The 144179-nt window shown below is 35.4% G+C and overlaps 1 protein-coding gene and 2 pseudogenes across 1 annotated transcript; 2 read left to right on the top strand and 1 right to left on the bottom strand.

Annotated features, from left to right (window-relative positions):
• Nucleotides 1-18191: 18191 nt before the first annotated feature.
• On the bottom strand, nt 18192-33023 carry LOC119524785 (annotated as a pseudogene).
• Nucleotides 33024-42463: 9440 nt separating this feature from the next.
• On the top strand, nt 42464-45127 carry LOC119524798 (protein EFR3 homolog A-like). Its single transcript, XM_037823439.1, is given in 4 exon segments — nt 42464-42539; nt 42542-42698; nt 42700-42770; nt 42773-45127. Coding segments are annotated over 4 exon segments (2418 nt in total). The 5' UTR covers nt 42464-42478; the 3' UTR covers nt 44902-45127.
• A 10770-nt stretch (nt 45128-55897) lies between these two features.
• On the top strand, nt 55898-115427 carry LOC119524786 (annotated as a pseudogene).
• The last annotated feature ends 28752 nt before the right edge of the window (nt 115428-144179 follow it).

Consider the following 144179-nt stretch of genomic DNA (forward strand, 5'->3'; position numbering starts at 1 on the left):
ATATACACAGCAGCCACTAAAAAACCTTTACATAGAGATATAATCAAAATCACTATAGATAAATCAAAATATATTTGTAAAAATGTGTTTGCATAAGGCATAGGACAGCAGAAAACAAAACTAGAGAAATGGAAAACAGAATGAACAAAAAAATAGAACATAAAATAGAAGATTTAAACCCTAAGCTATTGATAATCATATTAAATGTGAATGGCCTAAACAAATAAATTAAAAGGCAGGAATTGGCAGAGTGGATTACCAAACATGAGTCAACTGTATACTCTCTACAACAAATTTGCTTATAATATAGTGATATAGGCTGGATAAAAAAAGGATGGAAAAGATGTAAAATTTAATATTAATAAAAGAAAAGCAGGAGTGACTGTCATATGTAATATCATATAAAGCAGAAGTCAGCACAAATAAAATTACCGAGATAAAGATATTAATTAATGACAAAAGAGTCAATCTACCAAGAAGATAGCAATCCTAAATGTTTAGGCACAAGAAAACAAAACAGTAAAATATATAAAGCAAAAAATAAAAAAATTGGAAGAGAAATAGACAAACCAAAATCACTTTCTTAATAATTTATACATCAACTAGACAGGAATTCTGCAAAAATATAGCTGAACTGAATGACACCATCCACCAACAGGAACTAATTGACATTTGTAGAACTCTCCACCTAACAATAACAGAATATACATTGTTTTCAAGTGTTTATAGTACATATATCAAGATAGACCAAACCTTAGGCCATAATTACAATTGTCTCAAAATATTGTTCAATTTTTAAAAATTTAAGCTTACAACTACTATATGTACCAGCCGTTCTACTCAGGTATTTCCACAAAAGAATTGAAAGCATATATTTATTCAAAGGCTTATATGAAAATGTGCAAGGCAACTCCATTTGTAATAACCCAAAACTGGAAACAATACAAAAGTTCAATCAAGAGAGAAATATATAAAAACTGTTGTATATCTATACAGTGGATTACCTACTCAGCTATAAAAAGAATGAACTATTGATAAACACTGTAACATGGATGAATCTCAAAATAATTATCTTGAGTGAAATAAACCAGATAAAAAATTGATACTATATAATTCCATTTATATAAAATTCTAGAAAATGAGAATGAATCTATAGTGACCAAAAAGAGATCAGCTGTCACCTATGGGAAACTTTCAGTGGAATAAAAATGTTCATTATCTTGTGGTGATAGTTGCATAGGTGTATACATGAATAAAAATACATCAAGTTATACATCTTTGATAACAAAAGTAATGATTAATACACACTATATAAATATAAGTACATCTAAGTATATGGTTGTTTCCTTTTTATGTGGTGAATTGCTTTTCTGTTGCTGCTTTCAGAATTTCATCCTTCTCTTTGGTATTTGACAGTCTGATCAGAATATGTCTTGGAGTGGGTTTATTTGGATTTATTCTATTTGGAGTTTGATGGGCATTTATGCTTTGTGAATTTTTATTGTGTAGAAGATTAAGGATGTTTTTCCCAACAATTTCTTTGAATACTCTTTCTAGACCTTTATCCTTCTCTTCCACTTCTGGGACACCAATGAGTCTGATATTTGGACATTTTATTTTATCTCTCATATCCCTGAGGTCCATTTCAATTTTTTTTTCAATTTTTCCCCATTCTTTCTTTTATTCTTTCATTTTCCTTTCTGTGGTACTCAAGGTCACTGATTTGTTGTTCAGCTTCCTCTAGTCTTGCACTATGAGTATGCAGAGTCTTTTTAATTTTGTCAACAGTTTCCTTTATTTCCATAAGATCATCTATTTTTTATTTACTCTTGCAATTTGTTCTTTATACTCTTGTAGGATCTTCTTTATGTCCAGTATATCCTGTGCCATGCTCTAGTTGTTTGTCATTAGTTCTTTGATTAATTGCTGCAAGTACTGTGTCTCTTTTGATTTGGGTGTTTGGGTTTGGGTTATCCATATCATCTGGTTTTTTCATATAGTTTAAAATTTTCTGTTGTTTTCAGCCTTGACATTTTCTTTACTTGATAGGGTTCTTTTAGGATCTGTAGGATTATCCAAAGCATATTCTCTGATTCTTCATATCTATAGCTTTGTGGCATACACTTTCTCTAACTAACCAGCAGATGGCTTCCATGAGTCACCTATTTCCCTCAAGTCAGTTCTCCACAACTTTGTCTTTGTAGTGTGTGGGGGTCTGATTCTTTTGGTATTCAATTCATGCACCAAGTTTTGGTGTATTGTTGGTGCTGTCTGTCATGAATGTGGGGCAAGTGTCTGAGAGGTTAGAGAGTGAGAGCAGGTTTAATAATCAAACCTGACTGGTGTTCCTGGAGATTTAAGGATGTTGCAAGGGCCCAAACCTTCATTTCAGTCTCACCACAGTTTCTCTGCCACTGACCCACAAGTCCTTGGTATTGGCATATGTTCCCTGGGATTTCTGAGTGTGTCCCTCTTCCAAGCCATGACCTTCTAGGACCTCTGCTGAGGGAAGGTTTTGCTACATCACAAGTGCATGCCATCTGTCAAGGGAATTCTGGACCACTGGGCCATGTAAGTGCATTACCAGCCTGCCATAAGGATGACTGAATGGGGTGTCTTAATTTCTCCCTTTTTGCACAGCTCTGCTTCCCCAGCTCTGGGAAAATTAGCTGTGGGTATGCAAAAGGCTATTGTCCATGCCTGATATTGTGGCATGTGCATGTGTTGCCAGAAACTTCCTGTCACAATGGGATTTTTGGGTGTGGCTCTGGGCTGTGGTGCCAGTGGTGGGCAAGAGCAATCCAAGCCCACTGGGAAGATGGCTGCAAGGGGCAAGGTTATTTTCCCCTTTTGGCTAACCTCTGCCTTCCTCTCTCTGGGACAGTTAGCAGCAGGTGTGTACCATATACCTGCCCTAGAAAGAGCATTTTGTTTTCTTTATTGGGCCAAGGAAAATTCTGTGAGTTCAAATTGGGTTGTGACTGTATATCTTGCTTGAAATTTTACATTAATTCCTTGGATAAAGGACCGATCAACAAAGAGAATAAGGTCAGATTTATGCAATAGTATTTCTTGTGAAGACAAGCAGTCACTAACAGAAAAGTAATCATCTCACAGTTATAAGGATCTTCTCTTTCATATGGCAAAGGTCATAAGGCAGCAGGGTAAATGTTTTTGAATCTTTTTATAATTAAATTATAGGATGAGAGGAAAAGGATTTCATAGACAATCAATTGGCTAGAGGATAGCTGCTGCATAAATTCAGTGTTTAAGAGGCTCTGGAGAGCATGGGGGGTTTGTAAATATACATCATAGCCAAGTGTTATTTCTGCAGATGCTTCAACTATTTTTGCAACTGTAGCTACTGCTTTTAAAGAGTTGGGTTATGTTTAAGCCACAATATCTAGTTGTAAGCTATAATAGGAAATGCATTTAATTTCCTTGTGTTAGTAAGCCAAGATTCTTCTTTTTTCATTCATGAATGGAGTACATGACTTAGAATAATTTGGTAGCCCTAAGGTTGAAGGGAGTAAGAAGACCATCTAAGGCTGTTTAAAACTTCTGTTGTGGGAGTTATTTCAAGGTAAAGATTCAGGTCTATTGTTTTTTTTTTTTTTTTTTTTTTTTTTTTCATTCATAAAGTGTTTTACAAAGAAAGAGGAATTTGGAACCCAGGGTCAGCAGTAAACTGCCAGACCAAGGTAACCCTTTAATTGTCTTTTGGTCATGGCTTTAGGGAGTTCCTGGGTGGCTTTTATCCTTTTAGATAAGAGTTGAATTCCTTCAGCACTTAAACAGTGATCTGAATGGTGGATTATGTCTTGTTTAAGATGTAGGTTTTCCTTAGAGACTTTATGTCCTTTCTGAGCTGAGTAAATAGACTGAATCTCTTAAGAAGTACTCCTTACTAGAGAAGCAGAACAATAAATCTTCCACATACTGAATTATAGTTGAGCCATTATAAAACTGTAGGGTGCTCAGGTCCTGATGTAACACTTGAGAGAAATGAGAAGGTGCCTCTGTAAGTCCTTGAGGCATCACTGTGCAGAGGTATTCGTGATTATTCTACATGAATGCAAATAGATATTAGTTAACTGGATCTACTAGAATGCTAAAGAAAGCAGAAGAGAGATCTACAAGTGTAAACCATTGAGAATTAGGAGAAATTCCAGAAAATTGGGTATTGAGTTTGTAATATTCACAGGAAAGTGAGGAATGATTAATTTGTTAATGGCTCTTAAATCTTGAACAAACTGCCATCCAAATCATTAGGTTTCCTTACAGGTAAACAGGAGTCTTACAAGGAGTAGTGTAGGGGAACATAAGTCTTTGAGATAGCAAATTTTTAACAATTGGGATTAGGCTGGCAATGGTCTCTGGTTTAAGTGTTTATGGAGGAAATTTTGGTAAGGGCTTGTATATATCTGTCTGTACTTTTATAGGTTGAACAATTGTATTGTCCTTATGTCAATACTTGATATTGCCCATATGGGTTGCAACATAACAGAGAGTTCAGGGATGTTATAAGTAATTTCCTCATATTCAATTTCTTATAAAGATTACAAATACCATAGAAGGTCTGCCTCATTATCCTTGAGAAATTCTAAAGAGGGTTCTCCCTTGAGGGAGAAGCAAATTAGGCATAACGTTATTGAAAGCAAGTCTCTTCCTAGATTTATGAGTGCAGAGTCACAAAGTATAAACAAAGGTTTTCTTAGGAAAATGGCCAGAAGACATTTGTAGTTTGGGATAAATACCCCCATGAGCTTTATTGCTAACCACCATTATAGTAATTTGCTTTTAACCCACAGGGAACTGTTTTAACAGCATGCAATCAGAGCTGAAAGTATGGCTCCAGTATCTATAAGAAACATACATTCCCCCATTTGCAATTTACTTCCATACTGTGTATTCAAAGGGACTATGGGGAAAAGAGCACTGAGTTCTCCAGGGCTCCATCAACATTAAGCAGTGTTTCCTTCATGCCCTGGAAGAAAATTATTTTTTTTTTCATTTTTCTGATGGCACCTCTCTTCTAGTAACCAAATTGATTGCAAATTAGACACCTATTTCTAGGCCATTGTTTGCACATTTAATTTCTGAACTTAAAATTGTAATCAGTTTGAAATCCTCAGTCTAGATCTGGGTCCTTGTTTTAACTGCATGAACATAAGTGTAAGTTTGGAAGTTTTCTCTGCTCTTTCTGTTTCAAAAGATCTCTCAAAATGTTCAGCCATATTCATAAGTTCAGCTATATTTGTTCCCTCCCAAGCTGTTTTTTGTCCTTTTATTAGTCCCTCTATTTCAGGGAACAGACCATTTACAAACAAATGCAGGCTAGGTGCTGGTGGTTATTTCTTTAAATCCTTAGTGTTTTAGGAAAAAAGTCTTCTAATCAAGTTTTGAAACCTACCACAGAGTCATCCTTTTTTGTTTACAGATTTGAATGATTGACCAATCAGTAAGTGCTGGAACAATTCTCTTCAGCTTTTGACAGTCTGATTAGTACATGTCTTGGAGTGGATCTATTTGGATTTATTCAATTGGAGTTCATTGAACTTCTTTTACTTTCCTATTTATATCTTTAATTAGAGGCAAGAATTTTTTTCCAATTATCTTCTCAAATAATTTTCTAACGCTTTACTCTTCTCTTATTGGGACACTAATGATTCTTGTATTTGTATGCTTCATGTTTCTATCATTTCCCTGATATCCAAATCAGATTTTCCATCTTTTTCACCATTTGTTCTTTTGTGTGTTAAAATTCAGTTCAGTCCTCTAGTTCACTTTTTCTTCTTTCTGTGCTGTAGTGCAACTGCCTCCCTTGTCCCAACCTCTCTAGCCATGCATGCTGTGAGTAGCCTAGGCCTCCATTGGGAAAGGATATAGGCAGCAGGACCCAGAATGTCTCCTTTTGCAGCCAATTGTCAGATCAACTCTACTCTGTGTCCCATCTCCTACTAAAGGGAGGGCACCAAGTCTTCCAAAAAGCCAGGCACCTGCAGTGGTCTGCCTCAAGGCTGGGGGTAGGAACTGTGCACTACCTCATGGCCTCTGTGTGTGGATAAAACAAGTCTGCTGGTTTCTGCATCCCTACATGTGAATTTCCAGCTGTGACTGAGAGATGACTCTCCAGCAGGCTGTGGAGATTGGAGTGCAGGAGAGCACCATTCCTCCTGCAGCCATTCTGGCCCACATTCAGCAGCTGGCTTCTGGTGTGAGCACAACTGAATAAACACACCCTATTGTCTCCATCATATTTTCCCCACTTTGTCATTCAGATTCTCCCCATATAATGCAGTCCCTCTCTGGCCACTCATAACCTGGAAATACTACCCTGGTCATTTTCTACTTTTTCTCCAGTTATTACATGATGGAGAAGCTAGTTTTGCCTATTGTATTCTGTCATCTTCCCTGAAGTTCTTCTCCTCATTTTTGAAAGAAAGTTTGAGCAGATAAAGAATTTGTGGCTGAGTTTTTTCTATTTCACTACTTTAAATATATCATACAACTGCCTTCTCATCTCCATGGTTTTTGATAAGTAATTGGCACTTAGTCTTATTGAGTAGCATTTCTAGGTGATGAATCACTGCTCTTTCTGCCTTAAGAATTTTTCTTTATCTTTGGTGTGCCAGTTTGAATTTATTATGTACACCAAAATGCCATTATCTTTGATGTAATCTTGTGTGGGCAGACATATCAGAGTTGATTAGAATGTAATTCTTTGACTGTTTCCATGAGATGTGCCCCATCCAACTGTGGGTGATGACAATGATTGGATAGTTTCTGCAGAGATGTGGCCCCACCCATTCAGCATGGGCCTTGATGAGTTTAATGGGGTGCTATATAAGCTCAAACAGAAGGAGCAATGTTGCCACAGCCAAGAGGGACACTTTGAGGAATGCACAGAAGCTGAGAGAGTAGCTACAGATGAGAGAGTTTGTAGATGGTTCGTGAAAGCAGACTCTTGCTCCAGAGAAGCTAAGAGAGGATGACCCAAGAGAAACTGAGAGTGACATTTTGAAGAGGGGCTGCAGCCGAGAGAAAAATGTCCTGGGAGAAAGCCATTTGAAATCAGAACTTGGAGCAGACACCAGCCATGTGCCTCCCCAGCTAACAGAGGTTTTCTGGATGCCATTGGCCATCCTTCAGTGAAGGTACCCAATTGTTGATATTTTACCTTGGACACTTTATGGCCTTAAGCCTGTAAGTGTGTAACCAGATAAACTCCCTTTATAAAAGCCAATGCATTTCTGGTGTTTTGCATTCCAGCAGCATAAGCAAGCTAGAACATTTGGCATTTGACATTATAATTAGTATGTGTCTCAGAGTAGGGCTATTAAGATTTATTCTTTTTGGACTACATTGCACTTCTTAGACAAGTACATTTATATCTTTCATGAGACTTAGGTGTATTATAGCCTTTATTACCTCAAATATTTTTCTTTTTCCTTCTCTTCTTCTGGGACACACAAGGCACATCCATTTGTGTGCTTTGTGCTGTGACTAAAATCCTTGTGACCCTGCTCATTTTTTCTATTATTTTCTCTATCTGTTCTGTGTATAAATTTTTGATTTTCTTGTCTTCTAGTTCATTAATTATTCCTTCTGCCTGTTCAAGTCATCTGTTTTATGACCCTAGTTTATTACTTTTTAATTTTAATTTTTATTGAGCTTCTTCACATACCATAAAATTATTCAAAGATCCAAAGTATACTATCAATTGCCCCTGTTACCCTCATACAGCTGTGTATCCATCACCACAATTAAACTTTGTTCATGTTTAGAACATTTTCATTAACCCAGACAAGGAATAAAGACAAAGAAGTGAAAAAAAAAAAGAAAAAGAAGAGGAAATTCAAATCCTGCCATATTCCTAACCACCCCTCCTCCGTTGTTGAATTGTAGTATTGGTATAGTCCATTTGTTACTCTTTATGAAAGAACATCAAAATACTACTGACTGTAGCATACAGTTTACAATAGGTATATATTTTTCCCTATGTGTACCTCTACTATTAACTTCTAGTTGAAGTTTCATATTTTTTTTGGTTCATTGAAGAGATTTCTAATATTTGTACAGTTAATCATGGACATTGCTCACCATAGGATTCAGTTTTATACATTCCCAACTTTTGACCTCCAACTTTCCTTCTGGTGACATATATGACTCTGAGCTTCCCCTTTCCACCTCATTCACACACTATTCAGCACTGTTATTCTCACAAGGTGCTACCATCACCTCTGTTCATTTCTAAATGTTTAAGTTCATCCTAGTTGAATATTCTGCTAATACTAAGCAACCACTCTCCATTCTTTAGCCTCATTCTATATCTTGGTAACTTATATTTCATGTTTATAAGTTTACATATTCTAATCAGTTCCTATCTGTGAGGCCCTTCAAGATTGTTCTTATGTGTCTGGCTTATTTCACCCAGTATATTGACCTTAAGGTTTAGTCATCAACCTATTTTTTAAGATGGTTTTCTTCACATGCCATAATTCCATCCTGAGTAAACAGTCAATGGTTCCATGTATAGTCACATATTTATGTGTACACCACCCTGACCACTATCTATATAAAGGCATCTACGTTTCTTCCACAAAGCAGGAGGAAGAGTCAAGGAATGTAGAGAGGCAAAAGAAAAAGAAAAAAGAAAGAGGAAAACAAAACAAAACAAACAAAAATACATGACAGCTAGGAAGCAGCAAAAAGAAAGATAACCTTAAATTAAAGTAGAATAAAGACTCAAACCCCACCAATGTCAAAGGTCTCACACCCCTCCCCATCCCCCCCTTATCTGAATTTTCCTTGGTGTATTGCCTTTGTTACATTAATGGGAGTATAATTCAATGATTCTATTAATTATAGTCTCTAGTTTATGTTGATTCCATCCCTCCCCCAATGTCTTCCCATTTTTAACACCTTGAAAGGTTGACATTCACTTGTTATCCCTCATGAAAGAACATATTTGTACATTTTATCACAATTGCTGAGCAACCTAGGTTTCACTGAGTTACACAGTCCCAGTCTTTATCTTTTCTCCTGTCTTCTGGTGTCCCACATGCTCCCAAACTTTCTATCAACCATATTTATATTTAACTTTGTTCAGTGTGCTTACATTGCTGTGCTACCATCTCCCAAAATTGTATCCCAAACCTCTCACTCCTGTCTTTTCCTATTGTTCTGTAGTGCTTCCTTTAATATTTCCTGTACTGTGGTGTCTTGTTCACAAAGTGTCTCATTGTCTGTTTGTCAGAAAATATTTTGAGCTCTCCCTCATATTGAAGGACAGTTTTGCTGGATATAGGATTCTTGGTTAGTGGTTTTTCTCTTTCAGTATCTTAAATATATCATATCACTTCCTTCTTGCCTCCCTGGTTTCTGCTGAGATCTGCACTTAGTCTTATTAAGTTTCCTTTGTATGTGACGGATCACTTCTCTCTTGCTGCTTTCAGGATTCTCTCTTTGTCTTTGACATTTGATAATCTGATTATTAAGCATCTTGGTATAGGCCTATTCAGATCTATTCTGTTTGGAGTATGCTGCACTTCTTGGAACGGTAATTTTATGTCTTTCATAAGAGATGGGAAATTTTCATTGATTATTTGCTCTATTATTGCTTCTGCTCCTTTTCCCTTCTCTTCTCCTTCTGAGACACCAATGATACATACATTTTTGTCTTTCATTTCATCCTTAAGTTCCCAGAGATGTTGCTCATATTTTTCCATTCTTTTCTCAATCTGCTCCTTTGCATGTAGGCATTCAGGTGTTTTATTCTCCAGTTCCTGAGTGTTTCTTCTGCCTCTTGGGATCTGCTGTTGTATGTTTCCATTGTGTCTTTCATCTCTTGTGTTTTGCCTTTCATTTGCATAGATTCTGCCAGTTGTTTTTTCAAACATTTAATTTCTGCCCTATGTATGTCCAGTGTTTTCTTTATAGCCTTTTTCTCTTTGGCCATATCTTCCATAAACTTTTTGATTTAATTTAGCATCAGTTGTTTAAATTCCTGTATCTCAGTTGAAATGTAAGCTTGTTCTTTGACTAGGCCATAACTTCATTTTTCTTCATGTAGATTGTAGTTTTCTGTTATCTAGGCATCTGAATTCCTAGGCCACCCCAATCGGGTTTTCCCAGACTAAAACAAGCTCAGGTCACAGGAGGAAGTATTCAGTATCTGGTTTCCCTGATGATGTGTCTTAGAGTATTGACACATCCTGTGTTTTTCTGCCCAGCAGGTGGTGCCTGTCAGCCTGTCCTGTGGCTTTCCTCCCCCAGTCTCTGGGTTCTGGTTCTGAATATAAGGCAGGTAGTAGAGCTGGTCCTCTTCTCTTTCCTCTTGGGAAGTTATGCCCCTTAGATAGAGGTCATTTGCATATAAATATATTCTTTTTTCTCTGACTCTGCTATCTCCACCCTTTTCTGAGTCAGAGTGCTGTGATTTTTAAATGGCCAACACTTTCTTTACTGTAAAGTTCTGCAAGCTGAAAGTGGCTGAAGCTTTCTCCACATAGCCACCAAAGTTGACAGAGAGAGAAAGGGACAGAAAGGTCCCAGATTCACCCATTGGCCAGAGATAGCACCCAGTCCTCTGGGCTCCCCACCCTGAGACAGATATGTCCCCTGACCCTCCCAAAGTCAGCCATCACCAAAAGCCTCTGTCTGCTTGTTGGGATTTCACTGTCTTTATTGAGCAGTTAACATTAAAACCCTAGTTGGAGCTGGGCTGAGGTACACTCACTTGTTCAGAGAGTTCTGCTTTCTAGCACCATGAGGCTTTAATGAAGGAGGGGCTCTCAACTCTCAGCATGAGTCCACATTTTTTCTTACAGATTTTATGCTGTGATCTTGAGCATTCCTCCCAATTCAAGTTGGTATATGGTGAGTGGATGGTCACTTTTGTATCCCTTCATTTATTCCAGGTTATTTACTACTTTTTCTATCATTTAAGAATTGTTCCAGGGGAAATAACTGGCTTCCACTTCTCTCTATACCACCATCTTAGCTTCTTTCTCAACCCTACTTTATTTTTAATCTCTTCTATTGTGACTTTCATCCACAAAATTGGTTTTTCTTTTCCTATTCTCAAATTCTTCATTCTCCCCTCACATTGTCTTCTTAACAAACTTTATCACTTAAGCCATATTTTCCTTCAACTTCTTGAATATATTTAGGATATTTGAAATTCTTCAGTTCATTTTTCCAAATTCTGTGTCTCCTTTTAAGTTTTAATTTCTTTCCTTGACTGCACCATATATTCCTGTTTCTTAGTATGGCTGGTAATTGTTTGCTGATATCTAGGCATCTGATTATCCTGATGACTGTTCTCTGAAGTTCAGTTTCTCCCTCTTGCAGAGGGTTTTATTGTTCACTGGCTCTGTGTTAAGTGTCTTCTTTGATATTTAGTCCACCTTACTATAGAATTTTAGAATAGACCATCTTTAACTGATCAGATTTTTCAACTCTTCTTCATTTGATTCTTGCCCTGGGTATGCAGTTCAATTTTTAAGACTGCAGTTTGTGTGCAATTGTTTTACCTCCAGGAGAGAGCTTTGCTTCTCTGGGAATTCTGTTCTCTTCTGTTTGTTTTTGTCCCAAATTTTCTCCCCAGACTCTATGATATGTTTAAATTCTTATTCTCACTCAGTGCCCCAATTCTCTTGCACTTTCCCAGTCTGGAAATTTCCATCTTACAGCACTTTAATTTAAACAGCCATCCATGAGGTTTACTGCATCTGGTTTCTTCCCCATTAGAGTTGTCCACCCTGAGGAACCTGGTAGGGCCAATCCCAAAATTTGAGCCACTCTGCAAAGTGTGTTTTGCATTTAGGTTGTCCAGCCAACAGAAAATGGACAGAGTAATTGCACCTCATGATGGATGCAGTTTACACCCTCCACCTTCCAGGGACCCTTTTGTATGCAGTGCTTCCCAGTGACTTGTGTCCTGCTCTGGGTCTCTGTGGACTTGAGACTCAGTATCTGGATATACATGGAGTTCCCACTCTGTGCTATGTCTCTATAGACTGTGACTGTAGTTGGTGGGTCCCCAGTCACTCTATCTCTGAGTGGTTACCGAGCTGCACATGACTGAGTGAAGGAGAAGAAGAGGAACCAACAGCCTGGGAGAGATGTTTCCTACCTGATGTTTTTCTTTGTCCTCAATTCAGCATTTGTGGAGTCCTTATCCAGCCTCTACTCTCATCCAGAATTTTAAGCAGGTGGGATTATTTTTCCCTTCACTTGAATCTCTGAGGATGTGTTTTCAGTATGTGTCTTATGTTGCCATGTTGATGGATTATCCTTGTGGAACAATTTTTTGTAATCTTTCTAGAGGGCAATTGGACTGCATATTTAGAAGGCCCCTATCCATTGAGAAATAACTGACAGTAACAAATTTCTGGCACAATTGCTAAATTTTATTTATTGTAGTTTCTTCTTCCTTTTTGCATTCATGAGAATTATCTGTATCATGAATGGTAAATAGAAGTTAACATAAATGTGAACTTCATTTGATAGGTATGGCCAGTCTTGGTTGAAGTGTCTATATCTGTTCCATTTAGCATCAAACCTACTCACCAATTGGAGGAATTTTTATATAATTATTACCTTTATAAATTTCCATTAGGGTTCTATTACAACCTCAATCACTTATGGGTAAGTAATTGTACCTTCTTAAATTCTTCTGGGTGAAGGGACAACATATTTTACATTATCAAGAGTAATGAATGTAGGTTCATTCAGATCTGGTGAATTTACTTATTTATTTTGAAACCTTCTATTTTTATTCTATTTTCTCAAATAAATTTCCAAAAAGGAAGATATTTTAAGAGCATTTCAATCATCTTTGGCATCACTAAAAAAGAAATCTGTAAAAATATGAAATGTCATTTGATCTTCTGTAATAGGTGCAATCCAATATGAAAATATAAAACATATACAAATATAATGCATGGTCAGCACATAATATATCTCTCTAAAGAAAAGTAACTTTTTAGAAATTAAAAACAATAAAGTAACTACTTAATCACAAAATTCCTCTTCTCTCCAACTGTCCAAGTCCCTGTTTAGTTTCCAGAGGGGAGAAACGTAAATTGGGGATTTTAGGGAGAGGTGTGGCTTGGACCCTTCAGTCCCACCATGGCATGAACATGGAGTAAATGACCATAAGTGAGGGGCCACTGGAAGGGGACACTGCATTGGGACCCACAGATGTCCCACTGTTGCTGGAGTAAATGGGGATGACTCAGTCACTGTAGGCAAAGGTCCATTGGGGATGAGGAATGCAAACTGGCCTTCAGAAGCCAGCACCACCTGGAAGTCACAAGCTAAACTGACAACCTCACTAGTCAAGCTTCCCAGGTCATATGTTTACAGATTTCTTTTTTCGTGATGCCAAAGATGCTTGAAATGCTCTTAAAATATTTTCCCTTTTGGAAGTTTATTTGAGAAAATAGAATAAAAACAGGTTTCAAAATAAATAAGTAAATTCACCAGATCTGAATGAACCTACATTCATTATTCTTGAAAATGTAAAACATGTTGTCACTTCACCCAGTGTTATCTTGTAGATTTATTGTTAACCTCTGTGCAGAACCACATTACTTTGCAACACCATCATTTAGTAAGCTAAACTTTTCAATGAACATTTAATTTGTCTCCAGTTTCTCATTGTGACAATCTATTTTGTAGTGATCATGCTAATCCACTTCCTGAATACAAAGACAATAGACACTCAAGGAAATATACCTAGAAGCACTAATTATAGAGTTTATGCATCTTGAACTTCTTTAGTTAAAACCAATTAATCTTCAAAGCAGTTGAATAAACTTACATTCCAAGCAGTAGTGTATAGTGCATCCCATTTTTCACACCATTAATAACACTTGATGTTACAGTATTTTAAAATTTTATCAAATGAATATAAAGGTTTATCAAAATTAGATTTTAATATGGGTTTTCCCAGTTACTAATGATTTTGACCATCATCTTATAGTTATTTGCCTTCTGGGTGTCTGCTATAACACATTTACATAATTTATCTTCCATTTAATTGTTCTTCCATTAAATATTTCCTATATATTATGAGGACTGGTTACTTGTTACCTATTTTGTGAATACATTTTCTGAGACTGTCGTTTATTTTTCAATGGTTCATTTGTGTTTTATCTTATATAATATTTAACAATCATATGCAGCCACATTTACCAGCAATTTCCTCTAGGACTATTTTTGGGGGGATGGGAGGAGTGTTTAAGTAGTCATTCACTGACCCAGTCAAAAATATTTTCATATGTTTTCTTTTAACTATTTTGAAGCTCTGATTTTCAATTTAAGTTTTTAACACATCTGAATTTTATTTTTTTTGTGTGTCTGTTAAGAGGACATCCTTTCCCCGGTACTTCTTTTTCACTAATATATGATCCATTCTCTACTGTATTTTTGTCACCAATCATGGATGGACTGGGTTCTTTTCCATCAGTCTATTTCCTATAAATGAACAGCCAGACTCTTTCAATGACTATAGAATTATTATCATATTTTTAGTGCCTTTAATCAACTTTCTTTATAATTAATTTAAAGAATTAAATTTTTCAAGGTAAATTTAAGGGAGACAGGCTAAAAATTTCTTCTATTTTGACAATTCTTCCCATTTACATCAGCAAATGGTACACATCAAATAAATCCAACTATGTTTCAAAGTTCTCTTTCTTAAGAGGAAACAACACAAAAAATTCTGATTTTTGTGGGTCCTCTGGGAAAAGATAAAGATTATTTTATGTGTAAGAGATATTTTGCATTTTAAAATTTATTTCTTATTTTTAAGTTCTGGTTTTGGGGTGGTAAAAATAAAAAGAAAACAAGATATTTAAGGCATGATTAAATAAGATTTCATGTGGAAAACAGCATCTTCTCTATTTAATCCAATTGAAAATAAAACTGGTGATGTGAATGAAAAAGAACATAACATTAATGAGAAAATCTTTGTACTGACACTACCCAACTTCAAGATTTACAATAAAGCCACTTTTATCTGGAGAGAATGGTATTGGTGAAAGGATACCCAAAAAGTTCTGCCCAGAAATTGAACCACATAAATATAGCAAATATATTTTTAACAAAGCAGCATAGCAATTCAATTAACAAAAGATATTCTTTTCAACAAATAATGTTGGAAGAGCTGGACATCCACATAAAAAAAATTAATCTAGGCAGAGACCTTACATCTTTCACAAAATTAACTCAATATTTATCATAGAATTAATGTGTAATGTAAAGCTATAAAACATCTAGAAGATAACTTTGGAAAACTATAAGTGATCTTGCATTTGGTGATGAATTTATAAATACAACATCAAAAGTACAGTTAATACAAGACATAAATTGATAATTTTTAAAATTATAAACTTCTCTGTGAATGTCACTGTTAATAAAATAAAAAGACAAAGCATTGACTGGGAGAAAACATCTGTAAATTATCAGATACATGTAAAGTATCTGATAAAGCTCTTATATACAAAATATATTAGCAACCTTAAAATTCAACAATAAGAAATAAACAACCCAATTAAAAATGGACAAAAGATACCTCTGAAGAAAACATTCAACCAGAAAATAAGCCTATGAGTATATGTTCAATATCATATGTCATTAGAGAATTGCAAATTAAAACAAAAATGAGACACTACTGCACACCGACAAGAAAGAATAAAATTAAAAATCCTTTCAACACCAAATGCTGACAAGGATATGGAGCAATAGGTACTGTTATTCACTGTTCATGGTACAGCCACTTTGGAAGACAGTTTGGCAATTTCTTACAAAACTCAACATAAGTTTACCATACAATCAATTGTACTCCTATGTATTTACACAAATGAGTTGAGAATATATTTCCTCATAAAAAGATGTACATCTGTGTTTATAGAAGCTTTATTTGTAATTGTGAAAAGTGTAAGCAATAAAAATTCCTTTAATAGGTAAATTAATATATAAACTGTGGAACATCAACACACTGAGTATTATTCAGCAATAAAAAGTATTGAGCTATCAAGCTGCAAGAAGACATGAAGTAAACATAAACGTGTAGTGCTATGTGAAAGAAGCCAATATGAAAAGTCACATATTGTTTGATTCCAACTATATGACATTCTGGGAAAGATAAAATATTGAGAAATTTAAAAGATTAGTGGTTTCTAGGAATTCAGGATTACTTCAAGAAGAATGAATTGGTGGAACACAGGACATTCTTAGGGCAGTGAAACTATTCTCTATGATGTTTTAATTGTCAAATCATAATATTATACATTTGTAAAAATCAATGGAACTGTAAAATACAAAGGGTGAACCCCAATGTAAGCTATGGAATTAGTTAATAATAATAATGTGCCAGCATTTCTTCATCAGTTGTAACTAATATACCATACCAATGCCAGTTATTCTTAATAGAATAGGAGAAACTGTGTGCACATGGTAAGGTGATTGTGGGAACTACCTATAATTTCTGCAGAATTTTCCTGTTAACATAAAACTGATCTGAAATATAATGTCTACTATATATCTTTAAAGAAACACATCACAACAAAATCCCTTAGAAACACTTTTTTCTCCTTAGATGATTACAACCAGAACAAAGTCAATGTAATGCATATAAAATAATTCAGGTAAAACACATAATCTCTAAACTGGATATATAGAAGGCAAAGAAGCACATTTTACATGTCAGTGATCAGCAAATAAATTAAAAAAATGAAGTCTATTACAATTGAATGAATTCTGCTATTGTTACGGTGCCCGCGAGTTAAGGTACAAGACAGCCAAATAGAATTTAAAGAGCCTTTATTAGTCAGTTAGCTGGCGGCTACTTCCTGTCACTCCACGCAGGGAGTTTAGTAAGCAGCAGCAGGGACTGGAGATTGCTTGAGACTTCTATAGGCAGAAATCACATCCTGAAAATGCAAGCAAGCTACTTTGACAAAAGCAGAGTTGGCAGTTAATTAATGGGTGCTTAAGATCTTTAGCAACCTTGAGAAATTTTCTCAAGGCTGGTGCAATGGTTAATTATTGGAACGGTTACGCTTGGCTAATGCATACATCCGCAAGTCTCACTCCCTAAAACGGCACAGTTTCACTCCCTAAAATGGCACAGTTTCACTCCCTTCCTCTCAGGGCTTTAATGTTTACTTTGCAGTCATTACCGGTTGAGGGGAAAGGGGACTCTCTTGTTACAGAATAAGGGGAGGGAGCCCACTTCACTATAACATTCAACATTTCATAGCTTCTTTGCAGACTCAGATAATACAAGGAAACAACATAAACATCACTCAAGGAGAGATAAGGCTGTCTCTGAATTCCAGGCATGAAGACACACAGGGGCACAAAGTCTTATAGTTTCAAACCTCAGACTGGAGGACTGGTAACTTTCTGTAAGTGCTGTGTGTGCATTATCCATCTTTGAGAACTTACCTCAGGTGCAACTTCCTTCATGATTTTGCCTCGGCTTTATATTCATATCCTGCATTTTCTGGTTTTGTGTTTTTTTAATGGATTTTGGCATACTTATATAGTGCTCTTTAGCCTATTGCATTATTTTTGCTTGGTCCTTTCTACACCTCATCACTAAACAATAAATTCCCTTCAGGGAACCCATATTTGAATTTCACCTTGGTACCTTAAATCTTTTTAATCTTACTGTACCAATTTAACCAAATCAAACTTCTTTTCATTCATGAAATGAATCATTCTTTCATGATCTATGAGTTACATAGATAAAATGAGATATTAAAATATAAAATGGAAAACATGTAACATAAAAAATAACTTCTTTCATAGGGAGATATCACAGAGATCATAGTGGGAAAGATACTATTTCATAGAAGAGCACAGATTAGGGTCATGTCTCCAATGTAGTAAACTCATACAATGCAATTATTTGACCTTTGAATCAGTCACTTTAACACATGATTATGTGCTAAATCTCAATTTAGAGATTATGTGTCTTCACTGATCGTTGACATGTAAAAAGTGCTTCTTTGCCTTCTACATACTCAATTTAAAGATTGTGTCTTACTTGAATTATTTTATGTGCATATTTTATATGCAATATTTTAGCACATTTCCTTTCCTCATGGAAATCAGTCATGACTCCATTGTTTTCTCTTCTCAGTTCTTTCTAAAATTGAAAATAAGGTAATTTATGAGAATATTATTTGTGATCTGTAAGGCACTATATTGCTGGCAAATACTTGGAAAGGATAAATTATGTGAGACTGCAGATTGTGTATTTTTGATAGCAGCCTCATCACAGCCTGTTTCATGTCTTTGTTCCTCAGTTGTAGAAAGCATGGTTGACTATTGGAGGTATAACAGTGCTGATGACAGAAGTAGCTTGTCAATAACTGAGGGCATATTTGAAGATCACTTGAGATAAACAAAACCGGCAGTTATGATAAAAACAGTAAAAACTCTGATATGGACAAGACATGTGGATAAAGCTTTTTACTGACCTCTTGTGGTAGGAATCATCAACACAGTAGAGAGAATATAAATATAAGAGATCACAATAAGGGTAAAGCAAGACACACCTAGGCACATACCAATCCCATTACTTGCAAATATACCACTAGTTTCAGAGCAGGAAATCCTTACTAATGAGGGAAAATCACAGAAAAACAGTGACATCACACTGTGAACACACACGTGTGTGGAAAATGTGCCAGCTGTGTAAAAAACTCCAAATAATCCTCTAACAGCCCAGGAAGCACTTGACATCAGCACACAAGTGCCACCATTCATGATGATCCCATAGTGCAAAGGATAGCAGATGACCATGTAGCAATCACACAACATGGTTCTGAGGACAAATGTCTCACCTGCTGAGAAAGAAGTCATTAATAGTAGCTGGAAGTCACATCCTAAAATGGAAATGGAATTGTCATGAGTTAGGCTATTAACAGTGAATTTGGGGATTGGGACTGACAACAAGGAAGATGTCTAAGAGGACAAATTCTTCAGAAAGAAGTAAATGGGTGTTTGGAGTTGCAGGTCTAGGTGATGAAACTGATGATTATGAGGTTACTGATTACAGCTGCCACATAAATCACTAGGAAGAGGACACCCTGTAAAACCTGTAGCTCTCAGACATTAGAAAACTACCAAGAGGTATACTGACACCAAGTTGACATTCATCTTGCTAGTAGGTTTCTCTGAATTTCCTGGCAAGGCAAGGAGATATGCAAAAGACAAAATTAATCTACACCATCATCCAGAATCTTATTGATAGAGAATAACATTACCTTGAGAAACAGCCATGTAATTGACTCTTTAACCTAATTACTTCTGCTGATTAACTTACAAAATTCTTTCACATTTTAAGGTAAAGAGATTTCACAAGTAACGTACAAAATCAGTTTGCATTTGTAAGAGTTTTCCTTGATGCTGTAGACTGAACTTCAGCTTTCTTTTAGATGGGCATAATGACCAAATAAATCAGTTTCTCTAATCACAGGTCATTTGCATCACACAATTATTGTGTCAGGAATTATGAAAAATCCTTTCTCTTTTGGAAAAATAATTCAAAGTTCTATGTCTTCAATGCATGATAGTATCCATAACATTCAATTAGGAAAAATATCAATTATCACACATTGTTACAATCATGAACTCACACTTATATTGAATAATCCAATGTAGATAAATATATTTTTAATTCCTATGGACAAAGACAAGAGAATATAAACAAAAATTCTATGCTCAATGTTTGTATTATCTTGAAGTCATGCAATTCTAATATCTTGAAGAACACATTTAGTAGGGGAAGGAAACAATTTGGTTATCTAGCAAAATTCCACATCCTTTGAATGCACTCCTGTCTATTAGAACCACATTACCATGGGGACTGCCTAGTTGAATCTGTTTATAAAGGATACTTGAGAAGTCACCATAACAAAACATCTTCTGCATCCTAGCTAAAAACTTTTCTTCAGTTTGTTTTCTACAGTTCATTCTTTAAAATAATCAAATATATACTTACAGTGTTCAAAATATTTTCCCTAGATTTTTAATTACTGAAGCAGAATGACTTTTTACTCATTTATTGAAAAGATGAGGAAGCATCACATATATTTCAAACAATGAGATAGATAGTGGAATTAAACAATAAAGTTTGTTTTCTGGAAGACTGCATTCAATTGGAGGCAGACAATGAAAAGTATATTAACACAAAAACAATTAAAACCTCAGGTAGTAACAGATGCACTAAGATAATATGAGTGATATCTTAAAAATTAAATGGGTGCCTGTTTGAGACTGGGAGTTTGAAGGACTCATTTGTAAGTGATTTACAGCTGAAACCTAAATGAAATAAAAGAGCTTACAAGGTGAAGAACTGAGTAGAAAATTCTTTAGGAAACACAAAGAGCGTTTACAGCTTAGAAAATATAAGTGAAGACAATGTACATTTGAATAAAATGTGAAGAAGCATTATGTGCTTCACCTGAGGCATGTATGCTGGAGAGAGAATTCTGAAGCTATTTTTCAGCCTTATGAAAATTGTCAGTTTGGATAAATACACAAAGCACCAGCAGAAGGATGAAAAATGGAGATATTGGCAGTTAAGTTTCATTGATATTGGTGTCTGCCCTAAATTTCCTTAATGTCTATAAGATTTCTAAAATTTTTTTTAGAAATTTTAAGCTTTTGCCAATAGAAATTTGAAATTCATACCTTAAATATTTTTTTCTTCAACCAACTGGATGAAGGAATACTTAACAGATATACTTAAGATAATTCCAACAATTGCACTGGAAATTGGAACATTTTCTTCTGCAAGGAAGTGTTTTATTTACAATTCATAGACTTGAAAATAAAACAGAGTATCTATATTTCTTTGGAACTTCTCAGAAATCATAGAAACATATAGTTGTGTTTCTAGGTTTCTGACAAAGATCACAATGGTCTCTGCTAAGCTGTGACAGTCTTTCCATTTACTGACAGTTAATAAATTGGTGTAGAAACAGCCACTTCACTTCCTTTTATTTAAAATTCGATATCACTTAAACATTCTGCAACCAAAATTGCTGAAGCAAATTGTATTTAAGAAGCATGTCTAAAGCCTTGGGATTCCCCAAAGAAGTTATGTCTAGAAGTTTTCTGAACAGTCTCATTAGATAGTTATCTATTAAGACCAATATAATTCTAATCACTGGTGCTCCACATTGGCAGAATTGCTCAGGTCCCAGAAAACACTCTGGAATTCACCATGGAACTTATGATTCAGAAATCTACCACAATAATAATGGAGTAATTAAATGTTTCCTTAATTCCACTTATCATACATATGTAGACAATAGGTAGGTTAATGGTTAGCAAGCTTTAATATAGGTAGTAATTTCTCCAGCATTTTGCTAATGATGAAGATTCCTGTCAAATATTCCTAATTATGTTGATTGAGTAGGTCCCTGGAAGTCCATGCATGTGCATTTATTCAATCCACTTGGTGATTCAGATTTACAAAATGCTTTGAGAAAACATATATTTAGCTGTAGTTACCTAACATGAAAAGGAAAAAAAAATCTTTTGGCAAAATGCCTCAATGTAGAGTGATGTAATGAAAACAATTTAAAAAGATACTGTTGTAAGAATTTAGAAGTGTTTTTCTTTTATCAGTCTATATTAGGTAAATAATTTTTGTTATATTTTTTCCAAAAATAATTTTGGCTACTGGAGATATAGTAGCAAAATTCCATTTGTCTACTACATAGTTCCAAGAAAATATTTTAATTAATAAACCTTGATGTCTTCCATAGAGAGTTAATGGTATGAATTGTAGTGTAGAGCATTCAATAAGATTTTAACAGTCATTTATGTAAGTTGTATTACCATAATTTTCTATTATTATTCTTGAAACATTGAATGTTTCTTTATGAATATGAGCCAAATTGAATATTGGCAAATGTAGAATCAAATATCCAGCAAACTCATATAAATAAAAATCAAATAGTAGTTTTGATTGAGGGGATAAAGATTTTTACCAAGTGGGATCAATAAGATCTCAAACTTTGAGTTAAAATATTGCATATTCCATTGTGACAAAACCAACATAATTCACTTAAAATGTTTACAACAATTTAGAAAACAAAGTTGAATTGATTGAGAAAGAATCAGGTTAATTCCAGAATAAATATCTTAACTAAATAGAGTTTTTCTTTATTTTTTGTTTGTTTTGTAAATCTGTTTTATTGAGATATGTTCACATACCATAAAATTATACACTGGGTATAATCAATTGTTCACAGAACCATCATAGAGTTGTGCATTCATCACCATAATCAATTTTGAAAATTTTCCTTACCCTAAAAATATAAGAATAAAATATAAATAAAAAAGAACACTGCAAACATCCCACCACCACATCCACACCAATATTGATTTAACATTTTTCACCGTTTTTTCTACTCAATTATCCATTCACTGGAAAAAGGGAGTGTGAGCCACAAGTTTTTCACCATCACACAGTCACACCATGTAAGCTATATGGTTATACAATCATCAAGAACCAAGGCTACTGGGTTGAAGTTCAACATTTTCAGGTATTTTCTTCTGGCTATTTCACTCCCTAAAAGCAAAAATGGATATATATGTAACACATGAAAAAAACCTCCAGAATGACAACTTGAGACATCTCAGCCACTGAAACTTTATTTTGTTTCATTTCTCTTCTTTTTTGTCAAGATGTCTCACTCAGTCCCACAGTGCTGGGTCCAGTCTCATTCCTGGGAGTCATGCCCCACATTGCCAGGGAGATTTACACCCCTGGGTGTCATGTCCAACTTAGTAAGGTATTGAGTTTATTTGCTGACATGGCTTAGAGACAGAGGCCACATTTGAGCAACAAATAGGTTCTCTGGGGGTGAATCTTTAGAAAATCTATAGATAGGTTTAACTTCTTTGTGCAGCAACAAGTTTCATAAGGGCAAGCACCAAGATCAAGGAATCAGCCTTCTGAACTGGTAGTTCCAATTGCTTGTGAAAATATCAGCAATTCCCATGTGGAGAAGTTTAATATTTCCACATTTTCCACAATCTCTCAGGGGGATTTTGCAAACACTTTTGTTTATATCTGGGATTCACACTAACATGTATGAACTAATCAGACATCAGTCCCTATTCAAAGTTCCATGTAATTAAGGTATTTGAATAAACAGACCATACAAGTTAAATTGTATAGTATACTTCAGAAAACATAGATCTTTCACCAAATAAGCATCACTTCCTTTGGCTTCACACAGAGGTTGAACTTTTAAAACAGCATCAATATTGTCCTTTACAATATTGGATTTGCCTTAGACCTAAACAGATCTGCTTCATTCATATCTGTAATTGAAGTGAACTCTTTTCCAGCTTTTGTAACAGTTGCTGTATGTGGCAGTGCTGGTATTCATAGCTGCAGGGCTCTAGCTCTGCAACTCAGGTGACATACAGATGCATCAGTTCCAGAGACCAAGTTCTAAACAGAGAACTCAGCATCTCAGAATTTAGAGATAACCATTACAACTCATGAATAGATGTGACTCCTGTAAGAGCATACAGTCTAGGAACCTTTACAATATGCCTTTCTCTGATGCTCTCAAATGCAATTCTCAGAATTTTCACATTATAGTTAGTCCATATTAGTGAGGTGTTATAATATGTCTTTTGTTTCAACTTATTTCACTCAAAATGTCCTCAAGGTCCATTCAACTAGTTGCATGCCTCACAACTTCATTTCTTCTTGCAGCCACTCAATATTCTATTGCATGCATACATAACAGTTCACCATTCTATCAATCAATGTAACTTTAGGTCACCTCCATCAATTGCAAATTGTGAACACTGCCACTGTAAACACTAGTGCACAAATGATCATTCACATCCCTGCTCTCTGTTCTTTCAAGTATATACCCAATAATATTTGCAGGACATTAGTGCAACCCAAACTTGAGTTCTTGTGGAACAAACACACTGCCAGCCAGATGGGCTGCACCATTCTACCTTTGCAACAGTGAATATGTTCATCCCTCTCTCTACATTTTCTCCAGAACTTTTATCCCACTGCTTTTTTCCCAGGCATTTTTATTGAGAAGTATTCACATTCCATACAGTCATCCACAGTGTCAATAAATTGTTCACAATATCATCATATAGTTGTGCATTCATCATGACAGTCAATCTTTGAACACATTCATTACTCCAAAAAATAGAATAAATAAAAGAAAAAATAATAAAGTACAATTAAGAAGTCAGACACCACCACCACCACCATAATCCCATATCCCTAACTTATATCTCTCTCTTATAGACATTTACTTTTGATATATTGACTTTGTTACAATTAATGGAAGAAGTTTTCAATGTTACTTTTAAATATAGGATCTAGTTTGCATTAAATATATTTTCTCCTATACATCTCATTTTCAACACCTTAGAAGGTTGACATTCATTCTTTCTCTCACATGTAAATATATTTTAACTTTTGTACATTTAATCACCATCACTGACCACTCTAGGTTTAACAAAGATATACAATCCCAGTCTTTATCTTCTATCTTTCCTTCTGGTGTCATAACTGTCTCTAGCCTTCTTATCTCAACTGTAATCACAGTCATCTTTGTTCTGTGTACTTACAATATTGTGCTACCATTATACAGTACTGTGCTGTCCATTTTTGGATCTATACAATGAATCCTCTTGAACATTCTGTACTCCTTAATCATTGAATGCTGAAACTCTACCATCTTTCTATCTACTAATAACCTGTTTTCTCATATTTCACACTCAAAGTGTGCTCATTAATGTTGGCTTATACTAATGAGCCTATACAATATTTGCCCTTTGTTTCTGGATAATTTCACTCAGTGTAATATACTCAAGGTTAATCCATGCTGTTATATGTTCCATGACTTTGTTCTGTCTTACAGCTGTGTAATATTCCATTGTGTGTATATACCACAGTTTTTTTATCCACTGGTCCATTGATGGACATTGGTCTGTTTCCATCTCTTATCAACTGTTAATAATGTCACTAAAATATTGGTTTAGAAATATCCATTTGTGGCTTAGCTCTCAGTTTCCCCAAGTATATAACAGAAATGGAATTGCTGGATCATATGGCAGTTCTATATATAGATGCCTGAGGAACTGTCATGTGGCCATCCAGAGTGGCTGCACCATTCTTTACTCTCATCAACAGTGAATAATCATACCTCTTTCTCCATGCTGTCTCCAGCACTTGCAATTTTCTGTTTTTTCCATAATAGCCATTGCATTATTTGTGAAATAATATCTCATTGTGGTTTTGATTTGCATTTCCCTAATAGAGGGTGAAGTTGTGCATTGTTACGCAAGTTTTTGAGTCATTTGTATTTCATCTTCAGAAAGGTATCTGTCCATGTCTATCACCTATTTTTGAATTCATTTATTTGTCTTTTAGGTGTTGATTTGTAGGATCTCTTTGTATATTCTGGATATTAAACCCTTATCTGATATATGGTGTTCTGGTTTGCTAATGCTGCTGTCATGCAAAACACCAGAAATGGATTGGCTTTTATAAAAGGAGGTTTATTTGGTTACACAGTTACTCTCTTAAGGCCATAAAGTGTCCAAGGCAACACATCAACAATCAGGTACTTTTGCTGGAAGATGGCCAATGGTGTCCAGAAAACCTCTGTTAGCAGGGAAGGCACATGGCTGGCATCTGCTTCAGAGTTCTGGTTTCAAAACGGCTTTCTCCCAGGACTTTCCTCCCTAGGCTTCGTCTCATCAAAAATATCACTATTAGTTGCTCTGGAGATGTTTAGCTTCTCTTAGCTTCTTTGATTCAAAAGTCTGCTTTCAAAGGCCATCTCCAAAATGCCTTTGCAAACTCAAGTTCCTTTCTCAGCTCCTCTCCCACATTCTTCAAAGTGTCCCTCTTGGCTATAGCAAGCTCACTCTTACTGTCTGTGCTTTTATAGGGCTCCAATGAGCTAATCAAGGCCCATGCTGAATGGGTAAGGCCATGCATCCATAGAAATTATTCAATCAGAGTTATTATCTACAGTTGGATGGGTCACATGTCATGGAAACATTCAGCCAAAGAATTGCAATGTAATCAACACTAATACATCTGCCTACACAAGTTTGCATCAAAGATAATTGCATTTTGAGGAATATAATATATTCAAACTGGCACATATAGTTACCAAATATTGTCTCCCATTGGGTGGGCTGGCTTTTTACTTTTCTGACAAAGTTCTTTGACACTTAAAAGCATTCAGTTTTGATGAGATACCATTTATCTATTCATTCTTTAATTTCACATGCTTTGACAGTAAGGTCTAGGAAATCACCATCACATTATTTTTAAGATATTGCCCTAATTTTCTTCTAAAAGTTTTATGTTCTTATCTCCAATGTTTAGGTCTTTGATTCATTTTGAGATAATTTTTGTGTAAGGTGTGAGATAGTCCTTTTTCATTCTTTTGGCTATGAATATCTGTTCTCCAAACACCATTTATCAAAGAGGTTACTCTGTCACAGTTGTGTTGTCTGGACTGCCTTATCAAAGATAAATTGTCCATAGATGTCAGGATCTATTTCTGAGCTCTCAATTTTACTTCATTTTTGGTATAACTATCTTTTTGTCAGTATCATGCTGTTTTGAACACTGTAGCTTTGTAATATGCTTTAAAGTTGGTATTGTGAGACTTCCCAATACATTCTTCTTTCTCCAGATATTTTTGGCAATTTGGGGCACACCGCCTTTCCAGGTAAAATTGGTTATTGGTTTTTCTATTTCTCCAATTTAAGTTGTTATTTTAATTGGTATAACATTGAATCGGTAAATCGGTTTAGGTAGAATTGTCATCTTGACAATATTTAGTCTTCTAATCGATGATCACAGTATGACCTTCCAGTTATTTCACTCCTATTTGATTAATTTTAGAAAATTTTTGTCATTTTCTGTGTGTAGGTCTTTTGTGGCCTTGGTTGTTTATTCCTAAATACTTGATTCTTTTGGTTGTTATTGTAAATATTTTTAAAATTGATTTCCTCCACATGTTGCTCATTACTAGTGTAGGAACAAAACAAAACAGTACAGTTTTCTGTATGTTGATCTTTCACCCTGTCACTTTTCTGTATTCATTTGCAAGCTCTAGCAGCTTTGCTGTAAATTTTTTAGGCTTTTCTACGTATAGGACCATGTCCTCTGTAAACAGTGAAAGTTTTACTTCTTCCTCTCCAATTTGGAGTCCTTTTATTTCTTTTCCTTGCCTAATTGCTCACACTAGACCTTCAAATACAATGTTGAATAACAATGGTGGCATTGGATATTCTTGTCTTATTCCTGATCTTAGAGGGAAAGCTTTCAGTCTTTCCCCATTGAGTATGATGTTAGCTGTGGGTTTTTCATATATTTACAATATACATGATGTTTTCTACATCAATGGAGATGTTCATGTGGCTTTTCAACTTTGATTTATTGATGTGCTGTATTACATTAATTCATTTTTTTTGTGGGTGGAACCCACCATACATACCTGGAATAAATCCCACTTGTTCATAGTGTATAATTAATTTATTGTGCTGCTGGATTTGATTTGTATTTGGTGAGGATTTTTGCATCTACATTCATTAAAGTGATTGGTCTGTAATTTTCTTTTTTGTAGTATCTTTGCCTGACTTTGACATTAGGGTGATATTGGCTTCATAGAATGAGTTGGGTTACTTTCCCTCCTTTTCATTTTTCTTTTTTTTTTTTGAAGAGCTGGTGCAGGATTGGTACTAATTCTTTCTTGAATGCTTGGTAGAATTCACTTATGAAACCACCTGGTCCTGGAATTTTGGTAATAGTCAATAAAGTTAATAATTTAGGCATATTACAACTCTCCTCATCAACATGGGAATCTCTTGAAATAATTGTCTTTCCACTTTCCTGAGTAAAGCATTTTGCTCAGAATTCTCCTCAAATCCCATCTTATTTGTTTGTTTCTAAGACTATAGATAATAGGCTTCAACAAATGAGACACTATCGAATAGAACACAGAAATAATCATGTCCTGAATTGTCAGTGAGTTGGAAGTTGGTTTTACAAACAAACCACTGGCTGAACTGACAAATACAGTCATCAAAATGTGAGGGACACAAGGGGAAAAGGCATTTTCCCTCTCTCTCCTGGTTGGAACCTTGAGCACAGTAGAAAATATGTGAATATAAGACATGGTGATGAAAGCAAAGCAGCCACAATCTATGAGATAAAAATTAAAATTTCATTGCTGATGGTGTCAGAACAGGAGAGCTTCAGCAGAGAATGAACTTCACAGAAGAACTGATGGATGATGCTGGACAGAGAGAAGGACAGATGGAATGTATTTCCAGTGTGGAAATATGGTATATCACAGTGGTTTCAACTTTCATTTCAAGACTAAATTATCTTTAAAAACTTCTAGTTTTTGCTAATGTTCTTGGGAAATTTCCCATTCCTTTAGCATTTTTATACTAAAGGAATACAATATAAATTTGCATGTGTGTGTGTTTGCACTTTTAAATATATGAAAATACGAATGTGCAACATTAGGAATTACTTTTACAGCTTTAAATATAGTAAAATTTATTTAGTATATATATATAGTATCAAAGTTCATAAAACAGTCATTATTTTTGTTATTTGTTGAAAAAGTTCAATCAATTCAAACTAGCACATTGACAATTTTCTAAGTTCTATTGCAGAGACAAACAAGTAGTTGGTGCTTCAGTGCAAGAAAAAGACATTTTTCTATATTTGTATACTGCTTTTCCAGGTTTTAGACACTTGTCTTTAAAATTTGGGAAAAGTGGGAAATCTTGTAGATGTTTGAACACTATATTCCCCGTTGTTTGCTTTAGTTTTAATAGTTATTTGTTTTCTTTTGTATTATATGTTTCATGCACTGGAATTAAGTATAAATCAATCCTTGAGACAAACAGTCTTGATTAGCTTATTCTGAAGGTCATTTTCTCTATTTTAACTAGGGTTTTCTTGTTGGTTGTCTTTGTTCTCTATCTGTCCTTTGGTATTCAGTTCAACTTATTCTAGATCTCTAGCATAGTTCTTTTTTTGAGTTTTATCTTAACCCAGTTTTATTGAGATATATTCACATACCAGATAATCATCCAAAGTGTACAGTTGTTCACAATATCATCATATAGTTGTGTATTCATTACCATAATCAATTTTTGAACATTTTCATTGCTCCAAAATAATGAAAATAAGAATAAAAATTAAAATTACCCCCAAAACAACCCATCCCCCACCCCCTCTATTATTCACTTAATTTTTGTCCACATTTTTCTACTCATCTACCCATACACTGTCTAAAGGGAATGTGAGTCACAAGGTTTTCACAATCACACAGTCGTGCCGTATAGCTATACAGTTATACAGTCATCTTCATAAATCAAGTCTCCTGGGTTGCAGATCAACACTTTCAAGTATTTCCTTCTAGATATTCCAATACTATAAAAATTAAAAAGGGAAGTCTTTATAACACATCAGGATAACCTCTAGAATGACCTCTCAACTCCACTTGAAATGTAGGCTACTGAAATTTATCTTTTTCAATTCTCTTCCCCTTTTTGTTTAAGAACATTTTCTCAGTGCCATTTCACCAGGGATAGGCTCATCCTTGGAAGTCATGTTTTATGTTGCCAGGGAGATTTACACTCCTGGGATTAATATTCCATGTAGGGGATAGGGCACTGATTTTGCCTGCTGAGTTGGCTTGGAGAGAGAGACCACATCTGAGTAAGAAAAGAGGTACTTTGGGGCTGACTCTTAGGCACAATTATAAGTAGGCTTAGCCTCTCTTTGGTAGTAACAAGCTTTGTAATGGCAAGCTCCAAGATTGAGGGCTCATTCTTCTAAATTTGTAGACATAAGCATAGATTCTTTTTATCTGATCAGTATTTTTCAACTCATTTTAATTCTGGTTCTTGCCTTGTCTATATGGAACACTTTTTTTAGGATAGTCCACCCAGATACGATCAACCCCAATCAGATTTTCCCAGACAAGACAGAACCAGGGCTCAGAAGGAGGGTGTAATCAGTATCAAGTTTCCCTAGCATGAGGCCCAGCAAGTTGTCTTTGCTTTTCCTATCCTGCCCAGAATTGTTCACTTGTCAGCCCACAGTCCCCACAGGTAAAAGTAGTTGTGGTGTCTTTAATTCTCACCAAATGCTGTCACTGTCATCAGAGGTAGAAGGTAATCTTAAGCTGTTTCTGTACCTTCCCCTGCACCTGTGGTCTGAATTCTCTAAAGGCATGCTGCCACTTAAGCTGGGCCTGGCCACTCCCTTTCTTTGGGAAGATATGCACATCATGGAATTATCTCCTTCAATTGACACCTTACTTTGTCTCTCAGTCCTGTCTTAATTCTCCCCTTGCCTGTGTCAGTGCTGACAATTGAAAATATCTGAGGTAGTAATGAGCTACTTAGAATAGTTTTAAAAAGGAAAATAAAGAAAGAAAATAATCCTCTTTTCATTGCTGACCCCTGTCCCCAAGTTCATCAGTCAAGAGTTGGAATTGGTAACCAGCTCTATTTGCCTCTTTTCTTGAGGCCCATAGCCCTTTACAGTGTATTGGGCTTGGCAGAGTCCAAAAGCCTTTGTTTATATTTATTTATTTTCCATTTTACTTTTCTCCATCAGCCCCACCTCCTCTCTGCTTGGTGAGACCTCAGAGTTCCTTTCCTGCTTGCTCTGAGTTTATCTGTGACAGTAGCTTGTATTCAGTAGTCCAAATTTGTTAAATTAAAACTGTATCTGGAGTTCAGTTGTGCTACCTTCCCTTGCTCCTAGAAGAAACTGCTTCTTTTTCCCACAGGGAAGTGTTCCAATACAGCCTGCCATGACAGTGTGGGCATGGCACATGCTGCTGCCATTTGGGTGATTTACTTACAGTTCTATGCAGAGATCTTACACCTTACACCCATTCCATACTGGTGTACAGTATGTATCTGGTCAGAGATGTACCCTAAACAGTTGTTCCATACAGTTCCTGACTATTTATTAGCTTCTCAAAGGACTAACTGAATTCCACACCTCCTTATGCTTCCACCTCAGCTCCCTGGCTGGATTTTTATGTAAATTTTACATTGGCCTTTTAAAGTGAGCTGAATCTTCTCTTTCTCCCTAATATCTAAAAAAGTTTGAATAAATAATTCATAAGTTCATTTGTTAAATTGCTTCAAAATAGGTCTCCAGAAAGAGTCACTGAAAACTATGGTTATCAAATTCTTGTTCTTTGTTTGGTACCATATTTATTTTGGCCAATGAGTGGGCCTTTTGATAGATTAGAAAATTTCAGGAAAAATGCAGTCAATATTGTTTAGAGTGATTGAAGGCAGATATGTGGATAGATGCTCACATGTATTTCAGTAATTTCTGGTTAGCTCTTGTATAATATTTGTTCCAGCACTGTGTTAGTGTGCAAGATGTAGTATTGTAGGGATGCTTCCCCAGAGATCTTCAGGATTTTTTCATTCCTAGAAACTCTTGAGAAAAATCCACTTTAATTTTGCAGATGAATATCAAAAGCCTTCAAAGTTTTTGATCAAATATCCCTCACAGATAGTTTATTAAAACAATTAATATTCATTAAAGTTTCAGTTGGATGGAAAATTTTGTTAATGGACAGTGGTTATGGTGGCACAACACTGTGAATGTAATTAACACCTCTGAATTTTATATCCGAAGGCAGTTAAAATTGAAAACTTTAGGTTTTGTATGTTGCCAGTACAAAAGTGTTAAAAAACAGAACTGTACAATACATTGAGTGAAATATAATGTAATTTATGGACTATAGTTAATAGCAATAATGAATGATATTATTTCACCAGCTATTACAAAGTAACCACACTAATACAAAATGTTGATTATAGGAAAAACCATGTGTGTGAGGGAAGGACATACAAGAAATCTGTGCTTTCTGCATAATTTTTCTGAAGACATACAAATACTCTACTTAAAAAGGCCTTCATATTTACAAATAAAAATGAAATATATAATACTAAGGGAATATTATGAACATATTTGTGTTAATAAAGGATTAATCTTTTAAAGATATATCTACATCTTTCACTATGATGGGTATGATTTGTTTTACTATAATTTTGTGGCATGAGTATGAATAGAAATAAAATAATCATAATTGTTGATAGCAGCTGATTTAAAATAGTTATTTTCTATTTTGTTAACATCTGAAAATAAAATTAATAATAATTAAATATATTTAAATAATATTCCCTTCCTCACTCTGATCTCCTTAAAGTTAAAACTATTCAGGTTTCCCCTTAGAATAGGATCTAAAGCAACTCAATTAAAGACAGATACTAATGGATTGTGATATGAAATAAGGATAAAATCAACAAGGAATAGGAATTGAATTTGGAAGTGAAAAAAATGTTAGGTGTTTTCAGTGAGGAATGCAGTCTCAACAATAGGGTTCCATTTGGTGGGGATGGATCCCAAAGTCAAATCAAAGTGACTTTAAATTTTCTGTTGCAACCCTTGCTCTTAGACAACTGATATATGCTTTAGCTAATGAGGGAGAAATTTAAATATCCAATAAGTTTCTGGTGGCCATTGTAACTGTGGGGTATAGGTGGATAAGACTTTGCTACAGCCTTCTTAAGAATGCATCTTAGGTACCATTGGAAATACATCAATATAGGACTTACACGAATGTGGGACCATAGTAAGTTAAAACAAATACTTACAGTTAAGACTATGGACTCCACAAACTGAACATCCAAAGATGAGATCCTTAACTTTGAGACACATCATAGAAATGTAGATGGATCACATTAGACTCTGTGAAAGGAAGCCTGAATATGGTTCCTATGTGGATGGGAGAATAGACCAGCCCACTTGCCTGTGAGCCACCAGTTTCCTGTGTGCACATATACAGGATCATCATGAGCCCATAGTGAAGAGGGTGGCAAATGGCAACATAGTGGTCATAGAACATCACTTCAAGGAAGGCAAACTCTGTGCTTGCAAATAAAATTTACAGGAAAATCTGAGACCAACATGCTGAGAGAGAAAACAATTGATTGTCAAACTATTTACAATGAATTTGGGAACAGTAACTGAAATGGTGCAAAGATCTATAACAGATAAACTGCCTATAAAGAAAAATATTGGAGAGTGCAGATGTGAGTTGATTACAATGACAGTAAGAGAAGATTCCCACTCAGAGCTCATAGATGAATCATTAGGAACATGAGTTTATGCAAGACTTGGAGCTCCTGGGAAGATGAGACATCCATAAGGAGGAACTCTGAAGATGGTGAGATTTTCCATGTCTTCTCTCATGTTGCAGTCTCCCTGCAGTCAAAGTGTAATATGAAAAATTATGCCAAAAATGAAAGGAAGACAATTAACATTGCACAGAAATAAAGGGTCACCATTGGTATGAATATATGGTTTTTCATCAGGAATTCAGTATAAAAGAAATGGAAAAAGAAGACAATATTTGGAATCAGTGAATACATATATTTCTCTTTCCATTTTCTTTGCTAACTGTTCCAAGATGTTAATTTCAAAATTCATAGAATCAGAAAAACTGGGTTCGATGTCATTTAAAATAAAATCAACACCTGTAAACATCTCACTTATTGAGTCACATTCATACTATTTCAGTAAAATATCCCTTTAACTCTGCCTAGACACAAAAATGATTATCTCATTTTCCTCATTAGTGAATGGTAATCACAGATATGCTCTGTAATGGCCTCTGTACCCATCACTTTGTTTGCCAGGTCTACAACTATTGTTGATTTTCCTTATGCACCAGTTGACTTAAGTGGATCACTGATATCTCCTATACTTTGTCCAGCTGACAGTAACTGTTCCTGTACGAAAGTGAATCAAGGATTATGAAGATCTCCTGATAATGACAAATCCAATGGATACCAGAGATATTATGTCTTATTATTCTTTAATTTCAGTTGCTATATAGGACATTTGTGTGAGACTCTTCTTTCCTTTGTCCCATAGTCCATAAATTATTTTGATTCAGATAATAAATTCCATTTGTCTCTCAAAGTGTTTACTGTAGTTCCCTTGTCGTCTGTCTTGTTTATCTTCTCATCTGCAAAATGTGTCTAAGGAAACCTTCCCATCTTACATTTTCCCTCTTCAAATTATTCTGCCTTCTATCAGGCATGATTTCCAGCATTTGATGGAGTAATTTCTGTACAAGTATCTTGCCTACAAGATCTTTCCCAGATTTTATTGTAATCTCCTTATTCAAATGAATTAATGTAACCACAATTACTTTAATAGTTTAAGGTACTTATTTTAGCTATTCCAATGCATTAAAACCTAAAAATGTTTGTCTATATAGCGCACAAGAATGCCCTCTGGAGTGACCTCTCAACTCTACTTGGAATCCCTCAGCTACTGAAACTTCATTTCATTTCATTTTTCATCTCCCTTTTGGTCAAGAAGATGTTATCAATTCCACAATGTCAGGTCCAGATTCATCCCTGGGAGTCATATCCTGTGCTGCCAGGGAAATTTACACCACTGGGAGTCAGATCCTATGTAGCGGGAGGGCAGCAAGCTCACCTACCAAGTTGGCTTAACTAGAGAGAGAGGGTCACATCTGAGCAACAAAGGGGTACTCAAGAGGAGACTCTCAGGAACAATTTTAAGCAGGTTTAGCCTCTCCTTTGCAGCAATGAGCTTCATAAAAGCAAGTCCCATGATAAAGGGCACAGCACATTAAACCACCATCTTCAATGTTTGTGAGAACATCAGCAAAAATCCAGGTGAGTAAGTTCAACACCTCTGCATTTTCCCCCAGCTCTTCAAGGGGGTCCTGCACATATATTTTTATTCTCTGTCCAAATTACTTTGGAATTTATCATGATTTCACACTAACCTGTGTAAGCCTACCAGGTATCACTTCATATTAAAAGTTCCATGTAATTATGGTTTTGAACAAACTGTACACAATAAATTGTTTAAGAAATATGGATCTTGCACCAAATAAACATCCCTTCCCTTGGTTTCACATGGAATTTGAAGTTTTAAAATGAGGTCAGTATTGTCCTTTACCCTTTGGCCCAATTTGTCCTGGTCCTAACCACATCTGCTTCATTCATATCTCTAGTTGAAGTCTGGACTCTTTTTCAGCTTTTAAACAGTTGCTATATGTGCTAATATTGACATTCATATCTCCTGAGTTCTAGCTCTGAGTTTCAGGTGTCACACAGATTCCCTAAGTTCCAGGAATTAATCAAGTTATACACAAAGGGATCAGCATCTCTAAATCTGGAGATAGTCATTACAACTCAGGAATAGATGTAACTACTATGGGAGCTTACAATCTAGGGACCATTACAATAAGCTTTCCCTTGATAAGCTGTGCTCTAATGTTCAATTCTGAGTTTCACACTGTAGTTAGTCCATATTGGTGAGGCATTACAGTGTTTGCCTTTGTTTCTGGCATAGTTCACTCAAAATGCTGTCTATAGGATTCATTCCCCTCATTGCATATCTCACAGCCTCACTCCTTGTAGTTGCTCAATATTCCATTGTATGCACACACAACAGTTCATGATTCTGTTCCTCACACAATGTACCCTTGGGCCACCTCCACCCATTTCAAATCATGCATACTGTCTCCATAAACACCAGTGGGCAAATGTCCATTTCTGTCCTTGCTTTCAGATCCTCCAAGTATATGCCTCCATATGAGGTTGCAGGAGCATATGACACCAACATACTTAGCTTCATGAGGAACTGCCCCACTGTCCTCCAGAAAGGCTTTACTATCCTTCTTTCTAAACAACAGTAAACATGTACTTCCCTCTCTCTGTGTTTTCTCCAGCACTTCTATCCCTGTTTATATTTTTCCATATTTTTTTTATTTTGAAATAAATTCAAAGTTATAGGAAGAGTTGCAAAAACAATACTAACCCCATACACAGAATTCCATCATACCCTGAACCCCATCCCCTGATAGCTCAATCCACCAACTTTAACATGCTGTCACACCACTATTTCTTTCCCTCCCTATCATCCATCATCTATTGCTCTGTCTTATGAGAGCTAGCTGCACACATCCTTGAACATACACTATAATTCACCTATACACTTCCCATGAACAAGAAAATTCTTTTATGCAATCCCATTAAGCACAGCTAAGAAGTACAAGAGATTAAACAATGATACAAAGCTTACATTCTATATTTCCTTTTCCTTATGTCTCAGCTGTGTCCTTTTGAGCCACTCGTCCTCTATTCTCCAATCCCATCCAAGTTCATCCTTGGCAAACAATTGTCATCTATTTAGGCTGTCTTTTTTTTCATTTGTGGAAACATATATGCAGCCTAAATCTTCCCACTCCACCCCTTCCCTAGCATTCCATTGGTGGGATTAATCATATTAGAATGATGTTATGCTCTTTCCCACCATCCATTACTAGAAATTTCTCTTCACCTCAAACAGTAACCCTACACTCATTTTTTAACTCCCCATTGCTCCTTCCCTCTTTTCTCTTAACCCAAACTCTACTTTTCATCTCTATGGTTATATTCTCTGATAATTTCTTCGTGTTTACTGTGGGGCTTAAAAGTACCATGTTAAATCCATATCAATCTTGTTTTTCTTTGATACCACCTTCACTTCAATAGGACACATAAGCTATGTTCCTATACTCCTTCATTCCCCCACCTTTATATAGTTGTCTAAAATTATATATTTTACATTGAGTTCAAAACCACTGATTTGTCCTTAGAATTTGTGTATTTTATACCATGTAGGAAGTAAATAGTGGAGTTACAGTTCAAGAATTATTTACTTCTATTTGTATTCCCTTGTGGTTGGAGAATGTGCTTTGAGTGTATTCAAGATTTTTTCTTAAATTTCTTGAGGCTTGTTTTATGTCCCAGCTTATGGTCCCTTCTGGAAAAAGATCTGTGCTCACTAGAGAAAAATGAGTGTCCTGGTGATTTGGGATGTAAGGTACTTTATAGGTCTGTTAAAATTCTCTATATCTCATTCTCCTTTCTTTGTTTCTCTGTTGGTAGGGCTCCCTTTAGAATCTGAAGTAGGGCAGGGCTTTTATTGGCAAAGTCTCTCAGCATTTGTTTGTCTGTGAAAAATTTAAGCTCTCCCTCAAATTTGAAGGGGAGTTTTGCTGGATAAAGAATTCTTGTTTGGAAATTTTTTCTCTCAGAAATTTAAATATGTCATGCCACTGCCTCCTCACCTCCATGGTGGTTGCTGAGTAGTCACATCTTATTCTTATGTTGTTTCCTTTGTATGTGGTGAATTGCTTTTCTCTTGCTGCTTTCAGAACTTGCCCCCTTTCTTCAGTATTTGAGAGTCTGATCAAAATATGTCTTGGAGTGGTTTATTTGGATTTATTCTATTTGGAGTTTGCTGGGCATTTATGCTTTGTGTGTTTATATTGTTTAGAAGGTTGGGGAAGTTTTCCCCAACAATTTATTTGAATGCTCTTTCTGGACCTTTACCCTTCTCTTCCCCTTCTGGGACACCAATGAGTTTTAAGTTTTGATGTTTTATTTTATCTATCATATCCCTGAGATCCATTTTGATTTTTTCAATTTTTTTCTCCATTATTTATTTTGTTCTTTCATTTTCTGTTCTGTCGATTTCTAGGACACTAAGATGTTGTTCAGCTTCCTCTAGTCTTGTATTGTGAATATCCAGAGTCTTTTTAATTTGGCCAAGTTTCTTTTATTTCCATAAGATCTTCTATTTTTTTATTTACTCTTGCAATGTCTTCTTTACGCTCTTTGAGTGTTTTCTTTATGTCACTTATATCCTGGGCCCTGGTCTTCTTGATGTCCTTTAAATCCTTTGCCATGTTTTCATTCCTTGGTTGTAGTTCTTTGATTAATTGTGTGAGGTACCGTGTTTCTTCTGATGTCTTGATTTGTGTGTTTGGAGTTGGATTCTCCATATCATCTGGTTTTGTCATATGCATTAAGATTTTCTGTTGTTTTTGGCCTCTTGGCATTTGCTTTGCTTGATAGGGTTCTTTCAAGTTGTAAAAAAAAAAGATACTAATCTAATTTTTCAGAAACACAGTTTGGTGGCATACATTCTCTAACTACCCAGCAGATGGTGTCTGTGAGTCACCTATACCCCTCAGGTCAGTTTTCCACCTTGTCCCCATGGTGTGTGGAGAAATGATTCTTGTGGGGTTCAGTTGGAGAACTCAGTTTGGGTGTGTTGCTGGAGCCATCCACCCTGAATGTGGGGCATGTGTAGGGGTGACCAGGGAGGAAGCTTTAATATTCAAATCCCCCAGGTTCCCAGAGATTCCAGGCCACTGCAAGAGTCTAAGCCTTCATTTCATTTCAGCCCCTGACCCTCTCTCTCACTGTCCCACAAACCACCAGACTTGGCATAGTGTCCCTGGGTTCACTGAGCAGATCCCTCTGCACAGCTGCAATCCTCCAGGACCTCTGCTGAGGGAATGCCATGCTACACCACCAGTGCATGCAGTCCCTCAAGGGAAGCCCTGGGCCACCAAGCCATGCCAGGGCAATTTCAGCCTGATGCAAAGATGGCCAAATGGGGGATCTCAACCCCCTCCTCACACAGTTCCTCCTTCCCAGCTCCATGACAACTGTTGGGACTCTGGGCTGTGGGCATGGCCCCAGGAAGGAGTTTATCCAGCACTCCAGGGAGCCAGCTGCTAACTGTGTGGTTTCTTTCTGCTTCTGGCTCTCCCCTCCATTCCCCCAGCCCCAGGGGTATCTCCAGTCAGCTCTCTTCTTGGTCACACACCGAGAGGCCAGCCCAGCCCCCTCTTGCTTTCTTTTGCTGCATGGTTCCCACTATCACAGCTGCAGCCACTCCTGGGTTTTTCCCTTTTTTAAAAAAAAGAGCCAGTTGGTCTCCAAATGCTGAACCCTGGCTTCCCCAGACTTCTGCATGGCTGCATGTCTTTCAGCCAGCTTACTCACTCATTTCAGAATGCAGACTCCCAGTTTCACCAAGTGTATGGCCCCTGTGGATCTAGCAGAACTTGTCCAGCTGGTGCATTGCTGTAACCAGTATTCTGGGTCACTTTCTGGTTTTTATCTAGTGTGTTTCACCGAGGTGTTTTTTTGCCCTGGCTCACCTAGCTGCCATCTTAGTTTCCTCTCCATAAAATTTTATAGAGCTATATTCACATACCATATAATTATCCACAGTGTGCAGTTATTCATGGTATCATCATACAGTTGTGCATTTATCACGAGAGTCAACACTTGAATATATTGACTACTATGAAAAAAAGGTTTTTAATGAATAATAATACGGTAATAAAAATAAAATAAAATATGCCATACAATATAATAGGGTCAGACAACAATACCACTACCAAGAATCCCATTTCCCTCCTTTATATCTCCCTCTCACACACATTCAACTTTGGTATATTGCCTTTATTACATTTAATGGAAGCATATTGCAATGCTACTATTGACCACAGACTCCAATTTGCTTTGATTGTGTTTTTGCCAAGCCATCCCCTTCCCAACACTCTGCATGGATAACATTCATTTGTTCTCCCACATGAAAGAACAGATTTACACTTGTACATTTAGTCACAAATATTGACCATTACAATTTTTGTTAATTTAAGCAGTCCCAGTCTTAATCTTCTATCTTCTCCTCAGGTGTCATTCATTCTCTTAGCCAACCTCTTTCTGCTTTATAAATGGACATCTTTGTTCAGTGTATTTACAGTATTGTGCTACCATCATACAGTATTATGTTATCTATTTCTGGATCTATAAGTTCAATCCTGCTGAACATTTTTAGTCCTTCAACATCAAATGTCTGATCTCTGTCCTGTGTCTACCTCCTGGTAGCCTGCATTATCAGCCTTTAACTGTCAAGGTTTGCTCATTAATGTTAGCCCATATGTGAGACCGTACAGTATTTGTCCTTTTGTTTTTGGCTAACTTCACTCAACACAATGTCCTCAAGGTTCATCCATGTTATTATATATTCCATGTCTTTGTTCTGTCTTAAAGCTGCATAAAATTCCATTGTGTGTATGTACCACAGTTTGTTTATCCACTCATCCATTGATGCACATTTGGGCTGTTTCCATCTCTTGACTATTGTGAATAATGCCATGATAAACATCAGTTTACAATTGTCCATTTGTGTCTTAACTTTCAGTTCCTCTGAGTATATATCAAGTAATGGTATATATGTTTATATACACACACACACACACCTATATATATTCATTCCATTTCCATAACTACAACTATTTTACTCTTACATGACTTGAAGAATTCTAAATCATAAATCTGGTTTCAGTCTTAATCATCATTTCTATTTGAAAATGAATTATCCTGAGAGGTATTATTTCAGAACTATTTCATTTTATGAGGAAAACTCTGAATAGTAGTTTAATAACTAGAAAAATGTTACAATTTGCATCCTTACTAAATTTTTATACATAATTTGTTGGAAATTTAAGAATAGTATATAATTTTTCTAGCATCATATTTGAATAACAATATTTTTATTTACTCTTATTAATTATATCCATGAATTTCCAGTATTTTTGCAAAATATTTTATGCAAATTGGTTTTTCTTTATAACCATTCAATCAGGCATGTTTCTTCAGTAAACCTCATTTTTATAATAGAGAAAAGAACATTTAGGAGAGAATTTTGTTAAATATGAAATAAAATGCTTGGTGATTAAGTTGATATTATTGACCAAAGGGCAGGTTATTGGAGGTACACAAAATTCCAGCAGATTCTTTTATTTCTTTATCAAAACCTTACATTGTTGATCTTTAGAAGTCTCAAATTACATGTTTTTCCTTGGTGTGCACAAATTCTCAAGATTCCCTAAGATAAAGTTATGATGCACCTACTACTACAGAATGCAAATTAATGGGTAAAGGTATGACCTTGGGCATAATACAAAGAGAGAGGGGGGGAGTTCCAGTTTTTCTTCCCCCTGATCTTTTTTACCTTAGGCATATTTAGAAAGTATTTTCTTCACAATTTTATAATGTGCAAAAATGTAAACTGTGGGGAATGCCTATTCCTCATGAATTGTTAAAAACATGAAATATTATTGTATATTTTAAAATGTACAAAGAGGATATCTAAAACCTAATATCCAGCAAATACATATAAAAAAATGGGGCAACAGTTAAAACATCTCTGGCTATCTTTACTGATGCTATTTTTGCTGACACTGATTGATTTCTTGTAAATGTTTTGCTATGCCTCTGAATTTCTTAACAATCCTTTTATTCAAGTACTAGTAATATTTCAGCCTTAGTTCTTGTGCTACTTCAACTTCTTGGTAATTTCTGTAGCATAATATTTTCCATATTTGAATTATATTCTCTGAATTACATATGTTTCATCAGATACTATATTTTAAAACCCATCACCTATAGTCTATCCAGAATATTCAGACTCTATGGGTACCAATTTATAATATGGAGCAATGGTAAATTATGCTAAACATCTTGAGATATATTACAGATATTTCAGTCAATTTTTCCTCAGCCATTAAAAAGAAACAAAATAAGTTAAACAAATACTCCTGATAAATGATGAATCATATTTTTCTTCTGTCACAGGAGTATTTCCTTTGTGCAATTATAGAGACTTTAGAAAATCCATGATACTGTCTTATTTTTTACTCAAGTAAATTCATGGAGTCCTGTCTAAGGGAGATTTTCATTTAGCCTTAATAATACTAACAATTCTGTATCTCTATTCTTTGTACACATGGTTTTTCTTTATGAAGCATATCTATGGGTCATCCCTCCCAGGATACCTGGAGGATTAGGGAACTCACCCTCCAGAGAGATCAGTTTTCAAACCTTTTCTGACTGGTAACGATGCTTCAGTTATATTTTGAAACCAGTAAAATTCCTAATTGAGCTTATTTTCAGTAAAATGAGTATTGAGTTTTGGGTTAACAAAAGAGATGTAATAAGAAACATTTCAATTTTTATGTAATATTATAAATACAATTTATTTACATCATAATATGCCCATAATATTGTGCAAATCTTAATAAAAGTAATTTTTCTAAATGACTGTAATAACATTACAGCATAAGGAAAAGTATGTATTGTTTAAAATTACCAAAAACAACAATAAACCCAAAAAGTCCAATAGCTACTAAAATACAGAACAATTGGGGTATATTTTGAATAGATTATAAAATGAAAGCAAGTAAAAAGGATTGTAGCACAGTGTTGGATTCTAATCAAAAGTGCTTTGAAGAGATCTTCATTTATAATATGCAATTATAGTGAATAGTGCCTGTTAGATTTCAAATAAACAAAAAGTATATTATTTGAGGCGGCTGTCGCGGGCATCGTTGCGTGAGCCGCGGGGTCCGCCTTCGCTCCCTCCGCCCTTCGCCCTTGGCCTGGTCCCGGCCTTCGCGGCCCGATGCCGGCTGGGCATGGTGCGGTCTGCGCACTCTGCGCGGCCCTGCTGAGCCTCCGCGGCGGCGAGCGCGGCTCGGGGTCACCATGCCTACCTGAGTGTGCTGCTGCTTTTCTGCTTTGCGTCCTCGTTACAAACGCCTGGTGGACAACATTTTTCCTGAAGACCCCAAAGATGGCCTTGTTAAAGCTGAAATGGAGAAATTGACATTTTATGCAGTATCAGCCAGAAAAACTGGATCGAATTGGTTCTTACCTGGCAGAAAGGTTGAGCAGGGATGTTGTCAGACATCGATCTGGTATGTTTTAATTGCTGTGGAGGCATTGGACCAACTTCTTATGGCTTGTCATTCTCAAAGCATCAAACCATTTGTAGAAAGCTTTCTTCATGTGGTAGCAAAGCTGCTGGAATCAGGGGAACCAAAGCTTCAAGTCTTGGAACAAATTCTAATCCAAATTGCTGGAATCAGGGGTATTCAAGGTGTGGTTCGCAAAACAGTTAATAACGAACTTCGGGCTACCATTTGGGAACCCCAGCATATGGATAAGATTGTTCCATCTCTTCTGTTTAACATGCAAAAGATAGAAGAGGTCGACAGTCGAATAGGCCCTCCTTCTTCTCCTTCCACAGCTGAGAAAGAAGAGAATCCTTCTGTGCTGGCTGAAAACTGTTTTAGAGAACTGCTGGACCGAACAACTTTTGGGAATATGAATAATGCTGTTAGACCAGTTTTTGCACTCCTAGATCATCATAAACTATGGGATCCCAATGAATTTGCAGTTCACTGCTTTAAAATTATAATGTATTCCATTCAGGCTCAGTATTCTCACCATGTGATCCAGGAGATTCGAGGACACCTTGATGCACATAAAAAAGATTCTCCACGAGTTCGAGCAGGTATTATTCAGGTTCTGTTAGAGGCTGTCGCCATTGCTGCTAAGGGTTCCATAGGCCCCACAGTGCTGGAAGTTTTCAACACCCTACTGAAGCATCTGTGTCTCAGTGTTGAATTTGAAGCTAATGATTTACAGGGAGGATCTGTAGGCAGTGCCAACTTGAACACAAGTTCCAAAGTCAATGATGAGAAGATTGTGCAGAATGCTATTATCGAAACAATAGGATTTTTTGGAAGTGACCTACCAGATTATCAGAGGTCAGAAATCATGATGTTCATTATGGGGAAAGTACCTGTTTTTGGAACAACCACCCATAATTTGGATATCAGTCAACTAGGGGATTTGGGAACCAGGCAAATTCAGATAATGTTACTGAGATCTTTACTCATGGTGACCTCTGGATACAAAGCAAAAACAATTGTTACTGCACTACCTGGGTCTTTTCTGGATCCTTTGTTATCACCCTCTCTCATGGAAGACTATGAACTGAGACAGTTAGTTTTGGAAGTAATGCATAATCTTATGGATCGCCATGACAACAGGGCAAAACTTCACGGGATCAGAGTAATACCAGATGTAGCTGACCTAAAGATTAAAAGAGAAAAAATTTGTAGACAAGACACAAGTTTCATGAAAAAGAATGGGCAACAACTATACAGGCACATATATTTGGGCTGTAAAGAGGAAGACAATGTTCAGAAAAACTATGAGCTACTTTATACTTCTCTTGCTCTAATAACTATTGAACTGGCCAATGAAGAAGTGGTTATTGATCTCATTCGATTAGCCATTGCTTTACAGGACAGTGCAATTATCAATGAGGATAATTTGCCGATGTTCCATCGCTGTGGAATCATGGCACTGGTTGCAGCATACCTCAACTTTGTAAGTCAGATGATAGCTGTCCCTGCGTTTTGCCAGCATGTTAGCAAGATTATTGAAATTCGAACTATGGAAGCCCCTTATTTTCTACCAGAGCATATTTTCAGAGATAAGTGCATGCTTCCAAGGTCTTTAGAGAAGCATGACAAAAGTTTGTACTTTCTGACCAACAAGATTGCAGAGTCATTAGGTGGAAGTGGATACAGTGTGGAGAGATTGTCGGTACCATATGTGCCACAAGAAACAGATGAAGATCGGCTTTCTAGAAGAAAGAGTATTGTGGACACTGTGTCCATTCAGGTGGATATTTTACCCAGCAATGTTCCTTCTGATGATGTGGTTAGTAACACTGAGGAAATCACCTTTGAAGCACTGAAGAAAGCAATTGACACCAGTGGAATGGAAGAACAGGAGAAAGAAAAGAGGCATCTTGTGATAGAGAAATTCCAGAAAGCACCTTTCGAAGAAATAGCAGCACAGTGTGAATCCAAGGCAAATTTGCTTCATGATAGACTTGCTCAGATTTTGGAACTCACCATACGTCCTCCTCCAAGTCCGTCAGGAACACTGGCCATTACTTCTGGGCATGCCCAATACCAGTCTGTCCCGGTTTATGAGATGAAGTTTCCAGATCTGTGTGTGTACTGAATGGCTCGTGAAGACCTCAGCATAGTGTTTTAAAGCCTAAAAATTAAGGCCAAGCTGAGTTTTCAGGGTTTACTTGATGCATATTAACATACATATTGGAAATAGTGATGAAACTTATCTTTAACCAAATGCTCGGCATACCATATTAGAAATTTTAGAACTGTATATTATTTAGACTACTTTTGAAGATAGATTTCTGCCATGTTAATTTCTTTTGGGATTCCTGTTGTTTTTAAGGTTGAACATGTATTGGTCCACTGTTAAACAGTATATTTTAAACTTCCCAAAGACATGTAATTTTTTAAAAAAAATTAAGCCTTCCAAGGGTTAAAAATGTATGAAGTGACCACTGTATTTCTTCAGCATCTACACAACTGCTTGGAAATAGAATTGCTTTTGTTTTTGGTCTGCAAAAGCAAATACATACAATATATTACTAATCATGTGGCTGCAAAACTATTCTGTGGCTTTTTGTCCCCATGCTTTAGATGAGTTGTGATAGGCATCTATTTGTTTACTATAATGACATGACTGGCATTCCTCAACTTGTTTACAGTAAGAAGATATCTATTGAATAGTATTCCTAGAATACGATCCTAAAAATCGCCATACTTGAGGCATCCAGTTGTAATACTGTGTCTCCTGCCGAGAGTTTCACTATTCTACTTGAGAGGCTTCGAGCTTACTCTAGGAGTACCGAACTGTGCAATATTTTTTACGTCTTAAGATGTATTAGTTTATAGGCTATGCTTTGAAATTATAGTAGTATTTTGTTGTGGCTCCATTAATTAAATGAGATATATATTTAGTATAGAAAAAAAGAGACATTTAAACACCTACTAGTTCACCTGTGAGGAGTCTGTACATTTCAATTAAGAACACATTAAAATGCATTTTTACATTGTGCATTGTTTTGTACGCTTGTAGTAAAAAATTCCCCAATAGACTTTTAATTTGTAAGATTTGAACCATAACTTGTATGTAGCTCTGTTTAGGATTAGTTATATTACACTTGAAAAGAGTGCCTGTAGTTTTAGCAATCAAGTGTGCTAAGGATTGTCAGTTTAAGCTTCTATTGCTTTAAACTACACAGATTTCATGCACATTTACATATGCATTGACAGACCCATAGTGGTTTCTTAAAATTATGTACATTTTAGTGAATTCCATGACATGATAAGAAATAACAACTTTCTTTGAAAATCATAAAATTCTCTTCAGACACTTTTATAAAATCTCCTTTTTATAATTCTGCTATCTTTTCCGATCAGATTTCTTTTTACATAAAACAATATACGTATCACAAACTATAGCTTAAAGCAATTCCATTTTTGCTTTTGTTTTTGTTTGAAAAATTGCAGTGAAGAATAGGATGTTATCACCTTGTGTTTATGATTATTGGGCACATTTATTAGAAACAGAAAATAGTAAGGAAATAGAACAAGAATATGTGAAAATTTTTGAATATTTAAATCAAAGTGCCCTCATTCCTTGAACAATGAAAAAGATTCTAGTCACTTAAATTTATACAAGGACACCAACCACCCTGGACTGCTCATTAAATGTGGATGAGCAAGACTTTGTTTCAATGTGATGGTGTAGTCACCAGTGGAGGATTTACTCACCATATTGCAGCTGACACTGTAACTTCACCTGATCAGTATAGAATTTATTATATATCATTCACTTTTTTCTCAACCTTGAATAGTTCACATTTAAATTTTCCTCCCATATTTGTGTTGTCTGTGACTGCTTAAATAGAATTTGATTTTCACTGGAGTTTATCTGAATATACACAAATATATGTAATTATTTCCTTAATATTTCTGAATTCATTTTCTTCTAGAATAGTAGTACATTTTACAAGCAGTTAATTTCTCTCTCCCCAAAATGTTTCTTCTCTTCTCATCTGAAAACGAAACTAATTTTTCTTATTCATGATGATATATGTAATGAATGTAACGAAGTAAGGTTTTTTGAAATGTAAAAGTTCTTTGTGCAATTCATATGCAAGCAATAAAACAAATATCATATTAAAAAAAGTATATTATTTGAGATTCCTTGAAATATTGCAGAATATAATTTAACAGAATTTCCATAATACATCTTTTCTCATTTTTATTTTTTTTTGGTTTCAGTAAGCATTTACCCTCCAAATAACTAATGAAAACATTAAATAACTATAATTTTGCATCTTATATCTTCTGAAAATTGGCATATTAAAAAATAAAACATATAAGGATGAATGATTATTTGATTTATTAAAACCTATACATTCCTTATATCTTATGGTAATAATGTATTTTACTTTTTTCTTTTTTTGATTCATTTTATTGAGATATATTCACATACCATGCAGTCATACAAAACAGAGTGTACATTTGATTGTTCACAGTACCGTTACATATTTGTGCACTCATCACCAAAGTCAATCCCTGACACCTTTATTACCACACACACAAAAATAACAAAGATAAAATTTAAAGTGAAAAAGAGCAATTAAATTAAAAAAGAACACTTGGTGCCTTTTTCTGTTTTTTCCCTTCCCCCATTTTTCTACTCGTCCATCCATAAACTAGACAAAGGGGAGTGTGGTCCATATGGCTTTCCCAGTCACATTGTCACCCCTCTTAAGCTACATTTTTATACAATTGTCTTCAAGATTCATGGGTTCTGGGTTGTAGTTTCATAGTTTCAGGTATTTACTGCTAGCTACTTCAATTCACTAGAACCTAAAATGGTTTGCCTATATTGTGCATAAGAGTGCCCACCAGAATGACCTCTCAGCTACTTTTGTTATCTCTCTGCCACTGAAGCTTATTTCATTTCCTTTCACATCCCCCTTTTGGTCAAGAAGATGTTCTCCATCCCATGATGCTGGGTCTACATTCCTCTCTGGGAGTCATATTCCATGCTGCCAGGGAGATTCACTCCCCTGGGTGTCTGATCCCATGTAGGGGGGAGGGCAGTGATTTCAGCTTCCAAGTTGGCTTAGCTAGAGTGAGAGGGCCACATCTGAGCAACAAAGGGGTATTCATGGGGAGGCCCTCAGGCAACATTATTGGGAGGCCTACCATCTCCTGTGCAGCAACAGTCTTCCCAAGGGCAAGTCCTGTGGTAGAGGGCTCAACCCATCAAACCACCAGTCCTGTATATCTGTGAGCACTTCAGCAACCATTGAAGTGGGGAAGCCCAATACCCTTACATTCTCCACCAGCTCCTCAAGGGGGCTCTGTATATTTTTTCATTGTTTTTCAATTAACTCTTTTTGCAAATCAACTGTATAAAAAAACTTAAAAAATACGATAAAAAAAAACATTTCAAACATATCATAACAAGGGAATAAGAAAAAGACAGCTAACCTAAGAAAACTACTTTACTTCCTACAGTTCCTACTCTACCCCAAGAAAGAAACCTAATATAGCAACATTTCTGTGAACTTGTTCCTACTATACCCATAAGAAATTAACAGGCCATAGTCATTCCTGGGCATTCCCAGAATGCTAAATTTACCCATGATAGCTTATCTGTTCTTATTGGGTTATCATTCCCCCTCCCTAAATTGCTCTCTATCACTAGTTACCCTACATTATACATTATAAACCATTTGTTTTAAATTTTTCAATGTTAACATTAGTGATAGCATATAATATTTCTTTTTTTGTGCCTGTCTTATTTCACTCAGCATTATGTCTTCAAAGTTCACCTATGTTGTCATATGTTTCATGACATTCTTTCTTACTGCCATGTAGTATTCCATCATGGGCATATACCACATTTTATTTATCCACTCATCTGTTGAAGGACATTTGGATTGTTTCCATCTCTTGGCAATTGTGAATAATGCTGCTGTGGACAGTGTCATGTCAATATCTGTTCATGTCACTGCTTTCAGACCTTCTGGGTATATACTAAGAAGTACAATCACTGGATCAAAGAGTAAGTCTATATCTAGTTTTCTATGGAACTGCCAGATTGACTTCCAGAAACAATGAATAAGAAACAATGTCCCACCAACAATGAATAAGGGTTCCAATTTCTCCACATCCGTTTAGTTTCCTGTTTATTTAATGGCAGCCATTCTATTTGGTTTGAGATGGTATCTCATTGTGGTCTTAATTTGCATGTTTCTCGTAGCTAGTGAAGCTGAACATTTTTTCATGTGTTTCTTTGCCATTTGTATTTCCTCTTCAGAGAACTGTCCTTTCATATCTTTTGCCCATTTTATAATTGGGTTGTCTGTACTATTGTCATTGAGTTGTAGGATTTCTTTATATATGCAAGATATCAGTGTTTTGTCAGATACATGGTTTGCAAAATTTTTTCCCATAGAGTTGGATGCCTGTTTACCTTTTTGACAAATTCCTTTGAGGTACAGAAACTTCTAAGCTTGAGGAGTTCCAATTTATCTATTTTTTTCTATTGTTGCTTGTGCTTTGGGTGTAAATTCTAGGAAGTGGCCACCTAATACAAGGTCTTTAAGATGTTTCCCTACATTATCTTCTAGGAGTTTTATGGTACTGTCCTTTGTATTGAGATCTTTGATCCACTTTGAGTTAAGTTTTGTGTAGCGTGGGACGTAAGGGTTCTCTTTCATTCTTTCAGATATGTATATCCAACTCTCTCAGCCCCATTTGTTGACAAGACTCATGTCCCAGTTCAGTGGCTTTGGGGGTCTTATCAAATATCAGTCAGCCATAGATCTGGGGGTCGGTGTCTGAATTCTCAATTCAATTCCATTGATCAATATGTCTATCTTTGTGCCAGTACCATGCTGTTTTGACAACTGTGGCTTTATAATAAACTTCAACATCAGGGAGTGTAAGTCCTCCCACTTCATTTTCTTTTCTGATGTGTCTTTAGCCATTCAAAGCATCTTCCTTTTCCAAATAAATTTCATTACTAGCTTTTCCAAGTCTGCAAATTAGGTTGTTGGAGTTTTGATTGGGATTGTATTGAATCTGTAGATGAGTTTGTGGAAAATTTACAACTTATTGACATTTACTTTTCCTATCCATGAACATGGAAGTTTTTTCCATCTTTTAAGATTTTTCATCTTTTAGTAGAGTTATGTAGTTTTATTTGTAAAGGTCTTTCACACCTTTGATTATGTTTATTCCTAGGTACTTGTTTTTTTTTTTTAGTTGCTATTAAAAATGTATCTTTTTCTTGAGTTTCTCTTCAGTTTTTTCATTTCTACCATATAGAAACATTACTGACTTATGTGCATTAATCTTGTATGCCACTATTTGCTAAATTTGTTTATTTGCTCTAGCAGCTATACCATTGATTTCAAAACAAAAAATATACTATTTGAGAGTCCTTGAATTATTGGAGAATATAGTTTAATAGACTTTCCATAATACATCTTTTATCATTTTTTTTCAGTTTCAGGAAGAGTTTACCCTCCAAATAACTATTGAAAACACTAAATAACTATAATTTTGCATGTTATACTTTCTGAAAATTACCATATTAGAAAATAAAACATAAAGGTGAATGATTATTCAATTTATTAAAACCTGTACATTCCTTATATTTTATAATAATGCATTTCAGATATATGTTATATTCTGAAAAGAAAATGAAATTATTGTGAAAAGAGAAAGTATATTATCCTTTTGTAAATGTATTTAGTCATTACTTTCTGGGAGATAGCCGAATCCTCATATTTACTTCATTCATTCCATTGCAATAGCTTGATTTGATTGAAGACTGTGAAGTAGATATGACCTTACACAGATACATGATTTGAGAAATGAAGAGGTATTTCACTATCACTTTACATAATTGTTCATATTCTTTAATGCTAATGTTGTACACTTAAACTCAACAAGTAGTGATTTCTTAAGTAATAGCTCCAATATGTAATCTGAAACCTTATTCATGAACTCTTTTCCTTCTATTAGATTAAAATCCATTATCTATGAGCAATTTGAATGGATTCTACTCATGCATGATTGTGTAACATTAAGAAGTGTTCATCTGGAATATATTGGTTCACAGAGTAATTTAGATCTTGCAAATATGACAAATTTTATTGTACAATACCACAATAAATGACATTTAATAAAATCACCAGAATACCTATAAGACACAACTTTAAGTATTGGGCAGCTGTAAAGTTCACGTGGAGGGCACAAGTTTTTCCAAGTTTCTGATTGTCACTTGAAACTAAAATTTTATCATTAGATAGTAATTTTGGAATTTCCTATTTTTAGATTTTTTTATTATTAAACATCTGTGGGTTTATAGAAAATTAATGCACAAATTACAGAGGGCTTATATACCACCCCCACAAAAATTTTCCCTATTATTAAAATGTTACATTAATGTGGTCACTTTGTTACCACTGATGAAACAATTTTATTATAATTATATTATGATCTATAGTTCAGCAATTAATTTATGGTTCATTGTATTGTACAGTTCTATGGATTTTATAATACTCTTTTAAAAATATATGACAAAATTTCTCATTTTAAACACATTCAAGTATCCAATTTAGTGGCCTTTGTTACATTCAGCATGGGCAACCACCATCACCCTCCATTACCAAACTTTTCCCTACCTCAAACTTGGCCACTGTAAACTGTATTCTAGTTTCTAACTATATGATTTTGCATATTCTAATTATTTCATTACTGTGACAACATACAATATTTGTACTTTTGTCTTTGGCTTATTTCACTAAGCATGATGCCTTCAATGTTTATCCATGTTGCAGCATGTTTGAGAATTACATTACATTTTATTCCATTTTTAATATATACCAAATTTTGTTGAGGCATTTGTCCATTAAAGGACACATGGCAATTGTGAATAATGCTACTATTAATATTGGTGTGCATAAATGGTAAACTTGTAATGGAATAATTTAAAAAATCCCTTAGTTTACCTACACAGTGAATCTTAAGTTAAATTAACATATTTTCATCAAAAATTCCAAGAAAAATGAAGTAGACTTATGAACAAATATATACATCTGTCTTCTTACATTTATGTGCCAATGTGTACCTGGCAATTAATGCTTATACAATGATACTTACCTTAACTTTTACACATGTAACCATTCTGTTTTCCTGTCTTAAACATGTTAGTTCTACAGATAACATCTACTCTTCTTTTGCCATTCATAATTTTGTTTTTCTCTAGAGAAAAAGTATCAGACCTGGGAATATCTCTGTATCGGGTCATAATAACATCATTACAATTGTTTTATGATGAAGAGAATGATAAGCATAAGCATGTCTACCATGGAAATTATTGAATGCGAATGAAAATTGTAACTTGCTGAGCTCTCTGTATAGGTAGTGATTTGTGGTTTGAGCATAGGCAATCCACAGATTTATCAGGTGATCAAACTTGTACGAAGAACTTTCATTTAAATAACCTTGATTGTTTTTTTTCTTTTGAGTTATTCCTTTTGTTTTATTTTGATTTTAATGAGAAATGCAAATATGAAAACTGACCTAAATGCTCCCCAATAAAGTACTTTTATAATAGTACCAACCCCTTTTTCTCTACATTTAGTACTATGTAGTAATAATTTATTCTGTCTGTAAATTTGGACTATTTATAATATCGGTTTGAGGTCCACAAATTATGAAATTGCCTATAATACTCTCAGCTTTAAATTTGAATAATGTTTGAAATCTCCATTTAATTTTAATTTCTAACAGAATATTTCCCTCTGATAGCTAATATCACTTTCTTGATGTCACCATCCTCTTTCAGTTGAGCTGATAGGAATATACTGATTCAACTCATCCAAATGGGCACTGCACTCCACAGGCCAAGGAATTTTCTACTCAGTAAGCTCTCCTTAATTGACAGGCTGCATATCCCCATCCCTGTTCCCATGGTGACAATTTTCATATTGCAAGGCCATTATGTTTTTGAGCTACAATATTAAAACATTTTTGTTTCTGACCCTTATGGAACTGAAGCCCCTCTTCTTGGTTTATTTTCTTATGATTAATATTTAGCTACCTGTTTCCCTTCATGTTATTCTGTTGTTCTGGTTTGCTAATGCTGCCAGAAAAGGATTCACTTTTATAAATAGGATTTATTCAGTTAAAAATTTAGTCTTAAGGCTATAACATGTCCAAGGTAAATCATCAACAAAGGGTACCTTCACTGGAGAAAGGCTATTGGCATCCATAAAACCTCTGTTAGCTGTTAGTGACTGGTGGCTGCTCCAGAGTTCTGCTTTCAAAATGTCACTCTTAGTTGCTCTTGGGGTGTTTGTCCTCCCTTAGCTTCTCCACTAATCAAGGCCCATGCTGAATGGGCAGGGCCACACCTCTATGGAAATTATCTAATCAGGGTTATTACGTACAGTTGGTTGGTTACATTCTCCATGGAAACACTAAATCATAGAATTACAATCTAATCAACACTAATACATCTGCCCAATCAAGATTGCATCAAAGATAATGACACTTTGGGGGACATAATACATTCAAACAGCACATCTGTATTCAGAAGAAAAATGATCTGATTTTTCATGGACATATGCACATGGATCAGTGAGTCCATGAACTCTTTTTTGTTTATTCATACACCATACAATCCATCCTAAGTGTACAATCAATGGCTCTTGGTAAAATCATATTGTTACTCATTCACCACAACAGTCAATATGAGAACATTCACATTTCTTCTGAAGAAAACCATCCCATACCCCTTTTATCCCCCATTATTTATATTTAAATTTGGCATAGTGCCTCTGTTACAATTAGTGAAAGCATATTACAATGTTACCGTTAACTGTGGACCTTAATTTATGTCAATTGTATTTTTCCCATATAACACTCTATTATTAAAACCATGCCACAGTGAAATATGTTTCTTGTAGTTCATGTAAGCATGATCTTATATTTATACAATTAACCACCATCATTGTCCACTCTGGGTTTCTCTAAGTTATATAGTCCCAGTTTTTATTTTCTAGCTTTACTTCTGGCACCATACATGACTTTAGCCATCCTCTCTCAACCATACTCACAATCTGCTTTACTTACATTTACAATATTGTGCTACCATCACACAACATTGTGTTAGTCATTTCTGAATCTTTACAATGAACCTTATTGAACATTCTTTACTGCTTAATCATTGCCCAATTTCTGCCCACTTTGTATCTCTGGGTAACCTATGCTCCTAAATTTAATTCTCAGAGTTTTCTCTTTATAGTTAGTTCATGTTAAAGAGACCATACAGTATTGGTCCTTTACTTTCTGGCTTATTTCATACAATATAAAGTCCTCAAGTTTCAATATGTTGTTGAATGCATCATGACTTTATTCTGTCTTACAGCTGCACAATATTCCATTATATGTATATACCACTGTTTGTTTATCCACTCCTCAGTTGACAGACATTTGGGTTGTGTCCATCCATTGGCAAATGTGAATAATGCTGCTATATACATTGGTGTGCACATGTCTGCTCATGTCCCAGCTTTCAGTTCTGCAAAGCAAGTTTTTGGTATTTTGGTTGGTATTGCATAGAATCAAATTTATAAATCATTTGGAGGTAGACTTCACATTTAAGTATATTTAGTCTTCCAGTCCATAAACCTGGTATGACCTTCTACATATTTATGTCTTCCTTGATTTCTTTTAGCAATGTTTGGTAGTTTTTTGCATATAGGTCTTTTACATCCGTGCTTAATTTTTTTCCTAAATATTTGATTATTTTGGTTGCTTTGGTAAATGGAATTTTTAAATTGATTTCTTCCTAAGATTGCTTATTAGTGTATAGAAACACAACTGATTTTTGTATGTTGATCTTGAATGATGTCACTTTGTTGAAATCCTTTATTAGCTTTTATAGCTTTGCTGTATATTTGGGGGGGATTTTTTGCATAGAGTATCATGTTTTCTGCAAACAGTGTTTTACCTTTCCTTTCCAATTTTGAAGGCTTTTATTCCCTTTTCTTGCCTAATTGCTCTAGATAGAACTTTTATCACAATCTTGAATTTCAGTGGTGATAATGGGCATCTTTGTCTTGTTTCAGATCTGAGACAGCCATGGGTTTTTCACATATTACCTTTATCATATTGTGGAAGTTTATATCTATTCCTATTCTTTGAAGTTTTTCATCAAGAAAGGGTGTTGAATTTTGTCAAATGCCTTTTATGCATCAATGGAAATCATGTGTTTTTCCCTTTTGATTTGTTGATGTGGTGTAATACATTATTTAATTCTCTTTTGTTGAACCACCCATTCGTACCTGGAATAAAACCAACTTGGTAATGGTGTATAAATCTTCTAATATGTTGTAGTCTACTTGCAAGTATTTTATTGAGGATTTTTGCATCTATATTCATTAGAGAGATTTGTGTGAAGTTTTATTCTCTTATAGTATCTTTATCCAGTTTTGGTATTAGGGTAATGTTGGATTCCTAGAATGAGTTAGATTGTGTTCCCACCTCTTCAATTATTTATTTTGTAAAATTTTGGACAGGAATGGCAATAATTTTTCCTTGAATTCTTGGTAGAATTCACATGTGTAGCCATGTAGACCTGGAATTTTATGTCTTGAGAGTTTTGTTTTATGTTTTTTGTTTTCTGTTTTTGGAAACTGATTCAATATCTTTGCTTGTGATCGGTTTGTTGAGGTTTTCTAATTCTTCTTAAGTCAATGTTGGTTGTTTATATGTTTCTAGGAAGTTGTCCATTTAATCTATCTTGTCTAATTTGTTAGGATACAGTTGTTCATAGTATTCTCTCATTATCTTTTTTATGTCTGTGGGGACAGATGTAATGTTCCAGCTCATATTTCTGATTTTGTTTTCTATTTTCATCCTCCCTCTTTTTTCTTTGTCATCTTAGCTAATGGTCCATTGATTTTATTGATTTCCTCAAAGAACTAACTTCTGGTTTTATTGATTCTCTCTATTGTTTTCTTGTTTCCAATTGTATTTATTTCTGCTTTAATCTTTGTTATTTTTTAATCTTTGTAGATCAATATCAAGGTTTCCTGGAGATGACACTCAGTAGGGAGCCAGCTTCTGTGAAGACTCCTAATTTTGTGCTATTCCTGTCTTGCCCAACAGTTGGCACTTGTCAACCCACTTCTTCCCATGGGCCTAACGTGGTACTGAGCCTTTACTTTTTTGGAGATCATGCCCCTGACAAGTGCATGGTTGAGACAGAGGCTGAGGGGAAGGTAGACTTAAACTCATTATATATTCCCAACTCCTTGGGTGTGAATTCTCTAAATGACAGTCACTGCCTGTACTGGAACGTTTCACCGTTCCTTTCTTGGAGAGGAGCCACTGTTCAGCTCTCTCTTCTCTTCATGCTGGAAAAGTTACAGGACTCTCAAATAGCACTGCTTACACCCATGCTGGAGTATGTTGGAGTCAGGCTGGACCCCACTTTTCGTAGGCTGAAAATGTTGCTGGTATCCCAGTCCCTGTGGTCTAGATTCTCTGAATGAGAGCTATCACTTAAACTGGGCCTTGCCCATCCTTTGTCCTTTTCTTAGGGAAAAATATTCCCTTTAGGTAACTATCTCCCCAGCCTGAGTAGATTTTATCTCTCAGTCAAGCCTACTTCTGCCTTTGCCTGGGGTTGGGCTGAAAAGGGAGATTGTTGGCGGTTTCTTTAATGGGCTGCTTAAAAATTTCTTTTTAAAAAAAGCTATTCTCAGCTCTCTGACCATCTGTTCTCAGATCTCCAGGTTCACCAATCAAGAGCTGGATTTGGTATGTGCCCCTTTTCTAGAAATCTGAGTTCAGTCAACTCCAGAAGTCTGTTTTTCCCGTGAACCCTGCTTATTCCCTACTGGGAGTAGGGCTGAGAAAGAACTCAGGGTTTCTTTCTTGTTTACATTGTAAATTTATCTGTTCTCTGAGCTAGTATTCAGCAGTCCAAATTTGTTAATGAGATCACCAATTAGAGACTGTCGGAGCTCCCTTTTCCATGTTCCTAGTGTACAGTGTTTCTGTTTCCCACCAGGGACTGACTCCCAGTCTGCCTTCCATGCCAGTGGAGGAAGGGTACCAGCCTTTATGGCATGGAAGGATTTATTTTCAGCTGCAATTTCTCAGCATTTTCACTCATTTCTGGCTGATGTGTAATGTTCATTTAGTCGCCAAAGTCCCCTAAATAGCTGTTTCAAACAGTTCCTTGCTATTTACTAGCTTCCATGGAGGATGGTCTAAATCCTATACCTCCCTATGCCACCATCTTTCTTTGGTATCATTTCCATCAACTCTTGAATACACACTTTATATGTATGTAAACTTCCATTCTGTGGCCTCAGCTCATTAACCATTCTTTTTCTGTGAAATTCCATCTCTATTGTCATTTGTGTGTCAGTAAACTTCCCTGTATATTTCTGCTGCTGCCGTCCATGTCCATTCTAGATCCCTATACCTTTGTGCTCACTGTGGTGTTCTAGATGAACCCCAGTAAAGGAGCTCCCACTTGGTTGTGGCAATTCTATTCTATGGAACCAGAATTCACTTTTATAAGGCTACATTCCTTATGCACAACTGAACAGGATAAACTGGTGGTAGTGTTCTAACACCATTATCACACATCTTCGAAACCATTTTATCTACAGCCTGAATAATAAAGAGATCATGAAGGCGTGAGAAAAATTTTGAGATCATGAAAATTGTACAAATGTACAAATCTTCATTGAACATCTCTGTGTTTTTTTCATATATACCTTATATCATGTTGAAGATATTTCCTTCTATTCTTAGTGTTTTTATGTATTTATACCAAAAGACTGTACTGTACTTTGTCAAATGTCTTTTCTGCATCAAGATAATTATTTTCCTTGATTCTTTTAATATACTGTGTTACATTAATTGATTTTCTTATGTTGCATCAACCTTGCATACCAAGGATAAATCCCACTTGATCATGGTATATAAGCCTTTTAATATGCTGATGAATTTGGTTTGCTAGCATTTTGTTGAGGACTTTTGTGTTATATTCATAAGAGACATAGGTCCCTAGTTTTCTTTTCCTTTGGTATTATCTTTGCCTTTGGTATAAGGGTGATGTTGGCCAAGGAGGATGAGTTAGTAGATGGATGTTCCCACATCTTCATTTTTTTTGGAAGTGTTTGAGCAGAATTAGTTATGTCTTCATTGAATATTTGGTAGAATTCCCATGTGATGCCATCTGTTCCTGGGCTTTTCTTTAATTGGGAATACTGATTCATTCTCTGTACAAGTAAGTGGTTTGTTGAAATCTATTTCTTGATTCAATGTAGGTAATTTGTGTATTTCTATGTATTTTCCAGTTCATCCAGGTTATCTAATTTATTGACATACAGTTGCTCATAGTATCCACTTAGTCTTCTTTTTTCCAGCAGTGTTGGTATTAATGTGCCTATTTCCATTTCCACTTTTCCATATTTGTATCCTCTTTCTTTTTCCTTTTTCAGAATATGTGAAATTTGACAGTTTTGTTTATATTTTCAAAGAAGTCACTGCTGGTTTTGCTGATTTTATTTTTCTTCTATTACATTTATCCCCCACTCTAATCCTATTATTTTCTTCTTTCTTCTTGATTTGGGTTTAAATTGATCTTTTTTGCTAGTTCTTCCAATTTTGAGGGAAGTTTTCTAATTTGAAATATTCCTTACTTTTTAATGTAAGAATTTAGAGCTATAGAATTCCCCATCAGCACTTTCACTGAATCCCATAGGTTTTGCTAAGTCATAATTTCATTTTTATTCATTTCAAGATATTTCCTAATTTTGTTTCTGATTTCTTCTTTAACCCATTGGCTCTTTAAGAGTATGCTGTTTAATTTCCACATGCTTGTGTATTTTCCTAATGTCCCTCTCTTATTGATTTCTAGCTTCATTCTATTGTGGCTGGAGAATACACATTTCATGACTTCAATATTTGTTATTTTATTGAGACTTCTTTTTTGCCCCAACAAATGATCTACCCTTGAGTATGATCCATGTGCATTTGAGAAGACTGTGTATCCTGTTTTCCTTTGGTGGTGTATTCTACATATGCTTGTTATGTGTAGTTAATTTAGTGTATCATTCAAGTCCTGTATTCCTCATTGAACTTCTGATTAGATGTTCTATCCATTATTGAGATTGGTGGGTTATAGTCTCATACTTTTAATGTAGAACACAGTATCAGTTTCTCCCTTCTAATATATTGATATTTGCTTCATATGTTTTTGGGCTTTGCTGTTAGATTCATGTATATATATATATGTATATACATATATATATATATATACACATATATATACATATATATATATATATTTATAATTGTTAAATCTTCCTTTTTAATTGTCCCCTGTATCCATATGTCATGACATCTTTGCACTGTGATATTTTTACTTAAAGTCTATTTTATGCAATATTAGTATAGCCACCCTAGCTCTCTTTTGCCTACTACTTGCATCATGTATTTTATCCATCCTTTCATTTTCTACTTGTATATTTTGCTATGAGGTGAGTCTCTTTCAGAGTATAGTCAGGTCATGCATTTTTAACCAGTCTATAAATCTCTGTCTTTTACTGGAGAGTTAAATCCATTTAAATTTAAAGTCCCTAGTGATAATTCAAGTCTTTCTTCTGTCATTTTGCTATTTAGATTTTGTAAATCTTATACCATTTTTGTACCTCACTTCCATTCAAGGATAGTTATATTTATTTGCTTTCTTGTTTTGTACCATATTTAGAGAACATTCTATCTCAATACATTTTTCATAGGGTTACAATTTAACATTATAAATACATAACAACTATATTTGGTTGATACAAATATAATTTCAATAGTATGCACATGTACTTTTCCTGTTCCCCTCTGTCCCCGAGCAGTTTTGTACTTGTCACCACATATGTCTTTGTATAGTGTATGTCAAAATACATAGATCATTATTACTTTTTATGCAATTGCATTTTGGCACCTGTAGGAAGATGTAGTGTTACATACCAACAAAATAAAATAAAATGGCATTGATTTATTACCTAAATAGTTACCTTTACATTGGGTTCCTTATTTTGCTTTGGACCAGTGTCTAGTGTCCTTCCATATCAGTGTGAAGAATTTCCTATAGCATCGCTATTAGGGCAGGTCTAGTGTGATGTACTTCCTCAGCTTTTGTTTATCTGAGATTATTTTTATCTCTCCTTCATTTAGAAAGAGTCTCACCAGATATAAAATTCTTGGTTGACACTTGTTTTTGTTCTGTATTTTAAGCATTTCAACACACTGCCTTTTTGCCTCATGGTTTCTGACGGCAAATCAGCAATCTTAATGAAATTCCCTTGTATATAACTTATTGCTTTTCTCTTGAAGCTTTCAGAACTCTCTTGGGAAGTTATCTTTCATTCCTTACTTAGCTATTCTTTCTGCCCCTCTTTCCTCTCCTTTTGGAACTCTCCAAATGCATGTATTGGTGAGCTTGTTTCTCATAGATGTCTTAGCTATTGCCATCTTTAATACTTCTTTCTTCTTTTGGCTCCTTGGCCAGATTAATCTCAAGTGCCTTTCTTTGATTTCACTGATTCTTCTGCCAGCTCCAATCTGCTCTTCAAACCTTCTTTGGCTTTCTTCATTTCAGTTATGGTGGTCTTCAACTCCAGTAGTTCTGCTTGATTCCTTGTAAAATTTTTTATCTCTTTAGTTAGACTCTCAGATTATTCAAACATTCTTTCCCTGATATCTTTTAGCTCTTTCTATGTTTTTCTGTGACCTTCTTGATCATTTCTACAATAATTGTAAAGGCTTTCTTTTGGTATGCCCACATTCCCTTCTTATTCTTTAATTATTTATGTATATTTATCTTCTTCCTTTGGATGGGTGATCATACCCTGTTGCTTTCTTTTTCCTGTACCCTTTTTTCCTGTACAGTTTACTATTTTAAATATTAATTCTGGGATTTACTCCATGCCATGTCTCTATCCTGGTTTTGTAACCAGCTGGCAATAAGACAGATTTTCTTGAGTTTCAGCCTTCCTATCAGAAAGGTCTGCCAAAGGTTATGCATTCTGTAGGGTTTTCTCTGTCTTTCTGAGCTTCTGTTTTGTACTGGACTTTTGCTTGTTGTTTTGGATTTTCCTTGTTTACAGGAGTTTGGTAGCACCTCTGTTTCCCAGAGAACAAGCCTTCCCCTCTTGGGTATTTGAAGTTGGCATGACTTTGCCCCAGGCTATCTGCCGCTATAGTATTTTATGCTTGTTTCATTGTATCATGCTGCTATTGTCTGGAGGGCAATTTCTGGGAGAAGGGTAACCCTGAACATGGATGTCCCAATTCACTGTTTCCCAGATGTAACAGGGCCATGGAGTTACAAAGGAAACACTGACTGACTACAAAATACACTATTGAAGGAGTCAGGAAGGGGGCCAAATCTTCTCTGATGTTTCCCCAAACCTCAGCCTTCCTGGACTGTCCTATAAATGCAATCTTTCAGTTCACTTTTTCCCAGAGCTCTGAGGAAGCCCTGCATCTTTAAGTCTCCACAATCTTCACCCTTATCCAGAGAAGGTTAAAACAATGGCTGCCTCCACCTTTGTCAGGGATAGGTTGAAACAATGCCTGCCTTCAGAGTAGGGACCCAATTATCCCAATTGCTAATCAAAAGCCATGATTAGTGATCAGCCATGCACACTCCTGTTTTGGGGGAAGAGGATTTTTATGTCCTTTTCTGTCAGCAGCAGCCTGGTAGGGATTGGACCCCACTGGGGCCTGCTTTGAGAGTGAGTGATGGACACCAGTAGCCACCACAGGGAGAGAGCAATTTGCAGTGCTTTATGATAATTTGTCAGCCTCTTCCACCCACTCTTCCTTGGATGCTGTACAGGGTTCTTCTAGTCTCTCAAATTTCAAAATAGTTATTTTAGTGGAAGGACTGAGTCCTAGAGCACCCTACTATGTCATCTTCTCAAGAAGTCCACCCCAAAATCTTATTTTGCATCAGCAATAAAAATCAAGAGATAGACTTTCAAATTCATGTTTCTGTGGTAATTAAAAATCAATTTGGATTAAAAATGAAATCATGCCTGTGATTTCATATGGAAATAAAATACTAAAAATACAATAATTTATCTAAATGCTTCTATAAGAATATTATTATTACTGTGTAAGAAACAACTTCATAAATATAATAAAAAAGCATCATTCTTAAAGAAAATCTTTGAGAATTATTGCCGTATAAAATAATCAAATAGTGTTTCTCAAAAGATTCCAATAATAAATCAAAGGGAAACCACAACTTAATGTATTTTCACACATACAAAATAACAAAAATAACAAAAGTCTCGTGTTTAAAATATGTAAAATAATAACCCCACAAATTATTAAAAGACCCAAAATCACATATAAAACTGAGGATGTGACTAGAACAAGGGAGATATAAAAATATGGAAAAACATCCAAAAATCTTCTAAACTCTAATAGATACAGAGAAATGATTGCCATTATATTCCACCAAAATGGCAACAATGATTCAAACAGAAGCTAATCAGGTTGAACCTTGATAATTGTGTTAACAGATTATATAACTACATCATCCAGAGAAAAACCAAATTAAAGAATCTTTTCTATTTGTTTGGGCTAGAACTTTAGGTATTTTAAATTTAATGTATATTTTCAATGAAATTGTGCCAGTTTTTATTTCAGGAAAACAATTGACAATGTATTAATTGGATGTACAAACAAATTAGTGAAGATAACAAAATATCTATCTATCCATCCATCTATCTAGATACATGGATGGATAGATAGATAGATAAATCCATTATGTAGGTCAAGGAGGGCAGATCAATTTTAATTCAAATAATTTAGATGGCTTTTGCATGTAAACTTATGGACAGGTAGTATATGGACATAATAGAAAGCCAAGAAATAGAGCTATGATTATTTTTATGGCAGTAAGACATTGTATAAGAGTTGGAGAATGACCTGTTTTACCAGTAAAGTTTGGAGTTAACTGAATGTCCTTGAATAACTGAGTACAATTGATATTAAACACACACAATATGTAAAATGAGGTCCAGGTTGTTATAATTACAATATTTGAAAGTGAAAATTTCAAGGAGAACATAGGGGAAGAACTTCATAATTTATTTGACAAGATATGAAACATTAACCATATAGATAAAGATTGAGGAATATGACTAAATTAATGCTAATGATAACTGCTCAAAAATGTCAATATTAAGAAGGTAAGAATACATTACAAGAGGGGGAAACATTGCCACTTTCGCAACTGTAAAGAGATTTGTTTCCAAATTCTACAAAGAACTTCTAAAAAGCAATAAGAAAACACTAAGCCTATTCAAACAAAAGAAAACTAATTTAATGTGACTACTGAAATGATGAAAGAGAAGCATTTAAAATATATTAATATTGGCAAAACCTCATTATTAACCATTAAGATATAAGTTCATCAAGCAGGCAGAATTTTTAGAATCTGAAATAACATATTGTTTAAAATTGTGAAATATAGGAAACTCTTTTACTGGGATGTACTTAATTAACACAATTGATTTGAAAACAATTTTGCTTTACCTAGTAAATTTTAATATCATTATACCTTTTAACATAACAGTTATATACATAGTCATGCCCTAAAAAATGTGCATTAACTCCAGGTTACCTATAGAGTGGTGCAATTGTTCAAATTTTCAAGAAAAGGAAACCATTCAAATGTCCATCAATAACAGAATGTTCAATATTTATTCTCATGCCATGAAATATGACGGTTTGAAAATAAACTACAATTAGATTTAAAATCTTTGAAGACTTTCACAAGCAAAATACCAAGCAAAGGAAACAAGACAGAAAAAAGATGCACAAATTAGTTTAATTTATATTAAATTCTAAAGTATTAAAGTTATATATTTTTAAAAAAAGTAAATTTCTATTTATAGTTTTCCAAGTCTCTTTTTCAGGAGAGATTCTAGATTCTGTGTAAAAGTGTTTTTGTCTTTACTGAGGTAATCATGTTGTTTTCTTGCCCTTTGTTCTACTTGTGTGAAGTATTGCACTAATTGATTTTTAATGTAATTTTATTGAGATATATTCACACAGCATACAGTCCATCCACTGTATACAATCAAGGGTTCACAGTATCAGCACATAATTGTGAATTCATCACTGTGATCAATATTAGAACATTTGCATTACTCTAGAAAAAGAAATCAAGAGAAAAATCAAAACCCCAGACATTCTGGACCTCTTAACCACCCAATATTGACCCCTAGTATTGCATGTATCCAATTTTAAGGCTTATAATGAAGGTGGGTTAATTAAGTGAGCATATTATTATCAAAGTTAGACAGATAAGTGGAATAGAATAAAACATCTGGAGGTAGATCCATACAGATATGGGCAACAAACATTCTTTTGCTATATAGCTATAAAATCATTATCAAAGATCAGGGCTACTGGGTTACAGCTCAACAATTTCTGGTATTTCCTTCTAGCTATTCTAATACACTAGAAACTAAAAAGAAATATCTGTATAATGAGTCAGCAGTCATAATCATTTGGTAAATTTTAATTACTCAGTCACAGCTCCTCCCCCTCATTCAACCATTCTCGCAATCTTCATGGAAATCTTATCTGGGCAATGAACATTTTAACTTAATGCTGGAAAGGGGTGATGACCTTATGGGGTAGAGGAATGAATCTGGTTGATGTTCTTGGAGAGGCTTGTACTTTGGCTTTCAGGGCTTATCTGGCATAGTGAATTATTTAGGGTTCTCTTGGGAAACTGAACCAACAGGAAATATCTGTAAAAATAAGATTTTATAAAAGTGTGTCATGCAGCTGTGGGGATGCATGAATCTGAATTCCATAGGACAGGAAGCAAACTGGCAACTCTGATGCAGGTGTTTGATGAACTCCCAGGAGATACTGGCTATCCAAAGAAGAAGTGAATGTTCTCTCACTTCTTCCTTAAAAGTCTTCAATTGATTGGATTAAATTCAGCTGATTGAATTCATTCATTGTGGAAAACATGCCCTTTGTTGATGTGAACACTCACAGATGTAGTCAATTGACTGATGAGTCAATAAACCAGTCCAATGGTTTATTAACCAGCCACAAATGTCCTTGTAGTAATTGTTAGGCCAGTGCTTGCATGGCAAAACACCTGGCACCAACACCTGGTGAAGTTGATGCATGAACCTAACCACCACATATATGAACAATCTGGAGATCTTAAGTTTCTGAAAAAAATAAACTTATTACGTAAAACATTTATAGGTTCTTAGAGTACAGTATATTTTTTAGGGTTTTTCAGAATACTGATTGTTGGGAAATGGCATTCTGTGGCAATTTGCAATGTTTGGCTGAAGCTTGCATAAGAGTTACATCCAAAGTGTTCTCCTGGCTCTATTTGAAGTCCCTTAGCCACTGAAATGTTATTTTGTTTCTTCTATTTTTCCCCTTTTGGTCAAGAAGATATTCTCATCCCTGCAATTCCAGATCTAGGCTCAACCCTGGAAGTCATTTCCCACATTGCCAGGGAGATTTATACACATGGCAGCCATGTTGCCCATGGAGGGAAGTAGTGAGTTTATTTGCAGAGTTGGCTGTGAAACAGACGACACTTCTGAGCAACAAAAGAGGTTCTCTGGGGGTGAATCTTAGGCATATTTATAAGTAGACTTAGATTCAGCATTGCAGAGATAAGTTTCATAAGGGAAAGCCCCAAGATCACGGGCTTGGCCTATTAAATTGGGAGTCCCTTATGCTTGTAATAATATTAGAAATTCTACCGGTGGAGAAGTTGGATAGCTCTTTATTTTTCCCCAGTACCCAATGGGGACTTCACAAATACTTTCTTTTTTAAATATTCTGCTCCAAATACTCTGGAAAGTTTTGTGATATTATGTTAACCTTCACAGAATAACAATATCTCATTCCCTATTCTAGGTTCAATGTAACTAGCTTCTTAAAATAAATGGATCAGATGGGTTAAATTATATATTTTGCTACAGAAAATATAAATTTTGGACCAAATAAACATCTCTTCCTTTGGTCTCATGCTGAAGTTGAAGTCTTAAAATACAGACACTATCAGCATTGATTGATTTTGGGTATTTGACCACCCTTGCCTTCCTGAGATAAATATCACTTGTTCATAGTGAATAATCATTTTAATATATTGTTGGATTTTGTTTGCTAGTAATTAATTCAAGATTTTTGAATCTACATTCATAAGAGAAATTGGTTTTTAAATTCCTTCTCTTTAATGTCTTTTTCAAGTTTTGGAATCAGGACAATGATGGCCTCATAGAATAAATTAAGAAAAGTATTTGTATCAACAATTTTCTGGAAGAGTTTGAAAAAGATTGGTGTTAATTCACCAGTAAAGCAATCTGTTCCTGGACATTTCCTTATTGGAGATGGGTATTGTTTCAATCTCTGCACTTGTTATAGGGTTTTTGATGTTTTCTGTTTATACTTGAGTCAATTAGCTATTTTGTATATTTGTACAAATTATTCAATTTCATCTAGATTATCTAATTTCTGAGCCTACAATGTCTTAGTACTCTATTATTATTCATTTTATTACTTTAAGGTAAGTGTTATCTCTATTTCTGATTTTAGTTATTTTTGTCTATCTTACTTTCTTTGTCAAACAACTTAAGGTTTATCAATTTTAGTGATTTGTTTTCAAAAATCACTTTTGATTTTTCATTTCTCTCATTTCATTTCATTTCTCTCATTTGTTTCTGTATTCTGTATTTCATTATCCTCCACAATAATGTATTTCCTTCATTATGCTACCTTTGGGTTTAATTTGCTCTTCTTTTTCTACATTGCCAAGATGTGAATTTGGTAATTTATTTGAGTTTTTTTTTTTAAATAAAGCAACCATAGCTATACATTTCCCTCTGACTCTGCCTTTCCTGCATCTCATGAACATTGTTATGCATGTCATCATTTTCATTTGTCCATATGTATTTTCTAATTTCCCTTGTAATTTCTTCTTTAACTCATTGGTAATTGAAGATGTGCCATTTTATTTCCAAATCTTTGTAAATATCCAGTTTTCCTTCTTTTATTGTTTATAGCTTCACTCAATTGAAAAAGTTGATTGGAAAAGTTAAACTTTGTCAAATTGCAATATTTTTAAATTTACTGAGAATTCTATTGTACTCTAACAAAAGATCTACACTATAGAATAATCCATGTGTATTAGGAATAGAAGATAACATTCTCAGCATGACTAAGGTCATTTTTGAAAAACCCACAGGTAAAATCACACTTATTTTGAAAAGTGTAAAGCCTTCCTCTTAAGACCATGAACAACACAAGTTTGCCCATTGTCACTATTGTTATCCAATATTGTACCAGAAGTTCTAACCAGATAAATTTGGCAAGAATAAAGTAAAAGTGTACAAATTGGAAAGGAGCAAGTACAACTAACTTATTTATAAAAAATGCAAAAGAATGCACAAGAAAAGCACTAGAGCTAAAAAAAATTTCAGCAAAGTGACAGCATACACATCAGAGTGCAAAAATCAACTGCATATCTAAGTACTAGTAATGAGCAATCTGAAGTGGATACTAAGAAATAAGTAACACTTAAAATAACAACAAATTAATAAAATATCAAGGAATAATTTTAGAAAAAGATTTAAATATCTTTCACTGTAAACTACAAACCACTTCTGAAAGAAAATAAAGACCTTAATATATGGCAAGACACCTTATGTCATGGAATGGAAAACTAATTATTGTTAATATGACAATAATATCCAAAGATCCAAAGTTTTCTAGAAGTTCAATACAAGCCCTATGAAAATTAAAGGTTTTTTTTTGCAATAATGGAAAAGCAGATCCCCAGATTGATACTGACTACAAAGTGACACAGAACATCAAAAAATTGCAAAAAAGAATGACAAATTTGAAGAAGTCATTCCTCCCAATTTCAAATTGAACTACAAAGCTACAGAATCCGGAGTGTTCTACTGACACAAATATTGACACACACCAAAGGATCACAAAAATGAAGAAATAATCCACAGATCTATGGTCAATTAATTTTTGACAAGTTTTCTGAATACCTGCAATGGAAATAAAATAGTCTGTTCAACAAATGTTTTGGGAAAGCTGGATATCAGTATGCAAATGTATGTGAAACCTCAAATCTTAAGGAAATGAATTCAAAATGGACCAAGAACCTAAGAGTAAGGGCTAAATATAGGAAACACTTAGAAGATAATGTAGGGCAAATTTTCTTGACCTGGAATCATGTAAATGATTCTTATACATGACAAAAAACACACAAGCAAGAAAAGAAACAACAGATAAATTTGATTTCATCAAATATAAAAGAATATTGTTAAGAAAGTAAAATTTAACCTATAGAATGGTAGAAAACAGTTACAAACCATTTAGCAGATAAGTGCTTAATTTCCATACTATGTAAAATGCTTACAGTATGGAAACAAAAAGACAATACAAATGCAAAATGGGCAAAAACAATGGAAAAATTTGGGCCAAAAACAGGCCAAAACTTGGAAACAATGCTTGTCCATCAACAGATGAATGCATAAACAAAATGGATTACATGCACACAAGGGAAAATTATTCACCCATAAGAATGAAATCCCAACATATGCTGCAAATTGGAAGAAATTTGAAAGCATTTTATGCAATATAATAAACAAGACATGTAAGTATGCATTTTGTATGATATCAAATATATGTGAGTTCTAGAAATGGCAAATCCTCAGATCCAGGAAGCAAGTTAGATTTTACCATTGTTTGGAAGCTGAGGAGAAAAGGAGATGTACATTTGTTGTATATGGAGTATGTGCAAATACAATTAATAAAAGTGAATGGAAAAGAAACCCCCCAAAAAGCTAATAAAAATTACATAAATAAGATGACCATAACCCATACAAGAAAGGGAGATTTTTCCAGAAAATGTAAAGATACAAAAATATATTTGCCCATACTTATCCATTGTTTATGTGGGTTGATGATTCTCAGAGTGTACTTCAAAAATTTTATATATGTGTGTGTGTGTGTGTGTGTATATATATATATACATATATAATATTTTTGCTAAAAGGAAATCACAAAACTTTGAAATTTATAACTTATTTTTATAGCTAAGACACTTTAAATTATCCTAATTTTTTAGGATGAAAAGGAAGGCAAATTAGGAAAGTAATAAAAAGCTTAAATTATCTAATTAATAAGTGATTTAGTGGAACAGAAAATAAATTAGAAAACATAATTAGTGAAAAATACAAGAGGTATATGCTTAAAATATCCAGGTAATGGTTTACATTACCAATCTGTTTTGTTATATTATGTACTTTTTCATTATAACTATAAATATGTTAATGTAGCTAATTTTAATTCCTGATCTGATGAATCTAACATATTTTCCCTGTTGATTCAGATTCTGTTCTCATTTTTTCTCTTTGTTTTTTGAATGTCTTTTAATTTGTTTTTTTAATGAAAGCTAGAAAAGATGTACTACAGAAAAGGCACTGGGGTAAATAGGTTTATGGTTTTGTCCTAGTTTACTGGCTGCTGTAAAAAATACAAAAGTGGGTTGGCTTAACAACAGGAATTTATTGGCTCATGGTTTCTGAGACCAGAAGGATTGCATCCTATCAAGATCAGTAACATTTTGACTAATCATCAATCCTTGAGTCCATTGGCTTTCCCATCACTTGGCAGTGTCTTCTCCCTTTTCTACCAAGTTCTATTCCTTTCTAGCATCTCTCCACAAAGTGGTTTTCCCTTCATGAAGCCTCATTCTGTTGGTCCACCCTTACCTAAAAATAGCATCTTTAAAAGGTCATATTTACAAACTCAGAGGAATAAATTAACATTAATAAGATGTTTTGTGCTTTCTTTCTTTTTTATTTTTTATTGTTATTTTGGAGTGCATAAGTAACCTAACACATTCCATCCTCTGGATCCCAAAAATACATGTTTTTCCCATATGCAAAACACATGTATTCCATTACATCTCAAAAGTCTTAAGTTACTTAACTAACAACCCTGAGTACAAAGTCTTATCAAAAGCAGTTAGTGGTTTTTTCCATCCTGGGCCAAAATTTCCCTGTCTGATGGACCAGCAAAACCTAGAGAATAATTTAGTTGCTTCCAAAATTCATAGGGGTACAGGCAAGGGATAAACATTGTCATTTCATAAAGATGAAGTTGGAAGGAAAACATGGGTCACAGGTCCCAAGCAAGTCTGAAAGCCTGCAGGACAAACTCCATTAGCCTGCAAGGTCTGAGAGTAATTTGTGGATCAAGACTTTGTCTTCAGGGCCTTGTAGAACAGCAGTACCAATTTACCAAGCACTTTTGTAGCAGCCATGCTTTCCCAGAACACCAGAGGATAGGCCCACCCTCTCTGAAAAACTGAATGCTGTATATACCCCATATTAATGCAGAGGTATGTGTCATCACATCAGAGCATTAGGGTGGTGGCATGCTCCCTAAATATCAAGGTTCAAGTCCCAACCCCTCCAAGTACCATAGGAAATAATCTGCCTCCTCAAGCACAGGGCTGACCTGCTTTTTCACACACATAAATGGGTAATCAGTTGTGGCCCATGGATATTTTTTGGTCCAGGCTTCTGTTTCCATGTTTTTGTCCTTGAATCCATTCTGTCTTCAATATACCTCTTTTCTATTCCTTTCAATCTAGGTTGATAGTGTTTATTTTCTTCCCAATTTTTCATAAACCCCAGTATTGCATCAGATAAAAGGACTTACCAATGCTCCTTCATGGATAACTGCATTTTAGGTTCTGTTTCCACTGAAACCCCTGGCTGGATCCATGTTCAGACACACCTTCTATAACAAAGTGTTGTTCAGTTAAGCCCTTACATAATACTGAATTCTCTGGGGAATGACTTCAAGGAAGTTCAGGGAGGCATCTGATAGAGCCCCTTCTAGCTTTATTCCCAGAGCACATTGTCTGGATAGGGTATTTTAAAATGAATAATTTTTGCTTTCTTATGCTTAATAGTTTAATAGTCAGCTTATCCCATTCCTCTAACATTCTACTATTAGCTGCAAGGAGAAACCAGGCTGCCACTCCCATAATCAGCTTGGAAATCTCTTCAGGAAAATATCCAAGTGTATTTTTAATAAATTCCACTTTTAATCATGTATTGGGGCACAATTTCACAAAATTTTCAGTTACCTCATAACAAGGGTCACCTTCCCCCTGGTTTCCAGTAACACATTCATTATCTCCTTCTAAGATCTCATTGGAGATACCATAATGCCCATATTTCTAACAACAGCGTCTGCAAAGCAATCTAGACTTTACTTTCAAGTGTGTAATTTTTCTTCCAGTCTTTTCCAATTCCCCAATTCCAAAGCTGTTCCTACATTTTTGGTATTTGTAATCACAGCAGCTACTTTCCATACTGAAAATGTCTTAGATTCCTTTATGGAATGACAAAATGAGTTAGCTTAACAACAGGAAATTATTGTCTCATGGATTTTCAGACTAGAAGAGTTGCTTTCCCTGGGGATCAGTAATATTCTACTTGTCTGGCAATCCTTGGGTTTGTTGGCATTCCTTTCACATGACAATTTCGTCTCCATTCCCCTCAAAGTTCTGTTGGCTTCCAGCTTCTGTCTCCAACACTTGTCTCTCTCTTCAGGAATGGGATAAGCTGCCTCCATTAATAGTGTTAATTCTCAATGCATTCAGTGAGTCATACCTTAACTTAAAATAAAATCTTCCAAATCTTCACACCCTCAACAATGGATTAAAATTAATACATGTTATTAATGTACTCCATGGTACATGTTAAACCTATGACAAGTGTGAAATTCCATGTTTGTCTAGATAGGATTTACTATGTCTTTACAGTTTTCTGTAGCTGTAGCTCAATAGAGGCCAGTATTTCCCCTGGTTTCCTTGGTCTGATTTCCCATATTTTCCTTGCATTTTCCTAGGGACTTTTAAATAAGGTCACATCCTTATGATTCTTTTCTGTTCTAATCAACTATGATTACAGAAGATTTATTAATATCTTGTGAGGTGACAGGGGAAAAGAACATTCTAAAGTCTTGTAAGTGAGGCTCCATCTTTTATTCAACCTGTGTCCCTTGGCTGTGACCTTCACACCTTCACATGTGTTTCTTAGTTTTATAATCCCACCCCTTTAAGTGAAACTTTTGGGGTGGTTTACTATATAGTTCTGAACACTAGAACCCATATTATGGTGTTAGTAGAGCCATGCATTTGCTGAAGTCTGGAGGGTCCTAGCAGTGACAATTCTTGACACAACTCAATCCCTGTCTCTAGCAACTGGCTTTACCACATCTCTCCCTCTCTCTCTCTCTCTCTCTCTCTCTCTCTCTCTCTCTCTCTCTCTCTCTCTCTCTTGCTCTCTCTCTCTCTTTCTCTCTGCCTCTCTGCCTGTGTCCAAATTTAACCTCCTTTTAAAGATGACAATAATATTTCACACTATTTACATTTTGGCCTCATCATTACTGCTGATATCTCCAAATATCCTGTTTCCAAATGGGATTATGTTCATGACACTGGGGTTTAGGACTTGAACATATGTTATTGGTGGTCAAAATTCAAGCTTAGAATTAAGGATATGTTAGTAATAAGAAGTTAAACTTCATGAATTAATTCTCAAGGAATAGTGAAGATATTTAAAAAATATCCTAGATAAACTGAGTGTGTATAGATTCCTGGCTAATAATAGTTTTGGACTAAAAGGTACAGTTGAGGAAGGTCATAAAAGTTTGGAAGTCTCTTCTGGGTAATTATTATCTTCTCATCTCCATCTGATAGTTCCAAGGGTAGATATAGGCACTTTTTACAAGATCTAGGAAGTTTTCTATTAGGAATTTATATTTGTATGTGTCAACTGCCAGTTTTAAATATTGGTTCAAGTTGTTGGCAAACAATTTGAGAACTAGCAAAAGTCACTGACAAATTGAATACTTATTTTGGAAGAGAAATGTGCTACTCCTTGATTTCCAAGACATTTAAAATAAAAAAAAAAATCCAGGGATGGGAATAGATTAACCTGACTTAAGTAAATGACCATTCCAAGGTATGAAACTGTGGCTAAGTGGAACTAGGAAATGGTTGACTAGCCATAGATAACAGGTTTATGCATTTTCATATAGGTTAAGATCCTGTTACTGACAAGCTTTCCAAAACTGACATTATAGAATGGGAAGAAAAGTTTCTGAATAAATTGAGTTATAGTTAGCAGAGATACAGCAGTAATGTGAAATATATTTAAATGTACCCAATTAATTCCTATCATTATACTTAAGTAGAAGACCCAGATATCTTGTAAGGAGGGTTAACAATTTGTCTATGAGATGATAGAAAGAATTCTGTGCCCAACTGTGGGTGATGACTCTGACTGGATGATTTCCAAGCAGGTGTTGCCCCACCCATTCAGGGTGGGTCTAAATTGAATCACTGGAGACATATAGATGAGCTGACAAACAGAAGGAACACAGTGCAGCTGACAGTGTCATTTTGAAGAGGAGCTACAGCCAAGAGAGACATTTTGAAGAATGCACAGGAGCTGAGAGAGTAGCTGCAGATGAGAGACAGTTTGAAGATGGCCATTGAAAGCAGACTCTTGCTCTGGAAAGCTAAGAGATGGCAAACACTCTGAGAGAACTAAAAGTGACATTTTTGAGGAACTGCAGCCTAGAGAGGAAATCCTGGGAGAAATCCATTTTGAAACCAGAACTTTGGAGCAGATGCCAGCCACATGCCTCACCAGCTAACAGACCATACTCCATTGGCCATACTCCAGTGAAGGTACCCAATTGCTGATGTGACACCTTGAACACTTTATGGACTTAAAACTGTAACTGTGTAACCAAATAAACCCCCTTTTATAAAAGCCAATCCATCTCTGGAGTTTCACATTCCAGCAGCATTAGCAAACTAGAACAGGTTTGGGTTCCAGACAAGAGGGAGTGCTTTTGCTGCTCAGTTTTCAAATGCCAAACATGTTGGAGTGACTTTTTAAATTGACTCTGGAAGAATTGTGAGGAGTTTGATAGAAAAGGCCTAAAATGATATGAAGAGACTGTTTGTGCAAATATGGACCCTAAAGATACTTCTGATGAGGACTTGAACAGAAATGATGAATGCAATGTTGAGAACTGGAAGAAAGGTAATCCTTGTTTTAAAGTGGCAGAGAATTTGGCAAATTGAGTCCTGGTGTCAGAGGGAAGGAAGAATTTGAAAGTGACAACATGGAATACTTAGCTGAGGACATCCCCAGACTATGTGTGGAGGATGTACCCTGGCATCTCCTTGTAGCTTACAGTAAAATGCAAGCAGAGAGAGATAAACTTAGAAATGTACTCTTGGGTTCAAAGAAACCAGAAGCTGATAGTTTGGAAAATTATGGGCTTCCAGGAGGTGGAATCCCAGAAGCTGCAGCCCAACATGAGAATTATCCAAACATGGAACCCTACCATCATTTCAGTGCAAGGCAAGATTGGAGAAGGAGTTAAGCAGAAATGATTTGTGGAAAGTCCTATTGTCTGATGGCTTTGACCCCTGTGTTCTTCATGCAATGCCAACAGAATTTTTGTGAGACCTTTATAGACAGATCCATTCCCAGTCTGGACTGGAGGATACAGATGAGGAACAAATTGAAGGAAAAATTTCTTCAAAGAAAGAGCCATGGATGTTGAGGTCTGGAGTCAAGTAGTCTCAGGCTGGGAGAGCAGAGTGACCCACACTCATGCAAAGGGTGAGTTTGACCCAGAGTTCGAAGGTGGGCCTTCCACCTTGATGCAAAGGAAGGGTTCTAACACCCCAGACCCAAAAGGGGGTGGAGCACATTCCCAGGGAATTGGGGAGAGCCTGACTGCCACCCTGCTTTTCTGAAGTGGTTGAGCATGTGCCCTGGAGAATGCAAGGAAATCTGGGTGCTCTTCCAATGTTTGAGGAGGGTGGGGCTGAGAGGGTGGTCTCCCCAAAGTGTGGAAATGTTGAAGCACTCACCACAGCATTTGGAGAGGAAAGGGCTGCCACAACAGCCCTTCAGAAGGGTGAGACACCTGCTCTCTCAAGCCCTAAGGATGCAACATCGTTCTGTAAATGACTCTCAGACTTTGAAATCTAATGGAGTTTGCCCTGCAGGGTTTAGGAACTGTTTTGGTCCCTTAAACCCTATTTTCCTTTCAGTTTCTCCTTATATCATTGGGAACGTTTCTCCTATGAATGTCCCTCCTTTGTATATTGGAAGCACCTAACTTTTTCTAAGTTTTACAGGTCCACAGTCAGAGGGGAATTTTGCTTTTGGAAAGACCATGCCTGTAACAGATTTACTGGGATCCTGTACTTAACTGTTGTTATGGAAATGGTTAAATTTTTGTGATATGATGATGTGATGAATGTACTCTGTATATGGAAACATCATCTCATTTTGGGGTCCAGGGGGTGGAATTTGCCAGTATGAATGCATTGTGTACCCCCAAAACACCATTATCTTTGGTGTAACCTTGTGTGGGTAGACATATCTCTGTTGATTAGATTGTAATTCTTTGAGTGTTTCCATGGAGATGCATCCCACCCAACTGTGGGTGATGACTCTGATTTGATGATTTCCATGGTGGCGTTGCCCCACACATTGACGGTGGGTCTAAATTGAATCTCTGGAGACATATAGATGAGCTGACAAACTGAAGGAAGACAGTGCAGCTAAAAGTGACATTTTGAAGAGGAGCTACAGCCAAGAGGGACACTTAGAAGAATGCATAGGAGCTGAGAGACTAGCTGCAGATGAGAGACGGTTTGAAGGTGACCACTGAAAACAGACTCCTGCTCCAGAGAAGCTAAGAGGTGGCAAATACCCCTATAGCAACTAAGAGTGACATTTTTGAGGAACTGCAGCCTAGAGAGGAACATCCTGGGAGAAAGCCAATTTGAAACCAGAACTTGGGAGCAGACACCAGCCACATGCCTTCCAAGCTAACAGAGGTTTCTATGGACACCATTGGCCATCCTCCAGTGAAGATACCCAATTGCTGATATGTTACCTTGGACACTTTATGGCCTTAAGACTGTAACTGTGTAATCAAATAAACCCTCTTTTATACAAGCCAATCCATCTCTGGTGTTTTGCTTTTCACAGCATTAGCAAACTAGAACGGTTGCATAAGGGAAAAATACAATTATTTCAAAATATGGACTATAGCTAGTAATACTTTAGAACTCTTTTAATATAAGTAAATCTATTGAGCAAGAACTAGATTCATTGTTATATAGGACTGGGGAAGAATTGAGGGATTGAAGGTTGACTACTATGGGATATGTAGTTTTTCTATTTGGAGTAATTAAAATGTTCAAAAATAGTGGTGAAGAATGTACAATTCTATGATTGTATTAAAAGTTATTGATTGCACAACTTGGATGAATTTTATGGTACATGAATATATCTCAATGAAACTGCTAAATGAAACAAAATATCCTTTGTAACTTTATGCAAACTGTTATTTATCCATTCATCTTTGGATGGAAAATTTGTTTTGACTTTGTGACTACTGTTAATAATGCTACTCTCAACATTGTTATATAGATACCTATTTAATTCCCTGTAGGAAATTCTTGTAGGTATATACCTATAAGTGGAATTCTTAGGTCATAAGGGTATACTCTGTTTAACTTTTGGTTGGAAAACTTATTTATCCCAGTGGCTGCTACATTTTATATTCTCATCATCAATGCATGAAGTTTTCAATTTCTCCACATCTTGCCAACACATTAATATTTTTTAATAATAACCATAGTTCTGATTGTTAAATGTTTGCTCATTGTGGTTTTCATTTGCATCACAATGATTATTATTGATGTTGAGCATCTTTCCATATGCTTATTGGTCATTTGTATATCTCCTTTTGAGAAATGCCTATACAAGTCCTTTGTCCACTTTTTAATTTGGCTGTTTGTCACTTTGCTTTTGAGTTTTTGAGATTGTCAATATTGTCAATTTATCATATATATAACTTGAAATTGTCATCTACATTCTGTGGGTACTCTTTTTACTTACTTGATAATATCCTTCAATGTATGAACATTTTTAATATTGTTGGATTTCTATTCAATAATTTTGGTTGTTGCTATTGCTCATGGTTTTGTTATTATATCTAAGAATCCATTGCCATATCCAAGGCCATAAGTGTTTGCTGATGATGCCTGGTAAAAGACACATGAGTTTTAGAATAACATATAGTTCACTGATACATAATGATTCAATTTTTTCATAGAATTTGAGGTGGAGTTCAAACTTGAATCATGTACATAAAGAAATACAATTTTTCCAACATAATTTATTGAAAATAATATTCACAGTATATTAAATAAACTTATCACACTTGTCAAAAATTAGGTGGCCATATATGTGTGGATTCATTTCTGGATTCTCAAATGTATTCCACTCTTCTATGTCTACCTTTATACCAAGACAACACAGTTTTGATTACTGTAGATTTTAGAGATAGGGAATTGTGAATTATCCAAGTTTACTCTTATTTTTTCAATTTTTTCTTAACTATTCTGTGCCTCTAGCAGTTTCATATGATTTAAGGATTAGCTTTTCCCTTTTTATAAAATGGTGGCTAGAATTTTTATGTGGATTGCATACAATCAAAGGATTTTTTGAGTGGTATCTTATTTTTTAAGATGTAATTGTGAATGGAATTATTCCCTAAAGTCCCTTTTAGATAGTTCATTATTTGTGGTATATTGAATTATGTACTATAACATAAACATGTACTTAATCTTCGTATTAATTCCTGGGTGTGAACCCATTCTATAAGATACATTTTGATGTTATTTTGGAGTAACTTATGGGACCAACTGAATGAGAGTGGGTCTTTACTAGAGGTCAAGTAATAAGAACCCAGAAGCCTCAGAAGCCAGAAAGAATATGATATTGGCATATGACTGAAGGCAGAAATACAAGAACAGTAAGCCTAAGGAGTGTTGGAAGGCAGCAGCAGAACACTAAAGACTTTGGGAGAAAGAAAATATTATTGACACCTTGATTTTGGGCTTCTATCATCAAAACAATGAGGCAATAAATACCTGTTATTTAAGCAAACTGGTTGTACGGTATTGGTCATGGCATCTGGCAAACTAATGCACTGGTCTATACAAACACCATTAATTTTTGCATGCTAATCTTGTATCCTGAGAATTTTCAAAATATTAGTTCTAGTAACTTTCTTGTGGACTCAGATTTTCTATAAAAGGGATCACATCATCTAAAAGAAGGATAGATTTTTATTTACTATTTGATTTTTATCTGTTTGTATTTTATATGAATGTATGAAACAAAAAGTGAAGATATAAAGCAAATGTAAGGCAGTATTACAAACTATAATAAATAACATAAGTAAATATATAGTAAGTACTTAAAAGTAATGTGTTGCCATAATTAAATAATAAAGATAATACCGGAATTTGTATTTATCCATACAGTTAACAATATGAAGTGTATTGGGCTTCTTAAATATATTCATTTCATTCCTCAAATTTGGGATGTTGTCAGCCACTGTTTCTTCAAATATTTACCATATCAATTCTCTCTCTCTCACTCTTTCTTCCTCCATCTCTCTCTCTCTCTCTCTCTCTCTCTCTCTCTCTCTCTCTAAACCTTCTGTATCCACCCTAAGTTCTATGTTGGTTCCATTGGCAATTTCAAATAGGTATCTTACTCTCTGTTCACATTGTTTCTTTCTTTTGTTCTTTCTGCTCCTCAGATTGAATAAATTCAATTCTCCTCTCTTCATGTTTGCTTGTTCTTTTGTATGCCCAAATCTGCTGTTGAATGCTAGTGGAATTCTTTTAAACAGCTTTGTTGAGGTATAATTAATATACTGTATAATTCATGTTTTACCAGTAGCATTTAGGATATTCCCAGAGTTTTGCAAGCATCACCACAATCAATTTGGGAATCTTTTCATTACTTCAAAAAGAAATCCTTACAGAATGATATACATTTTTCTTAAGTGCTCCTGGAATATTCTCCAGGATAAGTCACATGCTTGTCACAAAACGGGTCTGAATAAATGAAAAAAGATTGAAATTTTACAAAGCAGTTTCTGTGATCATAATGCAATGAAGTTGGAAATAAAAAAAACAGAGAACCAGAAGTTTCACAAATATATGGAGGTTAAACAATGCTCTTAAACAATCATTGGATCAAGGAAAAAATTGCAAGAAAAATCAGTAAATAGCTTGAGATGAGTAAAAACAAGAACACAACATATCAAAACTTATAGGAAGCAGTGAAGGATGTGCTCTGAGGAAATTTATATCCCTAAATACCTATAGTAATAAGCTAGAAAGAGCTAATACCAAAAACTTAACTGAACAACTGGAGAAACTAGAGGAAGAACAGCAAATGGAACCAAAAGCAAGCAGAAAGAAAGAAACTACAAATATTAGAGCAGAAATAAATGAAATGGAGAATAAAAAATATGGAGAATCAGAAAACTAAAAGTTGGTTCTTTGAGAAGATCAATAAAATTGACTAACCCTTAGCTAGACTGACAGAGCAAAAAGAGAGAAGATGCAAATAGATAAAATCAAACATCTGAAAACCCATGTAATATGGGAAAAGACATGTATGGATGTTAGAATATCATGAGACTCCCCAAAGATTCATAACCTTTCTTCCTGTTGAGAGCATCTAACAAGGGGTGAAGAGAAAGATGGAAGTTTCTTGTATAGCTCTTCCTAGAGAAAGCTGAGATTTCTATTTTATAGGACAATATGAGACTGTCCAGAGAGAAAGAATGTAAAAAGGTGTTTCTGTGAGCCATTAATCACAGATGTTGTGGTGTAGCTTATCCATTTTCATCCAAATATTTGTTGGCTCGATTCTTCTTTCTGAATGGAGTTGTTAAAAGATTAAGATATAAAGTCTTATCCTATTCATTTAAAGAATCAGATAATTATGGCAAATAAACTGTCAGTTTATATCAGTTTGGAATTGTTCAGCAGAAATAGGATTTTCTTTTTGCTCACTGATTTTCTTAATGTAAACGTCATTTCTTTTGACAGATACAAGGCAAAAGTAGAATTCAGAATTACTCAACTTTACTCAATATTTGATCCTTCTATTTGCATTTCAGACTTTTATGTGTTTACCTTTGGTTTGATGGAAAGCAAAATAAAACAAAACGCAACCTCACATAGCTCCATGCCCAATTTCCACAATATTCTCAATTCCATTCTTTAATAACTCCATTGATTATTTTAATCATTAATATGATTTGTTTCATTTATTTCAATGAATTACACTTTCACATCATGTTGATTTTTTTAAATCTTCAGTCTATTTTATATTTGATTTGGTCCTCTTGCTTCATAAAGGTTAGAATTTCTGGCATCCTGTTGAAGAGTGTTATAAAATTTATTGTTTTTTCTTCTTTGCTGGTGTATATATATTATGTCCCTGGAAAAAGCCACATTCTTTAATGCAATCTTGTTAGGGCATATTGATTAATCTTTTTGATTGGGGTGTGATGACTTGATTGAATATTTCCATGAAGATTTGACCCTACCTGTTCAGGGTAGGCCTTGATTAGCTTACTGGAGTCCTTTAAAAGGAGATCTCATAGAGAGCAGAGAGATGAAAATGCCCCAGGATATGCTAAGCCAAGGCCCAGATGCCTGCTAAAACTTAGAGATGGTTGAAGATGCAGACAGGAGGATGTTTACAGGTACTAAACTAAGAGATAAAACACTGAGTTTTCCCCAAAGAAGGTGAGAGAGACCCTTGCTAGTTGGGTTTCTTATGCATTTTGGAGCCAACTTGTTAATTTCTCCACAGAAAATCTTTTGGGATTTTTATTCAGGTGATATTTAATAAATAAATATAACTGACATTTGTAATATTGAGCCTTCCAAACAATAATACGGCCTAATTCTCCATTAATTTTCCTTTTAAAAATATCTCAGTGAAATTTTTAATTTTATCCACAATTCCTGATATATCTATATTACATACCTCTGTGTAGATTGATAAATATAAGATGCATACAATTTCATTCTATTAATCATTGTTACATTTAAATTTTCACTTTCTATCTTTTGTTCCTAGTTTATATGTATTGGACGTTTGTTGATTTTATCCAACCGATTGCCTTCCCAAACCCCATTCCAATATAACTTTCTCATTTTATGTAAGTAAAATGAGTGTAAATGATTTTTTTTTTCTTTTACTTGTTTTCAAACTATAGTTATTTCATTTTCCTTTTCTTTACTCACCTTTTTGGCTTCAGAAAGGCAGTGTCAACACTGCTTCTTTGTTTGGTTGGTTCCCTAACAATTGATGCTTATACCAGGCATATATTAAAATCTCTGAAGATTGAAATGATATAATTTATTACTTTGTTCAGAGTAAGGATTTTTAACTTGTTTTCTTTGCCAAATTTTTCAATAAGAATGAATATTTTATTTTAACATAAATATTTACCACCTCCACAGCAATGATCCTATAGTATTTCTCCTTCAAGTTCTGTCATGGATTATCATACTTAATTTTATGATATTAAACCACGTATATTTCTGAGATAAATATAAACTGGTTCAATATACTGTATTTCTTTAATATCATCAATATTGATGTAGACATTTTACTTAAATACTAACTCATTTGAAATACCTAATTTACTGAAAATATCCTCATCTATTCTATCAAATCCATTATCCAACAATCTTTCTCAGAGAGCCTCCTATCCTCCTTTGTTAATTTGTGATGTGAACATTATATGCCCCATGTAAAACAGTCATTCTAATTCATCCCTTCAGTGTTCTTTTGAACTGGAACTCTCATATTCCCTTCCCTTATTTATTATCCTAAGAAAATACAAGTGAGCATTTGTATTTTTACCTGATAATTTCTGAACTTTTTGTCCTGCTAATCTCATTCATATTTCCCTGACAAATATTTTCTTTTTAAGAATTCACTTTATGTTTCTGCATCTAAATATCATGACTAAGTGTGTAAAGTTTTAACACCCTGTATCTCATTTTGGAGAAATGATTCCCGTATTCCATAGCAATAGCTATTTTGTAATATTTTCTGTCTTATCCTCTGTCTTCTTAGTATTTTCACCCATTGGTCCTACTAACTAATTCCTCTTTGACATTTACCTACTTTCTTCTCCATTCTAAATGGTGACATTTGTATGTCTTTATTTTAGGTTTTATATATAACAATTTCCTCTTCTTTTGATTTACTTCAACTGCAACATAAGTAATTTCTGAAGGATCTATTGTTCTCTCATATTCCTTTTTTCATTGCAGCCTGCATTTCCTTCCTACACACATGCATAAACACATGAAAGACACATATATGTATGTACTTGAGTTTATATATATGATCTTCACATATCCTTCAGAGTTTATTGAACTGGGGTATTTTATAATAGTCTCTTAATTTCTATGAAAAATACTTTTTCATTACTGTATGCATTTGTGTAAATGGTTTTCTTTTCTGTGTATGTATTTTCATAAATCTAATGACCCTAAATATACTTTTCTTATATAGGGCAGCTGACTTATAATTGTGGGTTTCCTGTAATTTGTTGTTCTATAAAGTAATTCCTGTCTGCCACAGTGTTATATATGGAAATACTGAACTTGCAGAATTGACTTGTAGATAAGGGTAGAGACAGCATCTGAAATTCTGGTGTTGTGTAGTAGAATACTATGATTTTAATTACCACCTCCCTTAAGAGTATACCAAAATGGATGATACTGAGCCCTTATATAAATCCATCAATTTAGAAGCTTTAATTATACAAAGTATGTTCTTTAACACAAGAGTTAAATTAGATATCAACAACTTCTAAAATTTTGGAAATTAAACTGCATACATTTAAGCAAGCTGTGAATAAACAAAAATCACAAGGCGATTTAAAATATTTTAAATTAAATTATAAAGATATACAGTATAAAACATTATTTATGTTAATATTTTAAACTATTTTAAAAGAAGTTTAAAAGAATAAGTGCTTACAAAAAAAAGAGAAATGTCTAAAGACAATGACCTACATTTTCAACTCAATAAACCAGGAAAAAAGAGCAAAGTGATCCAAAGTTAAGTAGAAGGAAGAAAATAATAAACAGTAGAAATCAGTGAAATAGAAAATGGAGTAAAAAAGGAAAATGTGACTAAAGCAAAAACGTTTCTTGTAAAAGAAAACATACTTCATATATAACTACCCAGATTTATCAGGAATGAAAGAGAATAAAAACAGTCACCAATGGCCAGAATAAAACACAGTTTTACTGATGGGTGATTACACGTAGTGAAAATGAACAAAACTATTGATAGGATAAGTTTTCAAATCTTTTTGGTGTAAAAACTTTCTCATTTAGTGTAAACAGTATCTAATATTCTGCAAACAAATCCAATTCCACTTGTTGCTAAATCTCATAAGACTCTGTAAGTACATGTTCCTTATCATGCAGAAACATTAAGTGAAATAAGCATGGTATTAGCCTATTCAGCCAGCTCACAGGATGAGAGGAAAAATCTTCCAAAGGATATGCCCTTTTCAGGGATAGGTTTTTATAGTCCACATTTCAATGCATGAGTCTGCTTTAATAGGGATCATAGTGCTGAATCTATTTTGTGCTTTTAATTCTGCCAATGAGTCTCAATTTTAACCTCTTTATAACTTGGTACAGCCATTTGTAGAAATGTGAATGCAAAGAGAGGAATTTGTAATTGAGTTCTCTAATGCAAAACAACCCATATTCTCTTCCAGGGTGGAAGAATCCTGTGCCATAAATTTATCCCAAATATGTAGGTACCTGTTAAGATATTCATCCATGGTCTTCTCCTTATGATATCACAATTTGATTAAAGCTAAAAATCATCCTAACATCATCCAAAACAATTTTAACATGTGGAAAATATTTTCCTGAAAAATGTGTGTATTACATAAATGCATGGATTTGAAAAATTAGACATAGGTCCATAGCTTACTATCACAACAACAAAAGGTGATGTGGAAAAAGAAACATAGAAACTAAATAGGGAGAGATTCAAACTTAAGAACTTATATCTAATAAACATTAGGCTTGACTCCCTTATTTTTCAGAACTTTTTAATCAAGAAAACTTGCTTGGAAGCTCAAAATATCTGTGCAAAATTCTGCCTAAAGCTCTACTAATCTCTTTTCCTCAGGCTATAGATGATGGGGTTTATGAAAGGTGGCACCATAATGTAAAATGCAGCTGTGAGGAGATTTCTGAGAGTTTCCTTATTTTCAATGGGACCAAGGGCAGCAATCAACCCAGAAACTAAAAAGAAAATGAGAATTTCTAACTTTGGGGTACAGGTGGATAGAGCTTTGTGACAGGCTTCCACAGAATGTATTTTAAGGACCACTGAAAATATATCAATATAGGACTTAATAAAAAAAGCAAAACATACTAACAGAATACAAGCACTTAAAACTAAGTCCATAAACTCTGAAAACTGAACATCTGAAGATAAGATTCTCAAAATTTGAGGTATGTCACAGAAATATTGATGAATCACGTTGGACTGTGTGAAGGGAAGCCTGAACATAATACCTGTGTGGATGGCAGAATAGACCAATGAACATGCCCATGAGCCACCAGCTTCCTGTGTGCACAGACATGGGGTAATGGTGAGCCTGTTGTGCAGAGGGTGGCAAATGGCTACATAGTGGTCATAGGACATCACCACAAGGAAGGAAAACTCTGTGGTTAAAAAGAAGATAACCAGAAAAATCTGGGCAGCACATGTTGGGAGAGAAGTCATTTTACAGTCTGAGAGAGAATTCACAATCAATTTGGTCGCAATAACTGAAGTGCAGCAAAGGTCTATGAGGGATAAATTGCATAGAAAGAAGTACATTGGATAATGGAGTTGTGAGTCTGTCACAATGACAGTAACAATTAGAAGATTTCCAGTCAGAGCTCCCAGATAAATCATCAAGAATAGCAGACCTTGAAGGATTTGGAGCTCTCGGGAGGTTGAGATATCCATAAGGTGGAATTCAGTGAAAATAGTGAGAGTGTCCATTTCTCCTATTATGTTGTAATTAACCGATAGTCAATGTACTAAATGATAAGAATATATTAAAATCAAAAGGAAGTAAACCACAAAACTCACAAATAAAAAAACTCCACTGCTACAAATATATTGACCCTGAACAATTCAGCTTAGTAGAAATTGATAAAAGACAGTATTTTGAAATAAAGAATCCACATATCCCCTTTACCTTTTTTTTCTAACTCTGCCCTTAGATGTTAATTTCAACATTGGTAGGAACAGATAATCTAGGTGAATCAAATGACTTCAAGTGAAATCAAAGCTCCTCAATCTTTTAATTGAGTCCTATTTATAGTATTCTGTAAACAATCTTTTTTAAAGTCTGCCAGAAGCCATCCAGCAATTATTTTAACAATTTTTTATTCCAATTGTGCCCTGTATGAGATCCTCTGCATCAGCCCTTTTATTTGAACAATGAACAGCTATTATCTTCATGTACCAGGTGACTAGAATGATGGTTTATACCTCAAATTTGGTCAGCTGAATAAAATTTGGTTTCTCTAACACTGTTAATGAATGGTTCTTAGATTCCTCTTTGAATGGTTTTAATCCAAAAGACACCAGATGGATTATACCTCATCAATATTTCTTTCAGCCTTTCAACTTTTCCATAATTTGAGCCTTTACATAATTTGAGACATTTCTGTCATCCTTTGCAGCAAGGTCCAAAATTTTTTTCACTCTCTTAAGATTTGATATGATTCCAATTTTCCATTGTGGTGTGTACCAGAATTCTCTTGCTGACTTTCTAGGTTATCTTCTCACCTGCACACAGAACCTAAGAAGAGCAATTACATAACATTTTTCCTTCAAATGGAAGGAAGCATCCTTCCTTCCATGAGGCATAAATTCCAATATTTGATTAAGGAATACTTTTTCTGTCCATATATATTGTCCACATGCTTTGCAAGGTATTACAGAAATCTGGTTATTCAAAATAACTCTGGAAACCACAATTATTTTCCTTGTATTTGTCTTGAAGCATAGCAAATCATAAAGAAATCCTATTTCAGTCTTAATTATTCCTTTAATTCTACAACTAATTATCTTGAGGGATCTCATTTCAGAATTATATAATTTTATATGTGGAAAAATTAAATGGAGTTATAATAACTACAAAAATGGAAATATTTTAATAATAATTCTTTTTTATATAGCATCAATTTTTAATCACAAAGTAGCATTCAATTTTACCAGCATTTGATGTTGGTAATAATATTAATGGTGTTTATTTACTTTCATTGATCATATTCATATGAATTTATAGGAGTTTTGCAAAATATTTATGTAGGGTTTTTTCTATAATAATCATTTCTATTGTGTATATGTCTTCTATCCTCAATTTTATGAGGAAGAAAAGTCCCTTAGCAGGGATTTTATTAAATATCAATAGCAATACTAAGTCATTAATTTGACACTATTTTCCTAAGGCATTGTTATTGGACACAATCAAAATTCCAGATGATTTTTAAATTTTCTTTCTCAAACAGCACATGCTTATTGATCTTTGGCATTCTCATTGCCACCTTCCATTGCTTCAGATTGCATCACTCTATACCATCTGTAAAATCCTCATGTTTTCCTAGGATAAATCTTCTACTTTAGTGTGCATCATGATAGCCTTAGGCATAAGTGGGAGAGAGAGAATTCACGGTGTATCCCTGCTCCTTATTACCTCAGGGATACTTAGAAAATATTTACTTTACACTTTTTAAGAGTGGAAAAAATGAGTGAAATACCTTTTTCTCATCATTTGGTAAACACATGAAATAAAAGAGCATAATAATAATGTACATAGGGTGTATCTATTTCTTAACATCCTGCAAATAAATATAAGGGAAATTTCATAGTAAAAACTTCACTGGATAGCTCTAAAAATCTATTCATATTTGAAGGATTATTTTGCTAACAAGGATAGATTTCTATGAAATGCTATGGTAACTCATGTTGACTCTCAGTTTGTTAGCTAACCCTTACAATGTAGTTCAAATAATATTTAATTTGTAGTATTTGCACTAGTTCAATTGCTTGGTAGTTTCTGTATCATTACATTTCAGTACTTGGAATGCAGCCTATGTACCACATACATATCATCAATTACAATTTTTAAGCTAAATGTCTATAATAAAATGAGAATCAGAAATTTTCACTCTCTATGAATATCAATTCATAACATGGGGCAGAAATAATATGATAACAATCTTTAGAATTATGTCAGATATTTCAGGGATTTTTTCATTAGCCACTCTACAAAAACACATGCATTAAAACATACAAATATACCTGAGAAATGAGGAAACATTTTTATCTTCTGTAATACGAATATTTCCTTTGCACAATTGCAGAGACATTACAAAATCTGTGATCTTCCATCATTTTACCATGAATAAAGTTCAAGAAGTCACTTTCTCTAGGAAATTCACATTACCCATAATCATTGGTATAATTATGATTCTAGATTCATTATAAACATGACTATTATTTACAATGAACACTTATGGGTCATATCTTTTGGAGCACTTGGGAACTGGTGATTTCATCATCTAGAGGAACTAGTTTTCTTTCAATATCTGTTTTGTAAGGAACTTTTCATTATACTCCTGAGGTTAAATTTGTAATAGTGCTTATAAAAAATAAAATTAGAAAATGAAGTTTTAGTCACATTTTTAAACTTAAAAGAGAAGTATTCCAAAATGTTTCATAGTCACTGGTGATTCAGCCCAATTTCAATTTTATGTCAGATCATAAATATACTTTGTTTACCTTATAATATATCCATAAAATCATGCAGACTCAATAACATATTCAGAGGGAAGGAAAGTATTTAGAGTAACTTGGGAGGTTTGCCATCTGGACATGACTATGGTAAAAAATAATGGCCAGACATATAATAAATCCATACTAATATTTTCATGAAATATAGCACTCAGAAGAGGATAGTGATAGGGAAAGCACTTACAAAAATGTATTACCTCAGTTTCCTTGGAATATTGCCAAATGTAATTCAATATAATTTACATTAATCATCTGTTTCATGATTTTTGGTTTAAGGGATGTTTTGTACTCAAGAAATGATTGAAAATCCTAGATAACATAATTCTGATGTTTATATCAATGGGAAATTAACAATTGGAAATTAAAACTGATCTATGAAAAACTTTCTTAAAATGCATATATATAAATATAGATGTAGATATAGATTATAGATTAAAAAAAAAACTAAAGGACAAATGGGGTGGGATGGGGGATGATTTGGGTGTTCTTTTTTCACTTTTATTTTTTATTCTTGTTCTGGTTCTTTCTGATGTAAGGAAAATGTTCAGAGATAGATTGTGGTGATGAACACATAACTATGTTATCATACTGTGGACAGTGGATTGTATATTATGGATGATTGTATGGTGTGTGAATGTATTTCAATAAAACTGAATTTAATTAAAAAAAACTGATCTATGTAAAATTATTTAAATTATTAGAAATAATAGATTATTTTCTTGTAATAGCATATTTCAAAAATATGCTATTTTTCCAAAACCGAGATAAATGTTGGAAATGTAAATGGTTTTATCCTTTTGAGATTCTATTTATTTTTGGCTTACTGGTAAATAGCTGAATTTTCTTATATAGTTCTTGATTTATTCTACTACAATATGTTAGTTTGGTCAAATAGTCTGAAGATAATATTGTCTTATGAATATTTATGGTTAGAAAAGGGAAGAAATATGTGTTTATATCTGTAAGATATTTTTAATATTCTTCTTTAATAGTAATATTCTAAACAAATATCAATGAGTTGCAAATTATTAAAGAATAATTCCAATTTGGAATCAGAAAACTTATTAATATACTTTTCCATTCTCTTAGATTTAAATGTATTATCCTTTTAGCAATTTGAATGGGTTTTACCTATGCATAATTTTGTAATATTAGGTAGTGTTCATCTGGAAAATATTTGTTCACAGAAAGATTCAGACATTACACAAATAACATTTCATTTTGCAATTCTGAAAGAAACCACATTTATTAATGTTAACAAAAATCCTCTCAGACCGATCTTTATGTACTGTGAAGTTCCTGTTAATGTGTAGTACACAAGTTTTTCTAAAATTTAATTTTTACTTGAAACACAGATTTTCTCCATTAGCAAATGAATTTTAGTAGCTATTTTCATTATATTCACATTATTATTAATGCAGTTATAGGCTAAAGAAAAAATTTTTCAGAAAATTGAAAATTCCCATATATTCTCAACCTGCAGTTTTCCATATTATTAGCATTTTACATGCATCTATTTCCTTTTTGATCCTCTCTCTAGATGATTGATCAATTTTTGAATGTGGTGGATTGAATTCTACTAGTCATTTACAACCATCTGTTACTCCCTTAAAATCTGTGAATATTTGCTTCATATATTTTAATTTCTAATTGCACATATACTTATAATTGTCAAATATTTTTCTTTAATTGTCCTCAATAACATTAAATAATTTTGATCTTTGCCAAAGGCAGCAGGTTGATTTATTTTTCAATGCAATTTTATTGAGATATATTCACATACCAGATAAAACTCCAAAGTGTACAATAAATCATTTATGATAACACTGCATAGTTGTGCATTCATCACTACAATCAATATTTGAACATTTTAATGGCTACAGAAATAAAAATAAGAATAAAATTTTAAAAATCCCATTCTTTTTATCCCTTCCTGTTATTTATTTATTTTTGTCTTTGTTTTATCACTCATCTGTCCATAGACTGGATAAAGGGAGTGTGTGCCACAAGGTTTTCACAAATACACAGTTACACCTCAAAGCTACATAGTTATACAATCACCTTCAAGAATCAAGGCTACTGGATTACAGTTCAACAGTTTCAGATATTTCCTCCTAGCTATTCTAATATACCAAAACTAAAAAGGATATCTACATAATGCATAAGAATTACTGCCAGAATGACCTCTTGAGCCTACATGAATTCTCTCAGCCATTGAAACTTTATTTTGTTTCATTTATCTCCCCCCTTTTGTTACAAGAAGGTTTTCTGAATCCCATGATGTCAGGGCCATGCTCAACCTGGGAGTCATGTCAAATGTTTCCAGGGATACTTACACCCTGAGAGTCATGTCCCATGTAGGGAGGAAGGGAGTGAATCTACCTAGCAAGTTGGCTTAGAGAGAGAGGACACATCTGAGCAAAGAAAGAGATTATCTGGGGGTGAGTCAGGCATAATTCTGAGTAGGATTAGCTTCTATTTTGAACGAATACATTTCATAAGGTCAAGCTCCAAGATTGAGGTCTTGGTCCATTAAAATATTAATCTCAAGTGCTTTGGAGAATATCAGGAATTTCCAGGTGGGGAAATTTAATATTTTCAAATTCTTCCCAAGTCCCTCAAGGTGGCTTTGCAAATGCTATTTTATTCTCTGCCCAAATTACTCTGGGATGAATCAAGGCATCAAAGTAACCTGTTCAAACCAAGATCTCACTCCCTATTCAAGATTCCATGCAATCATTGTGTATGAATAAACTGAACATACAAGTTAAATTAGATAGTGTGCTACCAAAAATATAAATTTTGCACCAAATAAATATCTCTTCCTTTGGTCTCACACAGAAGTTGAAGTTCTAAAGTATATTCAGTATTTTACCTTACACTTTTACTCTGATTTGCCTTAGTCCTAACCAGAACTGCTTCTTCCTTATCTCTAATGGAATTCTGGACTCTTTTTCAGCTTTTTTAACAGTTGCTGTATGCACTAATACTGACATTCATATCTGCTGAGTTCTAGCTCTGAATTTCAGGTGTAACACAGATACCCAAAGTTCCAGAGACTGACCAGGTTATACAAAAAGGGATCAGCATCTCAGAGGTTGGAGACAGCCATTACAATTCAGGAATAGATATAACTGCTGTAAGAGCTTATAATCTAGGGACCATTACAAGTGTTCTCCTGGTAAACTGTGCTATAAGATTCAATTCTGAGTTTACACACTGTAGTTAATCCATATTGGTGGAGCATTATAATGTTTATCCTTTTGTTTCTAGCATGCTTCATGCAAAATGCTGTCTACAGGATCCCTTCACCTCATTGTATGTCCCACAACTTCACTCCTTCTTGCAGATGCTCAATACTCCATTGCATGAATGCACCACTGTTCACCATTCTGTTCATCACTTGATGTACCTTAGGCCACCAACACCCATTAGAAATCATGACTACTGCCTCCATGAACACCAGTGTGCAAATGTCCATTCATGTCCCTGCTCTCAAATCTTCCAAGTATATACCCCAAAAGGGGTTGCAGGACTTTATGACACCAACATACCTAGTTTCTTGTGGAAATATCACACTCTCCTTCAGATGGACTACACCTTTCTACCTCCCCACCAACAGTAAAACCATAAAAAAGTACATATCTCTTTCCATGTTTTCTCCAACACTCCTTTTTATTTTTAAGTTTTTTATTTTGAAATATGTTCAAACATATAGGACAGTTACGAAAATAATACAGACCCCATAGAGAGAATCCAGCATACCACTACCTTCCCCATGAAATCTAGATCCACCAATTTTAATTTTTGCTATATTTTCTCTTTCATTCTATTTATTGATCCACCCATCAATCAATCCATTTTTAACATTTGAGCGCAGGTTGCATACCTCATGTTCCTTGAACACTTAGTACTGCTGTGTACATTCCGTAGGAACAAGGATATTCAATTACATAACCACCTTAAGTGCATTTATCAAGCTCAAGCAATTTAACATTGACATAAAACTTACTGGCTGTATACCAATTTTTTTCATGTGTTCCAATCATGTCCCTTTTTTAATTAAATTCAGTTTTATTGAAATATATCCGCATGTGATACAATCATCCATGGTGTACAATCAACTGTTCACAGTAACATCACATAGTTATGCATTCATTACCCCAATCTATTTTTGAAAATTTTCCTTACATCAGGAAAAATCAGGTTAAGAATAAAAAATAGCAGTAAAAAAGAACACCCAAATCATCCTCCCATTGAACCCTATTTTTCATTTAGTTTTTGACCTCATATTTTTACTCATCCATCCATACATTAGATAAAGGGAGTGCAATCCACAAGGTTTTCACAATCACACTATCACGCCTTGTAAGCTGCATTGTGATACAATTGTCTTCAAGAGCCCAGACTACTGGGTTGGAGTTTGATAGTTTCAGGTATTTACTTCTAGTTATTCCAATATATTAAAACCCAAAAAGTGTAATCTATATAGTTCATAAAAACGTCCACCAGAGTGACCTCTCAACTCCATTTGAAATCTCTCAGCCACTGAAACTTTATTTAGTTTCATTTTTTATCCCCCTTTTGGTCAAGAAGTTATTCTCAGTCCTACAATGCCAGGTCCAGATTCATCCCCAGAAGTCATATCCTGCATTCCCAGGGAGATTTATGCCCCTGGGAGTCTTGTCCCATGAAGGGGGGAGGACACTGAGTTCAACTGCTGAGGTGGGTTAGAGAGAGAGTGCCACATCTGAGCAAAAAACAGGTACTCAGGGGGAGATTCTTAGGCACAATTATATGTAAGTTTAGCCTCTCCTTTGCAATAACAGGCTTTATCAGGGCAAGTCTCATGATAGAGGGCTTGACACATCAAACCACCAGTCCTCAATGTTTGTGACTACATCAGCATCAGTCCAGGTATCCAGGACTTTTACCATATTGATATTTTTCTATAATTTTATAGAGATATATTCCATACCATAAAATCATCCACAGTGTAAAATCACTGGTACATGGTATCATCATATATTTGTGCATTTATCACTACAATCGGCACTTAAACACATCAATTGTGACAAAAATTTTTGTCCAATATATTAAAGCCTAAAAAGTGTAATCTATATAGTGCATAATAATGTCCACTGGAGTGACCTCTCAACTCCATTTGAAATCTCTCAACCACTGAAACAAAAATGAAAATAACAAAAATGAGAATAAAAAATAAAATATCATACAATGCATTATAATAATTACTTATACTTAGTCCATCCTCTTATTTCATTTGTTCAATTCATATTGTTCTCTACTTCTAAAGTATTGCCATGGTTTATACTGTGAAATAAGTGCAGGCATAGCTTTGGATAAGAAAATTTCATTGAAAAGATGGCCCTCATTCTGATTTCAAGCACATATTTCAGAATAGTTTAGTCACTTCAAACTTCCAACAATAACATTATTTTCTCACATGTATTACATTCCTACATCATATAATTAATGTATAATTGAATTTTTCAGCATCCTTAAAGAATTTCAACTGACATATTTAGCACATGATTTTATTTACTTCAATGAATAATACATTAGTGTTTTTATTTTGGTCAGCATATAATGCATTCCTTTAAATTAATATATTTCTTTTCCTTTAAAATAAATTTTAATTTGAAAGTTTTATTTGTCATTTAACAACAGTAAAGATAATAGTTTTAAATATTATGTTTTTCTGAAGAGAAATTAATCTTTTTTACCTGTTTTGTTATGAAGAACTTTTATGACTGATAACTTAAAGAGAAAATCAATACAAATTGTCTTATAAATATGCAATGTGCTTGTCAAGTTCATAACAATGTTGTTTACAGTTTCTAAATCTTCTAATTTCATTAATAAAAAATACACATGCAGTACAGATGAAATAATTATATTCTCAACACTTATATATCCATTGTTTTAACACATATCATACAATGAGCATTTTGCTATAATTGTTTTACCAAATACATTCATCTATTTTCTATTTAGGAAAACTGTTTTCCCCTTTTTTGCATTAAATCAGATTTCTTGCATTTCAAAGCAAATTGCAAACATCAGTAATCTTCACCCATAAGCACTTCAGGAAACATATAATTAAATAAAATTAATTATTTGTCTGTGGTTCTTTTTCTTTTTGGCATAAATTGCAAACAGTTGAAAGTATGCAATTTAAATTCATACTTTTCATATTTTTGAAAACAATAAAATCACTATAATATGAACTCATTAAAAGATATAGTTAACATCTTTCTCCCAGGGATTTCCCTTCCTTCTTCCTAGTGTATACTCATTTCTTCCACCTCTTCCAAAAGACAATTACTAGTCAATTTATTAATTTATATAACTTACCATGTGCTCACATTTGCTGTTCTAACCTTTATATAGATGACTTCATGCAGTGGTCACTCATCCAAGACTCTTTTTGCCAACTCAATGAATGTTTTTGAGACTCTTCCATGTACTTGTGTGTACCAGTACTCTGATACTTTAAAAACTGAATAATATATTTTATAAACATATCACAGTTTCTATATCATATTTTCCCTTTGATGGGCACCTTTGAAACATCAACACTTTAGTAATTATGAATAAAGTTGTTATGGACATACTTCTACCAATATTTTGATAATAAATACTGATGCTTTCAGTCCCATTGGGTAAATATTAAAGAGTGAACTTGTCAGTTAATAGGTGATTATATTTGTAAGAAACTGCTTGATAGTTTTATAAAAGTTTATAGCATCATGTAATACCACAAAGTACATGGGAGGTTTTGTTGAGCAGCCTCATAAGAATCTTTTGGTTTTACAAGCTTTGTTGATACTATTAATTATAGAACTGTTTAATGGAATATCATGGTGGTTTTAATTAATTTCGTTTGAGAATATTTCATATTGATGACCTACTGAGCCATTAAATGAGTCTCCATGAATTTGAAAGGATTTAATGACAGAACATGTGTTCTCTGACCATAATGAAATTAAATCCAGTATCAACAATAATCAAAATTTTGGATATTAACCAACATACTTTTGAACAGTTTGTGATTCAAAAAGAAATCTCAAAGAAATTTTAAATATATTTGAATTGCATGATAGTGAAAATACAATATAAAATATTTGGTGGTATGGAAAAAATCTATGCATTGAGAAAGGTTGAAAATTTAAGCATTTATGCTAGAAAAGGAGACAGCTTTAAAGATAATGTACATTTTCAACTAAAGAGATGAGGGTAGGGAGCAAAATGATGTGCTAGTAGGTAGAGAAAAGAAAATAGTAAAGGAATGAGTAGAAAGCAATGGTATAGAAAATTGACAAAAGGGAAACTTGACAATCAAAAAGGTTTTCTTTGAAAAGATCAACAAGATTGATGAAATTCTATATAAATTTACCAGGAATAAATGATTATGTAAACAAAATACCAATATCAGGAATGAAATATCGGTTATTACTAACAGTTGTCACAGCTAACCAAACACTGATGTTTCACAAATGTTCTCCTGAAATTAGATGTAATTAAAATGACTCATAAAATTATTGGTGATGATAAAATTTAAGTTTCATGTGAAAATTAGTATTTAAAAAATTGTATCCTCCTTGTGAGATTCACAGCTTCCCAACAGTTGAAGTATTGTCTGAAAGGTTGTTGGTAATATTAATACATATACAATTAATTGTACATTTAATACATTATACAATTATTATATTATATAATTAAATATGTCCTATTCAGAAGATCTGCAACACTCTTTCAACAAATACTTTACAGATAGGTAAAACAGGATTGGGAGTACCATGGATAGGTTAAAGAACCATTTATATTACTAAGTAGATAAAGTAAAGTTTATCTTTATTGAAATATTTCAAGCATAATGCATGAAAGTTAGAGTTTAGGATGTATGCATTTTAAATTGGTTAGTTTTTGTTGAGAAAGGATAGATAATAGTATAGGAAAATAATCCTAAGCAGAATGCTATGTAATTATTAAATACTAGATAGTATTATTTAATGGATAGAATTAAAATTTTAGGAGAAAAATGACACATGAAATATGTGCATTAGAAATTGAGTATCCACTAAAGAGGGCAATTTAAGTGATAAGTATGTTGTAGGATTGTTTTGTTAACAGATGGAAATATGAACATTTAAGGGAACCAATATCAATAAATCAGAACCAATATATTTATGAAATCATGTGCAATTATGACAATTTTTTGTCATTAGCCACAAGGAAATGAGTAAATATTAATGGATATTTGATCACATTGCTGAATAAAGTTTAAAAATTAATGTAAACAATATTCAGCAGGGTACTCTGGCAAAGATATTGTTAAAAAGAAAAGATATTTTATGTAACATCTCATTAGTAGATTTAAACTTATAACTATAGAAATAGCCCTTAGGTAAAAACCCAGAATCCTAGAGGCATGATGCTCTCTCTGATTTCAAAAACATTTTTTTCCACCATAAAAGGTAATCACTATGCTGATTCCATAGGCAGGGTAATGGCTTGTCTATCAGAAATTTAGTAAATAAAGCAGAGTTTTCACTGATATTAAAATATTAGATCTGTTCTCTCAGAAATATTCTTTTTATGGCAGAATTATAATGTCCCAATTCATTAATGCCAGACCTGGCTCCTTGATATTCTTTGGCCACTAGTATGTAAGCAAAAGTGTGATTGTTTAATTAAGATTTAAACTATTTGTATATCTTCACAGTATCTATTTATTATTTCATGAGAAACATGAATATCCCATATAGAGGCTTCTTGGGCATAGATTGTGGATGGTGTAGAGTAACACCATAGTCACAAGTAGAAAATAATCTTTGTTGATCTCAGCACCAAGTCTTTATTTTTATGAGATGATGTAAACTAATTTGTTATTAGCTGACTGAGGAAATGAGAAGTGCTTTCCAAAGCAGCTGTAAAGTATCATACACCAATTCCCAGAATATGTTAGAATTTCCATACTCCATATCCTTTCCAACAATTTGTGCTTTCAGATTTATTTTTAAAATCTACTGAATTTTTAAGTAACTCACTGTGGTTATGCTTTTAATTTTCTTACAATGTTAATGGATAAGAGCATACCATTATGTGTAAAATAATATTTTGGTGCTTCCTTTTCTTTGGAAACCTTTATGAGGACTTTAAGAACATTTATTTTGAAATGGTCAAAATGTGGATATCTATGCTCCTTTGTTGGCTGTAGAGAAAGAGATTCTTCATATTTATGCAATAAAACTCATAGAATTCCATTGCTCTTATATTTATATGTTTTCCTGTTCTTCCTTTACCTACTCTTCCATGTCCTACATTACCCATTCTCATTCCAAGTAACACTTTCCTACTTTAAAGTTCTGATGATAACTCCCGAATTACTCCAATTTTTTAATATTTTAATATTTACTCCACATTGCTTTGATTTTGTGTGCATGTCAAGATAGGACTAAAATGTCATATTTTAATACAAATAATATTGATACCTAATAGTTATAGTAACATTTCCTGAAATATATGTTCTATATCCAATGCAATATCACACTGTAAAAGTAATTTTTTAGTATTCTTGAGTAGTTTCTATATGTCTGTACATTTCATTTGTCTCTTAAACCCCATACCAAAACAACTATTTAATACTGTTTTATAAGAGGACTTGGTTTCTGTTAAGAAAATCCTGCTAACTTTGTCACCTAAGAAGTGTTTATGACATTTTGGTTTTATATAATTTTAGGGGTTACTTGTTAACTTCTACAGATAAAATCTTCTGGGATTTTTTTTAATTATAGAAGTTGTGGGTTTACAGGGCAATCGGGCATAAAATACAGGATTCTCTTATAATACCATATTACAATACCCTTGCAATAGTGTGGTATATTTATTACAATTGATGAAAGCACATTTTTATGATTGTACTATGAACTATAGCTCATGGTTTAACTTACGGTTCACTCTCTGTATGATGTTGTTCCATGGATTTTTAAAAATTGTTTTAATCTTTTACCATGTGTACAACTTGCAACTTCCCCTCTTAACCACATTCAGAGATATATTTCAGTGCTGCTATTTATATTCACAAGGCTGTGCTACCAAGACCAAAACCATTACTAAAACATTCCCATCATTCCAAATAAGAACTGTATTTTAAGAGCTAACTCTCTGTTCCCCATATCCATCTCATTCCCCTGTAAGCTATATTTTTGATTCTGATTCTATGAGTTTCCTAACTCTAATTATTTCACATTGGTGAGGTCATAAAATATTTGCCCTTTTATGTCTGGCTTATTTCAATTAACCTGACGTTTTTAAGGTTCATCCATATTGTCACATATATGAAAAATACATTCCTTTCTAAGACTGAATAATATTCCATTGCATGTGTATACCACATATATTTTATCCTTTCATCATTTGATGGACACTTGAGTGTCTTGCATCTTTTGGAAATTGTGAATAATACCACTATGAGCATCAATATGCAAATAATTGTTCAAGTCCCTCCTTTAGATTGCTTAGGGTGTGTACCTAGAAATAGGTTTGTCATGTCATATGGCAATTACATATTTAAATTTCTGAGGAAATGTCAAACTGTCTTCCACAGAAGTTGCACCATTTTACATTGACATGAGAAATGAATGCGTGCTTATTTCTCCACATCCTTTTGAACACTTATTTTCCATTTTTAATAGAATACATTTTAATAAATGTGAAATGGTATCTTATTATTGCTCTGATTTTCATTTCCCTGAGGGCTAATTACATTGTTTATATTTTCATGGGCTTCCTGGACATTTGTAAATAGTGTTTGGGGAGATATTTTTGGAGAATCTTTTTCAGAGAGCCTTTTGCCCACTTTTCAATTGGGTTGTCTGTGTTTTGCTTGTTAAGTTGAAGGATTTCTTTAGAAATCCTGGATATACATTTATTGGCTATGTGGTTTCCATATAGTTTCTCCCATTATGAATATTTTTGTTTTATTTTCATTGTAAAGTCCCGTGAGGCACAAAAGTTTTACTTTCAATGAGATCCTTTAATCTACCTGTAATTTTGTTTCTTTTGTGCTTTGGATGTAAGTCTATGAAACCATTGCCCAACACAAATTACTGAAGATACTTCCCTAATGTTTCTTCTAGGAATTTCATTTTTCTGTTTCTTATAATTAGGTCTTTGATCCCTTTTGAATTGATTTGTGTATAAGATGTGAGATATGGATCTTCCTTTTTCTTTCAAATGGAGCTCCAATTACCCACCACCAATTGTTAGATAGACCATTCTTTTCAATTGAGTTGTTTTCCTCACTGTCAAAAGTAATTTGGCCATAAATATGAGGGTGGATTTCTGAGATCCTTGTTCAGTTTCATTGGGCTATATGTCTGCCCTTGTGCCAGTATCATTCAGTTTTCATAACTGTGGTTTTTGTAATGAGTTTTAAGTTTAGGGAGTGTGAGTCCTCACACTTCATTGGTTTTTGTTGTTTTTCAAGATGTATTTGAATATTTGACACCCCTCACTCGTCCATGTATTTTTTTAAATTAAATTTTGCCTGCTACATTTTATTTTATTTTCATTTTTTGAGAAGTTGTGGGATTAATCATTCCTAAAATTCAGGATTTCCATGTAACACCCCATTATTACCACCTTGTATTAGTGTGGAATATTTGTTAAAAGTGACAAGAGTACATTTTAACAATTGTACTATTAACTGTAGTCAATGATTTGACATAAGATTCACTGTGTAGATAAACTAAAGGAGTTTTTAAATTATTCTATTACCATTTTACCATTTATGCACACCAATACTAATAGTAGCATTATTCACAATTACCATGTGTCCTTTAATGGACAAATGCCTCAACAAAATTTGGTATATATGAAAAATGGAATAAAAGGTAATGTAATTCTCAAACATGCTGCAACATGGATAAACACTGAAGACATCATGAATAGTGAAATAAGCCAAACACAAAAGTACAAATATTGTATGTTGTCACAGTAATGAACTAATTAGAATATGCCAAATCACAAAGTTAGAAACTAGATTACAGTTTACAGTGGCCAAGTTTGATGTAGGGAAAAGTTTGGTAATGGAGGGTGATGGTGGTTGCACATATTGAATGTAACAAACACCACTAAATTGGATACTTGAATGTGTTTAAAATGAGAAATTTTATGTCATATATTTTTACAAGAGTATTATAAAATCCATAGAACTGTACAATACAATGAACCATAAATTAATTGATGAACTATAGATCATATTATAACTATAATGAAATTGTTTCATCAATGGAAAAATAGTGACCACATTAATGTAAAATTTTGATAATAGGGAAAATTTTTGTGGGGGTGGTATATAAGCTCTCTGTAATTTGTGCATGAATTTTCTGTAAATCCACAGATGATTAATAATAAAAAAATCTAAAAATAAGAAATTCCAAAATTACTAATGATAAAATTTTAGTTTCAAGTGATAATGAGAAACTTGGAAAAACTTGTGCCCTCCACATGAACTTTACAGCTGCCCAATATTTAAAGTTGTGTCTTACAGGTATTCTGGTGTTTTTATTAAATGTGCTTTATTGTGGTATTGTACAATAAAATTTGTCATATTTGCAAGATCTAAATTACTCTGTGAACCAATATAGTCCAGATGAACACTTCTTGATGTTACAGAGTCATGCATGAGAGAACCCATTCAAATTGCTCAATAGATAATGGATTTTAATCTAATAGAAGGAGAAGAGTTCATGAATAAGGTTTCAGATTACATATTGGAGCTATAACTTAAGAAATCACTACTTGTTGAGTTTAAGTGTAGAATATTAGTATTAAAGAATATGAACAGTTATGTAAAGTGATAGTGAAATACCTCTTCATTTTTCAAATCATGTGTCTGTGTAAGTTCATATTTACTTCACAGTCTTCAAGCAAATCAACCTATTGCAATGGAATGAACGAAGAAGTAAATATGAGAATTCAGCTATCCCCCAGAAAGTAATGACTAAATACATTTGCAAAAGGATAATATAATTTCTCTTTTCACAATAATTTCATTTTCTTTTTGGAATATAACATGTATCTAAAATGCATTATTATCATAACATATAAGGAATGTATAGGTTTTAATAAATTAATCATTCACCTTTATATAAGTTTTATTTTCTAATATGGTAATTTTCAGAAAGTATAACATACAAAATTATAGTTATTTAGTGTTTTCAATAGTTATTTGGAGGGTAAACTCTTCCTGAAACTGAAAAAAAAATGAGAAAATTTGTATTATGGAAATTCTGTTAAACCATATTCTGCAATAATTCAAGGACTCTCAAATAGTATATTTTTTGTTTTGAAATCAATGGTACAGCTACTAGAGCAAATAAACAAATTTAGCAAATAGTGGCATACAAGATTAATGCACAGAACTCAGTAATGTTTCTATATGCTAGAAATGAACAAACTGAAGAGAGACTCAAGAAAAAAATACATTTTCAATAGCAACTAAACAATCAAGTACCTAGGAATAAACATAACCAAAGATGTAAAAGACCTTTACAAAGAAAGCTGCATAACTCTACTAAAAGAAACAGAAGGGGACCTTAAAAGATGGAAAAATATTCCATGTTCATGGATAGCAAAACTAAATGTCATTAAGATGTAAATTCTCCACAAACTCACCTACAGTTTCAATGCAATCCTAATAAAAACCCCAACAACCTAATTTGTAGACTTGGAAAAGCTAGTAATGAAATTTATTTGGAAAGGGAAGAAGCCTTGAGTTGCTAAAGACACTCTAAAAAAGAAAAACCAAGTGGGGGGACTTACACTCCCTGATGTTGAAGTTTATTATAAAGCCACAGTTGTCAAAACAGCATGGTACTGGCACAAAGATAGACATATTGATCAATGGAATTGAATTGAGAATTCAGAGATAGACCCTCAGATCTATGGCTGACTGATCTTTGATAAGGCCCCCAAAGCCACTGAACTGGGACATAACAGTCTTGTCAACAAATGGGTCTGAGAGAGTTGGATATCCATATCCAAAAGAATGAAAGAGAACCCCTACCTCCCACCCTACACAAAAATTAACTCAAAGTGGATCAAAGATCTCAATACAAAGGACAGTACCATAAAACTCCCAGAAAATAATGTAGGGAAACATCTTCAAGACCTTGTATTAGGTGGCCACTTCTTAGAATTTACACCCAAAGCACAAGCAACAAAAGAAAAAAATAGATAAATGGGAACTTCTCAAGCTTAGAAGTTTCTGTGCCTCAAAGGAATTTGTCAAAAAGGTGAATAGGCATCCAACTCAATGGGAAAAAATTTGGAAACCATGTATCTGACAAAACACTGATATCTTGCATATATAAAAAAATCTTACAACTCAATGACAATAGTACAGACAACCCAATTATAAAATGGGCAAAAGATACGAAAAGACAGTTCCCTGAAGAGGAAATACAAATGGCCAAGAAACACATGAAAAAATATTTGGCTTCACTAGCTGTCAGAAAGATGCAAATTAAGACCAAAATGAGATACCATCTCACACCAATTAGAATGGCTGCCATTAAACAAACAGGAAACTACAAATGCTGGAGAGGATGTGGAGAACTCAGAACTCTTATTCATTGTTGGTGAGAGTGTACAATGGTTCAGCCACTCTGGAAGTCAGTCTGGCATTTCCTTAGAAAACTAGATATAGAGTTGCCCTTTGATCCAGCAATTGTACTTCTCAGTATATACCCAGAAGATCTGAAAGCAGTGACACGAACAGATATTGGCATGGTAATGTTCATAACAGCATTATTCACAATTGCCAAGAGATGGAAATAACTTAAATGCCCTTCAACAGATGAGTGGATAAATAAAATGTGGTATATACCCATGATGGAATACTACATGGCAGTAAGAAGGAATGATGTCATGAAACAAATGACAACATAGGTGAACCTTGAAGACATAATGCTGAGTGAAATAAGCCAGGCACAAAAAAGAAAAATATTTTATGCTACCACTAATTTTAATATTGAAAAATTTAAAACAAATGGTTTATAATGTATCATGTAGGGTAACTAGTGATAGAGAGCAATTTAGGAAGGGGGAATGATAACCCAATAAGAACAAATAAGCTATCATGGGTAAATTTAACATTCTGGGAATGCCCAGGAATCACTATGGTCTGTTAATTTCTGATGGGTATAGTAGGAACAAGTTCACAGAAATGTAGCTATGTTAGGTTTCTTTCTTGGGGTAGAGTAGGAACTGTTGGAAGTAAAGTAGTTTTCTTAGGTTAGGTGTCTTTTTCTTACTCCCTTGTTATGGTTTTTAGAATTTTTTTAATGTATTTTTTAAGATTTTTTATATAGTTGATTTGAAAAAAGAGTTAATTAAAAAAACAGTGAAAAAAATATGCAGATCCCCCTTGAGGAGCTGGTGGAGAATGTCAGGTTATTCAGCTTCCCCACCTCAATTGTTGCTGAAGTGTTCACCGATATTGGGGACTGGTGGTTTGATGGGTTGAACCCTCTACCACAGGACTTGCTCTTGGAAAGACTGTTGCTGCACAGGAAAGGGTAGGCCTCCCAATAATTTTGCCTGAGAGCCTCCTCCTGAATACCCCTTTGCTGCTCAGATGTGGCCCTCTCACTCTAGCTAAGCCAACTTGGCAGGTGAAATCACTGCCCTTCCTCCTACACGGGATCATACACCCAGGGGAGTGAATCTCCCTGGCAACATGGACTATGACTCCCAGGGAGGAATGTAGACCCAGAATCATGGGATGGAGAACATCTTCTTGACCAAAAGGGGGATGTGAAAGGAAATATGTTACAGTGACAGAGAGATTACAAAAAGAGCCAAGAGGTCACTCTGGTGGGCACTCTTATGCACAATATAGGCAACCCTTTTTATATTCTAGTGAATTGAAGTAGCTAGCAGTAAATACCTGAAACTATCAAACTACTACCCAGAACCCATGAATCTTGAAGACAATTGTATAAAAATGTAGCTTATGAAGGGTGAAAATGTGATTGGGAAAGCCATGTGAACCACACTCCCCTTTGTCTAGTTTATGAATGGATGAGTAGAAAAATGGGGGAAGGAAAAATACAAAGGCACCAAGTGTTCTTTTTTAATTTAATTGCTCTTTTTCACTTTAAATTTTATCCTTGTTATTTTTATGTGTGTGGTAATGAAGGTGTCTGGGATTGACTTTGGTGAGGAATACACAACTATGTAATGGTACAGTGAACAATCAAATGTACACTCTGATTTGTATGACTGCCTGGTATGTGAATATATCTCAATAAAATGAATCAAAAAAGAAAAAAAATAAAATGCATTATTACCATAAGATATAAGGAATGCATAGATTTTAATAAATTAAATAATCATTCATCCTTGTATAAGTTTTATTTTTTAATATGGTAATTTTCAGAAGATATAAGATTCAAAATTATAGTTATTTAGTGTTTTCAATAGTTATTTGGAGGGTAAATGCTTCCTGAACCCCCAAAAAAAATAAAAATGAGAAAAGATGTACTATGGAAATTCTACTTAATTATATTCTGCCATTTTTCAAGGAATCTCAAATAATATATTTTTTGTTTATTTGAAATCTGATAGGCACTATTCACTATAATTACATATTATAAATGAAGATCTCTTCAAAGCACTTTTGATTAGAATCCAACACTGTGCTACAATCCTTTTTACTTGCTTTCATTTTATAATCCATTCTAAAATATACCCCAATTGTTCTGTATTTTAGTAGCTATTGGACATTTTTGGTTTATTGTTGTTTTTGGTAATTTGAAACAATATATACTTTTCCTTATGCTGTAATGTTATTCCAGTCATTTAGGAAAATTGTTTTTATTAAGGTTTGCACAATATTATGGGCATATTATGATGTAAATAAATTGTATTTATAATATGACATAAAATTGAAATGTTTCTTAATACATCTCTTTGTTAACCTGAAACTCAATACTCATTTTACTGAAAATAAGCTCAATTAAGAATTTTACTGGTCTCAAAATGTAACTGAATAACCCTTACCAGTCAGAAAAGGTGTGAAAACTGACCTCTCTGGAGGGTGAGTTCCCTAATCCTCCAGGTCTCCTGGGAGGGATGACTCATAGATGTGCTTCATAATGAAAAACCATGTGTACAAAGAATGGAGATGCAGAATTGTTAGTATGATTAAGGCTAAATGAAAATCTCCCTTAGAAGGGATTCCATGGATTTAGTTGAGTAAAAAATAAGACAGTATCATGGATTTTCTAAAGTCTCTATAATTGCACAAAGGAAATACTCCTGTGACAGAAGAAAAACATGATTCACCATTTATCAGGACTATTTGTTTAAATTACTTTGTTTTTGGCAAGATGGCAGACTGGTGAGCTGTAAGTTTTAGTTACTCTTCCAGGAAAGTAGGTAAAAAGCCAGGAACTGCGTGGACTGGACACCACAGAGCAATCTGTCTTTGGGCATACTTCATACAACACTCATGAAAACGTGGAATTGCTGAGATCAGCGAAATCTACCAATACAGAAAGCTTCAAAGAATTGCAATTTGGGCCCGTCAAGTCAAGAGCAGAACTAAGAGAGCTCTGAGACAAAAGGCAATAATCCAGTGGCTGAGAAAATTCACTAAACAACACAACTTCCCAAGAAAAGGGGGGTGTCCGCTCACAGCCACCATCCTGGTGGACAGGAAACACTCCTGCCCATCGCCAGCCCCATAGCCCAGAGCTGCCCCAGACAACCCAGTGTGACGGAAGTGCTTCAAATAACAGGCACACACCACAAAACTGGGCGTGGCCATTAGCCTTCCCTGCAACCTCAGCTGAATGTCCCAGAGCTGGGAAGGTGGAGCAGTGTGAATTAACAAAGCCCCATTCAGCCATCATTTGAGCAGACTGGGAGCCTCCCTACACAGCCCAGCAGCCCAGAACTGCCCTGGGGGGACGGCACTCACCTGTGACATAGCACAGTCATCCCTCAACAGAGGACCCGGGGTGCACAGCCTGGAAGGGGGGCCCACTTGCAAGTCTCAGGAGCCATACGCCAATACCAAAGACTTGTGGGTCAGTGGCAGAGACAAACTGTGGCAGCACCGAACTGAAGGATTAGAGTATTGCAGCAGCTTTAAAACTCTAGGATCATCAGGGAGATTTGATTGTTAGGGCCACCCCCCCTCCCCGACAGCCCAGAAACACGCCCCACATACAGGGCAGGCAACACCAACTACACACGCAAGCTTGGTACACCAATTGGGCCCCACAAGACTCACTCCCCCACTCACCAAAAAGGCTAAGCAGGGGAGAACTGGCTTGTGGAGAACAGGTGGCTCGTGGACGCCACCTGCTGGTTAGTTAGAGAAAGTGTACTCCGCGAAGCTGTAGATCTGATAAATTAGAGATAAGGACTTCAATAGGTCTACAAACCCTAAAAGAACCCTATCAAGTTAAGCAAATGCCACGAGGCCAAAAACAACAGAAAATTATAAAGCATATGAAAAAAACAGACGATATGGATAACCCAAGCCCAAGCACCCAAATCAAAAGACCAGAAAAGACACAGCACCTAGAGCAGCTACTCAAAGAACTAAAGATGAACAATGAGACCATAGTACGGGATATGAAGGAAATCAAGAAGACCCTAGAAGAGCATAAAGAAGACATTGCAAGACTAAATAAAAAAATGGATGATCTTATGGAAATTAAAGAAACTGTTGACCAAATTAAAAAGATTCTGGACACTCATAGTACAAGACTAGAGGAAGTTGAACAACGAATCAGTGACCTGGAAGATGACAGAATGGAAAATGAAAGCATAAAAGAAAGAATGGGGAAAAAAATTGAAAAACTCGAAATGGACCTCAGGGATATGATAGATAATATGAAACGTCCAAATATAAGACTCATTGGTGTCCCAGAAGGGGAAGAAAAGAGTAAAGGTCTAGGAAGAGTATTCAAAGAAATTGTTGGGGAAAACTTCCCAAATCTTCTAAACAACATAAATACACAAATCATAAATGCTCAGCTAACTCCAAATAGAATAAATCCAAAAAAACCCACTCCGAGACATATACTGATCACACTGTCAAACATAGAAGAGAAGGAGCAAGTTCTGAAAGCAGCAAGAGAAAAGCAATTCACCACATACAAAGGAAACAGCATAAGACTAAGTAGTGACTACTCAGCAGCCACCATGGAGGCAAGAAGGCAGTGGCACGATATATTTAAAATTCTGAGTGAGAGGAATTTCCAGCCAAGAATACTTTATCCAGCAAAGCTCTCCTTCAAATTTGAGGGAGAGCTTAAATTTTTCACAGACAAAGAAATGCTGAGAGAATTTGCTAACAAGAGACCTGCCCTACTGGAGATACTAAAGGGAGCCCTACAGACAGAGAAACAAAGACAGGACAGAGAGACTTGGAGAAAGGTTCAGTACTAAAGAGATTCGGTATGGGTACAATAAAGGATATTAATAGAGAGAGGGAAAAATATGGCAAACATAAACCAAAGGATAAGATGGCCGATTCAAGAAATGCCTTCACGGTTTTAACGTTGAATGTAAATGGATTAAACTCCCCAATTAAAAGATATAGATTCGCAGAATGGATCAAAAAAAATGAACCATCAATATATTGCATACAAGAGACTCATCTTAGACACAGGGACACAAAGAAACTGAAAGTGAAAGGATGGAAAAAAATATTTCATGCAAGCTACAGCCAAAAGAAAGCATGTGTAGCAATATTAATCTCAGATAAAATAGACTTCAAATGCAGGGATGTTTTGAGAGACAAAGAAGGCCACTACATACTAATAAAAGGGGCAATTCAGCAAGAAGAAATAACAATCGTAAATGTCTATGCACCCAATCAAGGTGCCACAAAATACATGAGAGAAACACTGGCAAAACTAAAGGAAGCAATTGATGTTTCCACAATAATTGTGGGAGACTTCAACACATCACTCTCTCCTATAGATAGATCAACCAGACAGAAGACCAATAAGGAAATTGAAAACCTAAACAATCTGATAAATGAATTAGATTTAACAGATATCTACAGGACATTACATCCCAAATCACCAGGATACACATACTTTTCTAGTGCTCACGGAACGTTCTCCAGAATAGATCATATGCTGGGACATAAAACAAGCCTCAATAAATTTAAAAAGATTGAAATTATTCAAAGCACATTCTCTGACCACAATGGAATACAATTAGAAGTCAATAACCATCAGAGACTTAGAAAATTCACAAATACCTGGAGGTTAAACAACACACTCCTAAACAATCAGTGGGTTAAAGAAGAAATAGCAAGAGAAATTGCTAAATATATAGAGACGAATGAAAATGAGAACACAACATACCAAAACCTATGGGATGCAGCAAAAGCAGTGCTAAGGGGGAAATTTATAGCACTAAACGCATATATTAAAAAGGAAGAAAGAGCCAAAATCAAAGAACTAATGGACCAACTGAAGAAGCTAGAAAATGAACAGTAAACCAATCCTAAACCAAGCACAAGAAAAGAAATAACAAGGATTAAAGCAGAAATAAATGACATAGAGAACAAAAAAACAATAGAGAGGATAAATATCACCAAAAGTTGGTTCTTTGAGAAGATCAACAAGATTGACAAGCCCCTACCTAGATTGACAAAATCAAAAAGAGAGAAGACCCATATAAACAAAATAATGAATGAAAAAGGTGATGTAACTGCAGATCCTGAAGAAATTAAAAAAATTATAAGAGGATATTATGAACAACTGTATGGAAACAAACTGGATAATGTAGAAGAAATGGACAATTTCCTGGAAACATATGAACAACCTAGACTGACCGGAGAAGAAATAGAAGACTTCAACCAACCCATCACAAGCAAAGAGATCCAATCAGTCATCAAAAATATTCCCACAAATAAATGCCCAGGGCCAGATGGCTTCACAGGGGAATTCTACCAAACTTTCCAGAAAGAACTGACACCAATCTTACTCAAACTCTTTCAAAACATTGAAAAAAATGGAACACTACCTAACTCATTTTATGAAGCTAACATCAATCTAATACCAAAACCAGGCAAAGATGCTACATTAAAGGAAAACTACTGGCCATTCTCCCTAATGAATATAGATGCAAAAATCCTCAACAAAATACTTGCAAATCGAATCCAAAGACACATTAAAAAAATCATACACCATGACCAAGTGGGGTTCATTCCAGGCATGCAAGGATGGTTCAACATAAGAAAAACAATCAATGTATTACAACACATTAACAAGTCAAAAGGGAAAAATCAATTGATCATCCCAATAGATGCTGAAAAAGCATTTGACAAAATCCAACATCCCTTTTTGATAAAAACACTTCAAAAGGTAGGAATTGAAGGAAACTTCCTCAACATGATAAAGAGCATATATGAAAAACCCACAGCCAGCATAGTACTCAATGGTGAGAGACTGAAAGCCTTCCCTCTAAGATCAGGAACAAGACAAGGATGCCCGCTGTCACCACTGTTATTCAACATTGTGCTGGAAGTGCTAGCCAGGGCAATCCGGCAAGACAAAGAAATAAAAGGCATCCAAATTGGAAAAGAAGAAGTAAAACTGTCATTGTTTGCAGATGATATGATCTTATATCTAGAAAACCCTGAGAAATCAACGATGCACCTACTAGAGCTAATAAACAAATTTAGCAAAGTAGCAGGATACAAGATTAATGCACATAAGTCAGTAATGTTTCTATATGCTAGAAATGAACAAACTGAAGAGACACTCAAGAAAAAGATACCATTTTCAATAGCAACTAAAAAAATCAAGTACCTAGGAATAAACTTAACCAAAGATGTAAAAGACCTATACAAAGAAAACTACATAACTCTCCTAAAAGAAATAGAAGGGGACCTTAAAAGATGGAAAAATATTCCATGTTCATGGACAGGAAGGCTAAATGTCATTAAGATGTCAATTCTACCCAAACTCATCTACAGATTCAATGCAATCCCAATCAAAATTCCAACAACCTACTTTGCAGACTTGGAAAAGCTAGTTATCAAATTTATTTGGAAAGGGAAGATGCCTCTAATTGCTAAAGACACTCTACAAAAGAAAAACGAAGTGGGAGGACTTACACTCCCTGACTTTGAAGCTTATTATAAAGCCACAGTTGCCAAAACAGCATGGTACTGGCACAAAGATAGACATATAGATCAATGGAATCAAATTGAGAATTCAGAGATAGACCCTCAGATCTATGGCCGACTGATCTTTGATAAGGCCCCCAAAGTCACTGAACTGAGTCATAATGGTCTTTTCAACAAATGGGGCTGGGAGAGTTGGATATCCATATCCAAAAGAATGAAAGAGGACCCCTACCTCACCCCCTACACAAAAATTAACTCAAAATGGACCAAAGATCTCAATATAAAAGAAAGTACCATAAAACTCCTAGAAGATAATGTAAGAAAACATCTTCAAGACCTTGTATTAGGCGGCCACTTCCTAGACTTTACACCCAAAGCACAAGCAACAAAAGAGAAAATAGATAAATGGGAACTCCTCAAGCTTAGAAGTTTCTGCACCTCAAAGGAATTTCTCAAAAAGGTAAAGAGGCAGCCAACTCAATGGGAAAAAATTTTTGGAAACCATGTATCTGACAAAAGACTGATATCTTGCATATACAAAGAAATCCTATAACTCAATGACAATAGTACAGACAGCCCAATTATAAAATGGGCAAAAATATGAAAAGACAGTTCTCTGAAGAGGAAATACAAATGGCCAAGAAACACATGAAAAAATGTTCAGCTTCACTAGCTATTAGAGAGATGCAAATTAAGACCACAATGAGATACCATCTAACACCGGTTAGAATGGCTGCCATTTAAACAAACAGGAAACTACAAATGCTGGAGGAGATGTGGAGAAATTGGAACTCTTATTCATTGTTGGTGGGACTGTATAATGGTTCAGCCACTCTGGAAGTCAGTCTGGTGGTTCCTTAGAAAACTAGATATAGAGCTACCATTCGATCCAGCGATTACACTTCTCGGTATATACCCGGAAGATCGGAAAGCAGTGACACGAACAGATATCTGCACGCCAATGTTCATAGCAGCATTATTCACAATTGCCAAGAGATGGAAACAACCCAAATGTCCTTCAACAGATGAGTGGATAAATAAAAGGTGGTATATACACACGATGGAATACTACGCGGCAGTAAGAAGGAACGATCTGGTGAAACATATGACAACATGGATGAACCTTGAAGACATAATGCTGAGTGAAATAAGCCAGGCACAAAAAGAGAAATATTATATGCTACCACTAATGTGAACTTTGAAAAATGTAAAACAAATGGTTTATAATGTAGAATGTAGGGGAACTAGCAGTAGAGAGCAATTAAGGAAGGGGGAACAATAATCCAAGAAGAACAGATAAGCTATTTAACGTTCTGGGGATGCCCAGAAATGACTATGGTCTGTTAATTTCTGATGGATGTAGTAGGAACAAGTTCACTGAAATGTTGCTATATTATGTAACTTTCTTGGGGTAAAATAGGAACATGTTGGAAGTTAAGCAGTTATCTTAGGTTAGTTGTCTTTTTCTTACTCCCTTGTTATGGTCTCTTTGAAATGTTCTTTTATTGTATGTTTGTTTTCTTTTTAACTTTTTTTTTCATACAGTTGATTTAAAAAAGAAGGGAAAGTTAAAAAAAAAAAAAAGAAAAAAGACAAACAAGGAAAAAAAAAAAAAAGATGTAGTGCCCCCTTGAGGAGCCTGTGGAGAATGCAGGGGTATTCACCTACCCCACCTCCATGGTTGCTAACATGACCACAGACATAGGGGACTGGTGGTTTGATGGGTTGAGCGCTCTACCATAAGTTTTACCCTTGGGAAGATGGTTGCTGCAAAGGAGAGGCTAGGCCTCCCTGTATTTGTGCCTAAGAGTCTCCTCCTGAATGCCTTTTTGTTGCTCAGATGTGGCCCTCTCTCTCTGGCTAAGCCAACTTGAAAGGTGAATTCACTGCACTCCCCTCTACGTGGGATCAGACACCCAGGGAAGTGAATCTCCCTGGCAACGTGGAATATGACTCCCGGGGAGGAATGTAGACCCGGCATCATGGGATGGAGAACATCTTCTTGACCAAAAGGGGGATGTGAAAGGAAGTGAAATAAGCTTCAGTGGCAGAGAGATTCCAAAACGAGCCAAGAGGTCACTCTGGTGGGCACTCTTACGCACACTTTAGACAACCTTTTTTAGGTTCTAAAGAATTGGGGTAGCTGGTTGTGGATACCTGAAACTATTAAACTACAACCCAGAACCCATGAATCTCGAAGACAGTTGTATAAAAATGTAGCTTATGAGGGGTGACAATGGGATTGGGAATGCCATAAGGACCAAACTCCACTTTGTCTAGTTTATGGATGGATGTGTAGAAAAGTAGGGGAAGGAAACAAACAGACAAAGGTACCCAGTGTTCTTTTTTACTTCAATTGCTCTTTTTCACTCTAATTATTATTCTTGTTATTTTTGTGTGTGTGCTAATGAAGGTGTCAGGGATTGATTTAGGTGATGAATGTACAACTATGTAATGGTACTGTAAACAATCGAAAGTACAATTTGTTTTGTATGACTGCGTGGTATGTGAATATATCTCAATAAAATGATGATTAAAAAAATAAAAAAAATAACTTTGTTTTTTAATGGCTGAGGAAAAATTGACTGAAATATCTGTAATATGTCTCAAGATGTTTAGCATAATTTACCATTGCTCCATATTATAAATTGGTACCCATAGAGTGAATATTCTGGATAGACAATAGGTGATGGGTTTTAAAAAATAGTATCTGATGAAACATGTAATTCAGAGAGTATAATTCAAATATGGAAAATATAATGCTACAGAAATTACCAGAAAGTTGAACTAGCACAAGCACTAAGGCTGAAATATTACTAGAACTTGAATAAAAGGATTGCTAAGAAATTCAGGGGCATAGCATAACATTAACAAGAAATCAATCAATGTTAGCAAAAATAGCATCAGTAAAGATAGCCAGAGATGTTTTAGCTGTTGCCCCATTTTTTTATATTTATTTGCTGGATATTAGGTTCTAGATATCCTCTATGTACATTTTTAAATATACAATAATATTTCATGTTTTTAACAATTCATGAGGAAGAGGCATTCCCCAGAGCTTACATTTTTGCACATTATAAAATTGTGAAGAAAATACTTTCTAAATATGCCTGAGGTAATAAAGATCAGGGGGAAGAAAAACTGGAACTCCCCTTTTCCCTCTTTGTATTATGCCCAAGGTCATACCTTTATCCATTAATTTGCATTCTGTAGTAGTAAGTGTATCATAACTTTATCTTAGGGAATCTTGAGAATTTGTGCACACCAAGGAAAAGCATGTAATCTGAGACTTCTAAGGATCAACAATGCAAGGTTTTGATAAAGAAATAAAAGAATCTGCTGGAATTTTGTGTAGCTCCAATAACCTGCCCTTTGGTCAATAATATCAACTTAATCACCAAGCATTTTATTTCATATTTAATAAAAATCTCTCCTAAATGTTCTTTTCTCTTTTATAAAAATGAGGTTTACTGAAGAAACATACCTGATTGAATAGTTATAAAGAAAAAACAATTTGCTTAAAATATTTTGCAATAATACTGGAAATTCATGGATATAATTAATGAAATTAAATAAAAATATTGTTTTTCAAATATGATGCTAGAAAAATTATATACTATTCTTAAATTTCCAACACATTATGTGTAAAAATTTAGTAAGGATATAAACTCTAACATTTTTCTAGTAATTACACTACTGCTTAGTGTTTTCCTCATAAAACTAAATAGTTCTGAAAGAATACCTCTCAAGATAATTCATTTTCAAATAGAAATGATGATTAAGACTGAAACCAGATTTATGATTTAGAATGCTTCAAGGCATGTAAGAGTAAAATAGTTGTAGTTATGGAAATGGAATGGGTATATATAGGTGTGTGTGTACGTGTGTGTGTGTGTGTGTATTCACATATATATAATTACTCAAAATATACTCAGAGGAACTGAAACTTAAGACACAAATGGACAATTGTAAACTAATGTTTATCATGGCATTATTCACAAAAGTCAGGAGATGGAAACAGCCCAAATGTGCATCAATGGATGAGTGGATAAACAAACTGTGGTACATACATACAATGGAATATTATGCAGCTATAAGACAGAGCAACCCTTCTAGGAGCACATGTATCAAACTGTAGCAAAATTTTTCATTTAGATGTATGTTCAAGAGATTTTGCTAATGAAATAAGCAACATTTTAAACAAGGGTCATCCTAAGTTTGTGAAAAATTGAAAGCTCTTATGCTGATTAGAAAGATGAATATAAGAATGACCCACAGCTGAGTTTGATAGCAGCCATGATCAAGAAGTTGAAGGAGCAAGGAGTCTCCTTCCTCATTGTTGACTCAGGCTGCAGAACAAGCCAAAGTAAGCTCAGCTCTAGTGGACAAATACCCTGGCATGGTGGCTAAGAACAAAGAAGAAGATGGAGCAAATCCATTGAGTTATCTCTGAAGGAACAGAGGCAACAGCCAATCCCACTTTCAAGTTTCTATCCAAGCACATCCAATCTCTTAACTAACTACCAACATGGAGGCCAAAAATTCATGCTATATATGACTTTGAAGCTGTCAGAGATAATGAACTTACATGTAAAGCTGGAGAAATTATTACAGTTCTTGAGGACAGTGACCCAACTGTGGAGAGGTGAGACCGATCAAGGCCTGAGGTTATTTCCCTCTAACCCCAGCAGATCTTACTGCTGAACCAGAAGTGATTGAAATGGAGAAGACAGTACAATTCAGTGATGAAGTTCAGGTGGAAATGTTCAAACCTTAGCCAGAACCAGCCTTTATTGTTGAAGATAAAATGGACCAGTTGCTACAGAGGTTGCAAAGTACAGACCCTAATGATGACCAGCCAGAGCTGCAGGAGCTCCTTTATCTTGAAGAAATGTGTCATCAGATAGGACCTCTCATTTATGAGAAGATGGAAGATATCAGTAGCATTCAGAATGCTCAGAGTGAAGCCTCAAGGTGATGGAGACACTTTCATTGTACACCATGTTAATAAATGAAGACCCCGTGTATTCCATATACACAAAGTTACATAACCTGCAGTATTACATGCAGACACCTGGTTTCTTGTTCTCAGGTGTACCCAGGGCCTATTCTGAGTGTGGATTACTTGGTGGAGGGGAAGAGCCAGATGAGCCATCTCCAGAGCTACAGTCTTCCCACTGAGCAGCTACCTCCATTGACAAACCCAGCCTTTCCCAGTAAGCTGGCCCAGGATTCTTACCCCAATATGATGGCCAGTTCTATTTAAGGGCATGCACATTCCAGCCAGGCTGGGGTGTTCATCCTCCCACTGCTGCTTCCATCACCACCAACCTCACTGTGTACAATTCACAGACTGGCTTGTCCCAGCTGCTTGACTATGCCCTGCTGCCCTCCAGGCTGCTTTAGCCCCTGGGCAGTCAGTATTCACCACTGCAGCAGCAGCCATACCCCCAGAAATCTCTGCTGTAGGACTCAGAGGCTTCTTGGGATCATGTGTGCTAAAGACATTTCCCAGCAAGAGGAGAGAACCTACCCTCTCTTAAGATTGGTTTATGCCCAGCTTATAGGATCTGTCTTGGTCAACAAGTCCAAATGTTCAGGAAGGTAGAAATCTATTCAATTTGCACTGACTTTTTAGAAGACCATCAGTCCCAAGGAATGAAACTTACATTTAATTCTTCCTTTAATAATATGAAAAAAATTGGTACCAGATTATTTGTCTCAAAAAATCCCCTGTTCTGTAAAAAGTCAAATTTATAAAAATAGATTTGTTGTTGCAAATATTATGTACATATTGATGTGTAATTTCCAAGGCTATTTTGAATTATGATGGCCATCCTGGGAATATATTTAGCACTTAAATTACTTTTTATTACCATTTAATTTAATCATGAACAACTACCATGTTCACAATATTTTATGTAGATTTAAGACAATTACTGTATCCTAGAATGCAAGAGTGGTAGCAGATTGAACTGAAGGTATTATGTTGTCCCTGTTTAGCTTCACATTATACTCAAACTTCTTTTCACTAAACATGAGTGAAATATATTTCTGTGGTGGCCTTCTGTAGCCCCTGTATGCACACTAGCTGCCATCACACCAGCATACAGTAGTAAATATTTGGTATGGTTATAGCAAATGTTAAAATTCCTTTTTAAATGTTGATATTTTGGCATAAAGTTTCAGAATATTATGAGACTCTGAGACAAATTAAGTAGAATCACATTCTTTTTATCTTATTTTTAAAGAAATAATGTTTATTTCCTTTCTTTCTAGTTGAAGATAGTAATTCTGTTTCTAAGCTATAAATTGTGTTTATTGGTTGCAGTGATACCAGAGTAAAGGAAATGGATAGAAATGTTTAAACTAGAAAGAAAGCATGAATTACACTATATTTTAACATCTCTTAAAATTATCTAGTATATAAACACAATTTAATTTCTCTGTCTTACCCCACTGTTAGTGTTTTAAATCTGTGTCAACATATATCCTTTAATTCTTCACTAAAATGTATATAAGCAAAAAAAAAAAAAAGAAATATGAGGTAAATCACTTATTTATTCTTGTGTCTGCATTTAGGAAAGTGCAAATGATTTTCCCATGGAATATTATCAAACATCAACTGATTTCATCTTATTGGGGTTTTTACCATCAACAAAAATTGGTCTGTTTCTCTTCAGTCCCATCATTTTCATTTTCCAAATGGCTCTGATTGGCAACTTCTCCATGATCCTTCTCATCTTCCTGGGCTGCCATCTCCATACCCTCAGGTATCTCCTATTTAGTCAACTCTCCCTTGTGGACCCAAATTACATCTCAACCATTGTCTCCGGGATGGCTTCCAATAATCTGTTTGGAAACAAGTCTATCTCCTTCATTGGGTGTGGGATTCAGAATTTCTTCTTGACTTTAGCTTGTGCAGAAGGCCTTCTCTTGGCATCTATGGCCTATGTCTATTACATAGCTCTTTGTTTTCCTCTTCACTATCCCATCCATATTAGCAAATAAGTGTTTGTGGTGATTAATGTGAAGTTATCCTTCATTATAATGGTTACTACTTTATGTTTTTCTAATGCTGTGATTAAATTATGACAATGAGCCAATAAATATTTTATGATTGATGGATCTATTATAAGCAAAAAATGAGCTGTTTTTATTATAGTTTACTCTTAATGGTTATTCACTGACTCTTCTATTTCCTGATATTCAAATAAATGGTAATATATAAAGATAAGGCAGTGAGCTCCTCTAGAATTTAGAAGGCCTTACACTACTATGGAGGAGATATGACAAATTTATATTTTCCATGGCACAGTTTCTGGATGGATCAGGGTGAATCCCAATGAAATGGTTTATTAGGGGGTCTACATCATGTTCAAACATTAGGTCAGGGAGACTATATAATGCTATAGAAGAATGAGATAGTACTTCATAATAGGATTGATAGAAGTTGCAGTCTAATGGGGACATGTTATATTATCCAAGCCACTCTTCAAACATCCCTATCCTGCCTTCAGGGTTTACATCCAAGTTTTACATCCCAAGTGGCCACAAGCATCCCCCTAAAAACAAAATCTCTGTCATGAGCAATTTTGTTCTCCATTCACATATCCCATTTTTCTACCTAGAAACTTAGGACAGTGAGAAGTCAACTTCTCTGCACCAGTGTTTTTAATAGCTATGCCAGCTCAGTCACATGTCTATCAGCTTAGGTATATATATATAGGTATATATATGCTGGGGGAAGGGGTATCACTGTCCCAGACACAGTGCTGCTGAGCTTCCAATTAGAGACATTTGATTTAGAATGTTTTTCTTGCTCTGATTAAGTTACATATATCTCATAAGGACTTGGAGAGCAGAAGAAAGAGATAAGGAATCCTTTGTTTAACCTTCTGTCAGGGGTCTGGATAGCTTATGGGCCAGGGTAAGATGGAGCTCCAAGATCTGGACTCAGAGAGAAACCAGTGTAACTTTTAGTCAAGCTAAAGGGAAGGTAAGGTCATCTTGGTCAAACCCTCCTGTTCTAGCTTGCTAATGCTGCTGGAATGCAAAACACCAGAAATGGATTGGCTTTTATAAAAGGGGGTTCATTTGGTTACACTGTTACAAACTTAAGGCCTTAAAGTGTCCAAGGTAATGCATCAACAATAGGGTATGTTCTCTGGTGGATGTCCAATGGGGTCCAGAAAGCCTCATAGCTGGGAAGGCATGTGGCTGGAATCTGCTCCAAAGTTCTGGTTTCAAAATGACTTTCTCCCAGGATGGTCTTCTCTAGGCTGAAGTTCCTAAAAATTGTCACTCTTAGTTGCTCCTGGGGTATTTGTCCTCTCTTAGCTTCTCCAGAGCAATGGTCTGCATTCAACAGCCATCTTCAAACAGTCTCTCATCTGCAGCTACTCTCTCAGCTCCTGTGCATTCTTCAAAGTTCCCCTCTTGTCTGTAGCAACTCACTTCTGTCTGAGCTTATATAGTGCTCTAGTAAACTAATCAAAGCCCATGCTGAATGGGTGGGCCACTCCTCCATGGAAACTATCCAATCAGTCATTACCCACAGTTGGGTGTGTTGCATCTCCATGGAAATACTTAAAGAATTACAATCTAATGAAGGTTACATCAAAGTAATGGTGTTTGGGGGCACACAATACATTCAAAATGGCACACCTCTTTTGTTAAATATGAATGAGATTTATTCAATGCTGAACAGTTCAGAAGGTTACAGATCTGAATGGGATCCAAGACATGGACACTGCTCTCATGAAGACTGTTTTGGACATTGTTTCATAAAATTAGTTGAACAATGTGTTGAGAAATGATTGTAATATTCAATTTTTCCTAGGGTTAGGCAGCTTAAAAGAAGGATGTCCAAAAGAAAAAGAAAGAGAAATATTAATTTAAAAGGTTGTGTTAAATTCAAGAGGTTAGTGAATGAAATATTGCTTTCTTGCTTCACTTTTTCTTGAGTTTCTTAAAGCTAAGATTTAGATGTTTTGGGGGTGTTGTCCATGGTCATGTTTATCTCTCAAATTACAGCATACATGAACTAAGCATTTTACCAGACTTCCTAGTTATCCAGAAAGAAGCTTGATTAGAGATAATATAAATCATGCATGGTTTGCTGAGGCAATGAATTCTTTGAACTGTATATCACTTCAATTGATTTTAGCTCATAGTGATCTTTGAGATCATTAGGGAAAGTCCAGCCATAAGGCAGAGTAGAGTTTCACTAAGGCTCTAGACTGTCAGCTCTTAGTTTTCCATGCTGCAAAGACAGGAGGCTGAGGGGAAAATTTGAACTGTGTGTTTGGATAGTTGGAGCCAAATGTTGAAAAAAAAATGCAGGAATTGAAACATTGATAAGGGTTTACAATATTTGCAAGATGACAAGATCTAGTCTAATTTACACACAGGTAACAAAATCATAAATCATCTGTTGTTTGCAGAAACAAAAGATAATTCCAAAGAAAGGTTATTGCAGGCAATAATAATAAGCTGATTTTGTTAAATTTGGCCTGATTATTGACATAAATGCAGCATGTGCTTTCTTTGCTGGAAGTTTTAATAAGGAATCATAAATTGGAAAGATGGAAATTTCTCAAGTCTAGGAGTCAGAGCTAAGATTTTGCTATCTGATTTTCTCTGAAGCACATAGAGATTTGAGTGAATGCCTCTGCCAAAATATCTTATGTTTCCTACAACTCCAAGTGGGTAATTTTCTTTATTCACCCTTAAGATTGGGAACATACAAGCCAGGTACCAGGCCAGTTTTTCCAGAAGGGCTTTGCAAAAATCAGACCTATAAAGTCAAAATTAGTTTTCAAAAGTATCTGATCATACCTAATTAAATGACCATTTTAAAATATGACATTCAAGTCAAAGTTTTGGTTATATAAAAATGTTTCTATAATTAAATTGTGCTATCAAGGAAAATAAAGTCTTACTGAACTTATTTGAATAATTATATCACCATGAAAATAAAATACTAGAGTTTCTGAGTTCTACAAGTATTTGGCAGGCAGAAAACAATTCATTTCTCTTTACAAAAGTACAATCTACTAAATATTTATGCTTTATAAGTAGTGTAAGGGAAAAGAGAAAGAGGTTCCTTATTTAAAATATATACATATATTTATATAATGTCATATATGTATAACACTAAAACATCAGCATTTTCTAAACAAAACCCATAATCAACCCTGTATCAGTTCATTCAGTGCCATGTAATTTATTCCTGTTTCACTCAATCTTGTGTTAGCAATCTCATGAATCCCTTAGCTTTTCCACTAAATGGCTGGAAATTTTAAATTAGTCCAGTGGTATGATTTCAAAGGCATTTAAACAATGTCTCTAAAAATGTGTGCCCCAGTGTGCCTGGCATGCTCCATTTGTGTTTGAGATAGACCCTTGTATTTTGAAGAAAAAGCTCTCTCAAATATATCTACTTGCAAGGACTTTCAGAGAAGCATGAGTAAAACAAAGACATGATTTTAGATGATGATAAAAGACTTAAAATGGATATGGTTAATGTATTTGTTTTATGATAGTGAAAGATATGATGAGATTCTTCTAAGAATAACATAACTAAGAAGCAAATTATGTTATTGTGGAATATAACATTTTTTAGAATAATTGAAATTATGATTAATATTATTGTTTACTATCAGAGAAAAAGAAAAAAGGATATATCATGGAGAATGAAGACATTGACATTTCTCTAGGAATTTCATGAATTTTCTAAAATATTTATATTTTTAATATTTTCCATACAAATTTAACCAAGGGAAAGCTACACATCTTTTTTTTTTTTTTTTTTTTAATCTGGCAACAAATCCTATGCATCTGATAACTTACCAAATAAATCTAATTATTTCTAATACTTCGTTTTTTTTTTACAAACAGAAAGAACAAATCCTTTGTTATTTTCCATGAGCCTACTGGAAAACCCCAAAGGCAGTTTCAAATCAAGAATAGATCATTTAGAATTTAATTTTTCAAATATGACTTGTGAAAAAGTTGTCAGGAAATGTACATTCAGTTAAGTAGGATCATGTGTCACTGTGAAAATACACATTTCTCTCTGTTGAACCAAAATGACAATGCAAAATTTTAAAAATAAGTATAGGAACTAACAGGATTGTAAAAAAAAAACTTTAGCTTTTTTAATAGTAAGAAGACTTGTTGCTATGAAGGTTAACATAAATCACATGAAATTATTCTGATAAGACAGGAAAACTGCATTTTTGACTGATTACTAAGAAAGTAAGAAACAAAAACAAAAATGAAAAAATTTTTCCAACCTCTTACTAAGAGAAGACCAATAATTCAATAAAAGTTTGTCTTTTTAACAGAGATAAAATGAATTTCTAGTTTGGCATCCCTTTTCATTTAAGAACTAATGTTCTTAAAATTTTTGTAGACAAACCATCAAATCTTCTTGGATTTTACTATGAGAAATGAAATTAGTTTTCAATAAACTTTTTACAACTTCCTGTATCCATTCAAGTATTTCCTACACTTTCATCTTTCTCATTCTGAAACAAGTCAGTTTACTTTATGATAAAATTACCCTCTTTTTCCTTAAGAAAAACACGTTTCATCATTTGTGTATATAATTTGTCAGAAACCTAAGGTCTTCAGTTATTAAATGATCTTGGAATCTATCTTCAAATTGACATTCTAAAAAATAAAATTAAAACTGAAATAATTTTTCAGCATAATGACTCAGTTTGAGTAAATACATACTTACATTTTTTTAACTTCTCAAACATCTAGTAAATGTCATACTAGATTATTTGATCAGTAAACCTGTAAATGTTTAAGAACACACTCAATGGGAATCAAATTTATGCTTGCATGGTACTTAATGTCAATAACTCATAATACTAAATTGTTGCTACTAAATCAAAATATAAACTGGGATTGATAACCCATAATTTACCTAAATTATATGAATAATCTTCATTACTTCCATTATGTAGCTGCAGTGCTATTTCACCTTGATAGTCAGGATCACTCACCCCAGCCAGTACAGTAATCCCTTTCCTTGCTTGTTGACTCAGAGGCATAAGAAGTCCAAAGTGGCCAGGTGGCAGTCTTAACTTCCAGTTCAATGGGATTATTGTTGTTTTCCTGGGGGAAGCATTCCTCCTTTTGGAACAAAGACTTGTAGACCAGCAGAGCTTAAGCTTGCAGGGACAGGAAGCAAAAATTTACCTAGTGGATCACTAGGAGTGATAGTAAATGGTGCCACTACTATTTCCACCCCTCAATTACTTGACCCATGAATTCTGGCTATAGGAGAAACTGCACCATAGAGTGGATGCAGATTCAGAGCATACACAGCCTAGTTGACACTGTAATTGGGTCTTCAACACACCATTCCATGTTTCTATCAACCCAGCTGCCTCTGGATGATGGGGAGCATGGTAAGACCAGAGAATTCCATAAGCATATGCTCATTCCCTCACTTCAGTTGCTATGAAATGGGTTCCTTTATCAGAATCAATGTTGTGTGGAATACCATGTTGGTGGAGAATGCATTCTGTAATCCATGGATGGTATTTTTGGCAGAAACATGTCATGAAGGAAAGGCAAACCAATAAACAGAGTATGTTTCTATTCCAGTAAGAAAAAGGCACTGCCCTTTCCATGATAGAAGTGGTCAAATGTAATCAACTGCCACCAGGTAGCAGGCTGATCACCTCTGGGAATTGTGCCATATTGGGGACAGAGCATGGGTCCCTGCTGTTTGCAGATTGGGAACTCAGCATTGGCTGTGTCCAGGTCAGCCTTGGTGAGTGCAAGTCAATGTTGCTGGGCCCATGCATAACCTCCATCCTTACCACCATGACTGCTTTGTTCATGAGCCCATTGAGCAATGATAGGAGTTGCTCGGGGAAAAGGCTGATTGGTATCTACCAAATGGGTCATTTTATCCACTTGGTTATTAAAATCTTCTGATGAAATCACCCTTTGGTAAACATTCACATGGGAAACAAATATCTTCATGTTTTTTCCTACTCAAAGATCTATCCACATACACCTTCCCCAGAGTTCTTTGTCACCAATTTTCCAATCATGTTCCTTCCAAGTCCCTGACAATACAGCCAAACCATTGGCAACAGCCCATGAATCAGTATACAAATGAACCTCTGGCCAGTCCTCCTTCCAAGCAGGTGCACTGCTTAAAGTTCTGCCACTGGGAGGATTTCCCCTCACCACTGTCCTTCTGAGACATCCCAGAAAGGGGCTGCAGTGCTGCAGCTGTCTACTTTCAGGTGGTGCCTACATATCATGCAGAATCATCTGTAAACCAGCCCCAAGTTTTCTCTTTCTCAGTCAACAGATTTTAAGGAACTCCCAAAAATGCATAGTTATGGGCTGGGAAAGAGAAGGTAAGGTGGCAGGAGTGAGGGTCATGGGCATTTGGGCCACTTCCTCATGTAACTTATTTGTACCTTCAAGACCCACTCAAGCTCTATCTCATGTATACCATTTCCACTTTATGATGGAGTGCTGCTGTGCATGCCCAACTTTATGGCTTGATGCGTCAGAAAACACCCAGCTCATGATAGGAAAATTATGTCTCATGGTAAATTGGTGGCCCATGTTTATGTGTTCTTTCTCTACTAAGGCCCAGTAGCAGGCCAACAGCTGTTTCTCAAATGGAGAGTAGTTATCTGCAGAGGATGGTAAAGATTTACTCCAAAATCCTGAGGGCCTGCATTGTGATTCTCCTATTGGAGCCTGACAGAAACTCCAAACAGCATCTCTATTTGCCACTGACACTTTTAGCACCATTGGGTCAGCTGGATCACAAGGTCCAAGTGGCAGAGCAGCTTGCACAGTGGCCTGGACCTGTTGCAGAGCCTCATCTTGTTCTGGTACCCACTCAAAACTAGAAGATTTTCTGGTCACTCAGTAAATGGGCTGGAGTAGCACACCTAAATCAGGAATATGCTGTCTCCCAAATCCAAGGAGGCCAACTAAGAATTGTGCCTTATTTTTGGTCATAGGAGGGGCCAGATGAAACAGCTTATCCTTCACCTTAGAAGGAATATCTTGACAGGCCTCACACCACTGGACACCTAGAAATTTTACTTAGGTGGAAGTCCCCTGTATTTTTGTTGGATTTATCTCCCATCCTCTGCCATGCAAATACCTTACCAACAAATCTAATGTAGTTGGTACTTCTTGCTCACTAGGTCCAGTCAACATGATGTCATCAATATAATGGACCAGAGTGTAGTCTTGTGGGAGGGAGAAATGATCAAGTTCCCTGCAGACAATATTATGACATAGGGATGTAGAGTTGATATAATCCTGAGGTAGCATAGTGAATATAAACTGCTGGCCTTGCCAGCTGAATGCAAACTATTTCCGGTGGTCTTTACTAACAGCAATTGGGAAAAAAGCATTTGTCAGATCAATAACTGCAGACCAGGTACCAGGGGATGTGTTGATTTGCTCAAGCAATAATATCACATCTGAAACAGCAGCTGCAATAGGAATCACCACCTGGTTAAGCTTACAATAATCTACTGTCATTCTCCAAGACCCATCTGTTTTCTGCACAGGCCAGATAGGAGAGTTGAATGGGGATGGGGTGGAAATCATCATCCCTGCATACTTCAAGTCCTTAAGAGTAGCATTAATCTCTGCAATACCTCTAGGAATATAGCATTGCTTCTGGTTTACTATTTTGCTAGGCAGGGGCAGTTCTATGGCTTCCACTTGGAAATTTCCACCATAATAGCCTTCACTCCATGAGTCAGGGAACCAATGTGAGAATTCTGCCATTCTGTGAGAATTCTGTCTATTCCAATTATGCATTCTGGCACTGGGGAAATCACCACAGAATGGGTCTGGGGACCCACTGGACCCACTGAGAGACAGACCCAGCTAAAACTCCATTGATCACCTGAACTCCATAAGCCTCAACTCTGGTGGATCAGAGGGACATTTTGGGTCTCCTGGAATTAATGTCACTTTGGAACCAGTGTCTAATAATCCACAAAATATCTGATCATTTCCTTTTCCCCAAAGCACAGTTACCCTGGTAAAAGGCCATAGGTCCCCCTGGGGAAGGCTGGGAGGAAGATTAGCAGTATAAATATTTGACAGTGTAACAGGGTCCTTCCCCAAGTGTACTTGACCTTCCCTTCATTCAAGGGGCTCTGGAATTGTAAACAGTCTCAAGTCTGGGAATTGATTAAGGGGACGTGACTCTCTGTTTTTGTAATTCAAGGGAGACTTCTGTTCAGTTGACCTAGAAGTCTTCTGCCTATATAGTTCAAACAAGAATTTGGTCAATTACCCATCTATTTTACTACTTGGTACTCCATGATCTACCCACCAGTGCCATAAGTCTCTGTGAGTTATATTATTTTCATTGTCACTTTGAACCTGTTTTGCTTTATGGTAGCCATGCCCAGCTTGTTTGTGGTGATTAACTGCAGCCACTTTGCTTCTGCCAACTCACTACCTGATTATCCCCATTGTGTTTAAAGATTCCACCTCATGACAACATTTCCTATAGTGATATCTGACCTACAGTGAAGGGCAACTACAGAGCTCTTCAGGGAAGATTGAGCTAATCTCACAAATTTATTCCTCACAGTCATGGTAAAAGATGTGTTCTCTGGACATTCCAGGGGTGTGTGAGCAGGTCTTCCATGATAAATCCACTCTAACATTCCATTCTGTCTAAGCCTTTGAATCCCCTCCTCCACAATAAACCAGGGCAGTTCTGACATTTCAATCTCCAGTAATGCTGACCACCTTTTGATCCATGTTTCAGTTAACTACCCAAACAAACTGTTAACACCCTTTCTAATCCCTTGAGCTAAAACACTGAAAGAAGATTCTCTCCTTAGTGGATCCATATCAGTAAATTTATCTGATCCAACCTTATATTCCTTCCACCCTTATCCCACACACTTAATATCCATTCCCACACATATTCCCATGGTTTTGCCTGTATAAGTTGGAAAACTCATACAGCTCTTTTGGAGTATAGCATACTTCCTTCTGGATCACACTTTGTACCTCACCCTTCAGGGCTTGTTGGCAATTTAGTTTAATTATAGGTCTTGAAGCAAAGACTGGTGGTGGGGGTGGGTCATGAAAAGAGTTAGAATTATCCCTCAAGCTATTTACCTCAGGACATTCTGTTTCATTTTCATCTCTTAAAACAGGATTAATCTCTCCAGACAGAGGAGTGAGGGCTGCTTCCTCAGGGGAGATGATTACAGAATTAGCATGCAGTGAAGGGTTAATCTCTTTTGGTGGAGGTTGGATGGCAAGCTCCTTAGGGCAGACTAGAGGTGGGGAAGCTGTTTCCTCAGGACAGCCCTCTACAGGTAAATCTGAAAATAACTCAGCAGACTCCAGGGTTTCAATGTCCTTGCCATTATTATCAATCCATATGTCCCCATCCCAAGTTTCCGGATCCAATTCTTTCCCATTCAATGCCTTTACTTTAACAGCAAACACCCTGAGAGTTTGAGATTTTAGTTTACATTGTAAATCTGCTATTTGCACAATGAGAGTCTGCACCTGGTTTTCAGAAATCTCCAGTCTGTGGGCACAGGAAATAAGATTTTCTTTCAGGAGACACATAGAAACATTTACATCTGCCATAGGGCATTTAAGTTTGAAGACTTTAGCTCATCCCTTTCTCTTATTTATCTAGTATATCTAAGAACAGCCAGCCAACATCATTACACCTTCTAATTCTGCAAAAGTCTGTGAAGGTGTTGAAAACACTGTCACCCAGAGCCTTGTTTTGTATGAGTATGATTAGGAGAAACAGTGTTATTTTGCCTATCTCCTTTCCCAATTCATGCCATGGACTGTCAGTGCCCTCTTGATTATTGGAAATGGAGTCATTCATGCCTTTGAATCTAATCAGAGTAGAAAACATTGTAACAGCCCATTTTAAGATTCTGTTTCTCAAGAACCACTCCTGGTACCAAGCTGTATTACTTATGGTTCTCTAGGGAAACAGAATCAATGAGATATCTATGAATATAAGATTTATAAAAGTGAATCACACAACTGTGGGTATGCATGAGTCCAAATTCCATAGGGCAATCAGCAAACTGGCAACTCCAATGAAGATGTTCAATGAACTCCTCAGGAAATGAACTGGGATCTTTGATGAATGTGTTTGATGAATTCCTCAGGAGACAAACTGGCAACTTTGATGAACTCCTCAGGAAATGCTTCACTGGTCAGCCAAAGAAGAAGTGAAGGTCCTCTATCTGTCTCACTTGAAAGTCTTCAATTGATTGGATTAAATCCAGTCATCTGCATTCTCTCATTGTGGAAGACACACCCTTCTTTGAATCATCAGTTACAACTGCAGGCAATTGACTGATGATTTAATAAACCGGTCTGTTGGTTTATTAACCAGCCACAAACATCCTTGCAGCAATGCTTAGGTCAGTGCTTGCTTGACCAAACAGCTGGGTACCATCACCTGGCCAAGTTGACATGAGCCTCACCATCACATCCCTATAGACAGAAATTTTGTAATCTGTTATTATACCATTCCCCTAACAAATATATGCAAATGTTTTAACAAACAGAAATATCATTTCATGCATCTCTCCCTTTTCAGGTAAATAGTTTTCCTAATTTTACTGAGAAAATCAAGGCCAAATAATATAATGACCTATTTATACAACTTAATATCTAGAGTCCCCTCTAAACACACACAGAACAATCTCAGTTAAAAAAAACTAACAAATACACACATAGACACCAGGAATGATACTGTGTTATTTTCCAGTTCATCAAAGAAGTTTATATATGACATGAATTCCCTCAATAATCACATTAATATGAACTAGAACCCTCTAAAAATGCCTTGTTTAAGACAATAAATGCCTGCAGAATTCCTTTTATATTGTGGAAAAAGCCAGCTAAGAAGCATCTACATAATCATGATTGAATGATGATTTTCAAATTCCCTTTCACTATACTTGGTTTTCTTGTCTTATTTTCATTCATTGATTTCCAGGGAACAGGAATGATTGTGATGTTTTATATAAATACAGTCAAACTCAAGCTGAATGTTATGTAGACTCAGGAGTGCAGTTACTGTGATAGTGATTATTTACTAAAATAACACTAATATGTCAAGGTGGTGTTTGAGATCTGGGACTCTTCCCCAGAAGTTCAGGCCTTTAACTTGGCATCACATCAGGAAATTTATTTACTAGGTTATCCCACACTAAGTTAATGTTCCAGATATGTGAGTCTCAACACTTCTTCTAATTTATGTTTTAACATAATCAATAGGAATAATAAATAGCAAAAAGATAATGCAGGAAAAAGACCCACCATCTTAAAGACACCACCAAATAATGCTTTTAAGAGTAGAGGGGTAGAGGGCAGGGAAAATAGTGGTAAAGGGAGGTGTGGAATTAGTCCTCTACAGCAGATAGTAAATATCCAGGAACTGTCTGGAACAACTGTTTTGGGGACATCCATGACTGGACACACATTGTACACCTGTCTGGAATGGGTAGAAGGGCCAAGATCACAGCATAAAGCTCTACATGAACCCCAAACCACAAAGGCTGGTGCTCTTCCCCCACTGGCATGACAGTCTTAGTTGGAACACTTCCCTGTGGGGGAAAAAAGCAATTTTATAGCCTTAAATGAATGCCGTGGCAAATAATACAGTCTGAAAACTCAAAAAGCTAAGAACCCATCTCATGAGTTAAAAGGGAAAGGACAGAAAAAGCAAATTAACACTTAGAAAGTAAAATTAAAAAAATATATATATACAAATTCAGAAAATAGAAAATAAGCATTAAACAGAGAGAAACAAAGGCAAAATTCAGGTTTCCAGAAGATCACTCATTGCCAGGTGAAGGATGACACAAATATCCAATATCCAAAATGAAACAAGGAGTAGCATTGATGAGGGAATGCAGAGGAAATAAGAACCTTATGAACAACTCTATGCCATTCAGTTTTTAAAATTTAGATGCAATGGACAAATTTCTACAAGAAACAAAATGAAAGAATCTCTCAGACATTTTAATAAGTGAAATGAGGCAGTTACAAAAAAATGGCATATACTGCAATTAAAGAGTTACAAAAAGGAGACAGAGAGGTAATTGATATTTTGACAAGTTAGAAAAGTGCCAACCTCAGGAGAGTATTAACTTCAAAAAGTCAAGAGAGATGGATAACTGTGTGTGTCCAGCCCATAAAGCCACCAGGAATAAGCAGCCAGAGCTACATACAAATGGGTGAGATTTTGGCCCAGAAATCCACCAGAAAAGGGGCAGCCAGACCTGCCAAAAAACAGGTGAATGTCTAGTCCATAAAGTCACAAAGAATGAGCAGCCAGAACCACAGATGAGAGGGTGTGTCCAGCCCAGAAAGCCATGGGGAATGAGCAGCCAGAGCCACAGGCAAGCAAGTGAGTGGCCCAGTAGGTTGCCAGTAACAAGCAGCCAGAACCACAGATGAAAGGGTAAGTGATTGACCTAGAAAGCAGTTGGGGAAAGGGCAGCCAGAGCTACAGATGAGCACAGTGGGGAGTACCGTTCCATGCCCTTGGCATCCACCTCAGCACCTGGCATGGGTGATAACCCTACACAGCCCTGTGACCAAGTGCCCCTGTGCCAGGACTGACCATTCTAACAGGCAGACAACTGCAGAAGGGGGAAGGTTTCCATGCCCCATGCAGCCATCTTTGCAGGTGGGTGAGAGACACTCTTTCACAGTGCCACAGCTAGAAGCTTCCTTGAGGGAATTCAAGATGCGGTGGGCTTGCAATGGCATCCACACTTCCTCCATGGAAGTCCAGGGTTGCACAGCCTAGAGACAGGGGTGCTACATGGAAGTGCCAGGAACCCGCCCCCACCCACCCTGTCATCTGTGGCTCTCATTGCTCTGGCACCAGCCTCTGTGGTGAATAGAGAGGAACTGAGGGCCATTTGAACTAGAAGGGGAGACATGCAGGACTGCAGCCACTGAGTATGCCACCTGCAGCCCTGGGAAAGGCTGGAATAACTGTGTTCTGGAATCATTGCCCTGCCAAATTGCATAGGGCACACACTCCACCCACAAAACACTTGTGGTCCCCACTACACATCGAAACTTTGTGCACTGATAGGATTTTCACATTGTTTGGACCCCCACTTAGTACATAGAGAAACTTGGGGAGAATGGGTTGGAGGGTAATAGATTGGAGAGCCATCTGCTGATAGACCAGGGGAAGTGCACTCCATCAAGCTGTAGCTTTGTCAAGCTATAGACAACTTTTCAAATAAGCCTGCATATTCTGAAAGAACCCTATCAAGATAAGCAAATGCCAAGAGGTCAAAAAAACAAAAAAACAAAAACAAACAAAAAAAAAAAACAGAAAATTGTAAAGCATATGAAGAAACCAGAAGCTATGGATAATCCAAATATCCAAATTAAAAAGCCAAAGGAGACACAGAATTTGGAGCAATTAGTCAAAGAAGTACTCACAAATATCAATATCATGGCTCAGGATGTAAAGTATATGAACAAGACCCTAGAAGAGCATAAAGAAAAATTTGCAAGCACAAATACAGAAAAATAGGGGATCTTATGGAAATAAAAACTTTTGTTGATCAAAATAAAAAGATTCTTGAGACAAACATGACCAGAGTTGAAAAGGTAGAGGGCAGAATAAGTGAACTCAAAAATAGTGTGATGGAAACTGAGAGTAGAAAAGAAAGAATGGTGAAAAAACTTTTAAAAAAAAATTGATGTAGATTTTAGAGAAATGACAGACAACATGAAGAGCACAAATATAAGAGTTGTTGGCATTCCAGAAGGGAAAATTAGAGTAAAGGGCTAGGAAAAGTGTTCAAAGACATTGTTAGGGAGAACTTCCCAACCTTCTAAATGATATAAATATTCAAATCAAAGATACCCAATGGACTCCAAATAGAATAAATCCAAATAAGTGCACTCAAAAACATATTCTTACCAGTTTGTATAATGCTGAAGAGGAGAAATTTCTGAAAGCAGGAAGAGAGAAGTTGGTTACAACATATGCAAGGGAAACAATATAGGGCAAAGTAGTGACTACTTAGCAGACACCATAGAGGTGAGAAGTCAGTCAAGAATTCTTTATCAAGCAAAGCTCTGCCTCAAATTTAAGGGAGAGCTTAAAATTTTCAAAGACAAACAAATGCTGGGAGATTTTGCTAACAAGAGACCTGCTTTACAAGAAATAGTAAAGGGAGCTCTACTGGCTGAGAAAACATGAAAGGAAGGGAGTTCTGAAGAAGGGAACAGAACTGTAAGGTTTTAATAAGAGTGTCATAAAGGAAATAAATAGAATAAAAAATACATTTGACAAATAAATATTTACAGATAAGATGGCTGAGTCAAGAACTGCCTCACCATAGCAACAGTGATATGAATAGATGCAACTACCCAATTAAAAGATATAGATTAGCAGAATGGATTAAAAATATGAACCATCAATATATTGCCTAGAGGAGACTCATTTTAAACCAAGAGACACAAAGAAATTGAAAGTGAAAGGATGGAAAAACAATACTCCATGCAAGCTTCAGCCAAATAAAGCAGGGGTAGCAATATTAACCTCAGATAAAATAGACTTAAAGGCAATGACTCCATAAGAGACAAAGAAGGACACCATATCCTAAAAAAGGGACAATTTAACAAGAAGAAACAACAGAAATGAATGTTTATGCACCCAATCAAAGGTCCTCCAAAATATATGACATACATTGGCAAAACTGAAGGAAGCAATAGATATCTCCACAATAATTGTGGGAGACTTCAATAGATCACTCTATCCTATAGATGGATCAACCAAACTGAGGACTAACAAGGAAATTGAGAACCCTAACAATGCAGTAAATGAATTAGACTTAATAGACATATATAGAACATTGTATCCCAAATCACCAGGATTCACATTCTTCTCTAGTGCTCATGGAACTTTCTCCAAGACAGATCATATGCTGGGGCATAAAACAAGTCTCAGTAAATTTAAAAAGATTGAAGTTATTCAAAGCACATTCTCTGATCACAATGGAATACAATGAGAAATAAATAATCATCAAATATCTACAATATTCGTAAATATCTGGAGGTTAAACAACGTACTGCTGTACAATCAGTGGGTTAAAGGAGAAATTGCAAGCAAAAATGCTAAATGTCTAGGGATGAGTGAAAATGAGATCACAACATATCAAAACTTATGGGATGCAGCAAAGATGGTATTGGGGGAAATTTAGAGCTTAAAATGGATACTTGAAAAGGAAGAAAGAGCTAAAATCAAAGATCTAATGGAACAAATGCAAAAGCTACAAAATGAACATGAAACTAATCCTATCCCAAGTAGAAGAAAAGAAATAGGGATTAAAATGGAAATGAATGATACAGAGTACAATAACAACAAAAAATATAGAATAAGTAGAACCAAAAGTTGGTTCTTTTAGAAGATTAACAAGTTTGACAATCCCTTAGACTGACAAATCAAAAAGAGAGAAGACCCAAATAAACAAAATAATAAATGAGAGAGGGTACATTACTGTGGGTCATAAAGAAATTTTAAAAAATCATAAGTAGATAGTATGAACAAATTTACAACAAGAAATTAGACAATTTAAAGGAAATGGATAATTTCCTGGAAACACATGAAAAACCTAAACAGATCAGAGAAGAAATAGAAGACCTCAACAAACCAATCACAAGCAAAGAGATCCAATCATTCATCAAAAATTTCCCACAAATAAAAGCCCATGGCCAGATGACTTCACAGGGGTATTCTACCAAACTTCCCAAAAAGAACTGACACCAATCTTACTTAAACTCTTTCAAAAAATTGAAAATTGAACACTACCTAACTCATTTGATGAAGCCAACATCACTCTAATACCCAAACCAGGTAAAGATAGTACAAGAAAGGAAAACTATCTCGACAAAGTACTTGCAAATTGTTTTAGTTTGCTAATGATGCAGAATGCAAAACACCAGAGATGGATTGGCTTTTATAAAAAGGGGGTTTATTTGCCTACACAGTTAGTGTCCAAGATAACACATCAGTAATCGGGTACCTTCACTGGAGAATGGCCAATGGCATCCAGAAAACCTCTGTTAGCTGGGAAGGCATGTGGCTGGTGTCTGCTCCAAAGTTCTGGCTTCCAAATGGCTTTCTCCCAGGACACTCCTCTCTAGCAAGCTTGCTCCTCTTCAAAACATCACTCACAGCTGCTGGCATCTGCTCCAAAGTCCTGGTTTCAAAATGGCTTTCTCCCAGGACATTCCTCTCTAGCAAGCTTGCTCCTCTTCAAAATGTCACTCACAGCTGCACTCACTTCCTTCTCTTTGAGGCAGCTCATTTATATGGCTCCACTGATCAAGGCCCACCCTGAATGGGTGGGGCCACACCTCCATGGAAATATCCCATCAGTTACCATCTACAGTTGGGTGGGGTGCATCTGCATGTAAACAGCCTAATCCAAACATTCCAACTTAATCCCCACTATTATGTCTGCCCCACAAGATTGCATCAAAGAATATGGCTTTTTCTGGGGGACATAATACATTCAAACTGGCACACAAATCAAAATCAAAAATGCATTTAAAAATCATACACCATGACCAAGTGTGGCTCATTCCAGCCATGCAAGGATACTTCAGCAGAAGAAAGTCAATCAGTTTTACACAACACATTAACAAATCAAAAGGGAATGATTGATCTTCTCAACAGATGCTGAGAAAGCATTTGACAAAATCCAGCATGCTTTTTTTGATAAAAACACTTCAAAAGTTATAATTTGAAGGAAACTTGCTCAATTTGATAAAAGGCATATATGAAAAACTCACAGCCAGCAAATTACTCAATGGCAAGAGGCAAAAAGCCTTCACTCTAAGATCAGTACTGATACAAGGATATCTTCTGTCACCACTATTATTCCACTTTGTGTTAGACATTCTAGCCAGAGCAATTCTGCAAGAAAAAGGAATAAAATTATCCAAATTGGAAGGGAAGAAGGAAAACTGTCATTATTTTCAGATGATATCTTAAATTTGGAAAACACTGAGAAATCAACAACACAGCTACATGAGACAATAAACACATTTAGCAATGTGGTGGGATACAAGATTAATGCACATGAGTCAGAAATGTTCCTATACTCTAGAAATGACCTAACTGAAGAAGCACTCAAGCAAAAGATTCCATTCTCAATAGCAACTAAAAAGATCAAGTACCTAAGCATAAATATAACTAAAGATGTAAAAGACCTCTACACAGAAAATTAAATAGCTTAACTAAAATAAATGGAAGGGAACCTAAAGAGATGGAAAAATATTGTGTTCATGGTTAGGAAGGTTAAATGCTGCTAAGATGTCAATCCTACCCAAATACATCTACAGTTTCAATGCAATTCCAATCAAAATGCCATCAACCTACTTTGCAGACTTGGAAAAGCTACCTATAAAATTTATCTGGAAGGGAAAGACACCCTGAATTGCTAAATAGACTCTAGAAAAGAAAAAGGAAGTGGGAGGACTTGCACTTCCTGAGTTTGAAGCTTACAATAAAGCCACAGTCATCAAACCAGCGTGGTACTGGCACAAAGATAGACATATTGATCAATGGAATTGAATTGATAACTCAGAAATAGACCCTAAGATCTATGGTTGATTTATATTGGATAAGGCTCCAAAATCCACTGAACTGGGACATACCAGTCTCTTCAAAAAATGGGGCTGGTAGAACTGGATATCCATATATGAAAGAATGAAAGAGGACCCCAACTTCACACCCTACATGAAAATTAACTCAAAGTGGATCAAATTCCTCAATATAAGAGACAATACCGGAGGCGGGGCAAGATGGCAGACTGGTGAGCTGTATGTTTTAGTTACTCCTCCAGGAAAGTAGGTAAAAAGCCAGGAACTGCGTGGACTGGACACCACAGAGCAATCTGTCTTTGGGCATACTTCATACAACACTCATGAAAACGTGGAACTGCTGAGATCAGCGAAATCTGTAAGTTTTTGCGGCCAGGGGACCCGCGCCCCTCCCTGCCAGGCTCAGTCCCGGGGGAGGAGGGGCTGTCAGCTCCGGGAAGGAGAAGGGAGAATTGCAGTGGCTGCTCTTATCGGAAACTCATTCTACTGATTCAAACTCCAACCATAGATAGACTGAGACCAGACACCAGAGACTCTGAGAGCAGCCAGCCCAGCAGAGAGGAGACAGGCATAGAAAAAAAAACAACACGAAAAACTCCAAAATAAAAGCAGAGGATTTTTGGAGTTCTGGTGAACACAGAAAGGGGAAGGGCGGAGATCAGGCCTTGAGGCGCATATGCAAATCCCGAAGCAAAGCTGATCTCTCTGCCCTGTGCACCTTTCCTTAATGGCCCTGGTTGCTTTGTCTATTAGCATTTCAATAACCCATTAGATCTCTGAGGAGGGCCGTTTTTTTTTTTTCTTTGTTTGTTTGATTTTTTTTTTTTTTTTAAATCCTTTTTGCTTTTTCTAAAACAATTACTCTAAGAAGCTCAATACAGAAAGCTTCAAAGAATTGAAATTTGGGCACGTCAAGTCAAGAGCAGAACTAAGAGAGCTCTGAGACAAAAGGCAATAATCCAGTGGCTGAGAAAATTCACTAAACAACACAACTTCCCAAGAAAAGGGGGGTGTCCGCTCACAGCCACCATCCTGGTGGACAGGAAACACTCCTGCCCATCTCCAGCCCCATAGCCCAGAGCTGCCCCAGACAACCCAGTGTGACGGAAGTGCTTCAAATAACAGGCACACACCACAAAACTGGGCGTGGACATTAGCCTTCCCTGCAACCTCAGCTGAATGTCCCAGAGCTGGGAAGGGGGAGCAGTGTGAATTAACAGAGCCCCATTCAGCCATCATTTGAGCAGACTGGGAGCCTCCCAACACAGCCCAGCAGCCCAGAACTGCCCTGGGGGGACGGCACTCACCTGTGACATAGCACAGTCATCCCTCAACAGAGGACCCGGGGTGCACAGCCTGGAAGAGGGGCCCACTTGCAAGTCTCAGGAGCCATACGCCAATACCAAAGACTTGTGGGTCAGTGGCAGAGACAAACTGTGGCAGGACTGAACTGAAGGATTAGACTATTGCAGCAGCTTTAAAACTCTAGGATCATCAGGGAGATTTGATTGTTAGGGCCACCCCCCCTCCCCGACTGCCCAGAAACACGCCCCACATACAGGGCAGGCAACACCAACTACACACGCAAGCTTGGTACACCAATTGGGCCCCACAAGACTCACTCCCCCACTCACCAAAAAGGCTAAGCAGGGGAGATCTGGCTTGTGGAGAACAGGTGGCTCATGGACGCCACCTGCTGGTTAGTTAGAGAAAGTGTACTCCACCAAGCTGTAGATCTGATAAATTAGAGATAAGGACTTCAACTGGTCTACAAACCCTAAAAGAACCCTATCAAGTTCAGCAAATGCCACAAGGCCAAAAACAACAGAAAATTATAAAGCATATGAAAAAACCAGACGATATGGATAACCCAAGCCCAAGCACCCAAATCAAAAGACCAGAAGAGACACAGCACCTAGAGCAGCTACTCAAAGAACTAAAGATGAACAATGAGACCATAGTACGGGATATGAAGGAAATCAAGAAGACCCTAGAAGAGCATAAAGAAGACATTGCAAGACTAAATAAAAAAATGGATGATCTTATGGAAATTAAAGAAACTGTTGACCAAATTAAAAATATTCTGGACACTCATAGTACAAGACTAGAGGAAGTTGAACAACGAATCAGTGACCTGGAAGATGACAGAATGGAAAATGAAAGCATAAAAGAAAGAATGGGGAAAAAAATTGAAAAACTCGAAATGGACCTCAGGGATATGATAGATAATATGAAACGTCCGAATATAAGACTCATTGGTGTCCCAGAAGGGGAAGAAAAGGGTAAAGGTCTAGGAAGGGTATTCAAAGAATTGTTGGGGAAAACTTCCCAAATCTTCTAAACAACATAAATACACAAATCATAAATGCTCAGCGAACTCCAAATAGAATAAATCCAAAAAAACCCACTCCGAGACATATACTGATCACACTGTCAAGCATAGAAGAGAAGGAGCAAGTTGTGAAACCAGCAAGAGAAAAGCAATTCACCACATACAAAGGAAACAGCATAAGACTAAGTAGTGACTACTCAGCAGCCACCATGGAGGCAAGAAGGCAGTGGCACGATATATTTAAAATTCTGAGTGAGAGGAATTTCCAGCCAAGAATACTTTATCCAGCAAAGCTCTCCTTCAAATTTGAGGGAGAGCTAAAATTTTTCACAGACAAAGAAATGCTGAGAGAATTTGCTAACAAGAGACCTGCCCTACTGGAGATACTAAAGGGAGCCCTACAGACAGAGAAACAAAGACAGGACAGAGAGACTTGAAGAAAGGTTCAGCACTAAAGAGATTCGGTATGGGTACAATAAAGGATATTAATAGAGAGAGGGAAAAATATGGCAAACATAATCCAAAGGATAAGATGGCCGATTCAAGAAATGCCTTCACGGTTTTAACGTTGAATGTAAATGGAATAAACTCCCCAATTAAAAGATATAGATTCGCAGAATGGATCAAAAAAAATGAACCATCAATATGTTGCATACAAGAGACTCATCTTAGACACAGGGACACAAAGAAACTGAAAGTGAAAGGATGGAAAAAAATATTTCATGCAAGCTACAGCCAAAAGAAAGCAGGTGTAGCAATATTAATCTCAGATAAAATAGACTTCAAATGCAGGGATGTTTTGAGAGACAAAGAAGGCCACTACATACTAATAAAAGTGGCAATTCAGCAAGAAGAAATAACAATCGTAAATGTCTATGCACCCAATCAAGGTGCCACAAAATACATGAGAGAAACATTGGCAAAACTAAAGGAAGCAATTGATGTTTCCACAATCATTGTGGGAGACTTCAACACATCACTCTCTCCTATAGATAGATCAATCAGACAGAAGACCAATAAGGAAATTAAAAACCTAAACAATCTAATAAATGAATTAGATTTAACAGACATCTACAGGACATTACATCCCAAATCACCAGGATACACATACTTTTCTAGTGCTCACGGAACTTTCTCCAGAATAGATCATATGCTGGGACATAAAACAAGCCTCAATAAATTTAAAAAGATTGAAATTATTCAAAGCACATTCTCTGACCACAATGGAATACAATTAGAAGTCAATAACCATCAGAGACTTAGAAAATTCACAAATACCTGGAGGTTAAACAACACACTCCTAAACAATCAGTGGGTTAAAGAAGAAATAGCAAGAGAAATTGCTAAATATATAGAGACGAATGAAAATGAGAACACAACATACCAAAACCTATGGGATGCAGCAAAAGCAGTGCTAAGGGGGAAATTTATAGCACTAAACGCATATATTAAAAACGAAGAAAGAGCCAAAATCAAAGAACTAATGGATCAACTGAAGAAGCTAGAAAATGAACAGCAAACCAATCCTAAACCAAGTACAAGAAAAGAAATAACAAGGAATAAAGCAGAAATAAATGACATAGAGAACAAAAAAACAATAGAAAGGATAAATATCACCAAAAGTTGGTTCTTTGAGAAGATCAACAAGATTGACAAGCCCCTAGCTAGACTGACAAAATCAAAAAGAGAGAAAACCCATATAAACAAAATAATGAATGAAAAAGGTGACATATCTGCAGATCCTGAAGAAATTAAAAAAATTATAAGAGGATATTATGAACAACTGTATGGCAACAAACTGGATAATGTAGAAGAAATGGACAATTTCCTGGAAACATATGAACAACCTAGACTGACCAGAGAAGAAATAGAAGACCTCAACCAACCCATCACAAGCAAAGAGATCCAATCAGTCATCAAAAATCTTCCCACAAATAAATGCCCAGGGCCAGATGGCTTCACAGGGGAATTCTACCAAACTTTCCAGAAAGAACTGACACCAATCTTACTCAAACTCTTTCAAAACATTGAAGAAAATGGAACACTACCTAACTCATTTTATGAAGCTAACATCAATCTAATACCAAAACCAGGCAAAGATGCTACAAAAAAGGAAAACTACCGGCCAATCTCCCTAATGAATATAGATGCAAAAATCCTCAACAAAATACTTGCAAATCGAATCCAAAGACACATTAAAAAAATCATACACCATGACCAAGTGGGGCTCATTCCAGGCATGCAAGGATGGTTCAACATAAGAAAAACAATCAATGTATTACAACACATTAAAAACTCGAAAGGGAAAAATCAATTGATCATCTCAATAGATGCTGAAAAAGCATTTGACAAAATCCAATATCCCTTTTTGATAAAAACACTTCAAAAGGTAGGAATTGAAGGAAACTTCCTCAACATGATAAAGAGAATATATGAAAAACCCACAGCCAGCATAGTACTCAATGGTGAGAGACTGAAAGCCTTCCCTCTAAGATCAGGAACAAGACAAGGATGCCCGCTGTCACCACTGTTATTCAACATTGTGCTGGAAGTGCTAGCCAGGGCAATCCGGCAAGACAAAGAAATAAAAGGCATCCAAATTGGAAAAGAAGAAGTAAAACTGTCATTGTTTGCAGATGATATGATCTTATATCTAGAAAACCCTGAGAAATCAACGATACACCTACTAGAGCTAATAAACAAATTTAGCAAAGTAGCGGGATACAAGATTAATGCACATAAGTCAGTAATGTTTCTATATGCTAGAAATGAACAAACTGAAGAGACACTCAAGAAAAAGATACCATTTTCAATAGCAACTAAAAAAATCAAGTACCTAGGAATAAACTTAACCAAAGATGTAAAAGACCTATACAAAGAAAACTACATAACTCTACTAAAAGAAATAGAAGGGGACCTTAAAAGATGGAAAAATATTCCATGTTCATGGATAGGAAGGCTAAATGTCATTAAGATGTCAATTCTACCCAAACTCATCTACAGATTCAATGCAATCCCAATCAAAATTCCAACAACCTACTTTGCAGACTTGGAAAAGCTAGTTATCAAATTTATTTGGAAAGGGAAGATGCCTCGAATTGCTAAAGACACTCTAAAAAAGTAAAACGAAGTGGGAGGACTTACACTCCCTGACTTTGAAGCTTATTATAAAGCCACAGTTGCCAAAACAGCATGGTACTGGCACAAAGATAGACATATAGATCAATGGAATCGAATTGAGAATTCAGAGATAGACCCTCAGATCTATGGCCGACTGATCTTTGATAAGGCCCCCAAAGTCACCGAACTGAGCCATAATGGTCTTTTCAACAAATGGGGCTGGGAGAGTTGGATATCCATATCCAAAAGAATGAAAGAGGACCCCTACCTCACCCCCTACACAAAAATTAACTCAAAATGGACCAAAGATCTCAATATAAAAGAAAGTACCATAAAACTCCTAGAAGATAATGTAGGAAAACATCTTCAAGACCTTGTATTAGGAGGCCACTTCCTAGACTTTACACCCAAAGCACAAGCAACAAAAGAGAAAATAGATAAATGGGAACTCCTCAAGCTTAGAAGTTTCTGCACCTCAAAGGAATTTCTCAAAAAGGTAAAGAGGCAGCCAACTCAATGGGAAAAAATTTTTGGAAACCATGTATCTGACAAAAGACTGATATCTTGCATATACAAAGAAATCCTACAACTCAATGACAATAGTACAGACATCCCAATTATAAAATGGGCAAAAGATATGTAAAGACAGTTCTCTGAAGAGGAAATACAAATGGCCAAGAAACACATGAAAAAATGTTCAGCTTCACTAGCTATTAGAGAGATGCAAATTAAGACCACAATGAGATACCATCTAACACCGGTTAGAATAGCTGCCATTAAACAAACAGGAAACTACAAATGCTGGAGGGGATGTGGAGAAATTGGAACTCTTATTCATTGTTGGTGGGACTGTATAATGGTTCAGCCACTCTGGAAGTCAGTCTGGCAGTTCCTTAGAAAACTAGATATAGAGCTACCATTCAATCCAGCGATTGCACTTCTCGGTATATACCCGGAAGATCGGAAAGCAGTGACACGAACAGATATCTGCACGCCAATGTTCATAGCAGCATTATTCACAATTGCCAAGAGATGGAAACAACCCAAATGTCCTTCAACAGATGAGTGGATAAATAAAATGTGGTATATACACACGATGGAATACTACACGGCAGTAAGAAGGAACAATCTGGTGAAACATATGACAACATGGATGAACCTTGAAGACATAATGCTGAGCGAAATAAGCCAGGCACAAAAAGAGAAATATTATATGCTACCACTAATGTGAACTTTGAAAAATGTAAAACAAATGGTTTATAATGTAGAATGTAGGGGAACTAGCAGTAGAGAGCAATTAAGGAAGGGGGAACAATAATCCAAGAAGAACAGATAAGCTATTTAACGTTCTGGGGATGCCCAGAAATGACTATGGTCTGTTAATTTCTGATGGATGTAGTAGGAACAAGTTCACTGAAATGTTGCTATATTATGTAACTTTCTTGGGGTAAAGTAGGAACATGTTGGAAGTTAAGCAGTTATCTTAGGTTAGTTGTCTTTTTCTTACTCCCTTGTTATGGTCTCTTTGAAATGTTCTTTTATTGTATGTTTGTTTTCTTTTTAACTTTTTTTTTCATACAGTTGATTTAAAAAAGAAGGGAAAGTTAAAAAAAAAAAAAGAAAAAAGACAAACAAGGAAAAAAAAAAAAAAAGATGTAGTGCCCCCTTGAGGAGCCTGTGGAGAATGCAGGGGTATTCGCCTACCCCACCTCCATGGTTGCTAACATGACCACAGACATAGGGGACTGGTGGTTTGATGGGTTGAGCCCTCTACCATAAGTTTTACCCTTGGGAAGACGGTTGCTGTAAAGGAGAGGCTAGGCCTCCCTGTATTTGTGCCTAAGAGTCTCCTCCTGAATGCCTCTTTGTTGCCCAGATGTGGCCCTCTCTCTCTGGCTAAGCCAACTTGAAAGGTGAAATCACTGCCCTCCCCCCTACGTGGGATCAGACACCCAGGGAAGTGAATCTCCCTGGCAACGTGGAATATGACTCCCGGGGAGGAATGTAGACCCGGCATCGTGGGATGGAGAACATCTTCTTGACCAAAAGGGGGATGTGAAAGGAAATGAAATAAGCTTCAGTGGCAGAGAGACTCTAAAACGAGCCGAGAGATCACTCTGGTGGGCACTCTTACGCACACTTTAGACAACCTTTTTTAGGTTCTAAAGAATTGGGGTAGCTGGTGGTGGATATCTGAAACTATTAAACTACAACCCAGAACCCATGAATCTCGAAGACAGTTGTATAAAAATGTAGCTTATGAGGGGTGACAGTGGGATTGGGAATGCCATAAGGACCAAACTCCACTTTGTCTAGTTTATGGATGGATGTGTAGAAAAGTAGGGGAAGCAAACAAACAGACAAAGGTACCCAGTGTTCTTTTTTACTTCAATTGCTCTTTTTCACTCTAATTATTATTCTTGTTATTTTTGTGTGTGTGCTAATGAAGGTGTCAGGGATTGATTTAGGTGATGAATGTACAACTATGTAATGGTACTGTAAACAATCGAAAGTACAATTTGTTTTGTATGACTGCGTGGTATGTGAATATATCTCAATAAAATGATGATTTAAAAAAAAAAAAAAAAAAAAAGAGACAATACCATAAAACTCCTAGAAGATAATGTAGGGAAACACCTTCAAGACCTAGCATTAGGAGGTTACTTCTTAGACCTTATAGGCAAAGCACAAGTAACAAAAGAAAAAAAAATAGAAAAATTGGAATTCCTCTAAATTAAAAGCTTTTGTGCCTCAAAGGACTTTGGCAAAAAGGTTAAGGGGCAGTGAATTCAATGGGAAAAATTTGGGAACCATGTGTCTGAAAAATACTGATATTTGTATGTATAAAGAAATATGTCAACTCAATGACAATAGTACAAACAACTGAATTATCAAATGGGCAAAGTATATTAAAAGACACTTCTCTAAAGAGGAAATACAAATTGTTAAAAAACACATGAAAAACTGTTCATCTTCACTAGCTATTAGGGAGATGCAAATCAAGAACACAATGAGATATCATCTCAAACTAATTAGAATGGCTGACATTAGCAAACAGGAAACTGAAAATGCTGGAGAGGTTGTGGAGAAAGTGGAACTCTTATACATTGTTGGTGGGACTGTACAATGATACAGCCACTCTGCAGGGCAGTCTGGCAGTTCGTTTGAATACTACATGTTGAGTTACCCAACCATCTAGCAATTTCACTTCTTAGTATATACCCAGAAGTTCTGAAAGCAGTGACATAAACAGATATTTGCACACCACTGTTCATATTGGAATTGTTCATAATTGCCAAGAGATGGAAACAACCCAAATGTCCTTCAACAGATGACTGGATAAACAGAATGTGGCATATGCCCACGATGGAATAGTTTGCAGCAGTAAGAAGAAACAAGACTGTGAAATGTATGACAACATGGATGAACCTTGAAGATATAGTGTGCTTAGTGAAATAAGTCAGACACAAAAAGAAAGATATTGTATGTTACCACTAATGTAAACTCTGTGAAAAATGTAAAATAGTGTCTTATATTGTAAAACTAGAGGACCTAGAAGTAGAGAGCAACTAGTGAAGGGGGATGTTAATCTAATAAGAACATATAAGATATTGAGGGTAATCTTATTGATATTGGAATGCTCAGGAATGACTATGGTTTGTTAATTTTCTTGGGGTATGGTAGGAATATGTTGGAAGCAGTTAGTTTAAGTTATTTGTTTTTGTTATTGCTTTCTTTTGTTTTGTTTGAAATGGTCTTTTTAAATTTTTTGATAAACAAAGTTTAAAAAAATAAATGAATAATAGTGAGGGATGGGGAGTATGGGATTTTGGGGTGTAATTTTTTACTTTAACTTTTATTCTTATTCTGTTTTGTATGTCGTAAGGAAAGTGTTCAAAAATTGTGGTGATGAGTGCACAACTATATAAGGCTACTGTGAACATTTCATTGTACACTGTAGATAATTGTATGATATGTGAATATATCTCAATAAAATTGAAATTTAAAAAAATAAAGGAACTTACTTGGATGGTGGAGATATTCCATAATGCATCTGGGTGCTGTTTCCATGGATAAATTCATTGAAT

The sequence above is a fragment of the Choloepus didactylus genome (genome assembly GCF_015220235.1).
Source record: "Choloepus didactylus isolate mChoDid1 chromosome 13 unlocalized genomic scaffold, mChoDid1.pri SUPER_13_unloc1, whole genome shotgun sequence".
Taxonomy (NCBI): Eukaryota; Metazoa; Chordata; class Mammalia; order Pilosa; family Megalonychidae; genus Choloepus; species Choloepus didactylus.